General features: G+C 40.1%; 3 protein-coding genes across 5 annotated transcripts; 1 reads left to right on the top strand and 2 right to left on the bottom strand.

Annotated features, from left to right (window-relative positions):
* Positions 1–28,428: 28,428 nt before the first annotated feature.
* kcna4 (potassium voltage-gated channel, shaker-related subfamily, member 4) lies at positions 28,429–104,101 on the bottom strand. 2 transcript variants are annotated; one of them, XM_039795511.1, is made up of 4 exons: positions 103,433–104,101; positions 99,203–103,101; positions 32,642–32,754; positions 28,429–28,466 (listed from the first exon to the last, which is right to left on the bottom strand). In XM_039795511.1, exon 2 carries the CDS (start codon positions 102,452–102,454, stop codon positions 100,367–100,369), a length of 2,088 nt encoding a protein of 695 aa, XP_039651445.1. In that variant the 5' UTR covers positions 102,455–103,101; positions 103,433–104,101; the 3' UTR covers positions 28,429–28,466; positions 32,642–32,754; positions 99,203–100,366. The 2 variants fall into 2 exon arrangements, with proteins under 2 accessions (XP_039651445.1, XP_039651444.1); XM_039795510.1 differs by lacking the exons at positions 28,429–28,466; positions 32,642–32,754 and adding an exon at positions 40,246–44,598.
* Positions 104,102–112,351: 8,250 nt separating this feature from the next.
* LOC120556084 (gonadotropin subunit beta-1-like) lies at positions 112,352–115,469 on the top strand. Its single transcript, XM_039795469.1, has 3 exons — positions 112,352–112,451; positions 113,612–113,795; positions 115,186–115,469. The coding sequence occupies exons 2-3, from the start codon at positions 113,637–113,639 to the stop codon at positions 115,387–115,389; spliced, it is 363 nt and encodes a 120-aa protein (XP_039651403.1). The 5' UTR covers positions 112,352–112,451; positions 113,612–113,636; the 3' UTR covers positions 115,390–115,469.
* Positions 115,470–128,701: 13,232 nt separating this feature from the next.
* LOC120555721 (ADP-ribosylation factor-like 14 effector protein) lies at positions 128,702–141,206 on the bottom strand. Of its 2 annotated transcripts, XM_039794712.1 has the most exons (6): positions 140,847–141,206; positions 138,010–138,205; positions 137,782–137,910; positions 136,371–136,510; positions 135,587–135,826; positions 133,467–135,311 (listed from the first exon to the last, which is right to left on the bottom strand). In XM_039794712.1, exons 1-6 carry the CDS (start codon positions 140,915–140,917, stop codon positions 133,562–133,564), a joined length of 2,526 nt encoding a protein of 841 aa, XP_039650646.1. In that variant the 5' UTR covers positions 140,918–141,206; the 3' UTR covers positions 133,467–133,561. The 2 variants fall into 2 exon arrangements, with proteins under 2 accessions (XP_039650647.1, XP_039650646.1); XM_039794713.1 differs by lacking the exons at positions 133,467–135,311; positions 135,587–135,826; positions 136,371–136,510 and adding exons at positions 128,702–129,548; positions 132,697–132,737 and having other exon boundaries at positions 140,847–141,175.
* Positions 141,207–144,179: the final 2,973 nt, after the last annotated feature.

Below are 144,179 nucleotides of genomic sequence, written 5' to 3'. Positions count from 1 at the left end.
TGGGCCTATACTATGAAAAAGTATCCACTGATGCGATGGGAGAAAGACTGGTTCAAGTTAAAAAATACCCAGCATTATACTAAAACTCCTTCGAATCACATCTATGATTTGATACATACAGACAGAAGTAGCAACTGCCAGGTACGTATTAGGACTTTTTTTGGGGGGATTATCAGAAATCAGAAACAGGTTTATTGTCAAGTAGGTTTTCACATACAAGTTTTTGTCTTTCTTATTTTGGTGCGTAACAGTCACAATAAATATCGTAAGAGAAAAGAAAAAGCAACTCTGATGAAGCATGGTGGCAAAACATGTCATGACATTATTACATCATTGTTTTGTCATACCGCTGTTGGGTAGATACAGTAGGATACTTGCTCTTTGTATTTAAGACCGTTTTCTTAAGGCAAGGCAACGTTGCCTTTGAAATAAATGCCAGTGGGCTCTAAAGGCATGGTGGCCCCCCCATGGAAAGATGTTGGAAAATCTACTTGAAAAACTAACTTACAGTACGTGACTTAAACTTTTTTCTTTTCTTTTTCATGTCACACTGTTTACAAAAAGAAGTGCTGCAGTGTGTTCAAGGTCAACATTTCAAAAAAAAGGACTGGGCCTTGAAAGCAGTATATAATAAAATATGATATAAAAATATATTAAAGTGTTATTCAGTGAAACATTATTTAGTGACCTGCCGTTTACAGAATGTGGTTTTCTAATTGTTTACGTGTAACAAGATAAGGTTTCATAGTTTGTACTGAGGGCTTGTCTTGTTTTTGAAACTGTCGACCAGCATTCCTGCCACAGTGTAACATACAATTAAAGGTGCCGTAGGATTGTGAAGATCCAGGACTTAGCCAAAAATGTTCAACATCGACAACTTCTCAGTCCCTCCCCCCTTTCTGCTAAAGCCCAAAACAGTCTCCTAAGCCCCTCCCCCCACAAGGGAGAATGAATGTGTGTGCATGAGCAGTGATTGACATGCAGTTAGACACCCCCCCTTGCCCTGATTGGTGCATCTGAACAGGGAGCTGTGGATTTTTGCAAATTGCACTACAGGCTGTAGGTGGTGCCAGAGGAGCCAGATGTTTTTTTTTTTTATTACCTGCTTCATCAGTTTCAGCAAATATGACAGAAAGTTAGTTTTATAAGGCTTACCTACTGCACCTTTAATATACAATCCAATGAAATATTGTTATATATGAATAAAAATGCAGTGTGAAATTGAACAACTTCAAACTCAAAATTACTTTAATTTATCAAGACAGATTAAAAGAACCATAGCAAAGGCTTCAGCCTATTTAAATTACATTATTATAATTTACATTACTGTTGACTGATCTCCCATGCACACCCCAGTGTTTCACATTCACACTCGTTTTTTCAGACCTTCCAGGTTTCCACTGGTTTCCATTAACAGTGTTGTGAACTCATTAAAAAGGTTTTTGATGAAGGGTGAACTAAACATATCAGTTTGCAGCAAGTGAAAGCGCTCACGGACTGATTTACCAGAAGCCCCGAACCAGATCGAACATCAGCAACATTGGCAACAGATTAAAAACGGGCAGTCCCCGAGCAGCTTATTTAAAAAAAAAAAAAAAAACTAGTACATTTTTTGGGACTGTGACCGTAGTTCAAAATTATGTGATTAATCAGCACAGACATTTCAAATATATGCACTTGCAACTTAACTTTGACAACAATAAGACTTGAGGCTGACTTAAGGCAGCAGTATGCAAGAAAAGAACTAGTATGCATGTATGACGACGTGCTGTCTGACCACTTGAGGCAAAAATCATAATTCAGACAGAAATCAACAGCTCCTGATGTAACATGTAAACAGGTCCATCTTTATGACAACTGAGCAAATCCTTGGCAAGATCCCTCTTGAAAGCTCTGGAAGAGCAAAATGAATTGGGATTGTCTTCTCAAACTATAATATTAAATGGTCAAGAATGAACACTCATCCTTGACCTTCAATAGCACAGCGAAATAACAAAAATGCATCTGTGCTAAACGTTCAGTTATCTCTTAGGATATGCCAAATATATGTCCAATGTGTGTATTTCTATTTAAAATCCCTCTATTTTCTCTTCCCGTAAAACATTCCTGAACTCAGGGGTGTATACATACAGTACATTTATACAATCACATTTATCTAAGCCCATCCCTCGTTCTCCAAAGTGGGTGAACAGTCCTCCACAGCTCCACATTGCTCTTTATTTATTTGCTTACTTTTGAGAGATCCAATTCCTTTCTTAACAATACTCCTGTCACATATTTCATTTCACTCGGAAAATACTTCACAATACGGAAGATAAAGCTGCTGTAACTGTTGTTTCACTGTGACTTTAAGGCAACACGGACGAGAGGTTCAAAAAGAGCTATGGATGAAACAATAACCGCTATATGAACTCCATCCGCTGATTAATACTAGAACTGTGAAAACAAACACTAAGTTTGAAAATAAAACTTGTTTTGAAAATCTAGGAGAAACACGTTTGCAATTCTAAAGCTTGTAAAAATGGGTAGCAGTAAACCTAGAAAATGGACTAAAATGTGCAAAAACAAATAATATGGTCCATTCATGTCTATTTTACAAGAAAAACATGGTGCCAAGACAAGGTAAAAAATCACTCTTTGATTAATATCTAATAGTATAAAATAGAATCACACTGTATTTCTGGATAGTGTGGCTATTCAGTAACTGAAACATAACTCTTTTGCCTTCAGGAATAACAAATGAATCCGCTCGGGGTCCTAATTATGATGAGGAATTTTCAAATTCACTTTATTGATAGCTTGGCATCCTTCTCTGAAATATCGCTGATGTTCAGACCGAAAGCAATTAGAACATTGTATGAAAATGAATGACTGAAATACAGTAGCTAATCATAAAATTATGATTTCAGTGGAATCGTTTCAGTATTGGAATCATTTCAGTATTGGAATCGTTTGGAAGATTTGGTTTCAAATCCGATCATCGGTTCCAAATTTAACATGCGCAAGTTTTGGTTTTCGTAGCGGCCAGGAGCTTGTTGTGTTGCGGCTGTGGAGCACAGTAACCCACAATTTCCACCGGCTGCAGAACGTCTGCGGATCCGCTCCGGAACGGCGGCGGAGTCATTAGGTTTCCTTTAAAGTCAGTGTGTGTATTTCCACTGACTGCAGAACGGCTGCGTTCCGACTCCGTCCCAGTTCCGTCAGTCCGCAGCCCTCCCTAGCAGATACACAGAGCTTCTATTTTTGCCGGATGAGCTCCGCAGCAATTCAACAGAGGGCAGATAGTGCGGAACAGGAAGTCGAGCACAGAAGCAAAATAAAACATTCAGTTAATTTTCTAAATAAAATACACCATGCTCACGGCGGATCATATTTCCCTGCACCACACCTTGAAAACACAGCACAGAGCTGTTTCCCCTCTACTCCTCTGGATGTGTTTGTGGTTCTATTTTACGTGAATTTGCGAGATCTCGTTGGGTCCTCGTGACTTCAGCTGTCAGTCATGGCCGCAGCCGTACCGCAACAAATGTGGACCTGGTGGGTAGTGATGGTCAAATGAAGCTTCGCGAACCAGTGTCTTTACTTTCTGAGCTCACTAGATGGTGCTCTCTGTTCAACAAAGGGCTTGAAAACCCATTGAATTGCCATTCATTTCACCTTTTTCTTTGAACAGAGAGCGCCATCTAGTGACAGAAAACCAGTTACTACTGATGGGTATTGAAGGACGGGAGCACGGACAACCACAGCGAGGCCGTTCCGCAGTTGGTGGAATTTCGGGGTAAGTGGCGCTCTAGTGTGGCTTTATTTTACGTTGAAAAAACTTGGTAAACCCATAAATCACCATTGAATGAAAATAAAACTCTCCTCTTATTTGTGAAATAAGCACGTGACCCGTTTCAACTCCACCCCTCAGAGAATCGAAATCGAGAATCGATAAGAACCGGAATTGAAAGGAAGAATCGGAATTGGAATCAGAATTGCTCAAATCAAAACAATGGCCAACCCTACTCCTGTTCCAGGTCCAGATCACATTTCAGCAGGGTTTAGTTTCATCAGATCCCCACGCTGTTGTGCAATAAGACAATCTGTGGGTTTTGAGATGCTGTCAGAGAACACCGCTCGCAGATTGATGAAACTCGTCACTGCTGGACATCTGCCTCTTGTCACTCAAGCGTCCCCTCCTCCCTGTCTAGTTTTGTGGGGTTGTAACATTATGTCATACACATTATTACAGCTACATTACAGCCTGATAGACCATTTTTATCCTGCTTTGATCAAATTAATCTGGATGGGTCTGAAACAATGAATGATGATATAACAATCTGGGCGCCGGCCACTTGTTCTTCCAAAAATCAATTGGTATTTGGCCAGAACAAACGCCTGCACAGAGAATCCAATGTGGGGTGACGAGACACTTCTAAGTTAACAGGGCTCTGAGGCAGCACTGCAGAGAAAGTTGTGTGTCAATTGATGGTTTACATTTTGAGACAAATGATAGTAAATGTTCTGAGAATGTAATTTATGTGTGTTTACGGCAGCATTATTCTGTGGTGCAGTTTTCAATTAGCCTTCAGGAAAACCTGAGCAAGTACATTCTTACTTTCAGTTTAATTTACAGAATAAATTCTGTTAATTATGTTTTGTTGCAGTAGTAATTATTTTATTTATTGTTTAATTGGCCACTACAATATTGACACATTACCATAAGCTTCCTACTGTATTGCTGCACTAGAGTTGCCTATTTACACATACTGTACAACTGATATGAAGCAACATTAGCATTTATTTAGAGTCGTGTTTCTGGCCAAATAGAGAATGTAACAGGGTTTTTCCTGCACAGAGAACGTTTTGGTGCCCCCCAAAGAGGTTTTTAACCAGCGCCAAAGGAAAATCACGGGTGCCAAAATATCAGATTTTTTTTTTTTTAGCAGCCAGCCTCCCTCTCATCCACAGCCACTATATTACACATGTTGTTGTATGTTACACATGCGACTGGCGCTGATTTGACTGGATTTGAACGCTTCGTTGTGAAGCTAGCGCTAATGGGATCTCCGTGTCACGGGTACAATGTCCAGTTCGTAGAGGCTGTAGGCCTACTGGACTCTCCTGGTGACCATGCTGCCCTGGGGGACCTGCGGCGTAGCAAGAAGCTGCCGCTGCTGACGGGCGCAGAGCTCTGCCGCTGCTTCGACTGCTGTCTGTTAGCATTAGTCAGTATTAAATTGAGACAGTTGCATAACCTGTGAAAACGTCTGTCGCGTTAAATAGTTGTCCAATTTCGTGTTTTGGTACAGTTGGTTTTAACACCAAATCCGAGCCGTACAGGAGTATGCATAAAAGCCACAGTTGCGACCGCTTTAACGGCATTGCCTCCGTGAACAAGCTGTAGAGGCGGCGCGTCCCGCTTCGTCTCTCTGCTGAGCCCCGTTCACGGGTTACCAACTCATGCCCTGTTCATACTAATGAAATTAACTCAACTTTTTGGTCAAGTGTAGTCGAATATGAAAGCCCCCTTCCCTTACTGCATTATATGCCATTATATTTGGAATTGTTACCTACAACCAGAATTTTGTGTTTTCCGTGACATAAATTAAGACGTTTTCACCATAAATTTGTGCCTGAAAATGTTTAAGAATGGAGTCTTTCTTTTTTTAAACCAATTACAATCGTCTTGGGCGGCGCTAAACGCCGGACTATGTAACGGTGCCTCTGCAAAATAGCCTCGGGAAGGAACTTGTTTCAGTTGAACACGTTCAAAGGTTGTTTTGGGCGTGCAACATAAAACTCAGATTGGACAGGTAGTTAGCTAGCTGTCTGGATTTACCCTGCAGAGATCTGAGGAGCTAGAAAGAAAAGAAAGCAGAAAGTAACGGACATCCGGCCGAAATGAGGGTCATGCGGTGGAACCGGGCACCTGAACAATCCTGGAAATGAAATGTCAATATAGACTAGGATTGGGTATCGTTTGGATTTTTACGATTCCGATGCTGAACCGGTACTTTTAAAACGATTCCGATTCCTAAACTGATTCTTGAAAAACTGAAAAATGACATCAAAGAAAGGCTCTTTTATAGAGTTTTTTTCTTAAATGAAAATTATTTCAATCCAACAATATATTAACTTTTTAAAGTACCTAAATATATAATAAGTAAACCTAAATCACCTAAGACATAACTACAATAATTTAACATTAAATAACAGTTACACTATTAACAAGTAACAACAAAATAAATGTTGAGTAGCTTCAAACTTTAGCAGTTCTTTTGCAGAAAAATGACCATATTTGCCTCCTCTGGCAAGATATGACACCTCTCCTGACTTATGGCATGTCCTGCACAGGAGAAAACTCTCTCAGATGGTGTCAAAGAAGCCTGAACACAGGTATGAGTTTGAAAGGGCAGACCATTTGGGGAGGCTGTCCCTCTTCCCCAACCAGGCTACAGGGTCTTGTCCTGAATGACAGACTAGCAGAGCAAGTGTAATATGTTTACTAGCGATTGCGTGCAGGGAATAGTTAATATGCTTTTATCAATTTCAAAATGAGCGCGATTGGCTCGTTATTGTTTCAAAGAACATTTGCATAAAGTTAAGCCTTTTGCAACTTTCTCCTTTAGTGTCACTGGGCGCCTTTTATATCTCTGTAGCTCAGCTGTCAGCACAGGGCTGTAACACCATTCACAATGAATATTAGCAGCCTAGCAGCCTATCGCTGTCCAAGCTTTTCAGTCTGTATGTTTTAACGGCCCATAAGTGAAAGGCCTCGCCGTTCAGCGCTGATTCAGACTGTCTTCAGCTTAGTAGTACGTTCAGTTTGTTGCTGGTTCAAGCTGTTACGTTCAGTACAAAACTATCCTGTACAAGCGCTGTTTATAAATTGAATAGCTCGACAGTCATTTATTTGTGACATTTATCACATAATCCTAACCCATGTTTCTGTGGGGTTTTTTTTTTTATAGGCTTTTAACAAAGAAGTAACGTATTGTGCATCACGGATGCATAGTTGACGTGTGGAGCTTTTCACAGAGCATATAGTATAGTTAATAAATGTGTGTATGAAATCCTCCACTCAGGCCTAACAGTAACCAGATCATGTCTGCAGATGTAATGTCACGTTTTACCCCCGGCTACCTGTCTCCTCAGCTAATAAGCACTGACTTGTACTGTTTATTATGATTTTGGATCAACGTTTTATTTATGTACTGTGACTCACAGTGTTTGAGGGTAAAATGTTAACGGTTTGTGCGGCACCTCACCAAAGCATCTTAGGCATTCTGATTGTTCTGACAGTTCTAACTTATTTACATGTCACAGGAAACAAAATGTTTGCATGAATGTGTGCTATTTAAGCATGGGCACAATTTTTACAGTAGCTATTTATATATCACAGTAATGTGTGGCTATTTATGTACCTAAAAGAACCAAATTACTTTAAACATATCGTAAAAACAACAAGTGTACTCACTTATGATTTGGCAAATCCTGATGTATACAATGAGCTAATTTAGATTTAAGACTTTACATTTTAGATTTGAAATTGTCGCGGCCATGTTATCCAATCTGTTCGGCCACATCAGGCGCAGAGCGACCGTGCCACGGCAATTGTTTCAGCATCTCCACTATTTAGTCTGGTAGCCGCGAGCAAATGTGTCAAGCCTGGCAGGTAGCAAATTTACGAATCCTACTATTGCCACGCCAGGACCTGCCCTACGAAGCAGCTCGATTGGTTGGGGTTAGGCATTTGACCTTGAGTGGTTAAGGTTAGGATAGCCGATTGGTCAGGGGATAGGACCTCTACAAATGGGGTTACGTTACCTTGTGTAAGCATGGACGCCTGGCCAATAAATGCTATTGAAGGGCGGGTCTTGGCGTGGCCATATACAGGAAGGCCACATTGCAGCCGGATACTTTACAAAATAAAACAAATTTGAAAATACAACACCCAGGTTTATGGGGATTTTGGGAACGAGAGCCGCTCTATAGAGTGGAGAGGAGAAGGGCCGCTGTGTGACTGTCTGGTGTGAACAGCCAGGCGTGCGATCAGGCACAAATCTACGCTTCACGGCTATTTGCGGCGCTTCAGCATACGGTGTGTTTCTGCTGTTAGGGTTGATCATTGTAATTCATTAGAGGATCATCCTCAGCAGTATGGTGTTTTTCCTGTTTGTGGAATGTTATAATTTTTTGTTTGTTTGTTTTCGTCTTTTAGGTGTCATTCTTTTTATTTCAGTCACTTTCCTAGTAGTAATTCACCATTTCTCCCTCACAAAACCACTATGATAGTTTAACACCCAATGTTGTTACTTTGTTTTAAGTCTAATGTGATCTAATTTAAACTAATCTAATTTAAACTAACGGTATCAAACATAAGATTAACCCAATTTAACCCAAGTATAGTCCAAGTTTATTTTATCCTTATCCTAATGTAATGTTATCTTATTTCATTTAATATAAATCATTCTATTGTAACCCAAATGTACCAGTCATTCAAACCAACATTTAAGGATTAGTTGGATACTTAATCTGACCCTAATATAACTATAATGGGATTTTTTTTTTAATTATGTCAACGTATCTAATTTCTTTTTTTTTTAAGAAAAGTTTTGGGGCTTTTTTTTAGGCCTTTATCTATATAGGACAGCTGAAGACATGAAAGGGGAGAGAGCAGGTTTGACATGCAGCAAAGGGCCGCCGGGTGGAGTCGAACCTGTATTTTGTCAAACCCTAATCTTAACTAATCTAAGATTTAGGATAAAGGTAAAGGGTAGGCATCAGAACATCTTGATCTCGGCACAAAATTGTAATAACAGCAAGTCCTTACAGTCTGATAAATACTCAGTTTGTTTACTTTTATTTCTTCATATGAAAGAATATGCCAGCACAGTGCACTGGTCCACTGTGCATCACTTTCCAGATGCACAGTTTTTGCCCTCAAAGCTGTCGTGCATGTCAGTAAAAATAAACGTGGGGTGGAAAAAGCTACAGTGCTGAGGCTGCCAAATAAACTCGATGCATGAAAGAAGAAGGGTTGCTCAGTGTCGGTCAGGTGTTGGAATGAACCGCCTGTGTTGGAGTAGTCGGAGTGACATCATTAAGTGCATGAGTCAGAAGGCCCGAACTGTGAATGCTGGCTTTGAGACACCAACAGCCATTCAGCCAGACAGCTGGAGGTGGCTTTGCGACGGTGTTGTGGGGAATTGTCCATCCTCAATGCGCGACACTTGGGCGGACTCTGACGGATAAATGAGCGGACGTGATTAACAGCTTGTCATGCTGATTCTGGGGCATGTGGGACTCTGTCGGCGCCTCCAAGACGACTCGCTGCACAGCAGGATTTTTCAGCGAAATGTACAGTACTTGGATGTGACATGTGTCGGCTTCGGAGAATAATCTCACATGAACATTTCGAATATGACGGAATCATAGGGAAACCAATTGTTTTACTTGACCACAAACGCATACAGGCTATGTCGGGCAAGCAACTGTGCAACTTTTGACCCATATAGCAACTTCAAATGCAGAGAAGATCTTTAACCTGTTTTTCCTGCAGTAGATTCTCACTTTGTGTTCTTTTGCATCAATGTATTCATCAGAATATTTATACTTTTTGTTAAGGACTTCATTAATTCAGATTTCATTAAACATTTAGCTATACTTCAGGCTTTAACATCATCATCTCTCATTCAACGCAGTTAATGGACCATGTGCATATTAGCTGTCAGCTCTCTGACTGGTTATGCTATTTTTCTTACCTTGCTCTGTAAGTGTTAAAAATGATTGGCTGTCTTTCTAAACACGCAACCAGATAAAACAAAACCATACTCAGGTGCTAAACTGAGCAAACTTCAGTCAAATTTCATTGTTTATAGAAGCTATTTAAATCATTTTTATAGCATTTGGAGTGGTTTGTGAGCATGAGGAAAAGGAGCAGCAGTGCATTCACGTGTCTACAGATGTGGCTAAATGACGTCAGACTATCAGCTGCCAGGTTGCACCACAAACCATTTTTTTTCCCAACTAGAACTCACCAATATGTGTGTGTGAAACTGATAGTTTTTCATCTGTTCTTCATCATTATTGCCATATGCTTTGAATTAACCCAAGTTTGAAATGGTGTATCACAGTGGATTTTTTAATCCACCAGTGTGTTATACCAGAAATGCTGCATTTCACTGTGTGGTTGGATTAGAGCTGAGGTATGACTTGCTTTAAAAACATTGGTGACTGTTTGATCATCTTGTATGTGTGTTGTTTAACCCCAAATTAAGCATTTTAATTGGTATTCTTTGGTGAATGGCGGTACAAATGAAGACATCCACCATAGATATAAAATGGTAGATGCAACATTACGTCATAACTAATGGGATAACCGTCGGCCATCTGACCTGGTTATTGTTTACAATCGGCACCTATGGGCCGCAACTATATTGTCAGCTGTGCAGCACCTATTGCTTTACCAAAAGGACCAAAGAGACCAGGGAGGCTGTCATCACTTTCCACACGTCAGTAGAGTAGATAAGAGCTATACATTTTTTTATGTAAAGGCAGTTACACACCAACCAAACGGCCAACCGTCGGCAGAAAAGCCAGTCGGACTGATCAGTCTCCCCGAGTTGGTCCAAAAAGTGCCTCAGAACACATTAATACGTATCCATAACAGCAGGCGGCGCTAATCTGTATTGTTGCCCAAAAAATGAAAACCGGCAGCTGATTGGACGAATGCATCACATGGGTTTGTTTTCTCCAGAAACATACGATCTCATATTGTACTAAAATAGTTCACCGAAATGTGTTTCTGAAAACATTTTAAGCGAGAAATAGGCCATGCAGTTGCTGAATCTGTCTTCATTTCAGATCAATAAAGGTCAGTTTAAAAGATTTTCGTCAGATTTTGAGAGACTCTAGTCACCTCATTCCGCTCCCCATTTCCGGGTGAGTCCCGACTACCCTGTCTCCGACTGAACATGTCAGGTCGGCCAAAATGAAGGCCGACAGCCCCTCAGACAGACAACGGCGCGGAACACACCAAACAGACTCGAGTCACCAACCTCGCCAGACTGTTGAATGGCTGATTATCGTCCCGGTGTGTAGCTTCCTTTAAACTATAAAAAAGGTCAGTGAACTGCGTAACTTTACCATTAGCTGCCAATGGAGCAGCTGGTCAAAGTTATTGCTGATTTCTCTCAACAGCAATGCTCTGTTATTTATAACCAGCAAACATCGTTAGGCTAACTTAGCTCAAAGGTAATGTTTAGTAACATTATAACAAAGTTATTATTATTGCCCTAACATTTGACCGCTAAGCTGTCGATTCCATGCTAATCAAGTGTAAACATTTGTGTTAACAACAAGGAGAAGTGCTCTTCTTCAATCCTAAATCCCATTTCACTCAAGAAGACAAATCCAGCAATACAATCTACACTAAAAGTGAAGCCCAGGCAAATCAACACAACGTTAATATTAACTACATCACACAGAAACATGGAACACTACCAACCACACAATCAACCCGAGGCAACACATTCTCATGAACGGGTTCGTATGATATCGTACGAAAAGCTAGCACACTAAAACTAGACGACCGCCGGCTGGTCACGTGACATCGGCTACAGAGCTCCCTGCTACAGAGCAGCAGTTGCTAGCTGTTTAAGCCGCTACAGAGCTTTGTGACGGCGGCTACAGACCTCCGTCACAGCTCGTCGTATCAGCGGCAGTTAGTAGATGTGTTTAGCTGCTACAGAGCTCTGCGACACCAGCTACAGTGCTCCGCATGGTGCTCCGTCAGGTCAGCGATAGTTGGTGGTTCAGTTACCCGAGAATAGGTGACTGTGAGCCGGGTACAGAGACCCGCGAGCTGCCGATTAAAACACTCCCAAAGAACACGCATTTTGTGTCGTGTGTGTTAACGGCACCACCCCTACCGCCTGCAGCAACAAAAAAACTTGGAGATCATACGAATTACAGTGCTTATCTTATCGTAGCTTTTAGAACGTATGGTTCACGAGAACAGGTTGACCGAGGGTCACACATCACATCTAGATAACCCAAAATTAGCCCCCTTCTGCAATCAGTCAGTTTCCAAATACAGCAAGTCTAAAACTTGACCCAGGTTAGATGGCCGCCATGTGGTTCCATCCTGGAATGGCAAGTCAGAATTACGTGTCATATAGTATCTAGTGTTTTATATCTATGACATCCACCCTGCATCATAAAGAAAGGATTGGACATTTTGTCCCCAGTCATCTTTGGGACTTTCTACCAGCAGGGTCTGTGTCGGTTGTTATTTTAGGAGCTTTGGTTACCATGTCACGCACATAGAGGTCCTAGAGCCAAAAGACAGAGAAAAAATCAAAACGCTACACATGGAGGCAACCACCCGCAGGTGATCCCAAGATCATCCCACTGTCACTATACACTAGTTTGCCCACTCTGGTTTGTCTGTTTGTTCAAAACAGCAAACGAATGCTGTTATTGTTGTAGTTGGGGGAAGAAAGAACAGGGACTTAGTCACGCTGCAGAAAAAGTACCTAAAGGGAATCCACTTCATCCAGCAGGCAGCTCAGCTTCAGTGTATTAAGAGATGAGGAGGATGAGTACGTTTTGATGGGCTTTCAAAGTAAATTCCCTTAGTTCTCTTCCTTAAAAAATATGCTCAAAATATTTTTCATTTTTGAGATCTAACTCTCTGGTAAGCCTTTCCAGCTTTGTGGCAGAGATCTGGCACTTCAATATGTTACAGAGAGCCGTGGTGAAACTGTAACTTCTGAGTTCTGTTCCAGAAGTAAGAAAATCTCATTCAAAATCCCATTGACATTTGTTACTATGCTAACAATTAAAAATACAGCCTTGAAACAATTAGAATTAGTCACTACTATACAGAGCACTGTTTGTTGTTGTGTGTGTGTAAGGGGGGGAGGGTGATTAGGTCCATAGATGTCCAGGGTACTGAAATCGATAGACAGACAGGCGGAAAAACAAGTCCCAGCCTGCCTCTCTTCATCCTGGCGCCTGGCCTGAGTTACAATCTAACGTTATAACGAGATATGGCAAAGTTTGGCAAGTCACCTGAAAACTGTAAGTAACAGCTTAGTACATACAGTATGATTGCCAGGCCTATAAATTATAGCCTATGTATATATTTAATGTCCAATTTATTGATGTGATCATCCAATCCATACATAGTCCGTTTTCCGTAAACGTCTGTCAGCAGCAGCAGAGTACCTGACTAACCTGCCTGCCAGGCTGACTGACAGAACACTGACAGATAGCAGTAGTTAACTAAACTAAAATAGTTTTCATGTCGGCTCCATGGAAAGAAATTGAAGAAATCAACAGAAGAAATCCGCACTCACCAAAGCTTTGAAGCCCCAAAAGTCTCTGGACCGAGATTACAATTAGTTTTAGTTTGAGTTATCTCTTCACAATATAAAGTGTATTAATCTGCAAATTAATGAGATGAGATAAAGCATAAAGCACCCTTATATGGACATATGCAGGCAAAGTATCACTACCTCTTAACTAAAGTACTTGAGCGTTTCTTACTTCCCACCTTTTCTGACAAGGCCCTTACTGAAATGCTTCTATTTCACACTGATTGCTTCATTTTTACTCCAATCACCATTCTAGATGTTTTTACCATTTTGAAAATTTGAATACAACATTACTAAATGGTGGACATTAGCAGAGTTGTTTTGCTCTGACGATTCTTGTCAAGCGTCCCGGTGCTGGACAGCGAGCCGGCCAGCATCATATTGAGCAGAGGAGGCAGGTCCATTCATCACTGGCTGGTGCAGTTCGCTCAGCAAATGATACATTGGCAGCTGACAGATGTGGGTCATTTTTTATCAGCCAGAATGATAATTGCGTCTGTGCCACCAGGAATCTGATGTTGGAGGACTAAAAACAGGTTCCAAAGGTGCTGAGGTTCCCCCCAAAACAAAGTCACAAGTTATATATAGTAACTGAGGAGCCATTTCCCTGCTCATATCTCTTAGCAATAGGCCTTTTCTGACATTTTGACATATAGTAGGAAAGACACAGGTGTTGCTAACATTAACAATGGCTCTGTTATTGGCTCATGTCCTACTATGACATGGCTATGACTATGATAGCTTTTTTACGAGATATATTTATTGAAATTAAGCATGATTTAAGGCAAACTGTGGGGTAGGCCACCCACACTAGGTGTTAGGCATTGCAAAGAAAAATAGGTGATAATCATGAAGCAAATTCAAAACGTCAAGAAGCTATGATAATGTTGCTTTTGAGTGCTTTGTGTAAAAAGTAAGTTTAATTGAGTTATTTCAGTGAAATAATGTTCAATTTGGCTCATTTTGTTGCTTATTCAGACCATGTTTCCTGCCTTTTTATTCTGTCCATCAAGAAGGACGCGCTGCTTTCATAATGTGTGGTGAGCTTCAGTGATTTGGATGACAACAATGACATCAGATGCAACAGAGCTGGCAGCAGCACTGCTGGATTTCTGGGTTAGGTTTTAGTACTGGGCTGCTGGCTTACTGTTCTGTTTGTTTTAGTTATCTCTCACAAATTTACAAAATATTTTTGCTTGTTTTTATGCATTGGAGATCCTCTCCAACTGTGATCCACTGATGAAACAGAGCAGCAGATTACTCTAAAGGCACGGTGCAAGATTTCAGTGAAAATGCTTTGTTGCCTCAGCAAAAAGGATGTTGATGTTGACCTCTATGTTGACCTGTATGTTAAAGTTGTCACTGTATTTGTACTATGTTCTGCTGGATGAAATGATGTCAACTTTGTGTGGGAAAGCCAGGCCGCTGTGGACCCGTTCAAACACAAACTCAAAGCCTATTAGTGACGTCGCATTTTCCCCATTGACAAGTTTTGGCTTTTGTTAACCGCAACTAATTCATCTTTTGTGTTCAGGGCAGGCTAAAGACACACAAAGTACACACCATACACAACGCACGCTCACAGATTATCCCTCATTTCAACAGGATGACAACTGTCTCTACAAAAAAATACTCTCAAAAACAAAGCGACAAATACCCCCCCAAATGCCCTTGCTGAGGGATTTGATTGGAAAATGTGCAGTTTTTCACGTCTTACTGTATTCAGCTCCAGGCAAGTGGTACTGTATTAGCCTTGTTTTCAGTAAGAACAAATGAAGAGGAGAACAAACAAAAAAAGAAACTGGTTCATCTGTGTGCAAATCAACCAGCACCCTTTGCAAAGCTGATGAAACATCCAAAATACAATGCCCTCTTTTCATCTTCAGCCCAACCTCAGTACACAAAGGTCTGTGAGGTGTAGCGCAACTCCGTCTGGACTATTTACTGGGCAGCTTTATGACAGAAATCGCTAAGTCTGCTTAGGGGGGTGGAGAAGGTTCTTTAGATGCAGAGGAATGTAAGGGTGGACTTAGATATGACACATAATGACACAGACTTGAAACTCTACATTCTAGTTTGTATTTGCTTTAAAAGAGGCAAACATCTGTGTATTGTGTTTGTGTATTTCAATGATCGAGGTGTCGAGTATTTTAATGTTGTATATTGATAATACATAAGGAAAATAAATAGTTAATTCCACAGAATGTCATATCCACCAGTGTAATTTTGTGAATCTCTGCAATTCCTTTAAATAAGCTTGATGTAGCAGTTTCCAGGGAATCACCTGTAGTCAGGTGCATGATGATGTCTTGTGGGACTTAAAGTGCCACGTATTCTTTTTCTGGTTTGAATGTGACCTAGTATTATAAGACAGAAACATATTATACAACTATAATAAAGTAGCTGAATGTTAAAATGCATACTGCAAAGTATTAAACACCCACCTTTTCTCAACACCTGAGTTGTTTTTGCAGCGTGCTCTTAGTCTTTGCACTTAGTGCTCGGGGATGCAGGGAGAAGCTGTGAGCACTCACACTTTAAAATCATGTTTTTACAGCCGCTGCTTTCCCCTTTGCTGCTCAGGTCCACTGGTTATGGAAGCAAAGGATGCTATCTGAATATCCACTGTATTGTATTTCTCCTTGGTGCAGCAACTATACCAGTTGAACATGATGTTTTAGAGCAAAAGTCAGACTGTGCATTTGTACGGGGATTGCAATGAAGTCTCTCTGATGCATCTGTTAATGAACCAAATGTCACTTAACCCTCCTGTTGTCCTCGGGTCAAATTTGACCCATATTCAAAACGTTTCTATAGCAGAAGTTTGGGTTTCTTTCAACCAAATCGGTAAGAAGTGACAAAAAAAACTTTGGGGAAAAGCGACAGAAGTGTCGAAAATGACGACCACACCGTTGAAAAACAAAAGAAGTAAATTTTGACCCAGAAAAATAAAAAAGTTGCATGGTCGACAGGAAGACAAAACAAGGGTTAAAGAACCATTTGACTGCCTACAGTTCGTAATCCTGTGCCATAAAATACTATGAAGACAGTCATTTAGCTTTTTTTTTTTAACCCTTAGAGGGAATGGCTTCAACCTCCAGATAGTTTACACTGATGTGTGGTGATAGATCTTAATTGTGTTAAGTTCACATTACATTAGACAGTTTGAGACTTATTTTAACCCTAAAGGTTAGCCCCAAGGCTAAGGGCACAATCACACATGCGCTAAATTAGCATTGGCAATTATCCGCCTCCTTACTTTACTTCTATTCCTTGCGAGCAAAGTGGTGAACAAGACATTCAATTCCGGTGGCAAAGCATTAGGGTTCGACGATGTCCCCTAAATTGGCAGTTGACGATGTTTACAGTAAAACATGGCGATGGGGGTAAGCACTTTTTATTTTACTATATCTTTTTACATATTTTTTTTCTACTACCATGGGCTAACAGTTAACATTGAAACGATCAGACATACATTTAAATGCCCTCTGTAAATAGACAGTATTACATGGCTATGCTGCCCTGCTGGTAGGGGCAGTTTTTTACAACTTGACCTACTTTCACTGAACTACGGTGCAGTAAAGTCAATCCGTGATCTGTGTAACGACAGTACAGTGTGACGTTTGCCTTTAACAGAGCAACAGTAATAACCTAATATAAGGATATGGATATCGTCCATCGGCACAACCCTACAAAGCATATTTGCATCTTCGCATTGCGTGAAGTTCAACTTCGGTGATGGTCGATCGCCTGAATTCGGGTATGTGTGACTGTGCACACATCCATATTTCTGGACTAAGAACAACGTTTCCGTGGTAACAATCATTGACAATTGATGACCAGTGGTACCAAATGACAGAATGTTTAGAGACCACAGTAACTCATATAATATACTACAGATTTTGTTTTGTTTGAAATCGGAAATGATCCTGAACCTGACTGATGAGTTAGCAGAACTACCGAGCCATGACTCGTGGAGAAGCCACAGCATCTCAACTCTGCTACAGCTCTGCCCTGTGCAGAGATCTTATACAACTGCAAGTTGTTTGTATTATTACACTTATTGCTCAATTTACCCAGAGTTCATTGCAAATTAGTCCTTATTAAAATGAGACAGCTCTGTGCAACGGATGCATTTAGACATCTAGATAGATAGATATAGACAGGCAGAATAGGCAGCTTCCCTCAGTTTCCTTTCACATAGTAAAAGATAATCAATATAACTGTTACTGTGTTCATTCTTACTGGTTCCCCCCAAAACATTATGCATTAGAACACATAACTGCAAATCACGCTCTCCAAGTTTGTAGATAACATCAAAATCCCTCTCAGGAGCAGAAAACTGGAAAAAAAACGAACAAAGGCGCAGGAAGAAGGGAGCTGTCAGTTAGTTAATGTGTTATCTCGGTCTTATTTCAGTTGTAGTTTTGGCAATGAGGGTTAGTAGGGTGTCACCAGTTATGCAGTTCAATTATCACTGTGTGAAAACTGTAACACCTCTGCTGTTTCTGTTGTCATGTTCATGCTGGCTCTGCTCACTGAATTACAGTAAGGTAACTGAGTTGCTTGTAAAATGAGAAATGTATTGATATTTGTATAGAAAGAAATATGCTAACTTGCTCATCTTGTGAGGCATTCATTTTTCATTATATACTGTATATACAATGTGCTCTATGTCACAGATTGGGGTTAGTATTGTAGTGTCCAGTTCATAAGACTAACTTTCTGCTATAAAGCTTCACAATGACGTCTCTCTGAGTAACTTTATGTGATTAGAACGCTCTTTTTTGTCCACCGAGCATGCTCAAATGCTAACTTTTTCTGTGGTCAGTTTGTGGGTGTGACAGCTTCTCAATACAAGAAGGGATACAATGCAAAAAAGGATGCTTTTTGAGGTAATGGGCACATTTTATCTGTTTCTACTCAGCACGATCCATAACAGCACAATAGAAGGCACAGGGTTTTAGGTTGTGCACTTTTACACACTTGCTTTCACCACAAAACACTTCACATGTACCCCAAATCAGGCATAAGTGAATGAATAACTTTTCATTGTTTAAAATTCATTACAGTATATCATACAAACGTATTTTAATTCATTATAGCATTCTCATTGCTTTTGCACCACTGTAAGTGCATTTAACCCCCTTTGTTTAAATCAATTCATATTTTAATGCCTTACGTCATACACATTTATTTAAATGTACTTTACAGTATATCATACACCCTGTCTTTAGAGTGTACTATATCATTCCCAGATGAAGCATTGGAATTTTAATTGGAAACAGGCACACAAAGGGTGAGAAGACAACACATACAGTACTTATAATCAGAATCAGTCCAGAACTCATTAGATGGTCCATGCATAAAGCAGCAGAGACATGAATTTGTGTGCAGAGCCAGTGTAGGGACCTGGACCAGCACAGCATCACTACATCCTGCCAGTCTGTCTGCTCTGATGATCAATAGCAGTGAACAGAAGGCAGCTAGAAGCTCGCTTCTCAAAACGGTTGTAGTGTGCCAGCTCATTTTGGTTGGCACTCCTCGATTAGTCCTTAATCTCACTGGCCTTTGCTAAATCCTATTCATCATTGATAAAATAAACTGTCCGCTGACAAACTGTAAGCCTGCACAATAAAAATCTGGACATTTTGGATACCACTGCACGTGATTTATGGTTGAATGCAAAAGGAAATCACTGAGTTTAAAACAATTAGGTCAGTGTGGACTTTAGTGAGTTATGTGCTACAGTATAGGGCACATTATCAGTGTCAACATTGTATGCAAAAAGTGGCCAGGTTGGATTCAGTGGGTAGAGCAGGCGCACATATACTGAGAGGTTTATTCCTCGACGCAGAGGTCCAGGGTTCGAATCTGACCTGTGACGATTTCCTGCATGTCTTCCCCCTTTCTCACCTAGCTGTCCTGTCAAATAGAGGCTAGAAAGCCCAATAATAATAAAAAACATTGTATGCAAAAAGACAGTTTTTTTTTTGTAGTGGATCCATTTATAATCTTTTTTTGTTACCTTTTTCATTCCCTTCTGAGGGAGAATAATCAGCAGCTCTGTGTTCCTCAACTCAAAACACAGCTGTGTAGTGCTTGGATGTCCTAAAATGGCCACCGTACAGACAATACAAACTTTATTTTTGTAACAACATGGCCTTTCTTCTGGTGCCAAGCGTTACATTTTTTTATTCCCCTACTTGCCCTGATAGAGAGCAATGTCTCAATGTTTCAAACATCGAGGCCTATTATTTTCTGATGTGTGATGAGCATTACAGGGCCCATGAGGCTGCTAATGTGACTATAGACCTTTTGGTCCTGTGTCTGTCTAATGGACAATTATAATGAGCGTTTCAGGTGCACTCACTCTCAATTCCAGATGCGTGGTTTAGATAACAAGAAGAAACTCTGGATTTGCCAACGACTTACGTAACCGCTGACCGCTTGTGTCTGCAGTTGAAATTGTTGAGTAAAATAGTATCATAACAGAAAAGAATGATGGGTAAAACTATAAATTATAAGTTGTACCATATTTTAGCAGCTTTTCCCTCTGATGTAGAAGGAATACGGTTGGAAGTGTATTTTTCTGCAGATATATTTAATAGCAGTGTTCTCTCTGATACATTGAAGACAAACATAATCTGTGTGGCATCACAAATTCCCCCAAAACGTATTTGCCAATGCAAATTATCTGTATATGACCATAAAGCTGCAGTGCTTCTCCAGGTCACCTCTCTGTTCCCAGCTTCGCAACCATTGTGTCTATTATGTTACTGATGAGATGAGATGAAACGTTATTGATCCCTGTGGGGAAATTATGTCACTGCTGCAGCAAAGAATTGGTTTCAGCATGAAACAAGTAGACCGAACTTAAGAACACAACTAGAAGATAAAAAATGAGCAAATTGAAATGATAAAAAAAAAACAAGTGTATAAACATTTGTGGGGGTATGCAAACATATTCAGCAACTTTTACAGTAGATTGTTAAAGTGTGTAGTATTGGAGAAAGATTGATTCCAACATTAATGAGTTTACTTGCAGTCGTTACAAATGCCTTTATAGATTTGTTGATTTGAAATAAAAGTTGTACATGAAAGCAATTTTATCTTGTAAATGTTTGTTCACTTTGTTAAAGGTCCCATGGCATGAAAATTTCACTTTATGAGGTTTTTTAACATTAATATGCGTTCCCCCAGCCTGCCTATGGTCCCCCAGTGGCTAGAAATGGTGATAGGTGTAAACCGAGCCCTGGGTATCCTGCTCTGCCTTTGAGAAAATGAAAGCTCAGATGGGCCAATCTGGAATCTTGCTCCTTATGAGGTCATAAGGAGCAACGTTACCTCCCCTTTCTCTGCTTTGCCCGCCCAGAGAATTTGGCCAACCCATGAGAGAGAGACATCATGGCTTTCAAACGAGCAAAGTGGCAGTTGGTCAAGGCCACACCCCCACCATCCACCTTGCCTCTCCTCCTCAGACACAGAAATGGTACAACCTAAGGAAAGCTCATTGTGGGACTGGCTCTATTGGCTGTAATTTTGTACCAAGGCTGAATTTCAGGAAATAGACTTCAGATAACAGTATTAGGGGACCACTAAGGTCTATATAAAAGAGACTTCAGATAACAGTATTAGGGGACAACTAAGGTCTATATAAAAGAGACTTCAGATACAGTATTAGGGGACCACTAAGGTCTATTTAAAAGCATCCAAAGAGCACCATGTCATGGGACCTTTAAATCAAGTAAAATTTTTCCTCCATATAAATGTATTTTTAATAGAGTTTGACAGAATAGAAAAAAGACGCACACATGCGGAAAGAAAGAATAATAATAGAGAGGCTAAATGTGCAAACTGCGAGAAGAGTGTAGCATTGCCAAACAACCCGTGAATTCCTGCATTTGTTTATGTGCATGATTTTAAGCTTCCAGCCAGCGGGGACTTGCTGTGTATTGGTGTTTGGTTTAGTCTAGACGGGGAGGGTCATGTTCGCTGCAGGCGTAAACTCACTGCAACACCCCCCTCCCGACTCTCTCTGTCTCTGCCTGTCTCACTGTCTTTATCTTACCATCTCTCTCTCTCTGTCTCTGTCTCTGTCTCTGTCTCTCTCTCTCTCTCTCTCTCTCTCTCCTCTCTCTCTCTCTCTCTCTTTCTCTCTCTCTCTCCCCCTATCTTTCTCTCTCTGTCTCTCTCTCTGTCTCTCTCTGCCTCTCTGTGTCTCTCTGTCTGTCTGTCTCTCTCTCTCTGTATCACCACATGCTGTCTGAACAAGGAGAGGATGACTGTGAATAGCCTATGTCATCCTCTCTCTTCTCTTTCTCTGTTATCTTTCCAGGAGGGGGGGGGGGGGTGCTTTATGAGAGGTTTGAAGGAGTCAAAGTAGTTTTTGTTTGAGTTTATTTCCCAGGATGCTGCTGGGGGACTCTGTGTCAACAGGTGACCTGCAGTGGAGAAGTGTACATGGGGCTGTAGCTACAAACTAGTATCTGGCACGCCTAGATCCTCATCCTGTGAAGGGCTGTCCTTTTTGAAAACAATGGCAAATACTATTTTTTCCAAGTGTTTGCATAGTGACACAGTATGGGAGTAGTTAGTCGCCGACATTGGATTTTCAATGGCAGTTGCCACTATTTAGAGAGCAGGGCAGCTGATGGCCGATATATAATGCCAATATCATGTTGTTGCATCTCATAAAATACAATTTAATAATAACAAATGAGACACGAAATTGCTTTACTCAAATAAAAAAAAATTAAATTGTTATTATTATATGTATATATATATATATATATATATATATATATATATATATATTATTTAACACTCACTGTCTACATTGTCTTTTTCGGTTTAGTCTGTGTTTAGTTATAGGCTATAACTTGCAGCATAGTTTTGAAAATGCGACAAATGTCATTTTAAAAACATCCCATTGACTTGCTGACGGCCCCTAAAAGGCGTCACAGTTACACTTGCTTACCGTCCCACAACCTTATGACGAATCTGATACATGTTTTAGTCGTCGGGAGTGGAAGTGGAGGCTGGGGACGGCCATACAATAGTTTTTTTAAAACCCTGTAAGGGGCAGCTTAACTTAGTTCCACAGCAGCCACACGGACAAGGCTGCCTGCAGATGTGTCGGCAGACATTTTTTGTTAATCGGCCTCATGAGCACAGGCATCGGCCGATGTTGATTATCTAAAAAAGTCATTAATCAGCTGACCGGTCTATCACTATTTGGTAGTATATAGCCCAACTGATATTGGATTTGGGAGGCCGATACTGATATTGGTGTTTTGGAGTTTAAAAAAATCCATAAATCCATACAGTATTTGCCAATAGTAATAGTTTCTTTTGTTTAATTATGACAAAGACACATACTAAGCAGCAAAAATCATCTTGTCAGTGCTTTCGAGTGGACAAACTATGTAATGGTGACTGTTTCTAAATGACCTCAAACCTAGTTTATCATTTCTGTACTGCAGTTTCTTGTCATCTTATCGTTTAACATACATCGGTAACGATATATCTGCTCTAATCTAATTTAATGTTGGCCTGCCCAGTTTGTCAGTCCAGCTCTAGGAGGATTGGTTACACTTGATTTATCATTGGATTTGCTGTCTGCTAAATTAAAGGAGGAATCATATCAAGGGACAAAGGCCAGGTGACCCCAAATCAGTGTTTGTATCAGGCTTTATTTTAAAACGACTAGCAGTTTGGATGTTTTTAGGGACAGGTAATGCATTGAACAAGTACTGTGTTCTGTTTCTCCCTCTTCCTCTTTGTCTCTTCCAGAAACCTCTCAGCATTCATACATTTCACTGTCAGCCTTTCATCTACTCTCTGCAGCACCTTCTGCATTAGTAATTCGGTACTCCGATCATTTATAAACATTAAAATTTCAGTACCTCTAACTTTTAATCCAAGATGGTCTTGACAAATATTTGCATGCACAGGAAAAACAATACTGCACATACATAGGTTTTTCTTACCTCTTTTCAAGTGCAATATTGCAATTATTCTCAACTACTGTGACTATTTATTCTTTCCCCTTTTTAAGTGCAATAATGCAACTAGGCAAAACATGCTGCACTTACTGTACTGGCTCAACTTGTTTTCAGTACTGGGCATTTTGTTATTTCATTCTGTTTATACACAGCATTTATTTTGTTATATTTATCTTATACAATAAGTAAGTGTTATACTTTTATAGCGTTATACTTTAAAGTTTTTATCCTAATTAGGCATCTACAGGCTTGCTCCAAACAAGCAATTTTATTGTGCTAGTACATTGACAATAACAGTATCTTGTTTAGAAAATTGAGAATTATTACAAGGGAGTGTTTAACAGCACATAAAGTAAGTTTGGATTTTCTAATAGGAATCATTCTTGCATGAAAGGAGATAACAAGTTAGCAGTTGTGTGTTTTCATATTGATCTATAACATCTCGCCAGAAGCAAAGGAGGAAGCCAAGTGATGTTTTTATAGAGTGACAAAATCTGCGTAGGGAGGAGGTTGGGGCTGAGTGGATGAGTCAACAAAACATCAGATTTCATAGTCGACTGTTCTTTCTTTCTTTCCATAACCTTAATCCTGTGTTTATTATCGTAACCGTGATGACGAAGGTCCCCTAAACTTAATGGAGGCCTATTTTTAACCCAAACCACGATGTTTCCTTCACTTTAACAAAGTCGTTTTTGTGCCTAAACCTAACCAATCCTAAACAATAGCCTTGTCACATCCTAATGTGATCAGAAAATGCTTCTGCTCAATAGAACCAATACGATAACTTCTGGGTAGAAAACCCCATGTGCCCCTTCCAGTACAGATGCTGAGCAATCGGGAGCAAGTTATTTCAAGTGTTATTTGTTTGATGCTTTCATATCTCATTAACAACACTATTACTAACGTTTGGTTGGAGGCCTAATATAGCCAACCTGTTAGGCCACAGACTACAGAAAATGACAGTGTCATCGCACCACTGGTAGGGCTGATAGTTTTGGGTTGACAAAGACAGGAGCAATGCAGTTACAGTACATTAGATAAGCACAGACAAAACGTCAGATAGGTCAGACCACCGTTCTCAACTATAAATCTCGTAATGTTACAGTTACAGCTGAACATAACAGAAATGATCAACTTTACCAGTTTTACATATCTCCACAATTCAAATCAGCTGCCTTTTGTCTGCCCAGAAGTGATTGTTGTGTTAGCGCCACATGGCGGTGATTGGGTCTATAGGGCATGAAGAACAAACAATGTATTTTGTCATTTTATTTGGAGGACTTGAAATACTCATTTGACGGTTGTTAAAACAGTATAAAAACAAGACACCTCAAGCATAGCACCAAACACAGTTTAATCAGAGATTATTGAACTGCAGGTGTCCATGGCAGCAGTACTTGTTACAGGTACAGTTAAGATAGCTCTCTCTTGTGTAAAACGGACTAAAGACTTTAAAATTGTGATTAGCTTTTCTGTGTTTAGTAGCTGTTCCAGAAGCACCATAATACTCATGAATGATGTACAAAAAAATACCATACTTGCAAGGACCCGCTGTGTGCTTTCCCCACTGTAAATTCCCATTTCATAGTTTTCTTTAAATGATATCCCAAATGTTGCTTAAACACAGAAACAGACAATCTATATAGGTTTATGTTGTGGCCATCGGTTTTAATTATTTTAACTCCGTCAGAAATCAGGCTTTTCTTCCATCAGTTTGTTATGAGCAGATGGTTCTCAATACTATGATACCCAGAAACCTCAGCCAATGGGTCTATAGAGAAAATTCAAAGCTCTTTGTCGTTGCAGTTGAGGGGGAAAAAACACCAAGCCATAGTTGCCAAATTCATCCAAAAATGACCCGGAATCTAAAAGTAAAATGATGTAAACTGCTGAAAGTTTTTTCGTAATCTTTATATTCCTTCCAAGGGAAAGGCTTAGTGATTGTGCTCAGTGTGCCTTACTGAAATGCGTCTCAAAACTCATGTTTACTTTTCTCCTATTTTTTTTTTAGGTATATCTTTTACTTTTTTCATCAAAGACCCAGATTTTTTTCGAACACAGTTGCACTTGCATTTGTACTGGTGATTCAACAGTTTCATGCCTATCCAAGCCTTGGAAGTAATCCAACTGCCGGTCACCTGCAATGTTAAAGGGACTTTTGATTTAGGAACACCCAAAATAACTCTTTACATTTCACTACTCTGCAATCTCAGTGGAGGAAATGCCACTCTTCACCTCCATCTGGTCTGTTGTTTTTGTAAATGAATACACCTTGCTGTGTACTGTCGCCTACTTATCCCACGTAATCTTTGGAGCCTAAAGCGGTCTTTCAGTCATATTTCTAGATGCATGTTGTAACTACAGTATATGTCTCGGCCAACATTTAGCGTGTGAGTTGTACTTTACTTTTCTGTGTTTAGAAGAGGATGAGAGAGATGTGACTACTGTTTCTTCTTGTGACTTGTATGCCAATTAATACATTCATGAAAATCAGGTTTTTACATTAACCACTTTACTTTGAACCATGTAAACATCATAATTGATAAAAGCTGATTTGGGTGATTTCTCCTGGTAATTGGTATATATGTATATATACATAGTGTTGGAAAAGAAAGCTCTTCGTAAAATCGAACCACCTCAAGTGTTCCAGGGAAAAGCCTGTTACATTTTATATTTGTAAGAGCAATGCGATAGCAGGAGAAGAGTAAGACTGGATCGCAGTTAAGTGCAGATGGGACATTAACCATGCATCCGCAGTGTAAAGGTGAGAGCAAGTGTTCATTTAAATTCTCTCCATCGTCGACGTGCAGTGAGTAAACAGAGCAAAAGGCCACCTCGTGTCGTTTGGAAACAGCATCTGTGGAAGCCAGAGGTCATGAGTCTTATGTACCCGAACATGTGGTGAAAAATAGCTCGGGGAGGGGATTTTAACATCACATATCATTAGACCTTAATTAGTAAAATGGGCTTTAGGGACTCCCCTTCCCATCTACCTCGGTTTGACATACCTCGTCCTTCACATCTCATCCAGAAGAAGTTTATCTAGCACATTGGGGTCTGTGAGTGTATTCATAATTTGTGTTAACTGCACAACATCTGGCCCACGTCGCTGTATGGTTAGCTCCAGGTGCACCTGCTGTCTTTCTTCGTTTACTCTCCTGACCAGTTTTGCTGACATCAGAGTTTAGGCGTTGAGACGGAAACAAACATGCTCTTTATTTGTGTAATGTATTGCAATATTGACTTCATAAAGGACAACTTAGGGGTTAATAACACATGTGTCCGAGTTCGACCGTTCTCTGGGATTTGTTTTCATGCTAATCGAATGTGACCAGTTTTATCGCAAAGCGCTAGTTAGCTTATGAAGCTAGTCGTCGGGGCACGGATAAAGTAAAAATAAATCACTATTTCTATACTACTGACAAGGCTCAAAATAGCACCACACTTCCACGGTAGCATAATGAGGGTCCCTACATGTAAACCGAAGCATTGAGAACTTTCTAAGTGTACAGACAGTTTATTAAAAAGATAGTTTAGAAAGACCGTACTGTTCACGTATACAGGCGGGCTCCATCTTGGGAAAACAGTCCGACTAGTCATACGACGAACGGCATGCATATATTTTAATAAACAGATATAATTCTGCTACCGTGTAAGTGTGGTGCAATTTTGAGCCTTGTTAGTGGTATAGAAATAGTGATCTCTTTTACTTTAGCCGTGCCCCGACGACTAGCGTTATAAGGTAATTAGGGTCACATTCGATTAGCATGAAAACATGCCTTATTAACCCCTAGGTTCATTTTGCGCCGGATTTCTCCTTTAATACACTAATGTCATGAGTCAACTTTGGGTGGTTTAAAGAATTGTATTGTTCGTTAAAGATTCTGTTGCATGGATATATATATATATATATATATATATATATATATATTCTTTTGCCTAATATATATATATATCCCCCAACCCTCTATACACTTTTTAAATGAGGATTTTCATGTTATGACACAATGTGAATTAAGAGGTTTTTTTATATATTATAAATAAATAAATAAATAAAACTCTTAATTCACATAGAATTAAGAGTAATTAAGATTAATAGAACAAACAATTTGTTATTTTTGTTTGATTGAAAAACGAGGTGACATGAATTGCTTGTTTTGTCAGTCCAAAACTCAAATTCAGTTCACAATGATATAAAACGATGATATAAATGCAAAATTTAGCTTGATAACTGACTTAAATTTGAACTGTTTGCTGATTATTTAAACGGGAACTGTGTTACATGTCATCCCATGTACTCATGGTCCAGTCTAGTGATGGTCAAATGAAGCTTCGCGAACCAGTGTCTTTACTTTCTGAGCTCACTAGATGGCGCTCTCTGTTCAACAAAGGGTTTGAAAACCCATTGAATTGCCATTCATTTCACCTTTTTCTTTAAACAGAGAGCGCCATCTAGTGAGCTCAGAAAGTAAAGACACTGGTTCGCGAAGCTTCATTTGACCATCACTAGTCCAGTCTACTGTCCCAGTGTACTGTGTGCTCACCAAGAGGCCCAACGTGGCAGTGGGGCCCCCTCAAGAGAAATAAATATATGATTCGGAAAGTCGCGTTACCAACTCCCACCACAAGTACCTTCATATTAAGTGCGGCTACTGTATGTTACACGCTGTCCGATTATATCTATTTTCCAAGTTCATACGATGGATGATATCGCTGTATCACAACACAGTATTTAAAATAATCATCCCGCTACAGTTTCCTTTGCGGCTTGAAGAACGAGCTCCACGTTGCTGCTGCACCGCTCTGTTGGTGTTGCATCATCAGAAGTGACAGTGGAGAAACTGTTCTGTCCACCTAGTGCTCAGCAGGCCTACAACCATCACAGTGTCTGCTCAAGTTGAACAAAATGGACAGAGGAGTATCTTAAGGCTTATTGCTGGCATTGTATTACCCAGAATTCCGTTCGCCCATGTTATGCTCATCTCTCTCGCTCCCATTTGGCATGGCTGGATGGTCATTTTGCCAGGGGAGAATTGGAAGAGAACGTGTGCAGGCCTTCAGTATGTTCTCCCTTCGAGTCCTCTGGATGTGTCTGCGGAGCAGAAAAGCAGCTAAGCAACGGTCTAGAGAGAGTTAATTGCTTTCTGGTGACCAGATGAATTGACATTTGTTTTGCCACGGTGCTGTTTATTTCCCCGTCTGCCCTCTCCACCGAACACCAAAGCCGAGTCAGGAGTCTGTGCGACTGAAATGCATCGCCTCTTTCTTGAATTAATACAATTGATGGCTCGGTGGCTGTGCTGCTAAAATTGATACAGAATTGTCCATCCAAAGTGAAGAAGAGTGGTTTCTCCTCGGCTAACGCACTCTTTGATGGTATCTCTTACCATCATGCTCCGGTGCATCTGAGCGTTTCTTGCCTCCAGACGCAGTGAAGAGAAAAGAACACATCCTGCACAATTGACTGGGTTTATTCTTTTTACTGTCAGAGCTATTTGTAAAACAACTACTCTTTGACTCTTTGAATATTAACAATATGCACTCCATTTGTTTCTTCTTTGTTGGAAATCTCTACCAGCAGCTTTTACTCTACATAGTAAAAGTTGAACGCAGGTAACACCAAAATAGACTGCCAGCTTCTCTGAGGTTTATGTATGTGGATATTCATGTGGTGTTTTTGGGGGGGGGGGATAACTTCTGACAAAATTTTCTATAACATTACCTTCATAGTGACTCCTTGTCGAGTGCTGCTGTCGCTGCTGTTGCATGTTTGCGGCTTTTCCGCAGAAATTCATTAGCAGAGGGAATGTGAATGTCTTTTTCTGCCTCATCAGTAAGATTCGAACTGAGTGTATGTTGCGTAAGCACTGCTAAATTTATCAATGTGCAAAGCCTGAGCTCCCAGGCGCAGACTGTGTGATGTTTAGAACTGGGGAAGGCTTTTTTGATTTCTATTTCTGTGCCTGGAAAAAACAAGATTTTTAAAAAGGTCAGTCTAATTTTAGCCCTGTTTACTTGGAGCAAAGGGAGATGTGTGGCTTTACGCTCAAACACTCACAGAGACAATCAAAGCAGACTTCTGACAGTTTACAGCTGTGGTTGCGCATGGGATTACAGTCAAGAGTGAATGGCAGGCACACGCTCACTCACTCTTTTCTTATGTGTCTGTGAATGAAGCAGAGAAGAAGAAGATTGGGCGTGTGTTTTTCTGGTGTGTATCTTGAAGGAAAAAGGGTTGTGATTGTGCAGTCTCTCTGTTCGCTACATTCACAGAGAAGACTGGAAGTTATCACATTGAAAAGTGGTGAGTCCCGGATTCACACAGGATCTTTGTAGACAAAGAAGGCGCATTTCCTGCTTTTTGATGCACTGTCTCTTCCTCCTCCGTGAAACACACACAAACACATGTACACAAACGTACGCATTTGTCTTACTACACTTCTGACGACCTCCACTGACAAGATTCCCTCTTTAAATCCTAACCTAAACCCCTGTGTGTTCCTAATTCCACGCTTTTAATCCCCCTCCTAACCTAAAGTTAATCCTTATTCTGTCAGTAGGCAGGTTATTTTCCATTTCCAGCCTTAAACTTCAAGACTTTATTTGTGTCATTGGTGTGAGGATTGTTTAATTTTTTTAATCCGTCTGTCCGTCATTTATATGCACTTATCCTGTTCAGGGTCATGGAAGCTCAGGCTGGGGTAAACTAGAGGTGGCCTGTCCATCACAGCACAGACAGACAATCTTTCACACTCACATTCACGCCACTGAGCAATTTAGAGTTTCCAATTCACTTAGCCTGCATGTCTTTGGACTGTTGGAGAAAATCCAAAAAAACAAGGGAAGCACATGTAAATTCCTTACTTGCATTGCTGTGGTGTAATGCTAAGCACTGAGCCACTGTGTTGCCCTTAATTTAATTTACTTATTCTCTTTTAAAAATTAAAAACACTTTATTAAATTATCTTAATTCATCAGAGACAAAATGATTTATACTAAAATAGCTTTTGGAGTGCCTCTTGTTTCTGTAATTTGATGTATTATTTCTATCCAAACAGGATGCCGGCCCAGAAAATAATTCTAAAGTAACATCATTAGAAGACAAACCGTTTTATTTGTGGCATCATAAAACAAATTAGGTGTGAGAGTTTGTAAGGACACCCAAAATATTTTATCTTTTATCCACTAGCACCGTACAAAAAAAAGACAATACATTTTTTTGGCATTTATAGAAAATATATGTCTATCATGGCATGCCTTTTTTGTCATACCAACATTAAGACCTTTGCAAGGTAGGTTTGTACATTAAAACTACATGGTCACTGATATGGAAGTCATGTAATCAGATTACTTTGAAAAAAGTATGCCTTCACACTTGCTAATTGCTTCACAATCTTTTAAACACAAAGGTAACCTAAGGAGTTAACCCAGCTCGTTGATGTTTTCTGAATATTTTCTTTTACTCAAAAAACATCATATCCATATACAGTAAATGCCTCCAATATTTTCTTACATTTGTCCTTACAGTACAGGTTACAAGACTCTGTAAAAGGCAAGAATAAACAGGATAAAGGTTAAGTGTAAGTTAAAACAGGAAGTTGAACAGGAATCAACCAGCCCTGCAGTATATTCTGCATAACTGCCCACTGCTGCTGTTTAAATGACATGAGGAAACTATTTCAAGGAGTATCTATTACCAGAATACATCCTTTTGGTAACCACGTTAACCAAGTTAATTACATTACAAGTCACTGGAACTATTTGGGTACCAACACTGTTTATTACCATATTTATGTGTTTTTATTCCTCAGACTGTCAGAATCTGACATTGTTCGGTATCACCCTTACAGTAAATGTTACTGCTGTTGACATTTTTTCTCTCTCACCTTTACGCATGATTGCATAAAATTCCCACACACCATGAAAAGAAATGTCTTCCTCACGCTCCCAACAACAATTCAGTGACTCACCTCCCATTTATGAAGCCTACATCCACCCTGATAGTACTACAGCCGAGTTCTACGTATTAAACTCACCCTGATTCTCTTCAGCTCTGCTGATCTGTATACTTTATTTGAAGTATACAGACGAGCATCAGGAATCATTAAACATGTGTAACACAATCACCGTTCCCACGTTCGAAATGAAGGAGGGGAGCTGTGCTGCGTGGAACCACTGAATCCTGATCAAGCCCCAATGCCTGGGATATGTTTTTGCTACAGACCACACTGCCTGTTACCATGACAACAAACAGAAATTTCCCTTTATACACTTCACCTAAGTGGTTTTCAACACTGAAACCATCCTCTCCTCTCCTCGCTCCCCACTCCCTCGAAATTACTACCTGCTTCTCTGCTCCCAGCATCCTCGGGAATTTGGGGAATACACTTCAATTGATCTCCTGCAGACGAGCAGAGCGAGACTGATCACATGACTAATTCAGATGTCAGTGAGATCACTGCCTCATTTCTTCTCTCTCATCAACTGGAGAGCGAGCTACTCTGGCGGTGACTGAAACGCACAATCTGCAACAGGATGAATTGAGCTGCTATTCACAAATGTGCTCAGCCGTGACCCAGCTGTGCGTCCACTTTGGCCCACAATGCATCACAGTCTGAAGAAGCTGCGTCTGGCCCATAGACTGTATGGACAACGCGTCTCCACCTCCTCCCACTGTACAAAAGTGAAGCCAAAATATCCCAAGTACAGGCGCCGCCATCTTGTAATTTTGAAGCCAGAGTCTGTGCAGTAGTGATCGGGCGGTGTTGCCGCGGTATCGACCATTTGCGAGTCAATCACAGCTGTCAATCATGACGTTTCACCTCGTTTTTTTATATCATCAAATGACTAATAAAAAAACCAAACTAATCAGAAAAATGAACACTTGAACAAACATTAGCGTGATAAGTAAAATGACAGAAACCATCTTTGGGAAAAATGTCTTTGACATGTACTTTGACTTTTTAGTTTGGCCAATGTTCCATCCGCTAACATGGAGGGGGCGGCATTTATGACCTGTACTGCAGCCAGCCACCAGGGGGCGATCGAGATGTTTTGGCTTCACTTAAACAGTCTATGAATCTGCCCCTGGTCTGGCCTGCAGTGGAGGGATGAGCAGCTGGAAAAGGACACACTTAGTCACCTGTTTTGTCTCTTCCACCACATGAGCAGAGTAAACACATTTCTTTTGGTCTCCAAACAAAAATAGACTCTCCTCCACCTTACCTTGAAGACAGCGGTGATGATGGGCAGCGAGGATAAACTTACATGCCGTGGGTGGCCCCGGCACCGAGATGCCAGGCCTGCTGAGTGCAGATTCCAGCACAGACCTGGGCCTGTTTTGGACACTTTGACCTTTGATCCTCCTTCCATTCTCACATCTTGTGAGTGTCAGAGATGGATGAAGATCAGGCAGAGGCCGAAAAAAAAAACAAGCAAACATTCAAACACCATGAATATGTGGACCAGACGGTTCTTGTTAGACCATAAAAATGTCTGACACTGTCCACTTTTTCACTGTTTGCAAGAAAGTTGTGAGAAGTCAGCTACATTTGGATTTAATTCACACCTAGGACAGTATTATCAGATTAAAAAACCTTATCCTGACAACCCAAAGTGTGATTTCTTCTCACTTTGTGTGCTGAAAGATTTGAAAACTAACAAGCTGCTAAAGCCTCTTGACTTCAAAGCAGCTGTTGGGCTGCGAGATAAATCCAAAGGAAATCACTGATGGTTTGATGCTAGTTGGTTGATTTGGGTTGTGCTGCTGTGCTGCTTGACTCTTTCTCCAGCTCACTTTTCCTGAGAATGGATCTTATACTGCGGTTTGTCAGGATGTTTGCATATACATGTCTGTCTATCTGTGCGTCCCTTATTTATCTATCTCTAACTCTCTATTTCTGTCTCCATAAATGATCTCAGACATAGGTGAATATTACAGCAATACTGTAAAACACTATATCTATCCTTGACAACACATCTATCCAACGTCGTTGACTGTCAAATGTAATAAATTGAGAGTGAAAGGAGTATGCCAGGGGAGTAAGTCCAAGGTCAGCTCCACTGGATCTAAGTGCAGAAGCTGGTAAATGTTCCCCTGGGGAGGTCACTGGCCTGGGTCGTGCTGTATTTGTCTGGCACGAGGCCTGCTGACATTTTCTGAACGTAAAAGAACAGTTTGTCTATAGCAGCAAGCACAATCGTGGCGGACAACTTTTCCATCCGCAGCTCTGCGACAGAGGTGTTGTTTGTAAAGGAGCGGAGCAGGTACCTTTTTGGAGATTTGGGCGATTGGGTTTCAGGGGCCGGCAGCATACAGTACGACGGCGTTGGGTTTCCTTGCAGAGGGGAAAACGGTAAACGCCAAATTCACTGGCATGAATGTATGAGCGCTGCCTCAGACCACGTGGCGAGATATTGTTCCCTGTCAGGTGTTGTCTTACACCTCTCCCTTTCCTGGGAGACAGCAGCAGACACCGACAGAGGCAAGAGAAGCGGTGACAAGTGTGAAGCTGAGACGGTGCTGTGGCAGCACTGACTTGTTTTCTTCCGTCTGTATATAACATCTGCTGTATAATTATACTAAGGATATTGTGCTTTTTGTTTAGCCCCAAATACACTGACACTATTTCGATCTTGACTCAACTTTAAAATTAAGTATGTGTTTTTAAGTAACACTTCAATCACTTAACTCTGAATGAGCATCTGGCAACATAATCGGTCCAGACATCGGCACATAACAGATATTATGATTGTTAGCGCAACACTCCCACAGAGCCATTTTGGGCGCTATATTGTGGAGCACCACCATTCATGGTCTAACTGCTTTTGCCCTATCAATTCTAAACAATACAAGTGTGGAAACAGAGAATTATGTTCATGCGTCTGTTGCCCTGGTGCATGCTGGGAGGTTTATTATTATGCCTACCTCAGGATGCTACAACAACTCCCACAAACCACTGGCAACTTCATTTAATCCAGATTAGAAATACTGCTTTTGTCAAACACTAAAATTTTAAGTAGAACAATAGATTACAAGAGATTAATTACATATTTTATTATTAAAATAACAGAGAGAGAAAAAAGTGCCAAAAAGAAAGAGAAAATCCAAGAAGTACCAAATGTTTTGCTATTATCTCAGCCTGATTTATTTGTTCACATTCATAGTTTATACAAGTACAACCACAAGAGCAAAGCAGCCAATGGCACGTTCTGCATCGCTGCCTCTTCAGGTTCGTTCACGATGACGAAGCAGTCATCTGAATGAGTTGGTCTGGGTGTGTGGCAAACATTTAGTGCTTGTCAGTGTTTGTCATTGCTTTATGCGTGTGTGTGTGTGTGTGTGTGTGTGTGTGTGATTGTGTAGGATAGACGTTGTGTACCTTGTCTTGTTTTTGCGGAGATGGCTGTAAAGGGTGAGCTACTATATATATCTTCAACGCTAATTTTCTTTCTTCTTTCACCGTGACCTGATACCAGAGTCATACATCGACCTTTCTGTGTCACTGTCGTGCACAACAAACTCCTTTTAGTTTCTCAAAGGTTTGTGGAGCATTAAAGATAATAACTAATGTTTACTATTTGTCTGTGGAGGTTTTGTTGATGGCCAACAGGCTGCATCCTCGCAGGACTTTGTGAGTTTTGAAGCGAGGAGGAAAAGCACAACCCGGCTGCTGTGTGTCCATCACCAGCTCGAGGGATAAAATGGTGTTTGTCCAAGAGTCATGTAATTGCACCACAACGGACCCATTTGAAATATTTAAGCACTGTCGAACGTGAACGGCTCGGGCATCAAGTTTCAAAAGCTTCCACCGTAAAAGGCCACTGTGGATGAAAACGTTCTGTCACCGTGATACTGAGCGGATTCTGTCTGAGGGACACAAGCGATGCACAAAAACATGTCCCAAAGAGTTCAGCAAACGTCAAACAAGACGGTAAACCACAAGCACATGACAAATAAGCATACATTACAGTGAGAAGTGAGATGCCGTTGTAGTAATGGCCTTCAAACTGGATTCATATTTATAACAGCAAAAGCTACATCCAAGTCACCTGCAGTTCACTTCTAACAAAAAAAAGCACATCTTAAAACAATTCTATTTTCTGAATTTTTATTGAATATATTATATTTTTCTTTAATCAACATTGCACATATTCCATTTTCAATCACATCTCATATTGCTGTCTACAAAATGTTATGAATGTAGAAAATACAGAAATTGGAAGATTTACCAAAAAGAAACAAAAAAGAGGAGAATTAAGGTCAGAAGTGACAAGTTCCAAAGATACAGACATAGAGAGAGAGAGAGAGAGAGAGAGAGAGAGAGAGGGAGAGAGAGAGGAAAAGAGAAGGAGAGGAGCGCCCTCAGGAAAAGAATACAAACATACCTTGGGTTAGGATGCATTTTTCTCAAAACAAAGCATCATGCAGAATAAAAGCAAGGCTGGCCAAAAACTCCCATGGATATTTCTCAACACCTGAACTGTAGAGATATTTTACACGTTCATTAATAGTTACCGTCAGTTTTCCTACCTGCTGACCGGTAATGATTACCCTCCTTTTGTCAGAGTGAAAGTAACAGTTTGAATATTAGGCATACACAAACATGAAGCAGTAACACCCCCCCCCCTCCACACACACACACACACACACACACACACACCCCACCCCATCCCCTCGCCACCGCCATCCTCCCCAAAACAACAATTATGTGGTCGCCGTTATTGACGACTTCCCACACTGCATCTGTACAGCACAGCAGCAGGTCAGCACAGCTCTGCTGGCTGCATGTAGATAGCTCACCTCTCTGCAGGTGAGATGATGGTGAGAATCATCATGACTAATGTAGATATACTGGATTATAACCATATGACCGTGGCCTTGGCTGACCGAACTGCACCAGCATGCACAGACACCTGATTAATATGGATTTGAATCCCGTCTTTGTCCTGTCAAATTCACATCTTAATATATTCTTCAGTTGTATGTTTTATCTTTGTGCACTTCATTCATCAAGCTCTCATGGAATATTGTTCAGAAAGTACAACGAACTGATCTAAAGACAGATTGAAGAATCCGAGACATCGTATGTATAAAAACAAAAAGAGGCCATTTACTTATTGTATGCATTTGACATGCTAATGATCCTTGGCCTTGACATTTGGAGGCTTGTTGAGAGGAAATGTGCCATGCCCCACGTCGATCTGCTGCGGTTACCAAGTGCCACCATAGTAATCGCTCTATACAGGCTAAAGTACTGTGCTTTCCAAAAAAGAGCATGTGCATCTTTAAGACTGTCAGCAGGTAACTAAATCATACTTTTGTTGCAACAATTTCGGCAGCCCTGACACCTCAATGTGCCGCATTTAAAGAAACACGCGAAAATAGACAAAATAATCAAATGAATGAAGCAAACATCTTCATCAAAGTGCAACATAATAGAACGTGCTGCAAACACAGACAACACCGTCAAAATGTTTTGTATTTAATGTGCTTTCTGTATTTGAGTGTTTCAATTGTGTGTTCCTAAATGCTGTATTGACGAATTGGTAAAGATGTTTGTGATTTGCCTTTTTTTATTTATTTTTATTGTTGTATTGTTTGTTTGCATGTGTTTTCTTATGTTGCAGTGCATTGAGCATTCAGGACGTTGAATTTTTTTAAATCCAAAAAGTTAATAAAGATCACGGCACATTTGTCACAGAGCATGAGGAGATCACATAATGTCCTAAAATTCCTGTTGTTGTTCCACTAGGGCTGCAGCTAAAGATCGTTTTTATATTGATTAATCTGCCAATTATTGAGATGATTCATTGTTTTGGCAGTAAAATGTCAGAAAATAGTGAAACATATGTGTATAATTTCCTTATAATTCCCCACAGTCATAGGAGATTCAGATTGCTTGTTTTATTCAAATAACACATTTGAGAGGCTGGAACCAGAGAAAGTTTGAAACGATCATCAAAATAATTGGCAATTAATTCCCTGTCGATCAAAGTTATTCCACCCACACGCAAAGAGATATCTCTTTGATTTCACTTGCTGCAAAGCTCATATTTGAATGTCCAATAGCTTGATGTACGAGGGATGGTGTAATTAGGAGTGTATTCACATTTCCCACCAACAGCTGCGAGAAGCAGTCCCAAAACAGAGTATGTGTGTGTGTGTGTGTGTGTGTGTGTGTGTGGAACTGTTTTTGCATTCAAACCACCCCCTACACTGCAGTTTAATAGGTGGAAATGCTAATTCCCTTCTAGCAATTAGCACTTTAAGCTAATAATTCCTCTTCTTGATTAAGCTCAACATGGTCTCCTCATTGCTTTAAAACACTATGAGCCAGGAAATGAAAAGTGGTCCAAAATAACAAGGTTAAATATGGGTAATATTGAAGATAACGAAGGCTTTTTATCATTTAATCAATATCATAATCCTCAAAGGAAGTGGCATCTTCTAATTATTACTTAAATGATTGCTTTAAGTAGTGACCACTGAGTATTTCTCAGATCAAGTGATGTGTGGTAACCCTGTTATCAACTCAGTAATTTGAGCGATATGCTGACATTAGCTGTATCTACCAAGGCCTTTTAACAAATGCAAATTAATTCTGCAAAGCATTTTTTTCTCTCGTATCTGAGACAATTTCCTTAATACAGATGTGACCACCAAGCAAAACATTGTAATCATTGTATTTTGCACCAACGATCCCTAATACTGTTCTGCAGGTGGTGCAAAACAACCTCCTTAATCCAGTCAGTCACATAATATCCAGCGAGAGTACTAAACAAATACAAACTGCGTCACTGTTCAACAGTTTTGCAGTGCTCCTCATAAGCCACCTTTTTTATAAGGAGATTAAGACATAAAACAGGTTCCTGGCGTTATCTAACACTGTGGATGTTACAGTAAACACTTTAGTTTTCATCCTCAGACTAATGCATTACCTTTCTGTATGTATGTGTCCGTGGTGCGTAATATTAAACTGAGCCGTACGGAAACGTCTACAGTGCTGCCTGTGTTAAATGCAAAGGAAATTGGGTTTAGTCAGGTTGTCTTTCTTTTTTTTAGGTGAGATTTCTTTTAACCAAATTCAATACACTAACAATTAACTCAGATGTGTCAATAGTAGTTTTAGTATCAACATATCCATCCTGATCACTATGGGCAAAAGCAGTCAGTGTTGCCAGATTGGGCGGTCTTCCATCCAGTTTTGCTACTTTTTATTTGATTGGGCAGATAACAAATTGTTTTGAGCAGCTTATAATGATGTGGGATACTTTTTGTACCATGTGGCAGTTTCCTCTGAGATTTTAAATCAAAAATCAATCGAAATGAGCTTTCATTATCGACTATCGAAATCACAAGCAGGATCGGTGATTCCCCCACTATTTTTCTCTCCCTCCACCCCTGCCTACATGTGCATGTCCGAAGAAAAAAACGACAACACACTGGCTAGTAGTATGCAGCTAAGACACATGGGTAACGTTAGCTTACCGGTAGCCTGCAGCTTGACTTTTCCAGACACCACGGCCTCTGCCGGAGTCAGAGATGACAGAGAAACAACAGAACTTAAAAATCCTCCTGCTTGCCTGAAGTCACCAGTGTGGCAACATTTTGCCTTCCCTGTGAGTGAGTTATGTAAACGAACAACGAAGTTAAAGGTAAAGCACGTGGGCTCCGGCGGGACTCCATGGTGCCTTCAGGTGCACCTCGTTAAACTAATGGGGCATTCAAACTCACACTATTGTTGCAAAGTACCCTTCTGGCATCTAGTGGCTCTCATTGTGGCATTGCCGTCCCTGTTAAACTACTATTTTATTACTTTCCAGTGAATCTTGAGAAGTATCCTCTGAGTAGTAGGTTGGGGATTGAGATGCACTGAGTTCAGTAGGCTCGGCTCAACACCCAACAACTGATAACAGATGATCAATAAAATAAAACATTTCCATTTATTACAACTAGGCTGAAACTTTTTTTCCTATTCAAGTTGTTATCCGGTTATAGCTCTGTGATAAATGACCTGTAAAAGCTTACAGATTTTACAGCCGGATTTCGGTGCCTTATTCCGGTGCCACTGATATGCCTGAGCTTCTCTCTGATGCTCTGAAACAGACGTTATAGGCAACACAAACATTGCTGCACGTGACGCTAGTTAACACTACACTCGACAGCAGCTAACGTTAGCCTACCGCTAGCTAGTAGCTGGATTAAACACGGTTACAATGCTGACAGCTAACGCTAAACGGTGTAAAGTTTGTCTGTATTTCACTGTAGAGGATTCCGACACCGGGATGTAACAATCTGCAGCTGCCGTTGTCGGAAAAACACGACGGTGCGTTCAATGAAACTGGTAACCTACCTCGTGGTGCATTCAAAGTTATTGTTTAATGCCCTTTTCCCATCTGGTGGTTGTTTTTGTCGTTCAACAGCTATTTACTAGTGAAATAAGTTAAATCATTTAATTTTGACCATATGGCCTTAGCAATAAAAAAGCCGTTAAAGTCTTAATTTAACTGTTGTATAGTACCCTTCTTTTTTTAAACTTTCTTAAAAAGTATCGGTTCAGGCACCGTTAAGGCACCGATACCGTTTAAAAGTACCGCTTTAGCACCGGTATCCAAACCAAACAATACCCAACCCTAATATTGACTCTAGATTCAAATGTGTGACTAGATTCACACATTGTTCTTTTGTTTACAGTAAATAAATAATAAACAAATACAAATCTTAAAATCAAGTTCATAAAGTCACTTTCTTTGCATTCATTTTATTCCCAATCAAGATACACTGGTAAGAATTGCTTTCCATTGTTAATATGTACTTAAAAACTGTTCTGAAATGCAAAATAATATAATTTTAATCACGTGATAAAACATGCAATTAATCGCGATTAACTATAGAAATTCAGCGATTAATCGTGATTACAGCCCTAGTTCTTATATGTTAATATTTTAACTTTCAATCACTACTTTTTTCGTAATTGTAACCTGGTTTTGGATGGTTTGGGGTTTGCCTAATTGTACAAATAAAACTTAAAGCTTCTTCCTAGCACCTTTTTTTTAATATATGGCAATTAAAAATGTGGCCAGATTTATGAAGATTGAGCTGGCTTGAGAATCCAATGGGGCTGTTTTGTGTCAAATCTGGCAACACTGAATGCAGAATACAATTTAGTACATCACTAAATTGCACTGGGCTGTTGATTTGCATGGCTTTAGATCTGTGGTCAATTGGTTGTTTCCTAGAATAAATCCTTTGCTATTGATTTGGGGAGGCAGTCATTTTAAAGTTAATCTTGCCTAGTCGCTCTGTTGAAAGCACAGAGGATTTTGAGTCTCAGAGTCGTTCAGGCCTCAGAAATATACGTGAGCTTCAACAGAAAAGCTGTTTCTCACAATATGAATACCGAGCTAGTCCTTCCTAACATGAAATCAATCCCCAACATGTGTTTTCTTTTAAATGAGTTCAGTTATTCTGTCCAGTAGCTGTGACAGTGACTTTTTTGCTCATGTTATTTTAAATGTAGCCCTGGTGAGTTCTTCAGTTCGGAGATGGTCATAATTTAAAAAATGTTCTCTCGCCTTGTTTTGTGTGTTATCTAATGTCCCAACACAACTGTTAACCACTCTAACAGCTCATTGGCTGTGCTGAATCACAACAGCATCACAAAAGTTATTACTGCAGGTACAGTATATCTAGCAGCACCAAGTCAAAGAAACATTTGATTTGTTGTTTAATCTCATGTGGATATTTCCCCACTAATCCTTGCCCACTCATGATATGCCCTCTTGATACATATCCGTGTGGATTATGACCTTTTTATTCAGAATCTCATTCAGCGCACACGCAAGGATAAATTATTTTTCTTCCTGTAATATTCAATCTGCCTCAAAATCTGCCCATCGACCTTTATTATCTTCTTGCTTCATACAGTGTAGCACACTGCCCTTCTCTGGGTTACTACTGACCTCCTGTAGAAAGCAGATGTAAGTGAAGTTGAACATAATTGCAGCCTCTAACCAAATACATTATTTTAATTCATAGATTGAGGAAATGGATTAGAGACTGTCCAGTTAAACAGATTTCTTTCTGTCTCCTTCAGTGCTTGTTTGTTCTGCTTTATTGGATGTGTTAGCCTCGAGGATCAATCAGGCTGATCCTGTTCTTGTTCTCTCTAGTAACCTGTGGGCATATATTGCTCTTCGGCTTAGCGTCTTTTGTGGTGCTTTGTGATAACACCAAGCTGTAGCTGAACATATCACTAGATGGATTAATTTGGCTCTCAGTATTGTTGCAGTGCAGCATCTGGCCACTATTGCCTGTTGGTATGGTAGTAGCTACATCTCAGATCTTTATGTGAGCCAACATTCAGGCCGGCGCCTCTGTTACCAAGTCAAAACGTCAGGTCAGAAATGAGGCCTCTGGCGGGCCGAGCCCCTCAGGTACAGTAACAGCTTGTGATTTGAGGCTCATAATCTGACAAGATTAGTGTAATAAAATCCCTTCTGTTCTTTACAGGCAGGTTACATTTTCATTTAATTTACCTCTAAAAGGAATAGTTCTACATTTTGGGAAATTCACTATTCTCTTCTTTTTTTTTGCAGAGAGTTGGCTATACCACTGTCATTTCTGTGCAGTAAATATGTACAGTAGCTACAGCCAGCAGCTTCTTAGTTTAGCATACTGACTGGAAATGGGAGGGAAACACCTAGCCTGGCTCTGTCCAAAGGTAAGAAAAACTGCTTTAATTCTGGTTTGTTTAATGCATACAAAGACCAAATTATGACAGCAACAAGTTGTTGTTTTTTTGTCTTTTTTGAGTGTCTTTTTGACACCCTGGGGTTCCCGGGCAACCAACCGATAAACCCCCAATTTGATATATTCTAATGAGCCTGCATGTGAAGGTGAGAAACATCTGAATGGCTTGTTGAATCCCATGTTTTCTGATCCAGCCCACTTAAAAGTGACTGGGTTTGTGGGTTGGTAGACACTCCAGATATTCAAATGTATGCATAAGCACTGAAAAAGTGAGTTTTTCATAATATATCCTGATATGATCAAGTGTTTTTTTTAATGCAATTTATTAATTCTCCCTTATAATTTTATGAGGAAGCAGTACTAAGTCTACATTATCTACCAAAATGTGTTTTGCTTTCCCTTTTATGATTTTTTCTACTGGACTAAAAGGACTAATACTTCATCTTCATATTAACTTGATTTATTTGTGTGACAGCTACAGCCTGATATTATAATCCACTGTAATTCAATTTGGATTCTTTTTTTCTTTTCTTTCTTACTTTATTTATTGTTACAACTTGCAGACTTTGTTTTCTGAGAGTATTCTGGTATTCGTGTTAAAAGTTTTACTATGCAGAAATGAAAAACGTACTTTGTATCTACTCCTTCCCAATAAAAACATCATCCCCATAATGATTTCCAAAGTAAACAATTGATATCTATTTAAAAACTCTTGTGGCTATTTTGTGGTTACAAGTTTTTTTTCTAACACTAAGGAAACATCTGGAACATTCAGTAAACAGCTTTTCTGAGGAATACTATTATTGAGATACACATTTTTGGAAAAAGAGCAAGAAGGTGAACTTTGGATTTTCTTTTGGAGCAGAGGAAGAAGACACTAAGATGAAGACCTCTAAATTGAAGTGCCATTATAGTTAACACAGTATGTAATGGATGTTTTTTTTTTAAGGGAAATATAGGTAAATAAAATACTGCCTTCAGTAAAAATATATGAAATAACTCACTACTACTTCCAAAAACCAAAATAAAACTGGCAACCTCTAATCATTTCATTCACAGGCAACATCGCAGATCAAAGAGAGGTAACCAAATCCAATGCTTCTCTGGCAAAGCTGCACAAACAACATCAGCAACCTCTTGTTTTAGTATGCCAATGGATGAGTAGGTGGATTTTTAATGTGCAGTATGTAGAAGAAGAAGAAGAAAAAAAAAATGGCGAAAACAATGAAGAATGTTGGAGCAGCATTTGCAACGATATGAGGAACATGATTGTATCAGCGAGGACAAACCAAACACAGATGATTATGGGTGATGGGCATAACAGTCAAAGAAAGTAAAACGTCTCAAATTACTCTATCGGCAACACATCTTAGGACACACAAGTATAAATGTCTGCTATTTACATATATTCCTATTCAGTGTGCATCTATATCACAACATTTTCCAGAAGTCCACAACATACAATAAATTCAGGGGTTCACCTTTGGTTATGTAATTATCAAGGCTAGGTTTAAAAAAATATATAACACACGTCCATGTTACTTTTGCATACAGTTAAAGTGAAAACATATCAACAAAGCAGCTGGTCAGCTCTAAATTTGCATCTGAGAAAAAAACCTAAGGTATTTCATCTTCACGGCGAGTTTCACCCGCTGTTTTTCTGCGATAGAAAGTGAGTGTGGCAGATATTTATGATGATGTTTATGTGCCTGACATCTTTGCTTTAGTGTAAGTGGATCTTAATGTAAGAGGATATTCTTCTGATGTATTTCAGTGTGTTTCATTGAGCCAGTCAATATATATATATATATATATATATATATATATATCATCATATCACTCCCCCAACCCTCTATACACTTTTTAAATGAGGATTTTCATGTTATGACACGATGTGAATTAAGAGTTTGTCGCCAGCATTTGAGTGAGCAACTCAGGCCAGCCTTGTTTGGTTGACTATATGAAACAAGATAAAAAATAGATTAAGTCGTACTGCTGACTGCACATAAGCAGAGAGCAAACTCACCATTTAGTAACCAATGACACCTACGAAGCCGACCCAACTAAAACATTATGTCGACATTACAACCAAACGTTATCTCTATCATATTAAAATATTCACATCTGTTCCTTACAAGACACTTTTTTTTTTCACATGTAAAGAAAACATCTTTGAACTATAAGTCTCTTAGTTTCATCACTTCATACATCTGTATATGTGTATTAATTAAGGCATTCATTTTGGGCCACGACTTACTCATTCGCCAACTCCAGTCTCAACCCTCGAGGGTTTGTTTACTGACGTCACGCAGCAGCTCTCATCCCCACTTATTCAAGTGCCGAGTCCCGTCCAGTTGTTGTTGCTTTTGAGTCTCCGCTTGTGCTGGCGAGGACCAGTCACAATGTTTTGCTTGTTCTCTGCAGTTTCCAGAGTTGTGGGGGATACTTCCTCTCCTTGTAACTGGCAGCGCTGAAACAGAGACAGAAACAGGAAACGGATGCAAGTCTATCATCATTCTTGAGAAAAGGGCACCCTGAAGATTGGAGCAATTTTGATCCAAACGCCAGACTGATACTGTGCATATTTTCCTTTCCCACCCAGCGGTTGGGCAAGATGCGTCACACTTAAGATAATCATCAGGGTCATTAAGCAGCAACTCCCTCTGAAGCACCTAGAGAGGGCATTGGTATGAGGTTTGTTATACACAGTATAATACAGGTTTTAGTTTTAGTACATGAATAAATATTGCATCAATATTTACCCCTTAACATACAGTTTTCCCTTCTGTTTCACCCTTAAGTAGCTCAAAGGTTGTTAAAATCATCGTATTTAGTATCATATTCATCTATCAGCTTCTTCAAGCTCTCTATTCCACTTAACTGCCTTTAAAGCACGTCTGTCTGCTCTCCATCTCAATCATTCATGCACTGTTTTTTTTGCACACCCTGTTTTTGCACACCCTAATTCCATTATCTCTGTCATTTCCTTTCTACTCTTCTGTATATTCTATTTCTTCTTCATTCCACTACTGTATATTTTACTCTTTACTACATTATTTTGTCTTCTCTTTTCATGTTTACTGTGTTATTTCTGATCTACTTCACTAACTAGACCACAATCTGCACTAACTGTACATTGGCGCTTCACTACGTTTTAGCTTCTTACAGACTGTCTATCTATGCATATTGCCTTGTAACTGTTCTAAATCACTAACTGGTCCACAATTTGCAATATCTGTATTTTGACCCTTTAAGCGGTGATACAGACTATTAATGTATACTGTGTTATCACCATATCACTTTCGCATATCCTTCAGCTTACTTTCACCACACGTTTCTGCCAACTTTGTAATGCCTACTTAATCTGCACTTTATTTAGCCGTTATGTCGCATATTGTATTCCAACCCAGTCTCATGGCAGTACGTGAAATGGTCCATTTATTTAATCTATTGATATGTGTTCACAGGGACGTTTTTGTCGTTTTTTCCGTGGTGGCCAGCACGAAAATGTAAAATAATGTATTTAAATGGGAAGCATATGTCGTGGTCACAGCACGACTATGGCAGCGAGTAGTCGAAAAGTAGACGAAAATCCGCGTAAGGAGGTTGGTTGGGGTGGTGGATGGGTCAAACAATTCCATTTGTTTCCCTGTAACACGTGCCGTTATCGTCGCGCATTCCCTGCGACCGTCTCCCGGCGTGTGAAGCGTCCTCCCCCGGGGTGTGTCGTTTGCTTTCCCCGTTAATCTCCCTACAGACCATTTCGTGCTGGCCACCACGAAAAAACGTCAAAAACGTCCCTGTGAACACGTATCAATAGATTAAAAATAACGTGACCATTTCACGTACTGCTGTGAGACCATGTTGCGTATTCTGCAATACTGTATTGTATTGAATGTGAAAACTGTATGTTGTCTCGCACGCTTACGCTTTTCTCAGTCAGGTCACTGTTGCAAAAGAGAACCTTTTCTCAACGGCCTACCTGGTTAAATAAAGGTTAAATTAAAAATTAAAAATTAAAAATTAAAAAAAATATTGAAGATATACGGTATAATGTTTATTACAGAGTGAAATATTCAAGCCAAAGGCTCCATGTTTTTATGGCTGCACCATTCCGTCAAGTGTAAATATTCCAGATGTCTAAGCGCTTTTATTGTAGCACTGAACAATCTTTGTTGTTTGTTTGGGCAGTTACAATTGTTTATGGCTTCTAGCAATGTGATTGTCTTAAAGTAAGTCAAATTGGACAAAGAAAGTGTGTAATGTAATCATTTCATAGACGTATTTGATGGCTTTGGGATCTCCACTAGAATCACAATGAGGCTCTGTTGGTTCAAACAAAGTTTGGCTGTACAGCATGAGTTTGTAATGACGAGTCTACTGGTGGGCAGCTGCGGTTAATGGTAATGTCAATTCACTTCAACACAACTTTATTTATCCCCGTAAAGGCAATTGTATCAGTCAGCTTGACAAAATACACACATAATACACAGGAGAAAAAAAAAAAAAAAAACAATGTTAATCATACCATGAAAATAATTAAAATGCTATACACTTAAAAACTATATGTAGAATGGGTAATAAATACATTATTATATCAATATCTAAATATGCCAAAAACACACAAAGTCATGAAGCCATAGAAAAGCATAGACAATGACCTATGAAGAACTGAGAAGATGGATGGCAGAAGGGATAAAACACTTAAAATCGGTTTCTTTTAGCGCAATCCTTCCATAACCTTAAGATTTTATTACTGTAACCATAACAACAAAGGCACCCTATCCTTAACAAAGTCATGTTAACCCAAACCACGATGATTCCCTAAACTTAACCAAGTTGTTCTTGTGTCTAGGCCCTGAAGTTATCCAAGCTTTTAACCACAGTATTGTCACATCATAAGACAGATTTATTTTTCAACAGTGATTTGTAACATTTTTGGAAAGCACAGATATGTGGGCGTCAGATCAGAAGAGGACTTGTTGTGATGTCCCAAAGGCAGCAATAAGAATTTACTTGTAACATTTTAATATGCTCAGCCATCTCCTTTTATGTTTAAGAAAATCACAAGGAAATGTTCATAGAACAAACCGGCCTCACAAATCTGATTAAATATACAAAAAGTAGACCGTAAAACTTACTTCAGATTGTAAGTAATTTAATGACGGTTGCAATCACTGCTACAAAGGTGAGTGATATTCGGGTAAATACAAATTAGCAGCATATGTCGGCTGTAAAAGCAGCGCTCCAAGCAGATGCAACGGGTAAAGCCTGGGAAACCATGGCCATCTACTCCAAACACAGGCAAACTGCAGGTGTACTTCTTCAAAAGGAAGAAAAAGAAGGCAAACTGCTAGCCTGACGAGCCAGACCCACATCAAGATGTTGGTTCTGGGAACACACCATTGACAGGGCTCAATCCGAGGGACGGGATAAACGGTTGTCTTTCAAATTCCCTCTGCACGCAATAGGATAGCTCGCTACAACCAGGCAGAGCAACGGAGAAGGTATCCGGTCGGCAAAACTCTGAACACATCTTCCTTTTTTAAGAATGGCTTCAGTGCCGTTCTTTGTTATTTTCTCAAAGAGCAAAGCCGATTCGAAAGACCGCTGTTCGCCAGCAGCAGCAGCCATCGTCTTCGATTTCAAGTAGCAGGGAATTCACGCGGAACCGTCGTAACTTTGCCGTCATTATGTTAAGCCCGCCCACCGACTCTATACACGATGCGATTGGCCCGGCTGGAGTTTGGTTTTTCCAGCTCGCAAGCCAACGGAGAGTTGCTAGACCCCCCTGGCTGCAAATTACATTTGCTGCCGAGAGGGTGCGTCTAGATTTCTAGGCTAGAAAACTGCTGTAACAAAGAAAAACTGGTCAGGTTTGAATCAAATCAACACAAAACAAATTGCTGCTTTGTGGCATTCAGCCTAATATAACCCTCCTCTGTAGCTGTGTTTCTAACTCTGATTTAGCTTAAATTTAAATTCCTTCTTCACAAAGTGTTTGTTATTCTGGCTACCCCCTGTAGGACGAAACATTTCACAGAATTTATGCTTATTAAGATGCAGACTATCAGAGACAAGCGTCCTCTTTAAACAGAGCAGCTGTTGTATAATTCTCCACCTCAATAATTTGAGGATTTCCACAAAGTCTCCCAGGAGCTGGAGACATTCTGTATGCAATCGTAGCTGCAGCAGGCACAAGGCAATTACAACTAACATACTGAGTGTTTTTTTTGTTTGTTATCTAATTCCCTTATTAAGACTGTAGAGCTAAACCTGTGGTTGTTTACATTATAATACTCTGTAGAATACCCTGTACCTGTAATGATAAAATGGACAAATATAGCATCCAATATTCAAGTCAGTATAAAAACTGAATATACAGAGTGTTAGAGGGATTAAATTACTGAGGTGCAGCCATGAGGTGAATTCATGTGATATCTGAGGATATCCGTAATATTGTTCAGTGTCTGTGACCTCACGCTTATTTAATTCTGACGCTTAAATATCACTCTGAGAAAATAAAAGAAAGTTGGTTAGAGTAGAGCACAGTGGTCCTTTTTCTCAGGTGTTTGTGTTGACAGGAAAGCAGCTCCTGTGTGTGTACAGCTTAAAGTGGGCAACCTACAGCTGGAGGGAAACAGGGCCATACTGGAGTGACATACTACACCAAAACACACACTGAATGAAATGCTACTTGATACATTTGTGCTGCTGCCACGTGAGGACAGGTGATCCATGCTGTGATCTCTGCTGAGGTTCAAAGTGAACTGTATAAAGACATAAAAACCACACTCGTTTTATGAGCAGATATCATGGCAACAAATTAAGCTTCATTTTCTTCTACTGAGAGGCTGTAATATTAGAGTGAGTCATTTGTTGTCTGAGGAACTTTGTTGCAACGAGTTCACTGAAGATGAATAATGGAAAAAGAGCGAGGCCTCACAGCCCCATGAGTTTTAGAAATGGTTGTCAAACTGTTGCAAGCCAATTTTAATAGTTTATAACCACATAATGAATTGTCCTGTGTAATAATAGCCTTTTCAGTAACAGAGAAAATATTTTAAAATGGTGATTATCCGTAAGAATGAACAATCTCACATTGTGCTTTAACTCTAAAGTCTAATGCCACAGCAGGAAGTAGTGTGCTCTTTATGTAGCGAGGCATAAAGTACTGCGTACTGTCACAGACCTGCAATTAATATTTAATCAATTTCTATCAAATATAACCCGGATCTTTCCCTAACCTTCAAGTGTTTCAGCTGTCTAACCCTGACTATGCCTTAAAGGATAATTCCGGTTTATTTCAACCTGGCGTACTTCCCATAAATGTCGCTGCTGTGGCTCTATGGGTTTACCTTCCTTGTAGAGATCCGGGAAACGAGGACTCGCGCATATACAACGTACACAGGGACAAGCTGTGGGAGCCTCCAACAGCTTTCCAAATAAACATGCTTTTTATATGCATCACTTCAAACACTTGACACCAAAAGTAAACACAGAAAGAAGCCGCCTGAAACTATGGCAGTTATGGCTAAATGCATAAAGGTCTACAGTAGCAATGTTATTCCTGCAAAGATGCACATAAATGTTATGGGTAACTGTGGGTTACGGAGGCTCACAGTGAAGCCAACGCACACATCACACAAATCTCAACAATGTGTTGTGCTTCCCTGCTCATCCAACAAGCTGAATGGGTGATCCAGCTTTCTGTCAAAAGACTGATTGGAAACACACAACATTGTAGCTAAAAACTGTACAAGTTTGAACAGCCACAGGAACGTCTCTGAAACTGCAACTGTGCACATTATCTATCAATGATTTCTGTCTAATACTGAGTTGTTCTACGATGTTTTCAGGCTCTCATTTGACTTTTTATAGCCACACTAAATTTCACTTTTTTGATATTCGCTTAGAAGTTTCTACATTGAGTAAAAGCATTTACTCTTCATGTCTCTGCAGGTTCATTTTGCATTATTACCTCGTCATGTGTGCACTGCATGCAGGTTTCTCCCAAAAGACACAGTAATCTAGTACAATGAGAAATCCACCCCAATCCAGTGGACTGTTTCTCATTAGAGCCTTCCAGTGATAAAGGAGAAATATCTAGATAGGTCTCCTTAGAGATCTTCTGACAGTCCATAATGGACACCCCAAACCTCACGCCTGTTCTGAATAAGTCGGTCCTGGAAAATGCTAAGAACCGATGGAGAGCACCAGCAAGGCTAGATAATCAGACAATACAGAGGAAAATAACTTAATTTACTGGACTCCTAATACTAAAACAGGAGAATCCATGGAATTATCATATGTACCTGTCTATTTGTATGTTAGCCAGCTGCGTGTGCAGGACAGTTTTCAGTGCCACATGCAGAACTCACACCCTGTAACTTTGGAGTGCTGCCTCCTCAAGGCAAAGCCAAGAGCACAAAGTTAAACCTGTTCGGATCTGCAAAACCACCTGCCACCCAGAAGCTATAACTATTCACAATTTAAAAGGCCAGGAGCAGTTTTTCCATCAAATTGGATTGAAAATCATTATAAAATCATTATGATGTTTGCATAAAGCATCCAGTTGAGAGCTGGAAGAGACAGAACCTGCAGGTATATTATATGGGGGATGATTTTTACAGCCCCAAAGCTCGAAACAATATTAACCTAACTGCAGGGGGTTGATAGAGGTAATAAATCCAAGTGACTCAACAGTTATTTCACCTGATATCTGAAAGTCACTTCACTGTTACTGGAAAAAACACTTTGCTTCTTGAGATTTAAACTATCTATAGCCTCGTTTCCTCCAAGCAGTCCGGTTCAGTCACGTTAGAATGGTTATTTTTGCGTTTCCATTGTCAAAAGTTGTGGATGGTAGAACCATTCTGTCCTGTTCCGTCCGTTACCCCCTTTGTTGAGGTACCTAGCACACTGGTCCGATACTAAAAGGTGGAGCTAGAAACACTGCCGTCCACGATTGGTGCTGACGTTCCTCTGCATCGTTGGTGAAGAGGAAATACAGCGAGAGCCTGATCAAACAGTGATGAATAAAAAGGTTTTTCATCTCATTTCTCAGCACATGGCTGTCCATGGCTCTTACCGTCCGGTAACAACCCAAGAGTGATCTAGTGTTTTTAGGTACATGTCCGTGTGTGTTAAGATACTATACCGAAAGTGTTTGATTAAATCACAGCCTAACTAACCTCCTCATATTGTCTCCTCCTTGCAGTCTAAGCTTAGCCTCGTCGAGACTTCTAAATCACATTTTAGATTTGTTCAACGATTCATATAGGTCTGTTGTTGTGCCCCTTAACAGCTGTAGACAACACAAGTGGTCAACACAAGATAACCAGATTACGTATTGCTCCCTTACAGTGAACATCCAACGATTAAGATAAGGACAAGAACACAAGCATGACTGTAGAGATCCACCAGGCTAAGAAGGAAGAGAGTCATTATAATCTGTAAGAACAAAGCCAGTGTCTGTGAGCTGACTTTTCATCACCTTCTCTGACATTTGCTGGTGATATCACTGCCAACAATGGTACATGTGTGATAAATTAATGCCAATATAGCTGCTATAAATAGCCACAGCTGAGCATAATGTCAGTGAATAAGGGCAGCTGCTCAGGTGTTCTTGGAGGACCTCTGTGATGCAGACAATGGATGAAATTGCGCTACTTTTTGCCAGCCCACTGCCAGATCCAAAGACTGCAGAGAACTGTACTCCTGCAGTATTTATGTTTAAATGCATGGGTTTCGCTCACACACACACACACACACACACACACACACACACACACACACACACACACACACACACACACACACGTTGAACCGCCTGAGCCCGTAATATTTTCTAGTAAGCTGAACATAGCCCAACAGCTAATGGGAATTTAGATCTTTTTTCTGACCAATAGCCGACCCTTGTTAACCGATCTTTAATTTACAGGACGCAGGGGTTTTCTACCTGGAAGATATTGTAAACATACATTGTGTTTGGGTCTATATAAAGAGGTCTGGAGCATATAAATAGAATAATTGTCATTCTATTTGTATTGTCTGGAGTCTAGTTGTTGATACATGAGCTTCAAGTTTTCATAGTTGTGTGCATAGTTCCATTTTTTGTTTGTACACAAAACTGTAATACTGCATTTTTTTTCAACGATAACAATGTTGAAAAAAACAAAAAACTTAATAATTTCTTTTTTTTGGTGTTGAAAAAAAGCAACAAAACGTTAAGATAGGTATAACAAAAGTGTTTTTTTCATGGTCGAGGAAAAGACAACACAAGGGTTAATTCCAAAGCTCGTCTCCCTACGTGCACATTTTCCACCAAAATAAGTTTCCTTCCCGAGGCTGTTTTGCAGAGGCACCATTGCTGCGCCTGGCGCTAATTACAGCCCATGATGTTTGTGATTGGTTTAAAGAAATGCCAATAAACCAGAGCACGACTTTTCTCCCATCCAGGAATGTTGTGTGGACAAGCCAGACCCTCCTGTGCAGCGCTGTGGAGGAGGGTCTGGCAATGAGAGACTACAATTGTGTTAACATTATCCTCCTTCAGTGATATATAGGGACTTAACAGAAATTTATTTGAATGAAAATCTTTGAGATTGCTTGGATGCTTTAAAGATTACAGCTTTAGCCTATAGCTAACAAAACATTTCGTTGTTTGCTAGCAAGCTAAAAAACAGTTAGTCTGTAGCTATTCCTTAACAAAACAAAACATTGTGTGCATTATTTGTTTTTGTTTTAAAAAAAACAATAGGATTAATCGGTCAAAATTATGTCGGTTAAAGGGGTGATAGAATGCAAAACTGATTTTACCCTGTCATAAGTGAAAGGGTAAATAGGACATAAATAGAACCTCAACATCCCATTTAAACCTCTTTCCTCTGCAAATCTCACAATTTGAAACTGCTGCTGCGAACGGGCGAATCTCAACAAAGCAAAAAGTTGACGTCAACTTCTCAACTCCTCCTCATCTGGCTCTAGTCTCTAGTCTTTGTCACGCCCCAACATTAACATAGGCTACACAAATGACCTGAGGTCAGCTAGTCTTCTGAATCTAGGTCACGCAGATCTCTGAAATTGTATACATCGTTCATCTGCTATTTTACCACTAAATTCACTTCTGAGACTTTTTTTTATGCGAGAAATCAATCAATCATGTAAAGCTCAAATATGGGCCGATTCACGAAAATTGATGGCTAATTGCAAATTTACAAGTATCGGACTTCACGAGCTCCACAATCTGCCAGGACAGGCGGTAGAGTTGTGATTCATTGGTGGTGGTTTTTTATGTCCCAAGGGTAACGTTACAACTACACTAGTTATAATGAAAGTGTCGAAACATTTTGTCTCGGCTACAGCCGGCTCGCACCCGGGCATGTCTGGGCATGTAACAGACAGTGTGTGTGTGTGAGTGTGTGTGTGTAATATGAGACTCCAATGTATGCATATGTGGGTCGCTCAACCAATCAGCGTACAGCTCATCTAAATATACATGAGCATACCATATTTGGAAGAAAAGCTCTTGTTCAAAATAGGGCTATATTCACTAATGGCCCACAGAAAATCACTTGGGCCATTTTTAGCCCAACCAATGTTACATACCCTATTAGGAGACCTTAAGGAACAGTGTGAAATACCCTATATAATCATTCTATCACCCCTTTAACGGTTAATTATTAACATCCCTAGCGTAAAAATGTGTGTGTAACAAAGCCACCAGGATAACGTCGGCCTCAGGTCCTGGTGATTCTTAGCAGTAGTAGAAATGATTGGAAGATTGTCCTCTTCACCTCACTCAGTGATTTAATAACAAGAAATTCATTTAACAGAAATCACTTCTTTAACTTGATCTTCGAGTTTAAATGAATGATCAATTTCTGTGCTTTAGGCTTTTTAATATCTTAAAATATGTGATCTGGGGACGACCACTTCCTCTGGGTGAAAATACCTAATGTTGGCTACCCATAATTTTTCTCACGTTAGTATAGCCAGATGGAAGTATCAAACCACCAGTGCACAGGAAATGACATCTACTCCGGACCCCCAGATTCATTCAACAGAACCACTCTTTAGTTTTAGTCGTGAGTTTTATCCGTCTGGCCCCCAGAGACGTGTCTAGCTAAAAATGTTTTCCACACAGACAGAACGGTAATGTCTGTACCGCAGACTGGAACAAACTCTTCAAGGGGGCAAATAGGTGAGGGCATTGGCTGTAAATACTACTGCAGCAGAGTCAAGTTGGGAAATGAGACGTAACAGCTTCTCATTACTCGTTAGCGTTGCCTACACATCAACCCTGCAGCCTCCTGCAACCTCTGAGGTGGCAAATCTTTTCTACAAGGCAGTTAAAGGACAAATCTGTTTTTATACAGTACAGGCCAAATGTTTGGACACACCTTCTCATTCAATGCGTTTTCTTTATTTTCATGACTATTTACATTGTAGATTCTCACTGAAGGCATCAAAACTATGAATGAACACATATGGAATTATGTACTCAACAAAAAAGTGTGAAATAACTGAAATCATGTCTTATATTTTAGATTCTTCAAAGTAGCCACCCTTTGCTTTTTTTGATAACTCTGCAAACCCTTGGTGTTCTCTCAATGAGCTTCCTGAGGTAGTCACCTGAAATGGGTGGCTACTTTGAAGAATCTAAAATATAAGACATGTTTTCAGTTATTTCACACTTTTTCGTACATAATTCCATATGTGTTCATTCATAGTTTTGATGCCTTCAGTGAGAATCTACAATGTAAATAGTCATGAAAATAAAACGCATTGAATGAGAAGGTGTGCCAAACTTTTGGCCTGTACTATACATCACAGGTCTTATTGGCCAAGTGTGTGTTGTGTGTGTGTGTGTGTGTGTGTGTGTGTGTTTTGTCTACTTAACAACTTTCCTTTTATTTGATAGAATTGTTCTACAAAAGAAATTAGATTTTTGTACAATAAATACCTCTTTTTGTTTTTTTTTAAATAAAGGAGTGTTTCGGGTGTTCGATCTTATGTAACAGCGTTTGGCACGTGCTTCCTGTGGCAACATGGTGGTACTTAGTGCTTTGAACCTGTCAGTCAATATTTATATCAATTATATAATTTTGAATCAGCAAATTGTGTCGCTGAGATTTAGAGAGCCCACCAACCATCGTAGACTTTAAGAATGGCAGCTTAAGTTCTAAAAATACTTCTATAATTGTAAATTATTTTTTAAAAGAAAGGGACGTGGGGGTCTGGGGAATTCCTTCAAGATCTACTGATGAGACATGGTCTTTGTCAATGGCAACCGACTACAAGCTCATCACGTTAGGACTGTCATTTGTGCTCTGCTTTCAATTTCACATAGGCCTGCACCTAGGTATTCAGCTTGGCACAAAACAACTCCAGACCTGCTACAGGTAGAAAACTGTCAACTCACCCTTCAGCCGTCGTTAGCTAAAACTGCATGATTATGACAGTTTGCACTTAAGCTCTTTCTCTCTTGAGAATATCCACTTTAAACTATCATCATCAAAGCAACAGCGAGAGCGAAACAACACTATAACTCCAAACCTGTCTAGTACAACAGATAGCTCTACATTATTTCACACAATTTAATCACCTCTTAGAGATCTAAAGTAATCATTCATCATGGTAGCCTTTGTGTAGCTTGGTGGAGAACGGTAGGGCAGATGATGAACAATCATGACCCACAAAACAACCCAGAGGCAACAGTGAGACACAAATGTCAGGCCCCTCAGGAAGTTTTAAAATCACCGGATGCAGATTTTGCAGGATTAACAAATCGCTCCAGTTTGACACCCTGACAAATACATGTCATATGTCAACCACATAAGGACTGAATTTTTTTTCGCAACTCACAATTTTTACAGCAATTACCAATCTGATCAAATGACTCATGTCACCAAATCCTTTTTCGTTAATAATCACCGATTAAAAGGTCATTTTCAGGCAATATCAGAAAAATTGCCATTCATTTTAGGGGGGGGTTATGTTACAAACCTGTACAGAAAAAATGAAATGAAATAATTAAAATAATCCTACAGGGACTGACTTTAGGAGAGTGCACATGCACATGTAGCACGGTGCCTGGCTTCCTGCTTGCTGACACTAATCCAAAGGCAGCGGGGATATTCTGCCTCTTGCTGCTTCTTGCCTCACACCCCTGCAGGGCTCTCAGATCCACACTGGCTTTCCCAGTCACACATACACGCACACAAACATACACAGATGAACACACGATAGACTATAAATATTCAGGCCAGGATCGGCGGTACGTGCAGCACAATGTACGCCGGGGACATAACACACACTGTGCTCATTTCAACCCTGCCACTGAGCTCTCCGTCAGCACTTTTCTGTGTGAAAAAAAAACAACCGTGCACATCTGCTCATCTGATGCTGTACATTTAGCCAGACTTGTCCATGAATACGCTCTACGGAGCCCAAACTCGAGTGGCCCCATCACTGTTTTCCTGTCGGCTTGCTCAGCACACTCATTAGATGTGTTAGCTGCTGCATGACAAGCCAAGCTTCAGGTGTTGTTTGTTTATGTTTGTGTCTGAGGGTGAGAGGTCCTGTTTGGAAAGCACATGTGCAACACAGTGAGTCACATTACACCATGACAGACTGTCACGGTGAATTAAAGGCAGGACACAAATGGATGCAGTGGTCAGGAAGCATCGTTAATGCCGCGATGCCTCTGGTCCAATATAAACGACACATGTAGACGACACAATGAGAGGTCTACTGAATACAGCAAAACCACATTTTACCTTCCTAGTTATCGTTGTTTTCAAGCCTTTCTGGAGCGAGAAGTTATCCATTGTCCAAATGTACTGTTCTGTCTTTGAGTTACATAACCAATGTACGGTATACATAGCATTATACAAGACATAGAAGCAGCTGAAAACTTGGCTAGCGCCAATTACTTCCATGCCAGCAGCCAAACAATCTATACGTTTAGATGTTTTTCTTTTCCGTGACACTGATAAAAAGAGACAGCCACTCTTATATAATCGCCCCCACAACTTACTGACAGAACGAATGGTTTAGAGACCAAAATGTCAAAACACATCTTGACTGCTGTGATTAATAGGTTCGAAATGGAGAAAATGAAAATGCAACTGAAATACAATGTTGTTTGCAGGTTTTGTGTCTGTGTACCTGTATGTCAATCCCAATCAATATTGCACTGTATGTGCATTTCAGTTGAGTGTATTTAATGAATCTCTATCAAGTAAGAGTAGTGTGTTTTTAGCCAATGCGGCATGTCTCTGGGGGACAGCAATGTCGGTCGGTCCACTTCTTTGGTCCAGACTGAAATATCTCAACAACTTTTAGATGGATTGCCATGAAATGTTGTACAGACAATGATAGTCCCCAGAGGATTAATTATAATCACTTTGATGATCCATAAATGTGTCATATAAGGCCGTCATCAGGCCAACATTTTCAGTTGTCCAATACTTTGGTATATGACATCAAGCTCAGCTCTACGTTTGTGCTTAGTGCTGATTAGCAAATGTTAGCATGCTAACTTCCAAATCTAAGATAGCTAACATTATACCTGCTAAACATCAGCATGTTAGCGTTGTCATGATGAGCAGGTTAGCTTCAGTAAAGCGTCACAGAACCCCTAGCACAGCTGTATACTCTTAGTCAGTTTAATGCTACATGGCAGCAGTCCAAACAGTTCACAACCTTTTTTGTTCAGACGTAGTAACACTATGACCTTATAACTACTTGAGTAGTTGAACTGGATGGACAGTGTTAATTATGTCAAAATTGATATTGTTACATTAGAAATGGCAATGTTTAGGATGGTTTGGTCTAGTTTGGCCGTTGCATACTACCACATAGAGTTGCAGAAGCTGGATGTTTCAACCTTTTACCCGTTACTTTTAGCTTTTCACATGTTAAGTAGCACATAGTGTTCAGGTGTTACAGCTGACTCCATATGTGAATATGTTTATCTTATTACATTTTTCATCAGTTGAGCTACTCTACAATCTTTCAACGCAACTGCAGACCAGTACCTCCTGTAGAGTGTCCCTGGTTGGGAATCACTGCTGTTTTCTTAAAGGTTGGAATTTGTGTTGCTTAAGGCTTTCACAACACAATATTAATCTGTCACACTTTGTCTGTTATTTATTTCATGTACAGATTTTAACTGTGGTTGTGGTACATTAAGCACAATTTCATAATTTGTGTGAACAAAAGCACAGAGCCATTTACCCAAAATGTCATTATCTGCTCATCCCCGTCAGTCACGTCGTACCACCTCCAAACCAGCCTCCTCTATCTTGGTCCCCCGCAGGCATTTTGCACATGTGCACTTCAGCAGTGACTTAATGAAACGCCTACAATCACTTACCAACAGCAGATATAGATGCCTGCCACTTGTGCTGCCAAGCATACAGATTACCATGTTGTTTCCCCTGATAATGGTAGCTTGGAATATATCCTAGAACTCATTTTTGCACAACTGACCCAGTGTAATTGTGTTTTGGATATTTGATTATACATTACATGTAAGCTTAAAAAAAATACGGGGGTGGGGGGGGCATGAGATGTATAACTACCAATATTAAACCAAAAAGCAAAGCTTATGAATAAAACAACAACTCAGTTTTGTGTAGCAGAAATGTGCCCTGCCTCTTGTTCTGAACCACCGTATTAGATGAGGAGCTGCTGGAAGTTTTCAATTTTTTTTTTTTTTGTCTTCGTCCTCTAGATGTTTTGTTGAATTAATTAGACCTGTGACTTCTTCCAGGTTAAAAGGTCAACTCTTTATCTCTAATTCCAGGTCTGTCAATAATAGGGACGGGGATCGTTAATTTTTATTGATATTGATACCATTTTCGAGTATTTATCTTAATCTTAAAAGAACTAGGGGTGCAACGGATCACAAAACTCACGGTTCAGATCACGGTTTTGGATCTGTTACATTTTCAGATCAGCACAAAAAAGGGGGGAATTTGATTTATTAAAATGTAACCATTTTCACCAGTAAATTGCTGTTAAGCAACAATAAACAGATGAAAAAAAGGGTACTTTACAATAACTATGAATGCACCATGAGGTTTACTAGTTTTAAGTAAACGCAACCTTTATTCACGTCTGTGTTGTTTTTCTGACAACAGCAGTGACCAAGTGCTAGTTTGTGTCTTTTAGCTCATAGCTTTAAGGGCAGACTGTTTAACGTCCCGCTGTTGGAATCCTCTACAGTTAAATACAGTCACATTTTACACCGTTTAGCTGTCAATATTTTAACCGTGTTTAATCCAGCTGCTAGCTAACGCTAGGCTAATGTTACACTTTACTAGCGTGACGTGCAACGATGTTTCTGTTGCCTCTAACGTCGGTTTCGGAGCATCAGAGAGCAGCACAGACATTTAAGTGGCACCGAAATCCGGTTCACATGCATTCCGAGTGTTGATCCGTATGGACCATGGATCAACCATGGGCAGTTGCACCACTAAACAGAACTCATATATGGTCTTTACGCACACTGTGCTTGTAAATAATTTTTCCGGTTCGCGCACTTATCTATTTGTGGACATAACGTTCTATGATCCACTCACCTTGGTAGCAGTATCCATAAGCTCGGACCTTATTGATTTTCGGGATTTGAGAAATTTGGAGCCGGGTCCTTACAGAACCGGGTCTCAAGATCCATCCCTAGTCAATACACAATGTGAGTCACTACACGATGGGAGTCGCGCATGTGCAGAACAGCCGCCATCTTTGACAGCTAGCTACGGCAACACCACTTGGACAAAACATAGTTACCGACCAACGTAAAATATATATAAATATAGGCCTATATACATATTATTTTCCTAATATTTTTCATGGGCAGTTGGTAGTTGTTTTAAGCCGCTACAGATCTCTGCAATGCTGGTTACAGAGCTCCATCGTATAAGCGGCAGTTGGTAGTTGTGTTACGCCACCAAAAAGTGACTGTGAGCACGGTACAGGCACCGCCGTGTTATTATGGTCCTTTCAGGGGCTGTGGCAGTTTGAGTTTAGGCCACGACAGTTAAGGTTAGGCACCGAAACGACAAGGTAAATTTAGAAAAAAAGTTTGGATTAAAACACTCCCGAGGAACAAACACGCATTTCCTGGGTGAAAGTATTTAGTTTTGGCACTTCGTCCAACTGGTGTTGCCATAGCTAGCTGTCAAAGATGGCGGCCGTTCTGCACATGGGTGACTCACATTGTGTCTTGAAGGTCCACACTTGCTACCCAGCTTGCTAAATTAAACTGTGCTGGATTAAAATGGATACAAAACAAGAACCAAGATGTGTTGTGTTTTGTCAGAGCAATTAGTTTGAAAAGTGCTGCTGAAGAGCGTGTTTCTCAACAGACTGTCTGATCAGTTTGATTTATCAAGCATGTCCAACAGCCTGAAACCAACTGCAGGGGAGAGACACATCTGTGGTAGAACTATAGTGCTACTTTGTTTTCGGTAAAGATGTACAATGGAATCATCAAGATTCATTGTTTTTTCTATTTATTTTCATATTAAAACACTTAACTGACAACATACATAACAACAATAAAAGATACAACAGTGATATACTAATTTGAAATTTTTAAAGAGCCCCTAACATGTTTTTTTTTTTTTATTCCCGTCTTTTAGTGTGTTATATAGTTTTTATATTATATATTACTTTATATTAAGTAATAGATGTATAAAGTACAAAAAACACATTTCACTGCAAATTAAGCTTTCTTTTAGCCTAGAAATCTAGACACACCCTAGTGGCAGCAAATTTAATTTGCAGCCAGGGGGGTCTAGGCACTCTCCGTTGGCTTGCGAGCTGGAAAAACCAAACTCTGGTCAGGCCAATCACATCGTGTATAGAGTCGGTGGGTGGGCTTATGGCTGCTGCTGCTGGGAACAGCGGTCTTCTGGAAGACTTGGAATTCAGCTTTTCTTTGAGAAAAGAACAAAGAACGGCACTGAAGTCATTCTTAAAAAAAGGAAGATGTGTTCGGAGTTTTGCCGACCAGATACGGCAAAAGTTTAAAGTTTAATCTATCAACTAGCTTCGTTACCTTCTTCGTTGCGCTGCCTGGTTGTAGCATTATCCTATTGCGTGCAGAGGGAATTTGAAAGACAACCGTTTATCCCGCCCCTCGGATTGAGCTCCGTCAATGGTGAGTTCCCAGACCCAACATCTTGATGTGGGTCTGGCTTGTCAGGCTAGCTTTCTTTCCCACAGACGGCACTTTTTTTCAACTGCCTGAAACATCTTTCCCACATTCCTGTTTGAAATACCTCAATTAATGAGGTCATTAATTGAGAAAGCGAGCCCAGTTTTTCATAGGTGCTGCCCATAGGTAGACTGGGTAAACCCCGCCCAATCTGCCGGCGATTTGATTTTGCCCTGCAGCTCAGGCTGGAAACCTGTACGTTTATCTATCCTGCTTCTGTAAAAATTTTGCTTATCCACCTGCCGTGCTATTGGCGGGTATAACACGATGACGATAGAGAAACGACCAAGCAGCTTCTTGTTTACATTATACAAGCCGGCCACCGCTGTCGCTGCTACATCACCCAGATCGTTGGTCTGATTGGTTGAAGGACTATCCAATTGCGTACAGAGTCATTTCAACTATACCTGTTGATCACGCCTCTTGTGCAGAGAAAATACAGAGCAGACTCCCCAGACTTATGTTCAATCTTAAAAGATTGAGCTTGGTCTGGTGATAGCCAGACTAGCCCATAGGTTCTGTCTGAGCAAGCACAGGAATTTGGTTGACCAATCACAACAGAGTGGGCCAGCTGACCAATCAGCCTTTTCAGGAAGGCGGGCCAAGAGCTTAGACAGAGTGTTTCAGGCAAAGAAGCTGCAGCAATAGGCAGCATGAGAAACATAATAGGTTTTTTGAACATCAAAGCATGTAAACCTATTCTTGTAGACCCCAAGAGTACAAATATGACGCTGAAAAGGAGTATAATAGGGACTCTTTAAGTGTTTGGTCAAACAAGTCGAGACACTTCTAAGAGTTGATTTTTTTTTTGTCTAAATATAGTGCTGTTTTATATGTACTTTTACTGAGCAAAGACATATTTAACACTGAGATTTATTAGGTTTATTTAAGTGTGATGTAACAGGACAGAGAAAGGCAAGTAGCAGCAATAGAGGAGAAGCCGAGTTTAATGGAGCGGCCATGTCGCTCTTTAACTAAAGATGTGTTTTTAATACACCACTTCACAATTTTTTTGTGTCATTTGCACGCTGTAAAATAGTAGCACCCCCATTTTTCTCCCAATTTAGTATAGCGATATTCATCATTTTTGTCACTGCAAATCTGTCGTTAGTCTGCTGAGGACAGACTACCGTGTGCCTCCTCCACATGTTGCTGCCAGCCACTTTCCTGCAATAACTGCCAGAGAAGCAACGCAGACACAATCCCCAAACTATCATCCTACCTGCAAACACTGCCAAATGTGTTGGAGTGATCAAAGTGGTGTATACAGCCATGTTTGGCCAACTGTGGGAGTAGAAATCATCTCACCACTTTCACAGTGATCGAGATGTATGCACATCTTTATAAATCTCAAGCAAAGTATGCAAGTATACTTCCATCTTTGTGAATAGTTTAAGTTGCAAACTTAAGAGAGTTTTATGCATCTGGTCCTGGTTTTCTATAGAGGTGGACAAATGCTGCCTTCAGCTGACTGTCGCAAAAAGTCATACTTTGATAACTATAGCTGTGCAATTGAGCACCATTGCTGGACTTTTCCTATGCATGATTTGATGGTTTTGCCCTTGTTTTGTAACCAACCTCCCAGTCGCCTTGGCATGAGCAGAGGTGGGCTTCATAACACCAGACATCACATTACTGCCCACCAGGCAGACCTGACCACGCGCCAAATGCGGGGGAATTTTGCCATTGGCGGTTGAAACCGTTAATTGAGTGATTCATTAGTTGTTTTTTGGCTGATTTACGACAGCAGTACATCTGAAGTACAACAGATGTACTGCAGTGACTGTGTGTGTGTGTGTGTGTGTGGCTCAGAGAAAACTTAAAATTAGAAGCAATCAAGTACCACGAGTCATCAAAAGGCCACCTAAAGAGGATAAGTTGTCGGCTGGTAAAAAGCCTGTGTGGCTAGTGGATTTAAAAATCCACCTGCCACTGTGGCTGGTAGCCCAAAAAATTTACTTCAGGCCCTGCTGCCCACTCAATATCTGCTCTTGCAGATACATTTTGAGAGGCCTGAAGCAGCTCAACTTAACAAACAAACAAACTGGTAGAGAAGGGCACTTCAGCCAGAAAGGGCAATGGGTCCTGATCCACTATAACTACACATTTCACTGACTTCCAGATAATTACCAGCCATTTACCTGTTTTGTACAGACATTAAACTGCTGTAATGGTCCACTCAGTGGTTCAGAAACTGCATTTTATCCACAATTGTAGTTGTAGAATATGTTGAAAAGCAGCTGGTCATTGTGACGGGTTGAATTGAACCACACATTTAAAACTTTCACATGGTTATCTTGGCATATTTTGGTTCTGTCAATGTGCTCGACCACGATACAGTGTATTGTCAAACTGCTGAATTGTTTTGTCTGTCACATCTCCCCCAGCGTCTCCTGTCTGCTCTACATCATGCCTCCCTCAGAAATCTTAATTTAAAGGTGCTCTAAGTGATGTGACGCGTTTTTTAGGCTACAACATTTTTTGTCACATACAGCAAACATCTCCTCCCTATCCGCTAGCTGCCTGTCCCCTGAACACACTGTAAAAAAACGCGGTCTCTGTAGACAGCTCAGGCTCCACAAACTGCAACAAAAAACAACTGCGCCAACTTGCACCACCAAACATAACTAACAGTGTTCCAGCCAATAACCGATAAGAAGCAGCTGGTTGAGGCATGAATACGCATTGTGGAAGTAACCTACGTGCTCATGCTGCTGCAGTGATGGCTCAACCAGCTCCTTCTTGTCGGTTATTGGCTGGAACACTGTTTGTTATGGTTTGTGGAGCCTGAGCTGTCTTCAGAGACCGCGCTTTCTTACAGTGTGTTCAGGGGACAGGCAGCTAGCGGATAGTGAGGAGATGTTTGCTGTATGTGACGAAAAATGTTGTAGCCTAAAAAAATGCTTCACACTTAGAGCACCTTTAATGTCTTTCACAAGAAAATCTTAATGAGCAGTGTCACTCTGAAGTCTTAACTTAATAAGACTTAAAGTAAGTCAAATAATAATAAGTTTCTCTTTCTGCTTCTTCATTTTCTGCAATTAAAATATATAATAATATAATAATGTGCAACCTGGAAATATAATTCAGGGTCTGACATCTTGAGAGGAAACATGGCAACCCCACTCTTTCTCTTGCGAAAATGAAATCCCTTACACAAATCTTTCCCACAACTGTTGGCTCTTCCCCAGATGGCCACTTCTTAATGCCTTCTCTCCAACTGGCTACTTTTGTGCTTGTTATTCGTTGTCTTTTCTAAATGGTCATGCATCACACAGATCTATCCATCCTTAGCACTGGGTTGGCACAGAAAAAGGGGATATTTCCTGTTTTCTAACTATCCCTGTTTGAAAACATGTGTGCAAATACCTCCATGTATAACCGTATGTGCAAAGCTGTAACTTGACACATTTCAATTATTACAAATCTTTTTTTAAAAATTGCAAATATGTGTGATGATAAAAAAAACAATGAATAAAGAATAATCTCTGTAGGTCAGTGAATGTACTCTAGATGATGGTTATTAGTAATCATCAGTAACCCGGAGGAAGAGGATTTTATTCATCTGAAAGTGATTATCTTTTGCACGTCTCGGTCCTGGAAGCGGGATCCCTCCTCAGAGGTTTCTTCCATTTTTTCCCTGTTTTTTTTTTTTTTTTTTTTTTGGGGGTGGGGGAACTTTTTTCCTCATCTGAATCAAGAATCTAAAGCCCGAGGGTGTCGTATGCTGTACAGATTGAAAAAGCCCCCTGAAGCAAATTTGTGATATTGGCCTAAATAAGTCAACTTGACTTGACTACACATACTTGACCAATAAAGCTGATTCTGATTCTGAAGTAGATTTTCACGCACAGGGAATTTGCTTTCATAATATGGTTCCTATTAATAAACATAGTAAGAGAAAATAGAAATAAAAAGCATGTACTGCAAAGGTCAAGAATCATAAATAGATAATAGAAAAATGAGCAACAAAAAATATTTAAAATATATTAGTTTTTAAACGTTTCAAACAAAGAGGATATAATGAACATAATATTGACCCAAGGAATGTGCAAAAGTTCACAGTATAAAGTATAAAGAACCTGTGCAATGTGCAGAGATAATAACCCAAAACACGTTCTAGCCCCAGTGTGGGCATGAGCTCTGAGCAGTTCAACCAAAGATTTATTTTTCATTCCCAGATTGTCTTATTTGAAGATCAGAATTTGGTCTTGAAAAGACCTCAAAAGGTAATCTTATCTTGTACTTTTTTTATAGTGTCCCAGAAAATAAACACATTTTGGTGTAACATGGATGTTGGTGTAGTAATGCCCCCACTTACGGCGCCTTCACATTGGCACAGTAGATACGGCTGCGAAACGGCCGGAAGTCATTCATTTCCTATGGAGATTCGCAGAACGCATGCGAATGGGTCCGAAAAAATTATAAAAAAAAAATAATTATGTGTTAAAAAAGTTGAACTCGTACGACAGGCAACGGACGGCTCCTATCCGACAATCCGAGCGGAAGTTAGCGTTGCTATGGTACTGATGAACAAATCTGAATTCTTAACTTTTAATAAAAATCTGTGTGTAATTACAGAAAGGGGTAAAAGATCGATTCATTTTTGGAGTATGAGTTTCCGTGCAGAAACAACGCATATGATACCTGCTATGGCTAAGTTGGTAAGCAACAGACATCGAACTATTGACATTATACCGCTATATCACATTTAACCGACATGTCAACGTCCTGGGCAACTTTTCTCCACGCAGCAGCCTTTCTGTTTATATCTCTATAGCCGTCAGATGAGAGGTTGTAAAGAATTGGACATTCGGACACTGACAGAATAAGTCGTTCTAGTCTCTCCGCCATTTTGTTTCTACTCGCTTCCGACGCTTTTGTAGTACAGACGTCCACTGGGGGGCGCATTGCGTATTACGGAGCTGATTTCAAGAGTGCCATGTTACCTTACACATGTACAGTAAGGATTATCTTAATCAAGTCCATAGGTTTATACATTTTGAAATTTAAGGGGGAAAAAGTGTAGTAATGTAATGTATATCGACTGATATTGTTTGGACCCCTTGTGACCCCCCAGGTTGGCAACCGGTGCACTGTAGTATTGTCTACCTACCACTGATTTATTGACTTCCATTCAACAATGGAGCACAAATAATACTGATGATGCTGCGCTTGTATTTATGTATCGGTTCCCTGCATATTTTAACACATTTTTGTAACAGTAGGATTCTGTTTCTGCTTAAAACAGGAGAAGCACTTATCACCATAACTAATGCATAAACCGGAAAAATAAGCCGTGCGGTTTCGGAGAGAAAACGTAAAAAGTATCAAGCTGCTCTGGCGGACAGCTCATCAGTGTTGTCAGTGTGCCAATAAATTAACAAGCTGGCTTTTTTTTTTCTGCTAAAAAAGTTCAGATAAGGATACTCCATTGTGTCAGCAGGTCCTTCATTGTGTGAGTGAAGGACAGTCAATTATCCTGCAGTTTTTTTTTTCGTCCCACTCTTTCAATGTCAAACCCCTATCTCTTTCCAGTTGTCCCTCCTTCACGTTATCCTTTCATGGTTTAGACTTTTTTTCTGACTTTTCACACAGAGCACATACTGTGTTTGGACTCATAGGCACTGTGCTTCTTTCAGGAAACGGAGGGAGATACAGCTCCCCACAAACACCTCAGTCTCTTTGAACTGTTCCCTTGTAGATCTCCTTCAGCTCTCATTTCAAAAAGCCTTTCTGATTTGAATGTACAGGTTTATTTTCCCAAACCCTTCTACTTCTCTTACTACTTTCACCTCTTTCGCTACTGTACACTCTATAATTGCGATTTTGAATTGCTTCAAGGGACTCTGGCTGCCTGAGACTATACCTGCATTATAAAGACTACTATAATGCAACTGTCCCTTATCCCAATCAATTCAAAACAGTACTTAGCAACTCATGCTGCTGTTAAGGCGAGCTCAAATCTAAGGATAAAAAACTCTCTTTTCTGGTTCTGATTTGGTGCTCCTGGCCCTTTTTTAAAGGTATAATAATTTAGCCATTCAATGTATTTACATTCTGTATTTACCTCTTTCAAGTTTTTCGTTGCGTTATTCCCGGGCATAGCTTTCACACGCATTAGGAATTCACAATAAACGATACAGCATGTAATCCAGCATTAGTATGTATCATTTGTTCTCATTGATATCAGCCTCACTGTTTCCTGTTTACTAGCCTACAGCTTTATCAGAGCTATAATATACACTTTCAACAGCAAGGTAACCACTTTACTGTGTCCTGCTGTTAGGTGGAAAACTACTCATGGCATGATGGAAAAAAGACAATCTTTGACTGACGTCTTTATTAAAACAACGTGTTTGTTTGGTTGCATTGCACCAGCTGCTCTTCTGTTGTATTTCTGACAAACTAACAGCTCAACGAGGGTTTTTAATAGGTGTTTAATACTCGCTGTTACCAGTGTATATATGTACATGCATTCAATGCATTCCTCTGTTCATACTTTCTATCTGCATACACAATGGATTTATGGATGGATTTTATACCCTGAATAGCAGAATGAAATGCATGCGATAATTTTCCTTTGCCGTGAAGTATTGCTTGACATCTGGTCAACGTAGCTGATTCAAACATTTGGACTTTATTAACAAAAGAGAAAAGGTGAAAGAGGTTGGAGGGAAAGACGAGCTCTGCAAACAGCTGATGAGGGCGACTGAAAAAGGTCTTTTTCTCTCTGTGCTCGAATATTGCTTGATTGAACACTTGAGGTTAATTACAGTGGTGTAAAGGTAAGCGTGATTAGTGGATTGATTATGGGCCAGCTTCCCAGACTGTCATTAAGACTCAATCTGGACTCAAAAGTGAATCCTTCAGTGGAGAGTTTCTGTTAAAATCACAATATGCTGCAGTGTTTTCAAAGTTAACATAACAGGGAGACCTACAGGGACTTCACTGGTGTGCCTTGCACTGCAATGTACAGACCAGCTCTTATCTATTATCTATTATCTGATTATCAGCTCTGTGTGTCCGGGCCTTTACGCACACCTGTGCAAGTCATGGGTAATGCTGTACCCGACTTAGAATTTTGTCAGTCTAATCTAGTAAACAAGCCAAGTTGGCCCTGCGAGCTAATGCATGCCAACTACGAAGGATCGGAAATGTGCAATTCAACATTTTTTGCCGACACAAAATATCAAACAAAAGCTGTAAATTCACCACTTCTAAGCAAAAGGCAGCAAATAATGTTATCTTGGAGCCTGACCATAGAGTTGTGAAAGGCCTCCGATACTCTGCAGCTACTTCTGGGGACAGAAATGTAGTGACGGTCAAATGAAGCTTCGCGAACCAGTGTCTTTACTTTCTGAGCTCACTAGATGGCGCTCTCTGTTCAAAGAAAAAGGTGAAATGAATGGCAATTCAATGGGTTTTCAAACCCTTTGTTGAACAGAGAGCGCCATCTAGTGAGCCAAAAAGAACACAGTCAAAAGCTTCATATTGACTCATCCACTACCAGAAATGTCCCTATAGTAGCCTACACTGCACACTGACTGACAACAACAACAACAAAACGACTGAGGGGTCTCCAAGTGATGATTCAAATCTTTTTTTTCAGTGGCAGCCCTAGTCATAGTACTGTGCTATGCTGATTTTCCACAGTTATTTGCAGCCAGTTAAACTAAATAAACTTTGACCCCAAATCTGACCTCAACATTCTGTGTCCGATGGGGGTCTAACTTTGACAAGAGGTCAAAAGATACATATATTTATATGTATGTATATATGTATGTAGTAGGGTCAGAATTCAGATGTGATCATTCGCCTTTACAGTAAAATTGTTGTTACCATAATTTTGACCTCTTGTCAAAGTTAGAACCCCATCGGACCCCATGTGTGTATATATATATATATATATATATATATATATATATATATATATATATATATATATATATATATATATATATTACATATATATATATATATATATATGTATATATATATATATATAGAAAGAGGAAGAGGATACCTGCTTAACCAATTAGTATTGTCTGATTCTGTATTCTTCTCTTTCGTGACCATTTTACATCAGCTGGTTTCTGCCTGACTTCCTACATGTGATCTGTAACTCGATAACTTCAGATAAACACCTCCGATGACACAACACACCTGGCACTGACTCTGAGCTCTTGTTATCTGCCTTCTGTGTACATGTAATCAAACCTCACTGGTGGAATTGAAGTAGATAGTAGGCAGACAGGATAACATCAGCTGTATTTTTTTTGTTTAGTTTATTTTTGCTGTTTTTTTTTTACTTATACAACTCAAATACACATATAAAAATAATAAAAAAACAATCAAAAGTCATTACTTTTGAAGTAGTGACAAACCAAATTAAGCAAGTTTATGCTCACCAAAAAGGTGTAGGGTGGAACCTTAACTTATTACAGCTAGCCTTTTTACATTCATTATTTTGTAGAGTTCCCTTTAGACTTATACACTGAAAATGAAAGAAACAAAAAAAATATATGTATATTATATAAATCCGAAAGTCCCAAATTAAAATGCATATGCACACTAATGTGATCTTAAGCTGTTTTCAGCTCGACAAGTTTGTAACTAAACCAAATTAACATTGTAACATTTGTGTCAAAACCAACAGCAAACAATAAGCCATCGCTTTGTACTGTTGCAATCTTGATGCAATGCTAATTAGGCCACAAGCTGCACAGAGCAATATTAGCTCAGATGTGCTACAATATCAATGTCTAGAAATTGAATGTACCCATTTACAATGAGATTGAAATCACCCTGCCCTTTATCTATTAAGAGTCTTTCTTTCTTTAGTATATTAATATAAACTCAACTAAAAAAGAAAAACAGTAAAGGATAGTTTGGAAAAGATAGGCCTATTTCTTAGTGCTCACCCTGTAGGGATTCATTGGTCTTTAAACTAAATGCATGACCGCAAAGAGCACACAGACCTGGAATCGAACGTCTACAAAATACACACAACAGCCCCTAAACAGTACACATAAAATGACCTTGAACCTCTGAGTAAAAAGGGTTAAAGACTACAGCACGGAATTATAAACATGCATAACAAATCACTATATACAAAGAGAAAAATCTGCATATAACATTGAAGTAGCTGTTATTTTTTTCTTTTTATGTGGCATGAGTAGCCGCAGAAACGGTGCAGACCGCACTGAATTTAAATAGACATGGTGTAATATTCACAGTATAATGCATAATTCAGCCTCGCACTGTGGATTACACCCTGCTCCCCAGCTGTTACAGAGAGCCACTTAAAAACAGCATGTAGCACGACAGCCAGGACGCTGAACAGTTACTGCTATCATGAGCTTCCTTGTTGCTGTTTAGCAGTTAAATTTCTCTCCAGAATGTGCACCAGATTGAGTCACATAAAAAAAAAAATGTCATTCATATATTAGTATTTTTGTAAGACCTCCTGTTTGCCAGTTGCTCTGTTGCCAAAATACACATTTTCCAAACTGAGGGTGAGACATGGAAAAAAGGCAGAAACACATTACAGAAAGCTCAAATGTTCACACAGATGTTTTTTTTTAACACTTGCGTCTTACCAAACACACACACACACACACACACACACACACACACACACACACACACACACACACACACACTTTTGAGGATAGTGTTTTCCATAGACAAATAGCCCCTATCAGAGATTCCACTCCTTGTTGCCAGGACAATGATTACATTCACCCCAAACATGGGTTTCTTTCTTATGACTTACGGTGCCCTCCACCTATCCTCAGGGAGAGTTTTTTCAACATAATGCATGGGAATGCAACCCTGGAACAACATCACATGGAGACAATTGATCAAGTCTGACACATGGTGAGAGCCATGGTATGCACAGGGAGAGTGCAATAGACAAAATTAAGACAACAATGGACACAAAAAAGAGACACAAAAACAGCCCAAGCCTCTGCCAACACTGAACAAACTGGCCATCTAATCTGACGACATCATACCTGTCCCCTACATCTGAAAATGTTCTGAACCAGCATGTATTATATTTTAGTTTGATACGAGTGTAGAATCAGAATCAGAAGTAGGTTTTCACTAGGTGTTTGGTGCATACAATTAACATATTAAGAGGGAATCAAAATACAGGCAAAGTGCTGCAAGAGTGAAGAACATAAATAGAAACTAGAACAATTACAATAAAAATATGAAAAAGATACTATAAAATATACTATGACAAATATTTACAATGTAGGAGAGAAAGGGGAGGTAACCTTTCCACTTATGACGTCATAAAGGGAAGATTCCAGATCGGCCCATCTGAGCTTTCATTTTCTCAAAGGCAGAGCAGGATACCCAGGGCTCGGTTTACACCTATCACCATTTCTAGCCACTGGGGGACCATAGGCAGGCTGGGGGAATGCATATAAATGTTAAAAAACCTCATAAAGTGAAATGTTCATGCCATGGGACCTTTTAACGTAGTGCTGTTTTAGTCTAAATGCCCAGGACTAAAGCATAACCGACTGGATCAAAGGAAAAATAAAGGAAATTATAATCAGGAAATGTATATAAAAGATATGAAAGCCAGCTGAGCATTAAGAGGTCTATGCATTCCTGAAATAATGTTCTTTAAGATTAAATCTGTAACTTGATGCAATTGTTGCAAATTTGGCTGCAATATGTACAGCACTAAGTGTTATTGTGTCAATAGTTCCTGTGAAAGAATTGTAAAGCGGTTTGTTGGAATCTGATACTGTAAAAAGTGGGTTTATGTTTGATTTTGATGCATTAATGGTGCGAAATGCATCACCTTGTGTGTGCCAGACTTCCACTGCCAGATCTATGCTATCCGGTTGGATACACCGTCATTCTCAGATAGCTGAAAAAATAATAATTTAAATATTTTTGCTTTGTACTATGTAGTAAACTCAGTCAGGAGTAGAGTTGCAGTTGACACGTAGTTCTATGGAGATGAAATGTTATTGAGGAACATCTGACATGAGCGTTTTGTCAATTTCCCTTTTTAAAATTTCAATTGACCCTGGGAGGGAAAGCAAAGGGAACCTGCAGTGGAAAAGATGAGTGGCTCACATCCCTGACTGTATTTTGAATGGTTATCTACATTTCCCTATAGTAGAGTAACTCCAGTCATAGTAAATGTACCAGGATACTCCTTCACACAGATGCTAATATTATTGATAATTTAATAAGATTACTTTTAGGGGGCAATTCAGGCCTTTTATTTGTATAGGACAACTTAGACTTGAAAGGGGTGAGAGAGGGGGGAATGACATGCAGCAAAAGGCCACAGGTTGGAGTCAAACCCACGACCACTGCGTTGAGGAGTAAACCAACGCCTGCTCTACCAGGTGAGGTAAGCAGGTACCCAATTATGTTTAAATTTCCAACAAATCATTATATTATAATATGTTATAAATGTTAAACAAATCAGTATTTGGTTATAGTTGCCCAGAAAAATGATAACAGACATTATATCTTAAAATGTCATCTCATGATCCGGCAGGTGCATTACTTAGTGATATACTGTGGGAAAACATGGTGTGTGTGTGTGTGTGTGTGTGTGTGTGTGTGTGTGTGTGTGTGTGTGTGTGTGTGTGTGTGTGTGTGTGTGTGTGTGTGTGTGTGTGTAGTCTGGTTTGTTATATTTTGTTACCTCAAGTTAGGTACTGGGATGAAAATTACTATTCAGTCAACTGATTTTTTATCTTAAAATGTCATCTCATGATCCGGCAGGTGCATTACTAAGTGATATACTGTGGGAAAACATGGTGTGTGTGTGTGTGTGTGTGTGTGTGTAGTCTGGTTTGGGATGAAAATTACTATTCAGTCAACAGATTTTTTATTTTTTATTTTACAATACCTCTCTATTCATTTTTAATATTACAAAGCCTAATGTATTTTTTTCCCCCGCATTTATACACGACTGCCCTATTTTAGAGGCAGCAGCCACCACTAGAATTAACAAGCAGAACCAAGGTGGGGTCTTTTTGAAACAAATCCAGTCCTGGCGCAGCAGGAAATGCTGTAGGCCTATTTTTAACCACAAACATGCAGTTTTTCAGCTGGGACACATGGGAGGGCTCCAATTAGCTCACAGGAAACCCACAGAGGCAAACACTGAGATAACTAATAATATGTCTTTCCCCACATGCTGACACACTGCACCAGAAGGAGAAAAAAAGCAACTCATCATGTCTAGCAAGATCTCATTTGGAAAGGATTTGATTCTGATTATAAGATGTTAAAGTAATGGAAATCGACATTTCCTACAGTATATTTTTACTGGCCTTTTAAAAGTAACAATTTTACAGTAAAGAAAAGTTTTCGTTGTTGTGCATTTACACTTTTTTTTGCAGCTGATATGAATTCATTTATTTTGAATCATTTTGGATAAACTGCTACTCAAACTTGCTGAAATACAAAGCACCAGATGGATAAATACATCACTCACTCATGAGCTTTCATTGATTGTTTAACTCACCCATCATTGTTTGACACTGTATTTCTCATTTATTCATTCATTCACCCTTTCTTTCATTCACAAACTCATCTACTGACTGACCTGCTGATCATTAACTTATTCCTTCATTCTTGCGCACAATTAGTTTTTTAAATTATCTATTCATTCATCATCTCTTATTTTCTTCCATACGCTCATTCTTCAGTTCTTTTATTTATTCCTTCAATCAATTAGTTATTCACTCATTCATTGTTACCTTCTTCACTCTATACACTGACTCACGCGTCATTCATTCATTCTTAAATTCATTTTAATCTATTCATTCACACATTTAGTCATTCATTAACTGATGGGCTGGTTGACTAATTCTAATGGATTAATTTATTGATTTACAAATTGTATTTATCAATTCCCTCACTCACTCACTCACTCACTCACTCACTCACTCACTCACTCACTCACACACTCACTCACTCACTCACTCACTCACTCACTCACTCACTCACTCATTTATTTATCTTTCTACCCCCTAAGGCTGTTATTGCAGTGACTGCAGCTGAAACACTGGACCAGATCCATTCTCTTGTCTCTCTGTAATTCTGCTGAATTGTGAAGGGAAGGTTTGGTGAGTTTGATTGTGCCCATCCTGTTAATTCAAACTGAGTTTACTCACAGACGTTCAAATTAAATATCAAACTTCTGGGCTCACTGAATGTGTTTGAAAGTTGTTACCTCACAATGTCACAATGGTAAATACTGCCAGGTCAGACAGCTAAAGTTATTCATTAACAAAAATGGTCTAAAAGAAGAGATTAAAGCGAAGGCACGATATTATCTGCGCTGACCACAACGATTTACTTAATTGTCTCATACATAGTGAAAGGAGGCTGTAATTAGGCGGTTCACACCTTGTGCAGTTAAATGCTGTAACCTTGTAGTATAATCTGAAGTATAGAGGATGTCCTGAGATGTAATAAAATCCTGGGCTTTCAGAGACATCTGAATCATATTAAAATGACCGGAATAATGAAAACCTTATTCACTTTTATCTTTTTCTGTGATTATCTGTCTGTTGTGATTGTGATGAACTGCGTGATTATTTGTCTGTTGTCTAACATTTAAGCAATACAGCACACTTTCCAGTTAATTTTCTGTCTTGATGCCTAATTTTGAGACATTTTCTGTGCAACACATACCGTGTGCAGAAGATCTCTGGCCCACACAAAGAGACACTGTGGCTGCAGGAAAAATCAACAAATCAACTTTGTTAACGGTAAAAAAATTAAATGGAATTTTCCATCAGTGCTGTGGTAGTAATTTAAATCTGCCAACTGCAGAGTCAAACATCTAATGAAGAGGCAGAAAACCATGACTGTATAAAACCAGGAGTTGGCTGGAGGGAGAAAGGATTTACTGTTAGTGGCCTGAGAAGTAAAACAAAAATCCTAAAAGAGGACGTTGTGGTTTCTCTGCATAATCCAACAGACGTCAGTGAAAGGCTTCCATAATAGCTGTGTGGAACTGGCCCAAGGAAAATGAAACTGCAAAGTCCCTTGAACATTTTTTTTACCCTGGGCGGAATGAGCGAAGCCAAAACTGGTAACAGTTGTCCGCTGGGAGAATTATTTTTCTTTTTAATAACATGTCATAGCATTTGAAAATAGGAAAACATAACTCTTGAGAAAAGCTGTCCTAGCTGTTTCGTATTGACATCCTGCCGATTCAATAACTGATGTCAGATCCATGAGAGAATAAATATATAGACTAAATAAAAGCTCAGTTTATGATTTAAGCCACTGAAAATAGCTGTTTGACCAATTCTGCAACGTTTGAAAGGTCAACATGCAAGGACCAAAACTATTCATCTAAAACTTTTAAACTTTTAAAACAGATTTCATGACAAAGCATGACACTGCACCCACACATACGTTTAACAAAAGCCTGGTCCCCACAGGCTACTGCAGTCTAATTTAGAGGTTATTAATATTACATACTGTATATTCATCCTGCATATCGGCACAGGAAATATAAATTAACTGGAGCTCTCACCTCAAAAGAAGCCATCAAGAACACGCTAATTGGAGAGGATCAGCAGAGAGAGACGAGGAGCAGAAAGGCATGATAACAAATTATCTGAATGAGAGGTGAAGGAGCATAAATAAATGTAAACAGACCTACTGCAGTGAATGAAATCAAAAGGAAAACCGAAACTGTGGAAGCCAGTGGGAGGGTGTGTGTTGTGTATAAGAGTGTGTGTGATCAAAGACGGTAACAGTGAGGGGTTGCTACGATGTGCCACTGAGGTTTATCACACAGGTCTCAAGAGTAGATTCAACAGATATTTGCAGAAGACAGAAGGTGTAGTTATTTGAGCAACGAGGCAGCTAAAGTGAAATTGCAACCGGTACCAAAGATATGCACATGACATATACAGGATCAGTGGCTCAATTCCACTCCTCACCATTGTAATGTCCAGATGTGTGGGACATCCCCGTCTGCCATCTCACGCAAGTTACCTTTACGGACAACTAATTGACAGTAGGGCTGCAACTCATGATTGTTTTTATTATGGGCTAACCTGTGGATTATTTTCTTGATTAATCGCCTAGTTTAGTCAATGAACCATCAGAAAACAGTGAAAAATGTCCATCACATTATCCTCGAGGCTCGAGCACAAGGCGGTTGTCTGACCAAGAGTCCAAAACCCTCAAATAAATTCACTAAAATGTAAGACCAAAAAAAAGTCTCACATTTGAAAACCTAGAACTATAAAATGTTTTCTGTTTTTGCTGAAATAAACAACTCAAACGACTAATCGATTATCAAAATATTTGCTAATTAATTATCTTTCAATCATTTAATCTACTTAAAGGTGCAATAGGTTAGCCTTATAAAACTAACTTTCTGTCATATTTGCTGAAACTGACCCTATGTTCCAGTAGAACTACATGAAGCAGGTAATTAAAAAAACAAATCCGGCTCCTGTGGCACCACCTACAGCCTATAGTGCGATTTGCAAAAATCCACAGCTCCCTGTTCAGATGCACCAAACAGGGCCGGGGGTGTCTAACTGTGTATCAATCACTGCTCATGCACATACATTCATTCTCCCTTGTTTTGGGCTTTAGCAGAAAGGGGGGAGGGACTGAGAAGTTGTTGATGTTCAAATTTTTTGGCTAAGTCCTGGATCTTCACAATCCTACCTACATAATGAGGAAACGTTGTTAATTAACATATCTGCCAAGTTGCAAAATGTGGATATTGAATATAGCAGTAAAATGTTCACTGACAATGTATTTCATTTGTTTTCCTACAATATTGGGTCTTGCAATTTAATATCGCTTCTAGCAACTACAGAATGAAATAAGCAATAGTTTGACTTTTTGCTTTCTTGCCGAGAGTTGGATGATAAGATTGATACCAATTTCATGTCTGTACTATAAATATGAAGCTACAGCCAGCAGCTGGCTAATTTAGCTTAGCATAAAGACTGCAAATGGCTAGTCTGGCTCTGTTCAAAGGTAACAAAATATGCATACCAACACCTCCCAAGCTCACTAGTTAACACATGATGTCTTATTTGTTTTATTCCATACAAAAAATGTATTGTAAAAACTATTTGTAATTTTACTGGGCATTATGTGCCCGACTATTTCTTGGCTAGGGTTAACTGGTAGCTGGTTGTTCATGTTTATTGTACAGACATGAGAGTGGTCTCAATCTTCTCATCTGACTCTCAGCAAGAAAGCTAATATTTCCCAAAATGTTTTTGTGGTTATGTTTAGGCACTCACAGCCCTTTGCTAAGGTTAGGGAAAGATTTTGGGCTCGGATTAATGCAGAAAAAGTCTACAGCGACTTGAAACATGAGAAAAAAAGGGTTTACTTTAACATTAAAACTGACGCCACAATCTTTTTTACCTAAACCAAAGTGCTTGGGAGTCAAAAGTGCTACGCTTTATGCTCCCAACATGCACCCCAACATCCTCTCTACAATTTCTCTATGGTCAAATTTAGCGCTTTCTTCGCTTGAAAAAAACGTAATTAAACATAATCCAGCAATTAACTTTCCTATCAAGTAATTGGGAAAACAAATTAGCAGTATACAAACATAATTTCTTGTTGACAGAGTTGAAAAACAGATTTGGAGAAAAAATAATATAAAGTGTGTAAGAATTGGTTGGTAGATGTTTCCGTTGCAATGATTCACCCGTTGGCCAGCTGCTGCTTTGAATTAATTTCTGTAAAATGCTCTTCCTTCCCCTCGGCTCTCTATTTCTGTTCATAGTGACATTGCCCTGTAGAGAGAGGCGACAGAGACAATGCACAACACCCACTAGGATGTTCCATTTATAAAGCTACTTTAACCTTGGCTAACCAGTAAACAATTACCTTATTATGGTCGTAAGCAAATATGAGGTGTAACATATCTTATGCAACATTATGAAATCTGTGAGAAACAGCAAAAGCACTGAAAATATCTCCACGTACACATTACAGAGATTCAACACTTGAAACACATGACCACAAAACCAACACAAATATAGTCACAATGCTGTGCTCTCATGTCAAAATACAAGTTTCAAGCAAACCAATAACTGCTGAGTGAATTACCTTTCAGTACACACACCATCCAGACATCCATCCATTTATTATCTAAACCCAAACCAAGCTATGAGATGATGGTGCTAAACACTGAGCCACTGTGCCGTCCCGCCTACATAATGATAACAACGATTGTGTGCATTAACACACAAAGAAGATGTACTGTATTCGGAGGAAAAAAGTGAGGAGTTCCTCCAGTCACCGACAGGAATGAGTTCTTTCACCGAAGGTGATCAAGGCATCAGTTCTCGTTGAACAGGTGCTTAGCATGCTTTCTTAAAATAAAAATGAAAAGAATAACAGATACAGGAGCAGTGACAATAAAACCAAAACTCTAATTATAGTTTCTTTATTTTCTCCAGAAGGGAAGTTGTAGCCACAGTGGTCTGCACGTAAACGACCAACATTTCACTTACTACTCAAACTACTCCTCGTGAATTGTTTGAACAAAATATGAAGTAAAGGATTTCAAGCTGAGGGAAGTTTTCCTGCACAACTCTGAGTGATAAGGAAGTTTTAGGTACAAGATAAAGACTAATCATAGACACACATGAAGATACTATCTCCTCAGCCGATAGGTATCTAGCTAAAAGCATCTGAACTCTGTGGCTCAGTTAGTTCAGTTGGTAGAGCAGGCGCATGTAAATAGAGGTTTACTTCTTGATGCAGCGGCCACGGGTTCGTCTCTGACCTGTGGCCCTTTGCTGCATGTCATTCCCCTTCTCTCTCCCCTTTCATGTCTTTATCTGTCCTGTGGAATCAAAGGCCTAAAATGGCCCAAAAAATAATCTTTAAAAAAAAAAAGCATACAAATTCCTGCCATTCTTTATCCTCTTTTTCACAAACAACTTAATTTCCCATCTCTTTCAGTATAAAACAGGCACACAGTGAATGTTATTGTTTGTGGCAATCTGCACTCATCACTCTCACCTCCAGCCTCCTCTTTTCACCGAATCTCTTATCCAAGTGTCCTTACATGCATATAAATTAGCACTACGGCATTATGGCACACAGTAACTTTTTTGTACACAATTACAAATCAAACCATTTGCATGGATCGATATGAAGTGTGTGTGGGGGGGATCTCGGGTCTTTGCAGACCATGAAACTGACTCATCTTCATGTTAGCGAGTCAATCCCCGGAATGATGATTGGTTGCGCACAGCATTCGCTTGTGCGCACACACAACTGCACATAACTGCACACATGCACACACAGTGAGATAGACCCCAGGCTCTTTAGAGCGAGCATTAGTCACTCCACATAAAAGCATGTAGTCACTCCAAAGCAGGAGAGCAGAGAGAACGAGTGGGAGACAAGGACTGTAGAGGTCTGGTCATGGCAGCCATTTTCCAGCACGTACAATCGCTGCTCGGGCAAACAAAAGCCGAGAAAGCTTTAATGTTGGAGAGCCAGGCTCAAGTTTACCTAAAAGTGATCGATACAAGAGGAGCAACCCCCTGATCCAGGCTCATCTGGGATTTGTGTTTTCCATGTCCACGCCGGCCTAGACTGACCCTGGGGTGAAACTTGAGGTCATGTGATTGTAATAGATGTTGACTGCTCACGTGGCACTTACATAACTGGATATTACCTATCAGCATTTAACATTAAGAGATAATGTTTTTTTAATATTTATTTTTTTTTTTTTTTTTATTTTTTTAATTATTTTTTTTTTATTTTTTTTTTTTTTTTTTTTTTATTTTATAAAATTTTTTAAAAATTTTTTTTTTTTTTTTTATAATATTTTTATTTTAATTTTATAAAGGTGTAAATGTTATCATAGTGGATAGAAGGTTTTAAAGGAAGGAGTATGTAGCAAACTGAGTAAAAAGATTTCCAGTTAATGTACACTTTATGTACGAGCACTCTACTCTTGCCTTAGTCTTGCATTGCCAGACCTATCTCCACAGTGCTGCGGAGTAAGGTCTGGCTACACCACACGTACATTGTAGGATGGAAGAAAAATACGTTATGGGTTGTTTGCATTTCTTTAAACCAATTACAATTGTCTTGGGCAGCGCTAAGTTCTGGGACGCAGCGACGGTGGCTCTGCAATATAGTCTCGGGAAGGAACTTGTTTTGGTGGAACATTTGCAAAAGAATACACCACATACAATATTAAAATAATAAAGTTAACTGTTCACACAATACAGTAATGTGAGCTAGTTAAGTTAAGGCTGCAAGAGACGTACGTATGCTGTAGCTCAATATAGCAGGCCTACATTAATAATGTAATTTGACTCATCATTAGTCAGGGCCTCTCCAAAGCCTTCTCCTGTTATTTGGGTTACATTATTCAGCAGTGTATGTCCAGAGAGGAGATGTGTTGATTGATAAAAGCCTCACGGTTGTTACAAACCTACAAGTTCAGTTTATGTGTAATAATTGTGGACTGCAATTCAAATTCAAATGTCCATTGCCAAAAAGAAAAAGCTAACCCAAATGTGTCGTATCACATCCAGACTGATGTAATGACGTAGACAATGACAGCACATTAATATGACATAATCCCACCATCCCCATGTCATAATGTTTGGTTTGTCTTACATGATTCCTTGGTGCACAGGAAAAGGAGAATTTGTCTAATCATGAGGTATTTTTAGACAAATTGTTTTAACGCCACACGCTCAGCATTTAACTGCAGGTCTGATCGGCACTGATCCAATGAGAGATTGTGAAAAAAAAGATTAAAATCAAATGAATCAATAATTAATCGATAATTTTGACAGGCAAAGACATTGCGCTGACTGTTAAGGTTTGAGAAAGCAAACAACTTCAAATATTTACACGTCAGCCAAAGTAAGAAAGTGATCAACAATTGTCATAAGACATGAAGTTGCATATGTTAGGTTATTTTACACTACAATGCAAATTCAACTTTCATAAGACAAACTCATAAGACTCTTATGTAGCATGAGTGACATAAGCAAAAAGAAGATATGACCACATCGTTTCAAAGAGAGTTTGTGTACGTACAATTTCATACCTAAACTCACTATTTGCCCTCCAGGTAGTGCTATTCAGTATTCAGTATTCAGTAAGATATATGTAATATATGTAGATCAAACAAACCTGATGAGCAGCACAAAATGGCCTTCTATAGCAGAATTTAGTGGACAATTACAGCAGCATTTGTCCAATTTGTGAGACATTCAAAGTGTTTGTTTCTCATTTGTTCTATTCTCAAAGCTAGGGGCTTGTTTTTGCACTAGCAAGATTTCGTCCAGTGATATAAAGATTATATTTAATTAAAAGAAACAGCAAGTTAAGACCTTTTTTGACCACTTATTATACTATATACTATGTTATATTGCTGTTCTATATTATTATATTGTACCAAATATTATATTATTCAATACTAAATTACTATACTCACTTTATATAAGGCTATGCCTTAAATCCTTCACTATATCATATGTATCATATTATACTATATTATCTTAATATGTTACATTGACTCTTGCATTATTTACCATTATATTAATACAGACAAATATTAAGTACTACTACTTAATCATATCATATATTAGTCTGGTGTACTCTTCTGCCATTTTGTCTCCAAATACTCTACTAAATACTTATCTGTATTTATTTGTTTCTCTTCTACTTCTGCAACAACCAAATTTCTGCACTGGGAATCAATAAAGTTCTATCTTATCTAATCCCTTAATTATCTTGGAACATGAAGGGGTGTGCAATAAGACATGACACCTGTCATTAACATGAAGGAGTCATTTTGAGTGTTTATGACTGTTGTCATTAAGTATCATTCGGTACATTATGACACTTTTAATGCAAAGTTAGCATTCTCTGTGAAGTCTTTGTCATGACAACTTGACATTTACGAAGACAACAATCTCTGTGTTATGACAACTTGACATTAAACAAGACAATACAACCTGTCGATGTCTTTGTAATGACAACTTGACATTACCTAGACAGCATAACCTGTCATAAATTTGTCATGACAGGCCCAATTATCAAACTTTAATAAACTATTTAGCTTTACGACATTGAATGCAATACCGAGTTGATTTATTGAGTTTTGGGCTTGTTGATAACTATAGCTAGCTGCCAGTAGCTCGGTTAGCTGTAACGTTACAGCTGGTCAATTAGCTAATTAGCTGATTCAGCCCAGGATGTATTAAAATAAAACCATCTCGGTAACGTCAGATCATTCCCTGTTGTAAACTGGCCTCCTCCGTAAGTCTCGGAGGAGGCCAGTTGTAATATCCTTAGAATTTCCTGTTAGAATGTTCTGTTTACTGACATCAATTAAGTGCGCAGTAGTGGCAACCGGAAGTGAAATAAAGGATGGCAGCGTCTGTATGAGTAGTCCAGTATCGTCTGTTTAATTCAAAGATAACAGTGAATATTACATGGTGTCAGAATAGACCAGTATTTCACATCGACCTGAGGATGGAAGCCGGAACACACAGGTGTTCCCACGCCAAGGATGGATTGGGATTCATCGAATCTGCCCGACGCATGGAAGAAATTCCGCCAACATGTGGAGCTGATGTTCTCCGTACCGCTACACAACAAACGGCAGGAAGAAAAGTGCAGCTATCTATGGACACTCACAGAAGACGAAAGGAAAGTACTACGACAGGTTTGAAGCGTATGTTAAACCTAGAGCAAACCCCATTTTCGCACAGTATAAATTCCACCAGAGAATACATTGGGAGGGTGAAAGTTTCAACGTGTTTGTAACCGAGCTAAGATTGCTTGTGAAAGATTGCAATTTTCCTAACAGTGACAAAATGATTAGAGACAGAATCGTCTTTGGCACAAATTCTCCTAAAGTGCGTGAGAAACTATGCTACACAGACTTAACGTTAAAGAATGCTATTGATATTGCACAGACATATGAGCTGCTAAAGCAGCTAAAGACCATGCATAGTCCCACTGCTGGCACAGCTAATCAGTCAGCTCATGCAGTTAGCAGAAAACCATTCAAATCAGAGCATACACGTTATTGACGCACAACAAACTGGACTGACCCTAAAAATACAGTATGGAACAAGGAATGTGGAGCATGCGGGAGAGAGCACGGACGCACAGAGGAATGCCCAGCCAAAGGACGCCAATGCAACAAATGTAAGAAGCCCAACCATTTTGCTAAAGTTTGCAGGACACAAACACAGCAACCAAAGACAAAATACAAGCCCGAGAGTGCATGTTATCTCAGACGGAGCGGAGCAGCCACCAGATGATAATATATCAACACTATCACAAAGCTACATGCTAACACACACCATGAGGAGGTAGAAATAGGGGAAAAGAGGCACAAACTGAAATTCAAAATAGACACGGGTGCCCAGGCCAACATAATACCAGCCGACACATTCCACAAAGTCTTTGGCAATATAGTGCAAAGCCCACCAGACTGTAGTATCTCAGGATATGGTGGACAGAGACTTGTAGTGGCAGGGTCATGCAAACTCACATGCAGATATAAAGAAAAAATTGTCTTGCTAGATTTTGACATAGTCTGTGCAAGAAATGCACCTCCTGTTTTGGGAATGCGAGCATGCCTAGATCTGAACATGGTCAAGCTAGTACATATGGTCAACGCACTGCCACACACTAGCATCACAGATGAGTTTGCCGACGTATTTGAAGACATTGGACTAGAGCTGGACAATATATCGATATTATATCGATATCGTGATATGAGACTAGATATTGTCTTAGATTTTGGATATCGTAATATCGTAATATGGCATAAGTGGTGTCTTTTCCTGGTTTTAAAGGCTGCATTACAGTAAAGTTATGTCATTTTCTGAACTTACCAGACTGTTGTAACTGTTATATTAGTTGCCTTTACCCACTTAGTCATTATAGCCACATTACTGATGATTATTTATCAAAAATCTCATTGTGTAAATATTTTGTCAACACTACAATATCGTTGCGGTATCGATATGGTATTTGGTCAAAAATATCGTGATATTTGATTTTCTCCATATCGCCCAGCCCTACATTGTTTCCTGGGGAGTGCACCCGTCGCCTTCAACCTGCCGTAACACCAGTGGCGTGTCCGCCTTTCCTTATCCCATATGCCCTGCGAAGCCAACTCAAAGATGAACTAAAAGAAGAAGAAGAAATTATACAAGAAAGTCACAGAGCTGACTGAGTGGGTAAATGCCTTGGTGGTGGTAGAAAAGCCAAAAACAGGGAGGCTTAGAATATGTTTAGACCCCCTAAACAAAGCCATTCAAAGACCCCACTATCCGCTCCCCCACTCTAGATGACATCACACCAAGACTAGCTGGTGCACAATACTTCAGCGTACTAGACGCCAGGTCTGGGTACTGGGCGATAAAACTCACCCACAAGTCATCCGTGCTAACTACATTCAACACCATCTATGGCAGATATCGGTTCAAGAGGCTCCCCTTCGGGATCATCTCTGCACAGGACGAGTTTCAGAGGAGAGTCGACGAGGCTTACAAGGGGCTTCCAGGCTATTGTGGATGACATCTTGGTGTATGACTGCACCAAAGACGAGCACGACGCCAACCTGCGTGGTATGCTGGAGAGAACAAGAGAGAAAGGCATAAAGCTGAACAAGGATAAAAGCGCCATCTGCGTTCCAGAGGTGAGCTACTTTGGGCACAGGCTGACACGAGAAGGCATCCGACCTGACCCCAACAAGATCAAGGCCATAAAAGACTTGGCTCCCCCACGCAACAGAGTCACGGACACTTTTTCCAGGAAGCCAATTGAAAGCAATGACCACACTGTGCGAAGGTATGGACTCACAAATACGCAGAGTGTTCAGCAGCACTGCTGTCACAGAATACTGGTATCATCAAGATGAGATCTCCAAGATGAACGCCATCCTGCTAAAAGGAGAAAAAATCATTAAACCATACTCACTCAGGGCTGAAATGCTTGCACGCATACACTCAGGACATTTAGGGATGAAAAAGTGTAAACAACGGGCAAGAGATGTGGTATTCTGGCCTGGCATGGGAAAACAAATAGAGGTGCTAGTAGGATCCTGCAACATCTGCCTTGAGTGACGTAACTCCCCAAAGGAGCCAATGATCTCACACCCCATCCCCGAAAGGCCTTGGCAGTTATTCACATGGAATAACACTGACTAGTGGCAGTTGACTATTACAGCAGATATTTTGAGGTAGAGAAGATCACCAGCCTCACTTCCACAACTGTCATCCAAAAGCTGAAAGCCATGTTTGCTAAGTTTGGAATACCTCAGACTATAATCATTGATAATTGACCTTGCTACACAGTTCGCAGGAGTTCCGAGGATTCACTCATGTGTGGGACTTTGAGCACATCACAAGCTGCCCACTGTACCCACTGTGCTCAATTCTCCCGGTCACTGAAAAGCAACTGCAGCCAGAGTTTGCCTGTCACAGCACAGTCCACTGCAGGAGAGAACTGTGCCAAAGCCAAAAGCATTACTACAACCGAACAGCCAAGACACTGCCTGCACTACCAGTGGGTGCCACAGTCCGCTACTAGCTCCCAGCTGGTACGTGGAAACCTGCAACAGTCACCGAAACAGCAGGTACCCAGAGATCATACAACATCTGCACTGATGAAGGTCACACGCTCAGGCGAAACAGGCGTCACCTCTTGCAGACTCCAGAAAGTGGTACAAACCATGAAGGTCCACCAAATGGCCATGGACTAGAGCCTGTCACTCTGCAACACAACACTGAACACACACAAGGCACACAACCAGCCCCCACAGCGTCAGCACACTACTCTACCACCAGGTCAGGCCACATAATACGGCCAAGAGAAATATTGGACTTGTGAAGTTAAAAAAAAAAAAAAGAAGAAAAAGAAGAAAACATTTTTATGTGAAAATGTTTTACTTGATGAATACTTACCTTGTTTACGAAATGATACAGCTAAGTTCTATCAGAGGAAATACCTGATAAAGTTACACTTCAGTTGTGGTGTCCCAATGATTCAAATGTTGTATGTTGGCATGATAATCATATCATCCCTCAGTAATCCAACATAACAAGACACCGTTGCCATGCAAAATAAATTGACTGATGGGTTGAATGCCTTACGACATAGTTCATAAATATCTATGGCAGCTACTGCGTGTATGTTTATGACCATGTTTTGTTTTCAAAAGAAGGGGGATGTAATATCCTTAGAATTTCCTGTTAGAATGTTCTGTTTACTGACGTCAATTAAGTACGCAGTAGTGGCAACCGGAAGTGAAATAAAGGATGGCAGCGCCTGTATGAGTAGTCCAGTATCGTCAGTTAAATTTCAAAGATAACAGTGAATATTACACTGGTCTGGCGACACCGACTCCGCTAAAGCGCTAGCATGGCGGAATAAATCCGATCACTCTGAAACTGCCTGGTGGAAACCCAGTTTAACGCACATTCAGCGCTATTGGCTACTAATCAATATCTGTGACGAGACAAGTCCCTTCCTACTCGTTGCCTTCCTTGGTTTGATTGGTTAGGTTTAGGCATTAGGAGTGCAATTGGTTACGGTAAGAATACCGGAGTTGACCAATCAGAGGCAGAGTAGGGTGGGACATGTCTTCACCATCAAATTTGGTGTCGGTGACCACTGCTAGATGGATGGGACCAAACACAGCGGTGACCAGTTTTACGATTATAATACACTTTCGAGAGGGTTTCCTCTTAGCAGCCCTGGGCTGAGTCAGCTAGCTAATTTAACAGCTGTACAGTTAAATGAATTCACTAGCTAGCTTACGGCAGCTAACTAGAGTTAGCGGTTACTTTAGTAAGCAGTAAAGTTTTATCAACAAGAAACGTTAGCCTAAAGCTAACGTTATGTGTTTAAAATTCATTAAATCACCTCGGTACTGCATTCACTGTTGTCAAACTGGTCTTATACATTTTAAGACATCTTAATGACAAGTCCAAATGGTTCTACTTTACTTGAGGTTATGGATATTATTCATGACACCGTCATATAAGCATTTGATGATGAAATCAAACTTCATGACAGGTTGAAATTGTTTCACTTTACTTGAGGTTATGGATATTATTCGTTGACACCGTCATTATAGGCGTTCGATGATGAAATCAGACTTCATGACAGGTTCAAATTGTTTCACTTTACTTGAGGTCAAGGAAAAATATTCATGACACAATTATAATGCTCTCATGACAACCAATGTAAAAACCAACCTCTTCATGACAGTTTAATGAAATGTTATCACTGAAAGTTAAATAGTTTATTAAAGTTTGATAATTGGGCCTGTCATGACATATTTATGACTGTCTAGGTTAATGTCAAGTTGTTATTACAAAGACATTGACAGGTTGTACTGTCTTGCTTAATGTCAAGTTCTCATAACACAGAGATTGTTGTCTTCATTAAAGTCAAGTTGTCATGACAAAGACATCTCGGACAATGCTAACTGCATAAAAAGTATCATAATTTACCGAATATCACTTAATGACAACAGTCATGAACACTCAAAATGACTCCTTCATGTTCATGACAGGTGTCATTTCATTACAATGACGGTGTCATGTCAGTCTTATGTACACCCCTTCAAATAAAGTGTTACCATTATCTTTTACCGTTTGACAAACTTTCTTTACATATAATGCTGACACTTGCACTGACAAAAGGCTATCCACAAACATTATCTGCTTTACTCTCCACTCGGTATCACCTGCAGTGACTAATATCAAAGTCAGAGAGGCTGCAGTGTTAATTTTATTGTTAGTTAGGGTTAAGGTTAGGGTTAGATGCCTTGAAGTCAACGGTTGCAGCACTGCCTGGAAAGAGACGTTGGGGGCTTAAAACACCATCAAGCTGTGTGTGTGTGTGTGTGTGTGTGTGTGTGTGTGTTTCTTGATTCCCACAGCGTGATCAGCATCTGCAGCCCCTCAAAAGTTTACAGGACCAGCTGGTCCTCTGCTCACCAGCTCGTCTTCACAGGGAGCAGGAAAGAAAACTTTTTTATGGTTGAGCAGCCGCTCCATTTAATCAAATCTCAAGCTTGTTCATAAAAAGCTGCAGCGCTGTGGGGTTTTAGGTAGCACTCTGGAAAATGAGGGGGAAAAAAGCCTAAACTTGATATGACAAATCTTTGAAATGCTTACCTTTCCCAATGCCATAACAAATCTGTAATCCTCTGTTGCCCCAGATTGTCTGTGTGACGGCAAACTTAATCAACATTTTGACCACACATACCTCTGTGTATGCTGCAGGTAACCTGACAGAGCAGTATACCTCATCATATTATAAATATTGATCTATCTTTTATTTTCTATTTGCCATCATTTTGGAACCTATAAAACCAAATTAGCATTACTCTGTCAAATGTGCAATAACTGCTGTTTTTTTTTATAACTGTAAAGCAATAGCGTAAGCATACAAAAGCAGCTGATTTTTCAGTGGGTGGAGAAACCCAACACGGAGGCACATGTGTAATTAGCAATACAATCTACACGTCTAGAATGAAGTAACATAATAAAGCATGGGATGCTGTCAGATAGAGGGGATACAGTGGAGGGTGCCAAGAATCAGGTTGCTTTTCTTCAATAGAGGGACCTTATGTAACTGCCACATGGAAACCACAAGCTGGTTTAAACTTACACTGGGGCTGTAGTGTGCTTTATTAACCACTCTCGTCAAACTGGGCCGTAAACATCTTGTTTACGTGGAAAATGGGAGTGTACATCTGTCAAGTGTACATGATGGCCTGAATCGATTAAGATGTTACCCTGGACCAGTTAGTTTGTCAGCGAAAGACTGTCCAGTTTGCTACACAGCACAATTTTGGAAGCTAACCCTATTGAGGTAAATATTAAGGGGAGCATATCTTATGTTCCCAGGGTCCTATGTTTTCCAGCTCAATATCCTCCTAATATGACACATTAAGGCGACCTTTCAAACTATTTTCTTAGCAATGTGTTTCCCTATGTTCAATGTACGTTTTTCTTGGCCGTTATGTTGAAATCACTCACAGCTTATAGCCTACTGATGTTATACTCATCAATACACCCTCACATTTGCGTGTGAGACAGTTTTCTCGACTTTTCACATTTATATCTCCACAGATTTTTACCACTTGGGCTGCTTTTGAATTATCCATCTCCTTTCGTTGTTTTGCAATTCAAACTGCGAAGATATCCCTTACCAATATCTGACAATGTTAGTTTATATCAAGAAACACACATGCCCTGGGAACCAAGGTATGATCCCCTATTAAGCTAAGGCTGACTTTTAATGTTTCCATTTTGTTTTGAAAGGGTCTCAAAACTGTAAACTTCCCCAAATCCAATAAAAAAGCAAGGCGTTCCCTAACTCTGATAGCATTGAGTACCGGCTGCCCGCAGCGGGGGAATACTAGAGTGTGGATGTGTCAGTCTTGAACGAGGCTTTTTAACGTAAGCTGTAACCCCACACACTAATGTAGTTAGTTATTTATACGCACATTGGCTTTGGAGTTAGCAGGTTTGCTGTGCACAGCAAACCGGAATGGGGCACGGCCTTGAACGCTGTATCCAGTTCTTGTAATACATTAGGGCTGCTCGATTATGGAAAAAAAACATAATCACGATTAGAGAAAATAAAGAGTTTACTTGCAAAACGTAATGAGCTAAATAATTGTTTTTCTCGATTATTCTGTTTTTGTGATCGTTGGGAGCCAAAATCATAATCACGATTAAATTTTGATTAATTGCACAGCCCTATAATACATCCATGCTTGTACCGTTTTTCTCTCTATATTTACTTACATTTTGTTTACACATTACCACTATTGAAAGAATGCATATTTGGCTATTAGCGGTTTCTGTTTGCTGCTATCACTGGATTACTTTGATACAGAAGAAAACTTAGAAACCTGATAAATCTCAGGCCAATTAGGTTTCTACTGCAGGTAGTGAACTAGTTAGCTGGACATGCTAACAATTGCAGCCTAGTCTGACTGACTTAATGTAGACTGTTGGTATAAGCCTGCCATTGGCCGCCTATTTCAGATGGAATTCTCCTCCCCTTTGACTATCTCCCCTATCTATTTTGCACGGGCACTATCACTGCCTCCTGGGCCCAAGACTACTGTGATTGGTTTAAAGAAATACAAGCAAGCCAGAGCATGTTTTCCCCTATACCAGAATCATGGGCAAAGCCAGACCTTTCTGCAGTGCTTGAGAGGTCTGAATATGGAAGACTAATTGCAACCTAATATAGAACATATAAACACACTTTTTTTTTATCCATTCCTAACAATTTTTGCTTTTGTGGTTTTGGTCTTGGAAAGGCTATAGACACCATTAACTCTTTAAAAACAAAGGTTGAAAGGCTGTGAATGTCATGGCATCATGACTTTGCGTAAACATACACGCCACTTTCCTAAAACCAAATGGCGTGTTATTTGTACGCATTTTGAGCTATCCACGCGTATGTCTACGCATTGGGAAAGGTAACACAAAAAAACAAAAACAAAAATGACAAAAACACGATGGTGACCAACGTCACATAGGAAAACAATAAACGATTGGGCTTAGGAAAGAAACATTGGGGAAGGCTTAAAAAAAATTTACCAAAATAAAAAAACGGCTGAAAAACACCACATGCTGGATGCGATCCCAGCTCTCCTGGGTGAAAGTCCTGTGTTTCACCCACCTGTCACCCCAACCAATCTCCCTCTGCGGACTTAGGTCCCTTCATACTACTCACTAGGGTGAAAATTCACACGTAATGTAGGTCAATGGAGGCCGAACGGCGTTGATATACACGCTAAAAAGCGATTATGCGTCTTGATAACACGCCATACATGTCATACATACGCCACTTTATGAGATCAGTCTGAGTTATGGTTGGTAAGGTATGATTGGATAATCTTTTTTCGAGGGAGGGTCACGCTTGTCCTGTTCTCACCTGGTTAAAAGCCCGTTATCTTCATTCACTACTCCCTGCTTTTGGCTAACTCTTTCTCTGACCAATAGATTTGGACAGCGTCTAAGCAACAATCAGAGTCAAACTGCCTTTTTGAGTTGAAATTGATGAATGAATCCTGTCCTCTTTGGACCAGTTGTTAATGATTTTACAAGAAGGTAACTTGAGCCGGCTCATTCTAAAAGGGACAACAATTATCGTAAATACTCACACGATGAAAACAGCTGGATTTGTGTATTGTGTTTGTTGTGTGTGTTGTGTATACTGTGTGTGTAGTGTGTGTTGGCAACGCAGCTAGCTGACAGCCCATTATCAGGCCTGATTAATGTATTGGCAAGACAGATGAATGGAAAGACGTTCCAGCCCCATGAAATTCCATGTTATTCCAGATTGTTGTTTCATGTTACTTTGGTTACTTCCAAGGAAAATATTTTATCAGGGAGGTATGACGGCGCATCTATGAATAGATTATTTACAATAATTACTTAAAACAGTACATGTGAGATTCTTTTCTCAAATAAGCAGCCATTATTATGTTGTTCCAGTCTATGTAATTTTGCTTGATTAATGATTTTCCACATAATCGTTACATTGCATGAAAATATTTACCAGCTGGATCAGTGGAAAAACTGTGAGAGCAAGAAAAATTCCCTGCTCAAATTCTTTTTCTAAACATTTAACCCTTTGTTTTTGCAGGCAATATTGTTTCAATCTTCTACACACCCTTTGCGGTTTCACTTAATTTGGCTGATTAGACCTGTGTGTGGGCATGTACACACTGTTTAATTGACATGCCCCTCTCTCTCCTGTTCAAGAGGCTCACTTTACACCTTAATAATACTATTAAGCATGTACGTGATATTACTGTACACAGAAGACGCATAACAGCCAACATTGTGAATGCCATTGTGCATTTACATGTAAAAACAATCAAGCAAACATGGAAAGCACAGCAAAGATGTTAAAGAACAGATGCAGTTACAAATCTCATTCATAGCAGCACCACTCAGTGGTGGTACTTTATACTCCACTACATTTATCTGAAAACTATAGTTACTAGTTCATTTGCCTACAAAACATATGATCGACTTATAAAATACGATGCATTGTTAAATAGTTAAACCAACCAACAGTGTATAGCCTACAGTAGTTAAAATTAGCTCCACTTCAACCAGCTGTGATATTAAAACCCTGCTTACGTGTAAATGCATCAGTTATAATATTCCAAAAACATGATACATATGATAATATATCACTCTCAAAGGGGCTACTCTGCCGCTGTGAGTGTACTTTTACTCTGCACACACACACACACGCGCACACACACACACACACACACACACACACACACACAAGCGCACAATGCTTGCAAGTGATTCAGTTCAAATTCCTGCCAATGGTTTCACACTATTCCAGTGATCAACAAGTGGTGATGGTGATATTGCAAGAAAAGTAGACATGCAAAGGCAGGGAAGAAGACTGCACGCTTGCAAACATGTAACAATGCAGGTTTCAAATGAAATTTGTCTTATAATAACTATAAAAATACTTCCGTTGGTGTACAGTGTCTTTAAGAACTCATAATTCCCATTGAGAAGTCTGACCACGATGTGTCATTATCACAGTTAGAACATGCCACTATATTTCACTCTCAGTTTTCACCTCTGGGAGTAGAATAATACTTTGCAAAACTTCCGATACAACATACGTGATCAGTGACACTGCTGCATGTGTTTCCTGTCCCGCTAATGTACTTAACATTAAAACGCATTACTTTAACAAATTATGAAAACTTTGAATGGCTGTGCTGTCTAGTTGTCAAAAACTAAAGTAATCATGTTTAGCCCTCCAAGCTCTGTCACCAGCCTAACCAGTGAGCTTGGGCTCCTCTCTGCAAACTTGCATAATGAAGTTAAAAATCTTGGTGTCTTATTGGACACTTGAACTTAATTTTAACAAACAAGTCAGTTGTGTTGCGAAGGGCAGCTTTTACCAGCTTAGAATTTTAGCCAAATTAAAGCTGTTTTTATCCCACCAGGACCTGGAAACAGTTATCCATGCTTTTATCACCTCTCTTTTTGATTACTGTAATTAACTGTATTTTGGGCTGACCCATTCCACTCCCATTTCTTGACTCCAAATGGTTCAAAATGCAGCCGCTAGACTTTTAACTTTTAACAACACATCACTCCTGTTCTGGCTCACCTGCATTGAATACCAGTAAAATATACAATTGATATTATAATCTTACCATTGTTCTTAAAGCCTTAAATGCACATACAGAAAATCCTAAGTCGTATAGATTTGTGATTTTTACTATATGAATAAAATGAGCTTGATTTGAATACTTTTATGCAGTTTTATGTTCAGTTATTTGTTGAAGCTGTTTCAGAGAGGTGTTGACTCAACTTGATGGTAATTTTGGATGCTGTCGTTTGTGGTGCTTTTTAATTGCCTTGTGTTTATATGACAGGTGTTTTTAATATTCACTGTGGTCTACCTTAACTGACATAAACTCGATGAACTGTCTGACTAACATAACAGTTCAACAGGAAGAAATGTAAAGCTCTCCAAAACTTTTACAACTAAAACAGATAACCTTAATGAAGGTGGGATTTATTGCAGGGCGGTTGCATTAGACATTTTTTTTTTTTTTTTTTTTTTTTTTTTTTTTTTGGAAAAGGGTGTTTGGTTTTTTTTTTTTTTTATTTTTTTTTATTTTTGCTTTTTTCCTTGTTTTTGTGTGGATCACTTTTTGGTGCAGACCACAGTCCAAAGACATGAAGGTCAGGCAAACTGGAAACTCTAAAATTCCCTTCAGAAGTGAAAATAAGTGTGAATGTGTTTGAATTTATTTCAGCTCAGACTCTCCAAGAGTGCTCCCTCCCTCTCACCCAGTGTATGCTGGGATGGGTTCCAGCCTCCTGTGACCCTGAACAGGTACAAGCAGATGTAGAAGATGGATGGATGTCTTGGCTGCAGGTAGGAATCGTTTTCTAAGCGGCTAAATGAACCATTTGTCAACAGGGTCAGCTGTGACTTTGACCTCTGGTACAATTTGGCTTCTGTTTTGCAGACCAGGTTGTTTCAACCTAGAAGAGTCGACTGTCACATCAAATGTGGGCTGTGAGGTGCCTAATTCAATGAAACATATGTAAATGTAGATGCCAGTGTGATCACCACAGTGGAAACCCTGAACACTGGTCTGTTACATTGGTCGACATAGTTTAAAAAGATCTCATTAACTCTGTCTAAGTAATTGCATCTTTTGCTAGCTAATTAATATCATTATAGCCATATGAAGGTTGCATGACATACAGACACATGCACTACTGTTGTATTTTGATATTTTAGGGGATGTTTTTTTTTTTTTCCATTACAGATATCATGTATCATAAGCTTCCCCAGTGGATTCCAAAACTGCAGAGAGGATGCACACTATGGTTGAAATAGACACATTTTTTGACAGTACTTTTAGTTTAAAATTTGTGACTTTGTTCTGATCGAACTCTTCATTCTTCAGAGAAGGTTGACAAGCATTCAGTAACACTTTACTTGAAGGTATCTACATAAGAGTGACATGACACTGTCATGAACATATGACACTGTCATGACACAGTCATGACACATGAACCCTAGCCCTAACTCTAATCGTAACCATAACCATAACCATAACCATAACTGGTCATGACAAAAACCGAATGACACTTACTAAAAGAAGCGTTATGTCATAAACATTTATGACTTGTTTATAATGTTTATGACACGTTAATGACAGTGTCACAAGTGTAACCAAACATTCTCCCAGGTCAAGGGCAGTAAAATCCAAGCAAAATTATTGCAGGACAACTCCACCACAAAGCTAACAAAGCCTAAATGCTAGGCTGGGTGAGAGACCCTATTTAGCCCACACACACGCACATTCCCCAAAATGCATTTTTCCCAGAATCCTATAAACCAACCAGTATTTCTCACCTGGAATACGACCCTCCCCCAGGTTTGCTGTATATTAGTTAGTTTGTGGTATAAACTAAAATATTAATGATTCCCCTAATGCCTCTCATGTCCATTGTCCACACTACACTGCCATTTTTATCTGGACTCTCTCATAAAAGAGGCAATATATTTTGAGAGACTTCCTGGTTAAATGAAATAATAATAATACATTACATTTTGTCTATAAGACATTACATTTTCTATATTCTATAAGACATACAAGATGCAGGAGCCACTTTAGGGTCTTTACATTTGGGCTTTTAATAATGCTTTAGAGTAAAATATTACCAAACACATTTGTTATTTAAGTACAACAAAGTAATTGCCACACAGAAACTGGGCAGTTGCCCACTTTGCCCGGCTGGTAATCCAGCTTTGGTTCACTGTGCCTCTAGTCTCGCATTGCCAAACCCACAGCACTGTGGAGTAAGGTCTGGCTACAACACAGATATATTCTGGGATAGGAGATAAAAATTCTGGATGCAGCGACGGTGGCTCATCAAAATTTTGGGGGAATATTTGCACCCCCAAAAAGAAAATGCCACATAAAATAATAATTGATTATGACTGCTTACATAATACAATAACATTAGCTAATTAAATAAGCTGGATACATGGTTAAAAGTAATTTGCTCTTGCCAGTGTATCAGCGTGTGTAACGTTACATCGTCCACAGCAGTCCTCTCCAATCGGTCCCGAAACATCTCAGTTAGTAAATGCCAGTTAGTAAATGCCATAAACATATTCTTTGTAAATCTTTACAATCATTTATTGAAACCCTGCCTTCATATATTATATTCAGATTTTCAGCCATTTTCAGCGTGTAACGTTAGCTTGCTAGCTCTGAGGTTGTTCTTGATGGCTTCCGTAGATGCCGCTACTTGTATACGTGAATGCTACTGTCTTTATAATCTATCTTTTTAATAAACTGTCTGTACGCTTACAAAGTTCCCAAAGCTCATTATGCTACCGTGGAAGTGTGGTGCTATTTTGAGCCTTGTTAGCGGTATAGAAATAGCGATTTCTTTTTACTTTACCCTCTGCCCCGACGACTAGCTTTATAAGCTAATCAGCGGTTTGCGCTATCTTGTTTCAAGCTAGAGACACATTCGATTAGCATGACAACATATTCCAGAGAACGGTCGACTCGGTACACGTGTTATTAACCCCTAGGTTCATTTTACACCGGAATTGTCCTTTAACTCCATTAGAGTTCCTTCTACAAGACCTGAATCACTGTGGTTGACTGTTGTTTGTACTGTGTCGTAGAATGGAGCATTGTAAACAACATTTATCAATGAGCAGTCCATCCATAAGTGTATAATACTGTAGCTGTGTCAATACCCCTGGGAGCTGTGCCTTATTATTGCTTTCATTATTTTTCATTCATACGTAAATCTGTCAGTTCAAATTAAATGACTAATCATTGAGTCCATATAAGACACGTTGACAAAAGCGTATCACTAGTTTCCATAGCTTAAAGTAATATCCTCAAACTGTTTATTTTGTGTGACCAACAGGCCAAGAGCCCCAGAAGTCTTTATGTTGCAACTGTATGAAATAGGAGAATAACATAACCTACCACAACATAACCTAGACTGACATTATGTAACGCACATACTCACTTTCTTTCCACCTCTCCTCTGTGTCCTTTGACAGGCATGCAATACCTTTTGAGAAATAACCATAAATAACTCTCACTTTGTCACATGGCCCGGCCATATGGTATAAATTTGCATTACAAAGACTCGCCGTGCACGTGACAACAGAACGCTAGGAAAAGTTCAAACCATTCAGCTCTTTTCTGTGGCTCAGGATGATCCAGGCTGTTTCCAAAAGTCAGCTCAGCAGCTACAGGCCTAAGAATATGCCTGACCCACACACTTTGCTTGAAAAATGTTTTGGATTGTGCCTCTTGCCATAAGCCATATTATGTAAGTGCTAAGTGTGAGGTATCAAGAGGGTTTGGCTCTGTGCCAGGAGGGTATGTTTGGTTGTGGGTGCAGGTGTTAAAAATATCTTGTATGAATAGTTCCTCTGAGGATATAAACACACACAGTGCAATAAATTATTACATGCTGATGCTGGGATTATGTGCTGAAGAGTGCTGAGGAGCCCTATGGAGGGAGTGACAGCATATGTGGATCTACTGTATAAATGTCTTGATTGTGACAAAAGTTGATTCTTCTTCTTATGATGCATTTTCTAAGTACTGAAAACACTGCAAAGTACTGCGAAATTACATTTTGGCTTTCTAACTTTTCTGCAAGGAACAGTTCTATTTTCTCAACACATGAGAGTCTCTGCTCAGTTCAGAGAGGTTTGTGGATTTAAAAAAAAATGCTGACAGCTTTCAGGATTTTTTTGCTCTTGGTTAAATTTAATTGTTGAATATATTCTAAATTTTTTGTCCGTAAATCAGGTGATTTGGGACAAACTTTGCACTACTTAAAGACCCCCTCCACACATGATTTAAGACAAAACAATACTCTGCTTTGAATATCAATTTCTGTCTGAAATTGTTTTGCCACACAGAAGTTCAATTACTAATTGTAAAATGGCATCTATTCATTGATAAAAATCCAGAATCGATGAATTTGCAAAAGTTTTACATTTCAAAAGTGTAACTGCTGGACACAAGATGCCTCTTACATCATTTCAAGGTCCACTCTCAGTGTTTGTGCACTGGAGGCCTCAGGTTTCCACATCATACTTGGATAGATTTCACTTAGAACACAATTGGCTTTCAAACTCAAAACTTCCACAACTGTCACTAAACCGAGATGTAAGGTGAGCATTCCTCTTCAGCTGATTAATGTGAACAATGGCTTCTAGTGTCTCTACATATAGGCTACATCAGTCTGCAGGGTGAAGCCCGAACATCCAATTGAAGAACCAAAAAGCAAAACACATTTTTGAATATAGGGAGGCTTTACGTTTTGCTTGGCCATTTAACATCTGGAGAATAATGCAAAGATTTAGGCAGCAAAGGAGTTTTCACTTCACAAAGAATTTTACATTTGAAATCATAAATGTCATGGTGTAGGGTGATAAATGTAGTAAGACAATATATTCTGGCTTCATGCGTCACAATGTCGTCATGTTACGCCTGCTGTGAAAGGTGAGACCTCATGCCTTACCTATCAATAATACCCACTGGATAGCAGAGAGCGGGGAGACAAAACAAGGACACTTAAATAAAAAACTAAAATCAATCACCTGAGTGCAATCAACACTGTCCAACAAAGCAGGGAGTAAACTCTGTAGCACTTCAACATTACTTTCAGAGTTATATATATACATATATATATATATATATAAAACTACTCCATTACTGAAGACACTATTATTGAGCCACAAATTCCTTTGAGGTAAATCTTCCCAAATCTTTGGCATAAGCTCTCAGTAGCTGACCTGATGTCACCTTAAAGGAGATAATTACAGCTATTATTATAAATGAAAAGGTGTTTGTTTTAACTGTTGGCTATTAGACCTGAGTGTGGCATACACATTGCACAGAACCAACATTACCTAACCACATGATGACTGAAATGTGTGCCATATTCGTCCAGCGTCCGTCTACGGTATTTTATACACACACACACACACACACACGCACAGGGGTCTAGGGGTCAACCAAGTGTTGAAAATAAATAGGGTGAAATATTTCTAAATATGCTGTATATCTAAAGATGGCACGTAGTGAGTGTTGCATTTGTTGTATTTATCATCTCCTCCACATTTTCAGGAGCATTATTTGCTTTCTCCTATGACACTGGGTGTTGTTTTCCTCATCACTGGATAAAGAAAAAACACTGTCACAAACGAACTAAAGGCTACATACCTTGGAAGACATCCACATCTCGGGGATCCTCTGAGCTCGGAGATAATCACAGTCCTCTTGAGGAAGAAAAAAAAATAATGTTGTGCACGAAGTCCAGTGGACAGGAGAGGAAGTTGCTCACAAACTCCCCTCCGAGGAGTTTCCACAACAGAGTCATTTTTGCTATAGCTTTCCATCTGCATCCGTGTAAAGGGATATTGTCATATTGAGGTGGTTTAAATGAAACTGGGGAAACTGTTGTCGCCAAGGCTCCAAGCCTGTCCATACAAAACCTGGCAGGGCAAGTCATTTCTCCAGCCATTTTTTAACTCTGATGTTTCCTGTGCTTAGCTCTCATAGTGGGTCAACAACACAAGGCTTTTTTCTTTTTGTGGAAAAGCATATTTGTGTAGATGTCATAGAAATAATTCAAGCCCTGGTTTATTTGATGACTGCTAAATGCTATGTCTTAGAAATTAGCTTTTTTTTGTTCATATTAGTGTTGGAACAGTAACAAAAATGTTTTATCTGTCTCAGGCTTTTCCTTTATTGGAGTCCAATTTTTATTGGCAGCGTATGAAAGAGCTCATTAATATCCCTAGTTTGCTCTCTTTAAGGAAGTTACTCAAACATTCTTCAGCTAAGTGGTCAGAGGATGACTAAATGATTGCCATTTGCACGGCCTACAGTTTCTGTCTCTGAAATAAAAATCTGCCCAAAACCCAGCGCAAATTCTACATTAGTGCAAACAAATTGTTTAACTTTATTGCATAACAGCAAAAACGATCATCCCTACCCTTTCTCTTATTGACGGATGAAACTCATAAAGTGCGAATGCATAGCCTGTCTTGTCTAGACTTTTAATTCAGATTTGGAAGCCCGCATAGGTAAGACAAATTAATTAATCAACCCCATTGGGGAAATATTGATCATAATTGTTCCTAAAGGTTGTGGAGAGGATTTGGGATACACTTTTGCTCTGAGATGGAGAGAATGAAACATTTTAATCTGCCAATTGGTGACCTGTGTGAGTGTGAGTGTGCGTGCGTGCGTGCGTGTGTGTGTGTGGGGGGGCTCTGAGGCGTGCGTAAAACTTGTGTTAGGGGACCACCTGCTCTTGTACAGTATCTATTAGGGCGTATTCTTCTTAAGAAAAAAACGGGGGGGGAAACTGAACTCTATACTTCACACGTCAGTCTGAACGGATTTTGAGTTAGTGCTGTTTTTCCTCCCTATGTCTGTGCCGTTTCCTTTACTGGGGCTCTTGTCCAGACCACAAAGCGACTCCGTCAGGCCTTCCTCCATCTCCATATACTCCGCTTTGTCACCCATCGATGAGCCAGAGGGCGAGCCTTTGAATTTCCTTAAAAAGTCCGGGAAATAGGGGCAGCCCGGGGGCATGCTCTCCACCACCGGCGCCTGGTCATCCTGGTTATCGGTCTCCCTGTGGTAAAAGTAGTTGAAGTTGGACACTATGACCGGCACCGGGAGCGCGATGGTTAACACGCCCGCGATCGCGCAGAGGGAGCCCACTATCTTCCCACCGACAGTGATGGGCTTCATGTCGCCGTAGCCCACCGTTGTCATGGTCACCACTGCCCACCAGAAAGCGTCGGGGATGCTCGTGAACTGAGAGGTGGGCTCGTCCGCCTCGGCGAAGTACACCGCGCTGGAGAACAGGATGACACCTATAACCAGGAAGAAAATGAGGAGGGCCAGCTCCCTCATGCTGGCGCGCAGGGTATGGCCCAGGATCTGCAGCCCCTTGGAGTGCCTGGACAGTTTGAATATGCGAAACACCCGGACAAGGCGGATTATTCTCAGGATGGCAAAGCTCATCGCTTGCTGCCCGTTGCCTTGTTGCTGCGCCAGGTCCGTGCCGAGGGTTATGAAATAAGGCAGAATGGATACAATGTCTATTGAGTTCATAATGTTTTTAAAGAAATCCGGTTTGCTCGGACTCGCAAAGAAGCGGACTATAATCTCAAAGGAGAACCAGATGATGCAAACCGTTTCCACGAGGAAAAACGGGTCGTTGAAAGGAGTAAATCCGTGGTCGGGTTGAGTGGAGTTGTGTCGCGGCTGTAGGTATTCTTTTTCGTCCCTAAACTCCGGCAGCGTCTCCAGGCAGAAAATGACAATAGAAATAACTATAACCAGGACGGACACGACCGCTATGCCCCTGGCGGGGCTCGAGCTCTCCGGATACTCAAAAAGCAGCCAGATCTGGCGCTTGAACTCGTCCTCCGGCAGAGGTTTTTCCTCCTCTTTGACAAAACCCTCATCCTCCCGAAACTTGAGTATCGCCTCGTCCCCGAGTTCGTAAAACTTCACCTCCTCGGAGAAGATGTCAAACGGGACGTTGACTGGTCTTTTCAACCGCCCCCCCGACTGGTAATAGTAAAGAATGGCGTCAAAACTCGGTCGGTTCCGGTCGAAGAAGTATTCGTTCCTTAGCGGGTCAAAGTACCTGATTCGCTTGTCGGGGTCTCCCAGGAGAGTGTCCGGGAACTGAGTGAGAGTCTTGAGCTGAGTTTCAAACTTCAGACCCGACACGTTGATGACAACTCTCTCGCAGCAGCCGCACTCGTTGTAAACACTCTCGTAGCCGGACTGAGGTCGCCTGTCAGTGAGCGACACGGTCTCTTCCTCATCACCCATGTTGCACAGAAAACTCGACCTCTTGCTTCCCCGGCACCCCTTCTCCTCCTCCGCATCCTCCTCCTCCTCTTCTTCCTCGGCTCCCTCGGCCTCCTCCTCCTCTATCATGATGTCCTCCTCGGATCCGAGCAGCGCCAGCTCCGAGTGGCGCAGGTCCCCGCCGAGAGTCGTCCGGCTGCGTCTCCACCGTCCGACGCCGCGTTGCTTTCTCCGCTCTCTGAGAACTCTCTGTTGCTGCTCGGGCTCCTGCTGCTGCTGCTGCTGCTGCTGTGGCGGCTGTGAGGAGGAGGAGGAGGAGGTGGAGGAGGAGGAGGGGCGCGAGGCGGTCCCGCCGCTGCCGATGTTGGCGTTCGCGGAGGAGGCGGCGCGAGACTGATGCTGGCGGTTGTTAAGGAGAGGAGCGCTCGAGGTGGAGGTGGACCCCCCCACGCCTCCTCCTCCCTCCTCACCTGACCCACCTTCAGCAGCGGCCGCGGCAGCAGCAGCCGCCGCTCTCGACTGGACAGCCTGGCGCTCCCTCTCGCGCTCCTTTTCCCGTGCGCGAGCTTGGGCATATCCGTAAGGCAGGTGACTATTGCACCCGCCGTCCGCACCCACCATGGCAAACTCCATTTTTAAGTCCAATGAGCGGTTCGCGTCCGTGTGCGCTACAGTAACCGCCTCAGGGCGAAGTGGATGCAGGGCCAGAGGATCAAAGTTGCAGCTCGGCGCGCGCGCAGAGAGAGAGAGAGACAATGATGCATCAACCGGTTCGGCCAATCAGTTGTGCATATGAGAATGTCAGAATAACGAACACACCTCAATAAGGCCCATGTTGAGAGCAGTCCATGTGGCTACTTAACATGGCAGGAGATATTGATCAGCCTGTCTTCCCGTTTAGACACAGGCCTCCGGTATTTTATGACATCGTTACCGTAACCAAAAAAGATGTGAGGGTCGGTGCCATAGCCTGTTACGCAGGCTCTCTGTGCTCAACTTGCAGCGTCCTTTATTTGTTCAGCATTTTCAATCACCAAGTCAACAAGCTAGAACCAAAACAGTCTCTGCTCGGTTTCTCCGGCGCCCATCAGGTGGCTAATTTCTCCACGACCGCTGCTTGCGCCCAAATGCGTCTTTTGATCCTTCGTGGTCACTCCTGGTTGCCATTTTATGTGATAAGATGAAAAATATATATATATATAAATTAAAAATTAAATGAACTGGATCTTTGCTGTTACATTATAGAGCTCCGGTGAAGGACTGACAGACTCTCTCTGGAGCTGCGAGAAAAAAAGACAAGAGAGGAGAAAACAGCAGTTGGTTTAGGCACAAAACACAACATGTGTTCTATTCATTTTAATGTCCGTTGTTTTGGCGACTGCATAGTCCAGGATACTACGCATATTTTGCAATATAAGGGCGGTAAACTTCATTGCCATATTATTATTATTATTATTATTAGCGTATTATTAGTAGTAGTAGTATTAGTATTGAGTTAACATGGAGGTAGGCTTTCGGAAATAAATGAACACATTTATGTTTAGAACAGACATTACGCATGAAATGTCCTGCCCATTAAAATAGCGTCTTTAATCTGACATTCATACTTACATGTGAAAAGGGGCCAAACAAAATCGCCTCAGCCCCCCTACAAACAAATCTGTTGGAGGAGGAGGATGGGAAGGTAGGCTAGGTGAGGATGCAGTTCTTCGCTTCTGCCTAAATCCCCGTCTTGATTTAGGGGGGTAATATCACAAATCCCTCGTCATATCCAGCCGGCGACCATATCATCCACTATATACATCTGTGCTCTGACGCACTCCGAGGAGGACACTTTTTTGACTGCGTCTCGACGTCTTGTCTCAATTCAACAGGATCTATTGCCACTTCAGCCCCCGTTTCTGCTGCATCGCTCCTGGTATACTGGCAGCAATTATCATTGAAGAAAAAAAAGAAAAACAGAGGCAGGTGTGCAAGCAGCGAGTTGGCATCACCGCCACACGGTCACGGCGAAAAGATGCGATGGTGGGTAAAAGTTTACCTTCACACAGGCGAGGGGAAACGGCCCCATGGTTGAGTCTGAGCATCACACATCTGTCTGTCTGCCACTGCCGCCTTACCTATACTCCTGTATCCCTCCCATTGTGTGCGTGTGTGTGTGTGTGTGTGTGTGTGTGCGTGCGTGCGTGTGTGTGTATGTGTGTGTGTGTGTGTGTGATGATGGAGAGCCTCGGTGAGAAAGTCGTTCGTGTACCGCAGCGCATGCAGGCGGTGCTCGGTCCTCCCCCAGTGGATGCAGCCGGTCACTGCGCACCGTGCTGCAGTCTCCCACCCGAGCCTCCTCTGCCCTTCATCACCACTGCTGGGTGGCAACCGGTGTCCTTTCCCCCTATCCCCAAAAAAAAAGTAGCCAAATATTATTACTCTCGATTAATTTCTAAAGCAACGTCGATAGGCTACGTGTAATTCGCAGGGAGTAGAGCGTAAAACGCCTTTGCCACTTGTAGTTTTCACTTAAATCCATCCTCCCAACCCCTTTTGTTAGTGTTTTTGTCCCTTTAACCTTTAGAAATGACTCTGAAGTGCCTGCACACTTTAGTTCTGCTCAGAATCGTTATTAAACTCCTTTCTTCTCAATATTTTGTCTTTCATCAAATGTACCACGCATGACCAGAAATCCATAGAGGCCACCTGAATCTGTTCGTCCCAAATCAGAGTTTACATTTAAAATGTGTGAATTAGAAGCACTGGAAATACTTCATGCTAAAAGTATCCCTCTGAATTTGTGCTGACAAGTGTAACTAATACACTGGCTACATCGCTAGAACATTCTGATAATTTTTCCCTTTCCTTCAGTAAGCTGAATCAGAATTAAATCACCTTTTTTTTTATTAAAGGTTTGTTTACATCAGTAATCGTAATGGAAACACAGCTGTACAAGTGGTTTGTATTGTATGAGTAAAGGATTTTCAATCATTATTACAAACACTTAAATCACCAATGTAAATGTATATTCAAATGTATGTTTCTATGTGAAAACAAACCAGGATGGGGGCAAATAAATGTTACCTCGTTTTATTGGTATCTGCGACATTTTCATTGAGATTGAAACAGTAACTCATCTGTCTATTTTTTTTTACTAAAAGTTCTGTAACACAATACAAAATGAAGCTAACCACCCCAAGTGTCTGTAATATAAGGTTGTCACGTCACAACCACAAGCTCTGAGGTTCGTGTGCACCCACAAAGTTTGGGCTCCATACAACAGGAAGTAGCCATTTCTGGTTTCCTCTCATCCTCATCCCACCATCATGGCAACAACAATTTTATTTCTAGGAGACGGAGATGTGTGACAAACATCTGTCCACAGGCCAAACACATTGACATAAAAATACATTGATCCTGTTTGTTCCAGTTTTGTCTCTGTTGCATCCTCTTTTGAGGACGTTTCAAACGTTTGCAGGGTTGTAGATTGTTTAAAAAAAAAAAAACGGTGGGAAATGAAAGTATCTAACGTTCATAAATCTATACTTGAGGATAACAACAAGCTTTAAAGTGACCAGACACTTGAGCAGCCCTCTGCTCGGGGGCCCTGCCACCATAAGAGAAAAACCTCAACAGCAGAAACAACAATGTTCTTTGTTCCCCCCGAAATGACTAAAATGTAATAGTAAGCATAGTGTAACTGCATTACATAAGCCTAGGGCAGTTTCATACACTTGCTAATTTGAATCATACAATGTACAACTATAGTACATCAATTCCTATATTGTACAATTATAGGTAATCTTCTCACCTTAAACTATCTGGTAATAGAAACAGCAGAACACTTTACTCTCTAAGTCTGACTTGAGAGACCTGAACTAACCAGATTTGTTGAGTTTGAAGACACAACACGCAGTCCAACAAATTACTCTGCTCAGGTATTAGTCAAACACTGAATGACTATCGAAAAAGCAATTAATATTGCATTACTTCTGTTTGAGTAATGAGTATTGAAAACCACAGACAAGTCACCATATTGAATATCATGGTGATTTGTTTTTGATGTGGCCACGTTAGCTCTTGTTTAATATAGAGGTGTGTTTCCACAGTTTTGTGGAAATGATTCTAAACAAAAGGACGATTGTTTTGCTGCACACAATAAGAAATATGATAATTAGTGACCAAGTAATTACAACATGTGCTGAAATATAGTCACACTAGTCACTTTTACCATAAAGACAAGTAAAGCAGAGACGTTTAACAGAATCGTCGGTTAAAAAAACGTGAGGTAATATGATATATATTATTCTTTAATGTTATACTATTTTAGCTTGAAAAGCAGATGTTTGTGCTGTTGGTCTTACCCCGAGGAGTCGAAAATGCACATAGCCTTTTAAAAACCAGACATTTCAGCACCAAGCGAGGCAACTGTTGAGTCACTGTTATTGATCAACCGCCCTATTGCCACCACAGATTTATTTGGATAATTTTGCGCTATGGGACAGTTAAGGTCTTATTCATTGCACCTTTGAAATCTCCCAGGTTTAATTTGAGCGTGCAGATAATTGGTTTTTTCGGCAGGTACCACCGCAGGCCTGGTGCTGGGATATACAGCAATCAGTAGCTAGAGCCTATTCAGTCCAGTCCATTTGATTCAAGCTATCTGTTTGACTCAAAAACTCTTAATTAGGACAAGAACAGCCTGTTATTCCACAGCAGAAAACTGATGCAATGTTCCTCTAAGAGATCCTTATCATTCCCTCAGGTATTTCTGAAGTCTCTAGTTTATAATATTCCTGTAGGGATAGTGTTGGTTGCCTGCGCATCCTCCTCTAAAATGTACTATACAACCACTGTGCTTGTTTTTCATGAATCTGAAACACAATGTAAGAGTGCTTGCAGAGGCTTTAACAATCAGTACTGCTGACAGCGCAAATACCATTGATTCTTTAAAGAGCCCTTTTTCACAGTCGTATCTCTCTGTATTTTATACTTACCAAAGACATTAGAGGAGCTCCTTTCTCGTCGGCACAACATGTAGGCAACCATCCACCCACCACACAAACGCACATTGTGCACACTCACCTCTTGCACTTCATTGATCATCCACCTCAGTCAGCACCAGGGGGAGTTGTGAGGTCAGTAATAATAAGTAGCGATAGAGTGAGGATAGGGGGTGCCTTATTGCACACTAGTTTAGATGCACTCTGAACTGATGCCAGAGCTGCAACACAGCTGAGTCTGTTGACAAAACTCTGCTGTATCTAAGTGAGACATACACAGTGAACAAATCCAGCAAACTAAATTCATTCAACATTTGAATTTAAACAATATAGTCAAGTGGCATGTCATTCTAATGATAATCATGCTAATATTCACAATTCATCCTTTTGTTTAAAGGAGAGGAAAAAAAGGAAGGAAAAAGGTCCAAGGCCCTCTTTTTGCAAAAAGTTAAAAAGCCTTTATTTAAACGGCTATTTCATGTGGAAATATTTAGTACATTAAAAATAGAACTGACCAGCAACCCACGCGTAGCAGCACAAAAAGCCTTCTTCATCCTTTTGTTTATCATTAAAGTAAGGACTATTAACACAGGAAAATGACAAACCCTGCATTCAAAAGTAACTATATTGTGAAAATGACTTTCCTTTGTATGGTTTTCACAATAATATCTGAATTTAGAAGTGTGAGAGTTAATGATGCAATGGAAACCTTTTAATCATGTCGGTGTGATGGAAAGTCAAGTTTTGCATCGGTGGACAGCAGGAACATCTGATTGAGTCAGGTATATTTGTCTCCATGAGACTGAGATTCCTGACAATGAACTGCATAATAGTTTACAGACACGTCTCTGCTGATTGGATAACACCTGTGTCACAGCCAAGAAACGAGAGACACACCAACCAAATGAGAGAAAACACATCTCAAAGCTGTTGCACACCGTCCGTTCCGAGGAAACATGTTGTTCAACCAGGAAACCGTAGCAAACCGGTGCACACCGTTTTGAGATTGAAAGTGCCCCTCATAAATTGCCGCAAAAGACATCACTTGAGTGAGTTAAATGCCTATTACTGACTTAGCTCTGGGCAACTTATTCCCCAGCAGTTTTCCTTGTATTAGGGTGGTACCTAAATCATGGTTGCAGCTGTCACCGTGGTCCTGCTCCGCGCCCTGCTATGCCCTGCTATGCCCTGCTACACCCTGCTATGCTCTGTAGTGCCCTGCTACGCACCTGCTATGTCCTGCTACACCCTGCTACGCTCTGTAGTGCCCTACTACGCCCTGCTACGTCCTGCTATGCCCTGCAGTGCCCTGCTAAACCCTGCTACACCCTGTAATGTCCTGCAGTGCCCTGCTACGCCATGAACTACTACAACTTCTATTTCTAGTCATAGTTCCATTATCTTTATTGTGACTATTATTGCCACTGTTCATCACACCAGCAACCGGCACCGTCAGACACCGCCTACCAAGAGCCTGGGTCTGTCCGAGGTTTCTCCCTAAAAGGGAGTTTTTCCTCGCCACTAAATGCTTGCTTTTGGGGGAATTACTGGAATTATAGAGTGTGGTTTAGACCTACTCTATCTGTGAAGTGTCTTGAGATAACTCTTGTTATGATTTGATACTAAAAATACAATTGAATTGAAATTGAATTGAATTGGTCTGAAGACTTTAAAATGTACATTATATAGAAAGGATTTTACTATCACACCCAAAGTAATGCAGATTAAAATTGCCTAGCTTCCAGTATTGCTAATTACTTCTTTTTTTTTAAAATCCTGGTTACAGCCCTGAATCATACATTTTAAAGGGCACGGCAAGTATGGTCTGTATTACGTGGTCATAAGACATTTAACGGACAAAGGAACATGGACACACCAATAAAATAAATAAAACAATCCATATGGAATAAGATTACATTTAAACAGAGAAAACAGAAGACAGTGAAGAATCATCGGCAGTCGATACACATAAACACACCTACCACCTACATCCACACAGAAACACCCAGCACCGTCCCCAAACAAAAGCCTTGTCCTTGGCAGCACTGTGGAGGTGTTTGTTTAGACCTGATGGAAGGAGGGTGAAAACGTGAGTGTGGGATGATGCAGTGTGTTCAAGGTCTCTGTCAGTGTTTTTTTTTTTATTTGCATGCGACAGAATGATTTTTTTATTTTTATTTTGTTTTTTTAAAGGAGTCTGTTTCTGTCAGCGGCTGTGATCCCGGACTCATACAGTAGCATATGGAGGAGGAGAGGCTCTGCACACATGGGAGCAAAGTGTGCTTGAGTGGGTTTGTGGATGTTGTCAGTCCTGTTATGGCAGTGTTTATGGTGTGATGATAAAAAAAGCGAGAGGACTCTGTTCCAGAGCTCAAAACCAATGACCCATGACTCAAATCTGTGATGTCAGCAAGATGTACGGCTCAGAGGTGTTTTATGTGTGGCTTCATATAAAGCTTGTTTGAGCTTTTACACCCAAATGAGCTTTTTTTTTTATATAGTAGTGCTTCGAGTTATGAACCAGAAAATCATCTTGGCCACCGAAACCTTCACCTCGTCCATCACTTCCAAATTGACTCCCAGTGGAAATTAATGTGACATTTACAGGGCAGGCCTTATCGGCTTATTATGGCTGTGGGAAAGAGACAGAAGATTCTCATGAGGACGTCTTTTTTTTGTTGTTTTAGTTTTCTTTTCTTCTTTTGTTTTCTTTCAACAAATTGGCTATTTTTATGACCATAATATTGACATTAACTTAAAAGTCCTACCTGCCCTTTCCAGATTCACTGGGAATAAGGTGTTTATGTCATTAGCATATCAATGGTTTCAGCTCCATACATAATAAATCAATTTTCAATGCAGATGCGCTCATTTTAAGAGGAATTACCATCTGTTACACGGACTATCAGAAAATGACTAATGATGCGTTCTACTCTGAATACAAGATTAATAAACTATGACTGGTGTTCATTAGAGGTCAGAATGCATACTAACAATGATGTATTTCAGCTAAAGGAAGTAGTGCCTTAGAGGAGGAGGGTGACACTATAAAAGTCCTTGTTAGGTACATATAGGTATGGCAGTTGGGCAGGATGCTGGGAGTCCCTGGTGGCTGCAAGGGCAGACGGAGCAGCAGCCGGATGAACCGTGGCTGCTGCCCAAGTACTTACTGTCACTGCAGACTGTCCAGCTCGTGGTGCAGTGCTAACTTTTTACTGAATGCAGCAGATACAGAATTTATCAAAAACAGACCGTAGCAGGATCGGAGGCTGATTCAGCTGTTTGAAACTAAGTACATTTACTCCAGGACTGGACTTAGGTACAGTTTTGAGGTACTTGTACTTTACTGGAGTAGTTCTGTAGTATGTTACTATGCAGATGGCAAATAATTTGATCATCTTTTTACATGTCATCTTATGTCATCGTTTGGATTAAACTAACCAACGGTATAGAACATTAGCTACACTTTAATCAGCTACAACCTTAAAATGCATATTGATCCAGTAATATTCAGTGTGTAATTATATATTACCCAGAAAGGTGGAGTACCCAATTTCCTGATTACTTTTACTTTAATGCAGAAAGTTTGACCTGTTAACAGAAAAGACACTGACTTTTGACCTTTGTCGATATTCCAGTGAGTGGTGATTTGTCTGTGAGCATTTTTCAACAAACAAAAAGCAACACCAGAATGATTTGAATGATGCCATAAGTACAAACAAAATATTCTTTTCATTCTCAAAACTCATTCAAATTTGTCGACCAACAGTCTTGCACAACTCGCTCTGTCAACATATTTTGGTTGATCGTGAAATGATGAAGCTTATTTCACGGGCATTTAGCAGAAAGAGAAATTCATAAAGCTTCTTTGATGACTTGCAGGATAATGTTTACCTCAAGAAAAGAAAACCTCAAATATAAATATGAACACTAAACTGACAGTGTTGCGTTTATAATGTTGTTCAGTATATACTGAACAACATTATAAACGCAACACTTTTGTTTTTGCCCCCATTTTTCATGAGCTGAACTCAAAGATCTAAGACTTTTTCTATGTACACAAAATGCTTATTTCTCTCAAATACTGTTCACAAATCTGTCTAAATCTGCGTTAGTGAGCACTTCTCCTTTGCCGAGAAAATCCATCCACCTCATAGGTGTGGCATATCAAGATGCTGATTAGACAGCAGGATTATTGGGGGGGGTCTGGGAGGGATCCGAAAACCAGTCAGTATATGGTGTTAGGATTAGGGTTAGGGTTCATCTGTGAACAGAACACCTCTTCAAAGTGCCAGATGCCATCGACTGTGAGCATTTGCCCACTCAAGATGGTTACGACAAGAGAAAGAGATGGTTGAACCCTAACCCTAACCATAACCCTAACCCTAACCATATTCATTTTTGAATTTAAATAAGATGTTTTTAATATTGGGATAGAATTTATTTTGTATTGGGACGCCAGGCTTTTTATTTTTTTATTTTTTTTATTTATTCATTATATAACTCTATATGTATGTATATATATATGTATGTGAAAAATAAAATTTATTTATTTTATGTATTTACTTAGTTTTTTCTCTAGGAGAGACACCAGGTTAGTTGTGGAGGTGACCTTTTATTTAAAGTTTTTAATTTCCCGCGGTCCTTCCTGTCCAGTGGTTCTTTTAACCTTATTCTTAATTTCTGGACGTCTTTTAAACAGCCCCCTCTTGTTTATATAACCAAACCCGTTTTTTTAAGGAGTTCTTTAAAGTGTTTTATTCACACCAGTGGTCCCCTTGTGCCCGTGCCCCTCGTAGCACCCATCCTGGGCGCTGCGTTTTAACCCAAACCTAACCATAACCATAACACCAGATACTGACTGGTTTTTGGACCCCTCCCAGACCCCCCCAATACAGTAAAACTGCACATTTTAGAGTGACATTTTATTGTGGCCAGCCTAAGGCACACCTGTGCAATAATCCTGCTGTCTAATCAGCATCTTGATATGCCACACCTGTGAGGTGGATGGATTTTCTCGGCAAAGGAGAAGTGCTCACTAACGCAGATTTAGACAGATTTGTGAACAATATTGGAGAGAAATAGGCCGTTTGTGTAAATACAAAAAGTCTTAGATCTTTGAGTTCAGCTCATGAAAAATGGGGGCAAAAACAAAAGAGTTGCGTTTATAATTTTGCTCAGTGTATATAAAATCTGGCATTAATACCCTGGAAAACTGACAGACACAAAGCAGGGAAGACGGAGCATGGCAAATGAATGTATCGATGCTCCTGTCAGGGTTTTCCATCTCACCGTGGGGGCAGATTTAATGTGTCATGTCTGTGGACCATCTAATCCTTTTACTCATGTAATCTAAACAAGATGTCTGTAGATACCGACTCGCTGCTCCTCATGTGAAGAAGGAAAGGCCTTGAGCCGTGGGCCATCCCCCAACTGTTGAGGGAAAGATTTGCTTTGAAGTCTAAACAGGTGGGAAAACTAGCACCAAGCCCAAGGTTGAATAGATTACAAGGATTTATGAGCAACACTATTTAAGTAACAGAGAGAACCGCCACAGGTTGACAGCTGGTACAGATGTTGAGCGAGTAACAGAAGAAACAAGACTCTCAACTGAGGTTCAAAGCAACAACAGAGCTCTACAGGTACGTATTCTGTTTAAGATTCATGTAGATTACATGCAAACTGATGATTCTGTTTATAATAATAGTAAGTTATGCAACTGTTGTGAACTTTTAACTTTGCTTTTCTGTGAAAATAATGCTTTGAGCACCCCAAACAAAACTAGGGCTGCATCTAATGGTTATTTTCATTGTCAAATGATTATTTTCTCGATTAGTTGTTTGGTCTATAAAATGTCAGAAAATGGTGAAAAATGTTGATCATTGTTTTCCAAAGCCTGTGATGTGCCTTTGTCTTGCTTTGTCAAAAACTTTTTAGTTTAGATATTTAGTTTACTCTCATAGAAGTAAAGAAACTAGAAAATATTCACATTTAAGAAGCAGGAATCAGGACATTTCAACTTTTCTTCCATAAAAAAATGACTCAAACTGATTAATTGATTGTCAAAATAGTTGTTGATTACTTCCATAGTTGACAACCAATTGATTAATGGATTATTCCGTGAAGCTCTAAACAAAATTGCAATCACCTCAATCATTTTTTTTGTTTCAATGTTTAACCTGTTTTAACCTTATTTTACTCTGTAGCACTTTGGGATTGATTCTAACAACAAAAAGTGCCCTACAAATAAAATGTATTATTATAACTATAATTATTATTATTATATTTTGGTCTGATCTGATTACTGATGAATCTGATTTTTCTGAATGTCTATAAAAGGCTAATTTACATATTCTACAGAGTGAATAAAAATCTGAAAGTGAAGAAATTAACTTCTATTTACAGAGGCACTCCTAAAACAATTTGGGTTTCCACTACAGATTATATTCTACTACAGCACATACATACATACTACTACTACTACTACCACTACTACTAGTACTAGTACTAGTACTGTAATAGTAGATTTACAAACTGACTTAAACAGTGATTTGAAAAGCCTAGCTGCTCCAGATGGTGTTAGACATTAACCAGAGATGACTTTTTTTTAATGTCCATGTAACTGCAAAGGTGTTTCAAGTAGATGCAAATTTGAGGAGGCACGAAAAAAACATAAATACCTCTGCCCTTAACCCACAAGCTCCTGAAAACAATTAAACTGCCACACTTTAATCCTCATAAACTTCATTTTCTGACATGGATCAATGTATCTGATGTCAGATCTGATTCCGTCCTGTTGCAGGCATCTGTGGCGCACCCGGCAGAGGATGCAGCTGGTTGTCATGGCAACAGTGCTGGCACTGGTGGGGGCGGGGCAGGGCTGCAGATCCAGGTGTCATCTGACTGAGGTCCGCATCCCCGTGGAGAGCTGTGGCATCACCGAGTGGATCAACACCAGAATATGTTTAGGACAGTGTTACCACGAGGTGATGGATGACTCAAACGCCAAACATACTAAGTTGTAAAACAGCATTTCTTAGTATGAACTAATGAGACATGTTCCAGCCTGTGCATTTACCGGTATTCTGCTTGTATGCATACAGATGTTAAGTTCAATTCTTCTCCAGTGTATAAAGCTGTCACAATTTGAATATTATAATGGTGTTCGGAAACATTATTGCTTACTTGCTATGTTAGATAAGCTTGAGGGAGTTTTTATTTTTATATTTAATTGATTTAACCTCAATTCAGCTTAATACAACTTCATCACAGATTCTTCTACAAATTAGACAAGCAGAGACAATTCTGTTGAACCACAGAACAAAAAGTGACAGGTCAGCAAACTTCATTAATTCAAATTAATTAAAAGGTTAAAAGGTTAAATCAGTAATGTGATGACCATATGGACAATTATTTAAAATGATAGGCTTTTAAAAACCTTTTCATTTTGCTTCTCAACTGAACAAAATGAAAAGTACTTTTCAGAAAAAAAAAAAAAGTTTACCAAGTTATCTGGATAACTTTATTGAGTGAAACCAAGAACCTTCTCAAATCTGGAACATGCCCTAACTACAAAACCATGTTTTACTCTGTGAAGCGGCTCCTTGAAATAGTTTCCAACATTACTGATGTAAACAAACCGTTAGCAGCGTCAGAAATTCGGAATGACCTATTATACTTAGTTGTGGTCAAAAATTTGTCAAATCTGTCAATCAGTTACAGATTATAGCAGCTGGCAATCCTGTGTTCTAACTTTAGTGGTTAGACAGCCCCTCTGATCTCCATTTGAATCAGGCTTTGCAGGGGCGGACTGGGACAACAATTCAGCCCTGGCAAGTCCGTCCCATTACCGGCCCAATTTCAGATGGGACATAGTTGCTTTATAATTGCAAAAACAAGGCTTGCGTGACAATTTGGCAAAAGCAGCATGAGGCGCACTTACAGGCTTTCATAATGAAATAATACACTCAATTCATAAAACCTTCAAATTAACTACCATGGCACCATTTTAGAATGGAAAAACATGCATATTTAAAACATATTATTAGGCGTGTGGTTTTATTTTGAAAGTAAAAGGCCGACGGCACCAGATGGGAGGCTCCAGGCTGCAGCCGTACAGTCTTGCATATTTTTGTCAAACTATTGTGAAACGCCAGTGTTGTTTCTTTTATCCAGCGCCTTTTATTGAGCGCCCCAAATCGGCCCAAGAGTGCATCGGCCCTTCTGGCATTCGTCAGAAGTGCCTGCCTTTGATGCTTTGTCTCTTCATCTGTCTGTACTGTTTACATGTGCAGACATGTGTTATCACCTACTCATGTGAGGGACTGAATTAGTTGCATGTGTTTATTTACTGTCATCTGTTGGTGTCGTTGACAGGATTCGCCCTACATCAGCCCTACTGGCAGGGAAAAACAGAAAGTCTGTAACGGGGACTGGTCCTACGAGGTGATGCACATTAAAGGATGTCCAGTGGGTGTCAGGTACCCTGTGGCCAGAAACTGCAGGTGTACCGAATGTAACCCCGAAAACGCGTACTGCGGGCACTTTCACGGACACGTATCCAGCTGTGTCTCATTTTAAAGAAACCTCTCGTCTATCCTACATTTACTTATTGTCTTTGTGTCACTTGACCTGGTACCAAAATAAACATGTATCACTAAGTTTTTTTTTTGTTTGTCTTTTTTAATAATTTGTCCTTTAATTTCTCAGCTGTCTTTAATTAAAATCATCAGTCACACATTTCAACCTGATCTGATCTGTCGTTAATACATCCAACAACACAGATGAAATGTCACAAGTCAGTGCAGAAGATATTGCCTGTAGATGTAGCAGCGAGATAGCAGAGTGACTTTAAAGTCATAAAGGTCGACTGAGAGATTAAATGTCTCACCAACAGTTGCCCTTTTCTGTCCTGACCAAAGTGACTGATCCCTAAAATTCAATAATCCTGCGGTCCAAGTTTTCATGCTGAGAATGGGAGGTCATCCCATAAGAAAAAGAGCAGGCCTCACCTATTTTTTGACAGGTGGGAATGAAAATATAGAGTTTGCAGTATACCCAAAAGCTCCACTAAAGTGCCTGCTGATCAGTAGGCCACACTAAATTTAGAAACAGCGCAGTAGGCAAAATCTTGCATATTTGTTTCTGCACTTGAGCCATTATCCCATGTAGGCCCTTACTGTAATTATGCTGCCACTGTTTATTGTTTCTGCGCTGTTGTTTAAGTAAGAGTTCGACATTTTGGGCAATATGCTTATTCGCTTTGAAGCCGAATGTTGGATGAGAGGAACTCTTGTGTCCAATTAAATAGAAAGGTACAGCCAGGAGATAGTTAGCTTAGCATACCATAAAGGCTGGGAATGGGGAAACAGCTGTAGTTCAGCAGATAACCCCCTACAACCGCAACGTGTCGTTTTTACTCTTTGGTTTTTCTACACATTAAACAAATGAGATATGACGTGTTAATCACTGAGCTTTAGAGGTGCTGGTATATGTGGATAGGTTTTTACCTTTGGAAAGAGTCAGTTTAGCTGTTTGTTTTTAGTCTTTATGCTATGCTAAGATACACGTCTCCAAGCTGTAGATTTATATTTAACAGACAAATATGAGAGTGGTTTCAATCATTTTGTTTCTCAGTAATGAAGTAAACAATTGTATTTTTCCCAAAATGTTGAATTATTACTGTTGTGCCTATAGTATACATTCTGTGTCTTCACCATAGACAGTATAAAACTTCTTCGTCTTAACACAGTTAAATCAGTCATTTTTCAAATATCGGCGCTCATTAGCAGTTTTTCAAACACAATAAATGAACCCTTTGAAACAGGTCCATGTTGAAGTTGCCTTAAACAACAGGACCTGCTTGCAGCTTTGGTGTGTTTTGTCTTGAAGATGACTTAATATCATCGTTCAACAAGAATGTGAAATATTCTTTCACTTTGGACAAAAGTCAAACCACAGCAGTAAAATCAGTGCATGTGTTTGTTCTGCAGAACTGCACTGTTTTTAATCTTAAGCTGGGGAGTTTTGTCTTCAAAGTCAAGAAACTAGAATCCACTGATGAGCATCTTTGCAGAGAAATGAGAAGAAGAAGAAGAAGAAGAAGAAGAAGAAGAAGAAGAAGAAGAAGAAGAAGAAGAAGAAGAAGAAGAAGAAGAATATATATCAGTGCCTATGCAGACTGTCATGGTTACACTTGAATGTATCTACATAAGAGTGACATGACACTGTCATGAAAATGTCATAAAGCATTATGTCATAAGTTTTATTAAGTCATAAACGTTTATTTTAGTAAGTGTCATTCGGTTTTGTCATGGCAAGTTATGGTTATGGTTAGGGTTAGGGTTCATGTGTCATGACTGTGTCATGACAGTGTCATGTCACTCTTATGTTGAAAACTTAAAGTAAAGTGTTACCACTGTCATTGTATATTTTGGGCCACTATCAGATGTAGAATATAACAGTCTCGGTAATAGAGTTTGGAAAAGCCTTGTTTTTAGCCAAAAGCAGGTGCAGCTTCTGAGTGTGCAGATTGCTGGCGTAACATCTTATTAATCCTGAGACGTGGACAAACCTGAGGTCTCCTGCTAATGACAGAGAACTCACTCATTAACACGAGAAGCTGTTAATTACTACCTACAGTGTTGTGACTTGGCAACGTATCAGCGTTACCCCAACATGATCTCCTTTAGTGTGGGCAGCATCTCATTCAGTATAATGGGTTGTCAGCATTAGTGCGGCTAAGGATTTTCATTGAGAAAATGAAACAATGATTTATGTCAGTATTTTAATTGTATTTGTAAGGCATAAAGGTGATGACCCAAGTAGAAGAAATCTGGATGTAACAGCTCTTTTTTTCCTAGACAAAGAGAAAGAGTGAAACATTAAAAAGATAGGGCAGCTCCAAATGATGAACTATTCATTTTTATTGCTAAAATATGGTGAAGAAATGAAGAGAATAATTACACCACACAGGCAACTTTGGGCTTGTTGTGACAGTTTAGTAACTTTTTAAGGACTGCAAAATTGTTGTACCACTGTGTATCTTTTCCCTATTTTGACATGTTTTTTGTCATGAATGGGTACTCCAGCATGCAGTTGAGGGACTCACGAGGGATAGATTAAACAAAGAATGGTCCAAAACGAAGCTGCAGGGGCCGAGATATTCTCACTTTTAGAACCTAATATGGGTAAAGATCCCCAATAATTCGTCTTTCATTAGACATCATGAGGGTTATTTTTTTTTTCAAACTTTGGAGAGCTCCCTTCAGAGCCAAAGAAGACATTCAATGTTTTCACAGGCTGAGTAGTACTCCTTATAACACGTAAAGTGAAGTTAAAATAGGCCAAGTTCCCCTGTGTACTGTCTCAGAGAGAAAATTAGGGCAAAAACAACTCTATTAGCGTGGTTTCTAGAAATCAGTGTTAACATTGTTGCTGTAAAGTCTAATCTGGAGTGATTTTAAATGTGTGCAACTGGAGAACACTTGTATTCACAATAAAGCGTGTCAGATTTTAGCCAGCCAGTAGTGCAAGGGTCAAAGCCATAGTGCCCTAACAAGTGAGACAATCAATGAAATGATTTATGATAGAACGTAATGGAACAGAGTGATCAATGACAGAAAAAAATGAAGTTGTAAAAGATATAAAATGTGAGAAGAATACAGAGAGTATTTGTCTGACAGCAGTAGTGCTGGGTATTGCTCCAAAAATTTCCAGTACCGATACTGATACCGTGACATTGATACCGATTCCTAAACACTAGTTTTTTCGATACCAATTTTATAAAACAAAAAGAAATTACAACATTAAACATTACGGCGCTTTTGATTTATTTTGCAGCTCCTACTACATGAGCCCCGGCCTTTCCTGCGTGTCTTTACGACGTGTAACGTTAGACAGCCAATCACAAACCTTCCTAGATCTTGGTAGAAGCATGCTGCATGCTTATTGGCTCACTGACGCTGATGAGATTTACTCCTTGGTTATTGAAATTGGGTATTGAATGACTAGGCATTTTTCGATACTCAATACTTTAGAGGCAATTCGGTCGGTGCCTAAAAAGTGTCAAATTCGGGACCCAGCCCTAGACAGCAGCACACTGCAGCAAGTTCAGGAAGAAGATAAATGAGAGAGGGAGCTGAAGTATTTCTTAGACAGACAAGTTTTCAGATTGTTGTGTGGAGGAAAAGGAGATGGAGCGATGATCGACCCTGCAGGGGAAGCTTAACTAAGCTGCTTGTAGTAGAGGAATACAAGCTGACATGAGATAGACTTTGGCCTTCAGGGTCCCTGCTGTCTTAGCCTGTACTATATCACAATGTCAATATTTCAATACAAACACACTGAGGTACACAAGCAGCACAGAGAGTGCACGATAGATAAAATGACGCAATCGCAGGAAGATGCAGATAAAGTGATATAGTTCCTCTCCAGAAACGCAAATAAAAGGCATTAGAAGAGCACAAACCTCCACCGGTGCTGAATAATCCTCCAAAGACATCATTTTTACCACTTACAGCTTTGGGGAAATTAAATCAATTGATCCCAAACCCAAAAGCTAAAACTGGAATTTGGCATCAATAGCCATCATAGGTATGGCTGAAAAAAGACAATAATGGACTCCCATATATACTGTGAATCGACGGCAACATCTAATTAATTGTTCTTCGGCCATTATTGACTGGAGATGTTTCTTTTAAAAAAAGCAGCTCACAAACCCACAAATGTGCATGTAAAAACAGTGACTTCTTGCCAGAGGTTGAAGTTAGTTTGCTGATTTTTTGCTTATTGCTAGATTATTTTTTATTATTAGTTATTTGTTCCATTAATAATTTTTTTCCACAAAAAAAAAAAATAATCAAAAATGCTTATCACAAGTTTCCATAACCTGGTGTGATGTCTTATATATGCTATCTAAGATTTAATGTTGCACACATTTTGTATATGCCACTTCTCGTGCATAGGCTATGATCCTTATCATTTGACTTATGTATATGTTGGACATTGGAAATATTCACCAGCTGATTTTAATAATCTTAATAATGGTTATTTTTTATATTGTACTTTATTTTGTATTTGCACTGTTCCTACTTTGTACTGCAACTGTTGCAATTTCCCTCAGGATCGTATACAGATATAACCTGACTCCGCCAGATGGATTGCTTCGCATTTGCTCGGCATATCCATCTGGGAACTTTCCATTGGAGAACTTTTGGGAAGGGGCAAAAATACTGGTTAGCTGATTGTATAAACCATCTGTCTATCACCTATGTTGGTGATAGATGGGCCAAATCAACCAATCAGATCAACGAAGCGTATGGAAATACAACCACAAGCCCCTGCTGCTGCAGGCAAAGCATAGCTCATTAGCTCAGCAAGCAAGCAACATGTCGGTAAAGGATATTTGCCGTTTGTGTAACGAGAATTTACGAATAAAAGGCACCCTTTCAGGTTCCCGGTCCATATTCCAAAAGAAGGATCCAAGAGAAAAAAGCATTAGCGAGCAGCTAACATTATTAGGGCTACCGCTGTCTGAAAATACTGGTTAGCTGATTGGATAAACCATCTGTCTATCACCACCTAAACCCGCCTCAAAACCAACGCTGATTGGCCCGGTCGTTTGGCGAACGGCTCCAAATTTTCTCTCTCTCAAGATGCCAGACTGATCTGCGAGTGGAAAACTGGAGTTTGTTCGGCGGCGCTTAGACAGTGGCTCTGCAAAATAGTCTCGCCGTGTGTACTTCGTCCACAGCAATCTCCACCTATTGGTCCCAAAACGTTCTAATTAGATATCAAATGCCGTAAACATATTCATTTTTAATCTTTACAATCATTCCCCCGAGAATGAAACATGCAGGCCTGCCTTATTGCACGATCCATTTTCAGCGTGTAGCTTGTTAGCTCGAAGTTTGTTGTCGTTTCCCGAAGCGCAGGGATTTTAAGAATGGCAACACACAGAGAGCAGAAGCCGACAGACATCCTGGATGTGAGGTGAGCCACGCGTCGGATATCAGGCTTCATCCTAGAAATGTACTTCTGTTGATCCAGACTACCCTCAGGATTAATAAAGTTCTATCTTCTCTAAATTAGGAGACAGGATTGGACCAACAGTCCAAAACCCAAAGACATTACATTTATAATGATATAAAACAAAGAAAAGACTAAAATATCTCAACAAGTATCGGATGGATTGCCTTTGACATTCATGTCCGCTTCAGGATGAATTGTAATAACTTTGGCGTCCCTTAACTGTTTATGCAGCGCCTTCATCAGTGGGCTATTGCGCAAAACCAAGATAAGGGATTAAGCCGGGATATTCCAGTTATCCTGGATGAATTTAGCCTTGACTTGGTTGCACAAAAGCAGAGGCACCTAAATTTCCATGGAGATTTATTCTGTGCAGCTAGCCTGCTCCTGACCAGGCTAACAGCCAGGATTTATTAATCCTGGGGCCTTTTCTGTTCACTCCGCAGTGCTTATACCTTATTATTATTATCAGCCTGCATTAAAATACAACAGGTGCATATTGCTGTTCAGTAAAGCACTGTTATATAAAGTTGTGACCATTATTTTTTATAATTATCCATGTGACAGTCATTGTTAGTGTTATATTGCTGTATGAAAACTGCTGTTCATATTGTTGTTAGAAGTTTGATGAAAAAAAAAAGAGGGGGGGGGGTAAAAAGAAAAAAAAAAAAGAAAAAAAAAAAATTTTTTTTAATAAAAAAAAAGAATGAAAAAAAAAAAAAAAAAAAAAAAAAAAAGGGTTGGGGGGGGCAAAAAGGGGGGACAGGGGGGGGACCAAAAACACTTTTAACTATTTTAGTTGATTTATTTCTTTGAGTATTCTTTAACAAAGGACCATGTATGTTCCTCTTCCATGTGCACTGTATTTGGCATTCTTAGCACACAATGTGTGTTCTCTCCAGTGAACTGGGACTATAGTTTGGGAGGAATGAATAGTTATTATAGGTTTTTATAATTGTACAATCCTCCCTTATTATAGTCTTAGTTCACTGGACCAGTAACTATATAGTTGAGGCAACTGTACATCCATGAAACAACATGGAGAGGACACCTCAATGGTTTTTGGCCTTATATGTGGCTGGGGGGAAATAACTGATGAGTACACTGTGTTACAGTCCTGTTTCAAGTGTCCATTAAATGTATCACTTAATTATCTTTACAGTTTCTAGATTTTAGAGTCCAAATCTTTCTTTTCTATGTCCATATAGGCCTACTAGGAAGCAAAGCATATAATAAATAAAAAAGGAAACTGCCTCTGTAAAAAACAAAACAAAAGAAATTAAGTGAGAAAAAACGTGGCAGAAGCGGACCGACTGAATGATATAGCTAAAAATATACATTTACGAACTACTGCTCTTAAATGAAACCATTTAAGGAGTTAGGCTAATTATTTCCACAAAAAAACTGTTGTACACTTTGCCTGAAAAGCGAGCAGTGGAAGTAAATATATTCCTTAGGTAATTTACATTTTAGCCCATACAAGAGAGAGAGAGACAGAGTGAGAGAGAGAGGGATATGTACGCTTCACAGCATTGTAGATTAGTGGTTGTAATTGATCTTCATGGTACATTTCCTGCGTAACATTAGTCTTCTGCTCACTTTTAAGGCAAAGAGTACAACTGCTCTTTTGTGCAAATAATTAGCCTAACTTCTTGAATAGTATGGCAGTTTCAATTCAGAGCAGTGGTCAGTAAATGTATATTTTTAGGCTACTTGCGCATTCAGTCGGTCCGTGATCGTCTGCCTCGCTTTCGCTCATGTTTCTTTTTTACAAATGTGTCTCACGTTGTCATAATTCCATGTGAAGCTGCTGCTCACTCTGTGTAAAGAATACACAATGTGTATTCTCCATTTTAGTAAATCAGTAAATCTGTGATCGATAACATGGTCTATTTAAGAAAGCCGTGAACGTGCACTTATCCCAACTATGTACACCTGGCTTGACATAGCTTCACCTTCTCATCTTGGCTTGGCAAACGTGCAACCGATTAAGCAACGATGAGCGGATCACACTAAGTCAAGTTCGGTTATCCAGGATTTCATTTTACTTTTGTGCAAAAGCCCCCCCAATATGTAAAGTTGTTGTTTATGAAATACCTGCAAAACTAATGACAATGCCCCTCAGCTGCTCTTTGAGTTTATTGCTAATTAGCAAGTTAACATGCTAACACGCTAAATTAAGATGGTGAACATGGTAAATATCATGCATGTTAGAATTGTCATTGTGAGCATTTTAGCATGGTAAAGTTAGCGTTTAGCTCAAAGCTTGTATGTCAAGTATCGATTTATCGATTTTTGAAAGTGAATTTCCAGTTGACCCGATCGATTAATTGACCAATTGTTTCAGCACTACTGAATTTATTAAAACAAGCTTGCCACATCAGATCCGTGATAGTATATATAGGCCTACTTAGCTATACACACATAAAGGAGTGAAAGATGGGACAGCCACAATACTTCATCTTCTCTGTCAACATCCAGACGGACCTTCGGCCTACTCACTCTCATGTTCATAGATTTTGTTTCAGCCTTTAAACTCCACACAGACTCTTCTGTCACGTCTCCAGTTCACTGTGAACAAAGCAGGCTGGATATCCGCTGACAGATTTCAGTCCATTTAGGTCATTGGTGTCCTTTAACAGCGGCTTGGTTTAATCCAGCAGCTCCCCGGAGGTTTGTGCTCTCTCCTCACTAATGACTGCCGCAGCCAATATTTAGATATTTTATAGGTTTATAGACGAGTCTGTCGCTCTGCTGGAGGGAGGAAATGGTCATGTAGTGGATGGCTTTTTGGCAGGGTGTGGTGAATTCTTCCTTGAGTTGAATTTCATAAAAACTAAGCACACAAGTTATGTGAGTAGGTCTGACATTGAATGTTAAAAAGACTATGTCTATTTGCTTTGGTTCAAGATTCAAGTCCATATCAGAAGAACTAAATTTACGGATAGATGGGTATAAGATCCAGCAGATCTCAGAGGTCAAATACCTGGGCCTTGTACTTGACTCTTAACTTAAATTTGACAGTCATATTAAAAAAATATGTTGAGTAGCCAAAGCAAATCTTTACACATTCAGATTGATCAGGGACTACCTACCGTTTTATGCTGCTCACACTTTCATGCATGCCATGATCTTCTCGCATATAAGTTACTGCATCTGCACATTATCACAGGCTACTGTTACCACAGTCAAGCCAATTCAAATGATTTATAACAGAGCAGTTAAAATCCTAGATAGGAAACCCATTAGGTCACATCATTTTGTTAGTCTGAGGAATTTAAACATTTCATCATTTGTAAATTTCATTAATTTTTCTTTGTTTGAACTGATGCATAAATGCTTAAGTCAGCAAGCCCCGCAGGTCTTGAGTGAGTGCATAGTTGCTCTCAGGGCTGTGGGTTCAAGGACTAGAGGAGCTCAGAACGGTAATTGTCAGATCCCTAAATGTAGTACTTCATTTGGACAATCAGCTTTTTCTGTACAAGGACACTATTATCACTACTATCTTTTATTAACGGCTGGGCTCTGAATGGCTGGTTTGGCAGTTTGAATTTAATTAATGTGTGATTTAAGCCAGTGAGAGTACTGGGGTCCACCAATATGAAATGTTTAAGAACCTGAGCTGCTCGATGTTAGCCTAGAAATCTAGACGCACCCTAGCGGCAGGAAAAGTAATTTGCAGCCAGGGTCAGTCTAGCAATTCTCCGTTGGCTTGCGAGCTGGATAAACCAAATTCTGGTCAGGCCAATCACATCGTGTATAGAGTCGGTGGGCGGGCTTAACATAAGGACGGCAGAGTTGTGACTGTTCCGCGTGAATACCCTGCTACTTCAAAACAAAGAAGATGGCTGCTGCTGCTGGCGAACAGCGGTCTTTCGAATCGGCTTTGGCCGCGACTCTGGAAGACTTGGAGTTAAGCACTGTGTTCGGAGTTTTGCCGACCGAATACGGCAAAAGTTGAATCTATCAACTAGCGTTGCTCTGGTTGGCTATGAGTGCAGAGGGAATTTGAAAGACAACTGTTTATCTCGGATTGAGCCCTGCCAATGGTGAGTTCCCAGACCCAACATCTTGATGTGGGTCTGGCTTGTCAGGCTAGCTCGACGTCGCTAATGTGGCTAAACAACAAGCACTATCCTCCGGGGCTGGAAAATGAAGCCACAAATTGCAGTTCCTCGAATGGCCACTTGAGGCCGTCTCCAAAAGTAAGTCCATCCCAACAGAACCCCATGTTAAAATGCGCAACTTCACAGCAGACTTTAACAGAGTTTCTCGTTCATGACAACTGTACAGGGGGTGAATTATTATATAACACACTTGTTTATTGTGTTTATTATTAGGGCCTGAAGCTATGCATAATTAACGTTGTGCCGCTTTAAAAGGACAGGTGGCTGCTATCACAGGTGGCTAGCTTAGCAACCAAGGCCCTCTTAATTCGGCCCGCCTCAGCTCCACCCCACGCTCCACCTCTTTGCCCATTTTTGGATTAGCTGTGAGCAGGCAGAGTCAGGAACTGCCAAGATGGCGACAGCCACAGCCGCCCACGTTGAGCTTCACTTCAGAAACCTTTGGGTGACGTTGCAGAGACCACGTCCATGTTTGCCCATGTTTTATACAGTCTATCCTAAAAACATGACATGAAGGATTCAATTCCAAACTTTATACCAGTGGTGGTTCTAGAACCATTTCAAATGGAGGACCAGGCTGGGGCCACATGCGATTTAAGGGGTACCAAATAAGCACAAGTGTTATACACCACCAACCCTTTATAGGTATGGTTCTACAAAAGACTTACAATACACATATAACAATAAACTCAATATTATGGGGGCACGGTAGCCCTTTAAAAAAATGAGGTAAATGCAGTATGAAGACAGTGGCAATGAAACCAGAACAGCAAACCTACATTTATTAAAACAACATGGTTTTTGTCAAATGTTATGGTAAGCTGACTGCACACCCCATTTTCCCTAGAAGACAACAATGTACATGCCCTTTAATAAAAATATCCTCAAAGTTCAAATCTGGCAGGGCCGTGCTTTTCAGCTCATGCTGCAAATGCATGAGGATATGGAGAGAAAGCGACCACGGGCTGCATGACACTCGACCTACAGCCAAGCGCAAGGACGGCAGGATGTGTATAAATGAGACATTACTGTCTGAGCAGATCGGCAACTCTTTCTTTAGCCCGTGTGATGAACTGCTGTGTCATGTTGCCTTTGGTCAGTGTGTCGGGGGAAGCAAATGAGATGGGTCTTCTTGTGTGTTCAGTCTGTGATAAATGGGCAAAGAATTTCCTAATGGAAATAAAAAATAAATTACATTTTTAAAAGGATGACTCTACGGACATGTCTTTACTGCTTTCTATAACACCCATAAACGAACGGTATGCTGTCATTTACAGTAGGAGGGATTACCTTCCCTTACACCACTGCCTGACTGAACATTGGACAGATATAATGGGACTAAAGGTTAAGCCCTGACATTTGAATTACTTGCTTGTTAGTTTTTCCCCATTTAATTAAGAGAGAATCTTCTAATTCATTCCGGTAATTTAACTCAGTGGTATACAATTCTGTTGACTTAAAGGTCCCATGGTATGAAAATTTCACTTTATGAGGTTTTTTAACATTAATATGAGTTCCCCCAGCCTGCCTATGGTCACCATTTCTAGCCAATAGGTCTAAACTTAGCCCTGGGTATCCTGCTCTGCCTTTGAGAAAATGAAAGCTCAGATCCCCTTTCTCTGCTTTGCCCACCCAGAGAATTTGGCCCACCCATGAGAGAGAGACATCATGGCTTTCAAACGAGAAAAGTGGCAGTTGGTCAAGGCCACACCCCCACCCTCTACCTTGCCCCCCCCTATCTCGTCCTCCTCAATAGCTACAGACACAGAAATGGCACATCCTAAGGAAAGCTCATTGTGGGACTGGCTCCAGTGGCTGTAATTTATCACCAAGGCTGAATTTCGGGAAAGAGACTTCAGATACAGTATTAGGGGACCACTAAGGTCTACATAAAAGCATCCAAAGAGCACCATATCATGGGACCTTTAACTCAGTGGTATACGACAGCTCCTGAAATAGAACTGGTCATGCATACCCATAATACAGCTTACTTACGTTTTTAAAACTATGTCTCCTTTTTTCAAAACTCTACACACAATTCCCAAAACTGCACACAAAAATGCACAATGCCTCATATCTCCTTCAAAATAAACACTGCATTCAAAATGCCATAAACACACCTCCAAATGAAGCTTTTGCATCAAATGGCAAACACCTTTTTCATAAAAGTAATTTTTTGGATATACCATGTACACACTGTTGCTCTAAGTCTAAAGCTCTTTTGTCTTTCACAGGCTTATATCTACATTTCCATACAGCGTTATACAGTAAAAGTAATCTGCTGATGGTGGTTGAAAAGTACACTGTAAACACCAATGCAATGTTCAAACAGAAAATATGTATTTGGCAAAAAGTGACTGTTGTAGCAGCAGCACAGTGTTGTGTACAGTAGCATACAAGAAAAAACAAACATAAAACTGGTTTGAATTATGGACGCCACTGTAAAGCGACTTAAGTTGGGCTGGACTCTCAGTACAGCCTCTGTCATGGTCAATACACGGTTGATCACATGATCACTAAATTTGGCCCTGATCTCATCAGAGATGGTTCTCCTTCCTTCTCTTCCTCCTCCTCTTCTTCCAACTCGTCCTGGTTGTCGTCCCATGCCTCTCCCTCCTACTCCCCTTGCTCTATGTCTATTGTTGGCATCCATTGTTCAAAACAGGTAATCTAACCTTTGACCTATGTATAAGCCTATACTAAAGCAGTGATTGGTTAGTGATCAGTTAAGCAATTAGTGTTTGGGCGTGTGTGTGCGTGTGTGCTTTCCAAAGATCATGCGGAGCTTTTCTTCTTTCGTTACCCAGACCAAAAAAAGTATCCCTTTCTCTAGATTAACTGTTATTCTTCAATTGTCCAGATTAATTGTGACTGTGATAAGCAGTCCCAGGAGAACCAAGATGTTTGGGAGTGTAGATATAGCAACATATATACACCACAATCTGACGAAGGCAATTAATATTATGAATATTCACTGTGGGGTAAAAACCTTGGGACAGTTTTGTCTTTCCCATCATTACAAAACAATACCCAAATCTACATTTAGATTTAATTAATCTTATTAACAGCCAGGGGCCTAAAGAAACCCCTCTGAAATCTCCTACAGGATTGATACAATCAGATTAGGACGTTCACGTTACTCCTGTTGTTTTAAAGTTCTGCCTGGGCCTGTCTCCAATGTTTGTTTTTTAAAAGTTATACCAATTATTACCTGCCGTGGGTAGTGATGGTCAAATGAAGCTTCGCGAACCAGTCTTTACTTTCTGAGCTCACTAGATGGCGCTCTCTGTTCAACAAAGGGTTTGAAAACCCATTGAATTGCCATTCATTTCACCTTTTTCTTTGAACAGAGAGCGCCATCTAGTGAGCTCAGAAAGTAAAGACACTGGTTCGCGAAGCTTCATTTGACCGTCACTAGCCGTGGGTATTTTTTTTCACAAGAAAGGTCATACATACAGATGCGTTTTGAAGCTTGAACACTACAGTCAGATTTGAAAAAATATTTTATTCAATATGCAAAACAAAAAAACATCATTGCTTATGCTTCAAAAACTCTTTTTTTATTACTAACAACTGCTGATTAATATAATGTAAAATGTTTCCTTGAACATTTATGGTCCAGACAGTTTTTCCTCTTAAATGAAAATATGCAACGTGTACATCCATAAATGTCACAGATCTTTCAAAGTGTGTGTCATGATTCCAGTTGCGTATTTCAAATGTATTATGATGTCACATCAGTTTTCACTTCTTTAATAATCCAAGTAGAACAAAAATGAATTATTAAACTACACAGACTTCAGCAACCCGTTGGGACAAAGTGGAATTTGGGATTTCACCTGAGACAGTTGGACATTAAACAATCAGGGTAAGTGTGTCTCACCTCTGCAGATGTTACAGTGCAGACATTAAACATTTAGAAAAGAGTTTCTTAACAGAGAATGGCACGTTAAAACATTAACTGGAGGGCGCCCGGCTAGCTCAGTTGGTAGCGCGGGCGCCCATGTATAGAGGTTTACTCCTAGACGCAACGGGCCCGGGTTCGACTGCGGCCCTATGCTGCATGTCATTCCCCCTCTCTCTCTCTCTCCCCCCTTTCATTTCTTCAGCTGTCCTGTCAATAAAGTCCTAAAAATACCCAAAAAATTATCTAAGAAATAAAAAGCTTAAAAAATGGAACACTCAACAATTTTAAGAGCAACAACAAGCACATCCAACACGGGCAGATAAATAGCAGTGCACATTGTGGAAGAGTCCTTTAAAAAAAAATATATCAGTTTTAAACTGGTCCATCAGCCTGACTGGCAACGGAATTCAGGGCGCTATTCCCAGAAGTCCCCAAAAAGAGTCGTTAACTAAATAGCAAACTTGTTCCGGATGATCTCTCCACCCTCCACCTCCACCTGCTCGTAAAGCCACTTCCTGTCGCAGCGGCACTCGACGCCACACTTGCGTGAGCCGCAGTCAGGGCACGGGTAGAAGCAGCCCATACAGTCCACGTCCAGACAGTCACACATGTCCTTGTTGTTGGAGAGCAGTCGGCCTTTGCTGTCGTACACTCTGCTCTTGGCTCCAACAGCCTGCCTGAAGGCACAAGATGAAAAGATTGACACTGCTGATCGAGTCTTCTTCAAACATTTTCCACTCAGTGGGTTTTTCCTTTCATTACTGTTTCAGTTTTACTTGTATCTGACTCTATAAAAAGATTTCCCTAGATATGGAAAATATTCACAAACTTGACAGACAATGAGACTCTACTGCACCTCCTATGGCCACTGTGGTACTAAAAAAAAAAAAAAAAACAAGCCACCAACCAAGAAGGTCTAGTAAAAGTAGAAACAACATCCAGACATAAGAAAAATTGCCTGGCCCTGTCACCCAAAAAGTTTGTGTCATTTTTAAACCTATACCTATCGTTACCTGCCGCTTAGCCTCGCTTTGCCAGACCTTCCTCCACAACGGCGCTGCGGAGGACGTGCAACAGAAAACTCAGGTTGGACAGATAGTCTAGCTAGCTGTCTGGATTTACCCTGCAGAGATCTGAGAAAAGGTTAACCATAGTCCTCATAAATCGACTGGAGTTTAAAATGCCAACACAAAAGGAAGCCCAAGGCAACGCATATCCTGCCTAAATGAGTGAAATCCGGCGGAATTTCCGTCGGCAACGGAGCAATCCCGGAAGTGGAACGTCAAGACTACCTGCCGCTGGTATCTTTTTCACAATTCATTTAACAGATAGCTATTATTTAGTAGACAACAGCTTACTGCACTAGCTACAAGTAGAAGCTGTGTATTTAGTTATAATTTGGGAAAATATATGACTTTTTGGACGATGCCGAGGTCATGGATGGACAGAGACAAGTAGATTATGTTGCAGGAGTGGTTTAAAAGTTTTCTATTTTATGTTTTGGCTACTTTTTTTCTGAATCCATTGTTACTTCTGTGAATTAAAGGACAATTCCAGCGAAAAATGAACCTAGGGATTAATAACATAATGTGTACCGAGTGTACTCTGTTTTCATGCTAATCGAATGAGTCTCTAAGCTTTAAACAAGCTACGCGAAATCGGTAAGTAGCATCGCTTCCGGGCAGAGGGTAAATCACTATTTCTATACCACTAACAAGGCTCAAAATAGCACCACACTTCAACGGTAGCATAATGAGGGTCCCTACATGTAAACCGAAGCACTGAGAACTTTGTAAGTGTACAGACAGTTTATTAACAAGATAGATTATAAAGACGTTCATGTTTACATGTGGGTGCCATTTTGGAAAACAGTCATGAGCAGTCGAAAGACAAGCAACATGCAACCAGTAACCAGTAACATAGCTCAAACACAGCGTTCGTGATTCGACTGCTCATGACTGTTTTCCAAGATGGCGCCTGCCTGTATAGTGAACAATACTGTCTTTATAAACTATCTTTTTAATTAACTGTCTGTACACTTACAAAGTTCTCAATGCTTCGGTTTACATGTAGGGACCCTCATTATGCTACCATGAAAGTGTGGTGCTATTTTGAGCCTTGTTAGTGGTGTAGAAATAGCGATTTACCCTCTGCCCCGAAAGCTAGCGTTAGCAGCTAACCACCGGGTTACGGTAGGTCGTTTAAAGCTACATTGTGTAAGAATTACTCCCATCTAGCGTTGAGATCATATATCGCAATCAACTCTCTCTCGCCACGCAGTATTGTAACTACGGTAGCCTTCACGCTTCAAAAAGCGAAGGTGTACAAAAGGCCGTCTATCAGCCGTCATTGTTGGAGTTCATACGTTCTCTTAATACATCCATGAGTTGCGTCGGAGAGCGCCAGGACAACGAGCGGCGGCACGCGACGCGCACCCCGACGGAAAGGAGAGAGAAAGAAAAGGAGACTGCAGCGGTCCGGAGGATAATTAACTAGTTGGGATTTGGTGTGTGCCTCCAAAGCAGCTCCAATGTTGACTCTTTTTCCGGTCTCTTGCTCTTTTCAATATCCGTTTTCTTTTTCTGGGGGAAGAAGAAGGATTTGGGATTTTTTTGGGATTTTGAATACCTGTGGTCCTCCATGTTTCCTTCTTCAAACTTGCCAGGGCCAGAAAGCGACAATACCCATTAGCAGTCGAAAACGCGAAAGGCGGAGCAGTATAGCCTGTATGTCCCTTACCGGCTAACGCATTTCAAGATGGCGCATCATTATGGAGCGTCTACCCCAGGTCATGCAAGCGCAAATGTAAAATTCCAAGCCAATAGGAATACTTGAAATTGATGGTGGTGGTCAATATTCATGAAAAAGGACACATTTGTGAAGGGCAATACAGATTTTGATAATGAACAACTACAAACGTTACACACTGGGGCTTTAAAGCTAAAGATGCATTCTATTAGCATGAAAACAGATCCCAGAGAACGTTCGACTCGTTCGATACGTTATTAACCCCTAGGTTCATTTTGCGCCGGAATTGTCCTTTAAAGCTGAATACAGCTGCCTTCTACTCAGAGTGCTGCATTTTATTCTGTTCGATTAAAAGAAGGAGTCCGACTCTAATCCAATACACTTTTTGTCAAATTCTGTGACTTATCTCCTTGCGGCCCACTAGCTGTTCGTTCTGTGTCTGCGCTGAAAAGAAAGCCAATGTTCATACACAGCCTTGGCTCTGTCTGGCCCTGGATGTATAAGGAGAACCTTTAAGCTTCTGTGGGAGGGAAATGTATACGTCTGCCTCGTCAACAACGGATTTCTAATTGGTAAATGTTGGCGGTTGTAGAAACTAACATTTGCTCTTTGTTTTTTTAGACACAGACATCAAAACCTTAAGTGATGTTCAGGTTGGACAAGGTTTCCTGCTATCGAAACGTATTGTACATGTGCTGAAAATATCTCACATATGCATATACTGTCTGCGTTTGGGTCAGTTATTCGTGTCAGAAAAGAGAAATACATCACAAATTACATCGTGACCACAAATATGTAAGATATGGGTCACAGACAGTTCCAAGTCTTTTTCTTTTGGGTGTACTTTTCGGTTTCACAAGAAAGTCTGGTGATGGCCACATTGCAAATTGATTCAGAAGAAGAACATTTTTCGAGTGAACAAGCATCAGGCTTATCTGGGATGGGGATACATGATGAAAAGAGCTCAGTGTTTCAAAGGACACTCATTCACTTCTCTGAATATAAGAGATAAAGAGGTGAATACCTTAAAGAAATATATTACAGTAAGAAAGAGGAAACACCCACACACAGCCTCACCTGTCAGAAGGTTGTTTTCCTCCACGGCCTCCTCGTCCGCCCTGTGACAAAATAAATAAGTACATTTTATGCTTTGGTAAATTATTCCCCATTGGTTTATGCGTTGGCAATAGTTAATCATAAGAAGAAAAGTGACAATTGTGGTTTAATGCTCTTAACCTGTGAATATCCACCATTGACTGACCTTTTAGATTGGTTTCTAGTCAATTATTATTAATAAGTTTATTCAGTGACTTTGCTGTTGTAAACTATACTATTGCTGCTCTAGAAACAATATTTAGTTAGATTTAAAATATAAATAAATTATAATCTTGTTCTAAATGTTTTTTTTGTTCTTTTTTTAAATACAAAATAAAAAAAAACATTCTTTAGTAATGAAAAAGAACCTGTTAGAGTACTTGGTATTGGTAAATAAACTCACACTGATTGAATGTAACCATAATTATAACCATATAACACGAGTTGAACAATTTGTCAATAAAAAAAAGCTTTAATGGGGACTCACTACATTGAACCTATCAACATCACTGCTATACAAAAATACATACAGTATATACACACACAATATACAGTATATACACACATACAGTATATACACACATACAGTATATACACACATACAGTATATACACACATAATATACAGTATATACATACACATAGTATATACACACACACACACACACACACACACACACACACACACACACAAAAACACACACACACACACACACACACACACACACACACACACAACAACACACAACAACACACACAACACACACACACACACACACACACACACACGTCTCAGGAAGCACAAAACTTACTCCGTAAGACTCCGTGTTCTGATCAGGGGCCATTGTCTAAAGTCCATTCTGTCTGTGCCAGATATTGAAACAGTCCCTCTGTACCACGAAGCACAAGGGCACATTACATGACACACAGCCAACTGGTGTTTTCCGATGGCAGAGCACGCAGTTCCTTCTGCCTGTGGTGCTTGCAGCCCGTCTAGGCACATCGAGTCCCTCTGCAAAGTAGCGTAGCTTGTGCGAAGCCGTTTGGTCGGAGGGGAAAGGGAATTTCTTCTTAGAAGCTAGAGACTGTGACTCAGAGCCTAGGTCTGCAAGCTCCTCAACAAGGGCCTGCCGGAATTCCTTCTGTGTCATAGCAGGATCCCTGTAGCATTGTTGATAAAGAATGTGGGCGTTCACCACAGCAATGTCCACCAAGTGGAAGAAAAAAGTCCGGTACCACTTCTTGGTCTTGCGGACGACATTGTAATACCCAGCGAGGGCATCGGACCGGTAAACCTCCCCCATGTGCTGGTTATAGTCTTTGACAGCAACTGGAATAGGGACATCAGTCTGCACCCACTTCCCAGCTGTCTTCACTCTCCTCCTGACCGCATCACCATTGAAGGCCTTGTGGATGGTGGAACACACAACGACCTCTTGGGTGTCCATCCACTTCACAAAAAGCACTTCGCCGTTCCTGATCCACTGTATGGTGCCCCGGGGAGTACCCCTGGGGAAATTGTGAGGAAACCCAACTCTGTTTGCACGAATAGTGCCACACGCCCCAATCCCCTTTTTCAACAGGTCCTTGAAAAGTTGAGAACTGGTGTAGAAGTTATCAACATAGAGATGATAACCTGTGCCCAGACATTTGAAGTCCATGAGGGACATGACCGACTCGTACCCCGGTCCCTTCCCAGAGCCAGATGACCTGCCCTGATGCACAAAAAAGTTCCATGTGTAGCCACAATCAGAATCGGCCAGTACAAACAGCTTGTAACCCTGCTTGTTCCGGACATGCTGCTTGAGAGACAGCATCGCCTTTGATGCCATCGTTCGTTCATCAATTGAAATGTGCTGACCGGGTTGGAAGTGTGACTTGCATGCTTTGACAATGTCCTCGTACACGGGCTTTATCTTGCCAAGACGGTCGTATCCTGGTGTCCGCTTCTTGGCATTATTCTCCTCGTCAGCTGTGATGTCACTTAAGTGCAGAGCACGGCAGATGGTGAAGAATTTGTTCCGTGAAATGACGGAGGAGGGGAATGGGAGAGAGTAGAGTCGGGATTGTCTCCAGTAGTCCACCAGCGCAGAGCACCGTAACAAGCCCATGTAAATCACCATAGCAATGAAGGAGAACATGTCACTGATGGTGATGTCGCGCCATGCTCCTTTTTTCCCTTCTTTTTGCTTGGCACCATTTGCATTGGTGTTTGCCAACAAAGTCTTGAGCACAGCCTCTGTAAAAAAAAGTTTAAAGAATTGCAGTGGACTGCGAGCAACCCTGGTGCCCTGCTGTGGTCCAGGTGGTCTTGCTGGCATGAAGACCAGTGGATCAGGCAAAACATCCGGGTCATCCACAGTATGCCACTGCTGGTCCGCTGTGTGGGGGGCAGGACGAGAACCGGATGCTCTAGGTGTCCTTCCTCTTCTACCTCTACCTCTGGCAGCATGGGAAAGTGAACGTCCAGCGGTGGGTGTGCTGGAAGCAGCACCCACCAATCCACTGGGGGGAGTTAGAGGGTCAGCGGGGGAGGGAGCTGGGTTCTTGTCCGGTTGAGTGTCGGGCTCCCAATCCGAACCACTATCTTCATTTGAGCTGCAAAAGTTAGCAACATATTCAATTCAATTTTACTTATAGTATCAAACAAATTACAGAGACCCAACAATTCCAGTAATTCCCCAAGAGCAAGCAGTTAGTGTGACAGTGGCGAGGAAATCCCAATTGGACATTCACAATTTATTATCTCAAATGTGTAATGTAATCTCAATACAGAAGACAAAAGAAGAAGGAAAACATGGCTATAAAAAAAAAATAAAAAAAATCACGATTTAAAAAACAAAACAAAAACAAAAATCACCCTAAATACTCACCAATCTAAAATGCTGTCATGGCCATTGGCAAACATTTCTTCCGTTTCCGAATCATATTCACTGTTCTCGCTGTCGGTCTCTGATGTGGATAGTTCCATATCCAAGTCACTGGAGGCGGTGCTACTGGCTGCAGAAGAGGAGCGTTTCCGCTTCCGCCTACTGGATTTAGTAGGGAAAGGGGTTGGGTGCTTGCCTGGTTTAGTGCCGGGCTCCCAATCCAAATCACTATCTTCATTTGATCTACAAAACACAATGCAATGCACAGTTGTTAGCAAAATATCCCTATCGGTCATTCACAATTTATTATCTCAATCAAAAGTGTAATGTAATCTAAATACAGATCAATTTGTTTACAAGCTTGACAAAAACTATTTTTTTAGTTAAATATTACATGCACAAAAGCAACTTTTATATATGACGTCATATTAAATATACATAAAGAGAAACTAACTAAAAGGGAATCGGGGGCAAATACAAAAATAAATTCATTCCAAGACTGGTACAACTACAATAGTATGTTTGTATCGGGATTGGGGATAAAAAGGAGCTATTAGGTATTTTTCTGTATACTGCATCAGATTTTAAGTATTGAAATTATGTTTGTTAAACGCGGTACCGCTCAAATAAAGTTGTGAATAAAAGACCGCTTCTTGAATTTATTTGATACAGGCTTATTCAATTCAATACAGTTTAAATCGTCCCTGGGGGCGCAATTTGAAAGGAAGAAGGAAAACATTGCTATACAAATAATGATAAAAAGTAAAAGATCATTCAAAATACTTACAGATCTAAAGGGTCGTCATGGCTATTAGAAAACATTTCTTCTCTGTCCGAATCATATTCACTGTCCTCACTGTTGCTCTCTGATGAGGCTAGTTCCATATCCAAGTCCTCTTCTGTAGTAAGCTGTATCTTCTTTGTGACCTTTGTGAAATATTCACAGAAATCAAATAATCCAGTATCAAAAAGGTGCGCCTCTTGCCGGTTGTAACGCAGTGTGTGCTCAGCTGCGTACAGCAATTTTTAAGGAGGGACTTCGCACCGTGACGCATTGACATGGCTGGGCTCCGGTGCAACAAAACTACCTGTGCCATAAACCGTTGAAAAGGGAAAGATTGGCTACAATTGCAAATGGTTGGCTTGTAGATAGACAACACCTAACCTAGTGTAACCTAATAACCAAATCTTATTTTAAATCAATATGTCCCCAGTGTCCGCTTGCGGTGGCCGGTTAGGAATGCGCCTCACAACCCCTGTTGTGTGGTGTAATATTTGATGAAATGCCAGTCGGGACTGTGATCCAAGAAGAGTCATGGTTTGGCCCCTCTTAACCAATACCATTAGTATATCATCATGCAGGTGTGAGTCATTGAGCTAGCTGGCGTTAGCCCGCTTTGTTGATTCATAGCACGCTAGGTTCCTAGCTTTCGTCTGTAGCATACGTGCTAGCCAGCTAGCTAGTTAGTTAGTTTCACTGTGCTGTTGGCCAATCCAGGAAGAGGAGAGAACCAGACCGACTGCTGAAACCAGCCACTATTTCTGAACGAGGAGGAGGTCGCAGTGGAAGTGAGTCGGGAGTGGCTGATAAGTTGAATTCAGAGCGGAGAGCCGCCTCTGCTGCAAAGGGAAGACGCAGCTCTCAGCTCCGCTCAAAATGCACCTAGTCTAATTTGACGGAGCCACGCCGCGTTGCACAGAGAAAAAAAATGTTACCGTTCTCCCGTTGTTAACAGGCAACGTGTGTGAAATATGAAGACAAAATAATGATGGGGATATTTGTTTGTTTTTTAACAACTAAAACACAGCCACAAATATTTGTTCCGTGCACATTCATAACTGGAATTTTAACACTTTTAACTCTATGGTCTGTGGAATTAGTGAGATAACCACACCCCATTCATTTTAATGTAAGAAATGGAAACAAGAAAGTAAAATAAATACAAGTAGTCCTTTGAAAAACATTTATTAATTAGAAACCAATTTATGTATTCATCTAAGCTGACTCATCTGAAAATATGTATTGCCTCATTTATTTGTTTCAGGGTTTATTTCATACTCATATTTATTTAATTATGTATTAATACATTTATTTAATCCTGAATGAAATGCCATTCAATACCAAGTGGCCCTCCCCCTGTGGAATGAAATTCCAGATCTGCTAGCCACAGTACACACAACAGTAAGAGAAAACTCACCCTCATTCCTCCTCTTTTTTCCCTGCGTAGACTGGCGCCCTCTTTCGCTCGGTCTCTTTCTGCTTGCGTTCCCGTTTGATTTGCAACATTTGTCTCCTTTGGTACCACCCCTCTTTTACGCAGTTCAATCTGTGGAATGGTCACAGTAAAAAAGGTCATGTAAAATACAACAGGATGAGTTGTTTAGACTGAACACAAACTGTTACAGAAGAAGAGTTTCTATAACACCTTTGATGAATCCTGCCCCTGGGTGAATATGGTGGGCACTGCATCCTCCCTCAGAAACTGTTTGCCATTGTAATCCCTGAAGCAGTCGGTCCTGAAATGCTCTGAGCAGAGGCAGGTGTTGGCAGTTGGGATGAAGTTTTTCATCCCCAGGCTTTGTACCCATTTGCTGGCAAGCTGAGGTTTGCTGAGTGGGAACCTAAATACACAGAAGAGAGAATAGATGTTTTCAATAGAGATGCACCAATAGACCGGCAGGTGACTGGAATTGGCCAGTTTTCACTTGCTCGGCCATGACCGGCGACCGGCAGGTCAGTCTGACATATGCCGATTTCATGCCGGTCAACCAAAATCAAATTTTTTTTAGTTGGATATTGGATGTGAAAAGAAGGAAATGGTTCTAATATTGCACATCAGATGTGTGTGAATTTCCCACACCAGGAGTAATTTCTATAGTTCTATTTTATAGTGATCCATTATCTGTTCAAAAAATTTCTATGTTCTGTGCAAAATGTTCTATTAAAGAAAAGATTAAAAAAATATATATTTGCGTGTGCTTTAAAGTGGTTAGAAAAAAATGAAATCGGAATCGGCTAAAATCGGTATCGGCTGGTCTAACTCAATGAAAATCGGAATTGACCTATAAAGTTGTAATCGGTGCATCTCTAGTTTTCAAACTAGGCTGCATGATTTCAACATTCACACCTATCGACGATTAATGTTAGTACTGTCTTCCGGCAGGCAAATTGATGCATTTGCGTAGTTGACGTATAAGCGCACAGAGGCAACGGAGGGGACACAGAAACTAATTTGCACACCAATACTCACTCACGTGCACTCACCTTAGAAACCTTAGAGGTTTTGTTTTTGGCTGTAGAACCGAAGAATATACGGCGCAAGGATGGAGAGACAAATAAAAATGCTGAGGAGGACTTGTTGTTTTATCTTTCGTTAGACAAAATGTGATCATTTAAGAATTTGCACCATAATTTGTGATTGAATTTACCATTTATTTGCCCAAAATGAAATTGCCAAAATTGTTTACAATGTGTTGTTTTATTTTTCAAAAATGGGAATTTGTTTCATGATGCAGGTTATGAGCTTCTTCAAAACAGCATCAGAATTCTTAGCTAATCAAGATTCACATAAAACTAATATATATATATATATTTTTTTTTTATTATTTTTTTTTTTTTATTTGCAAAATGCAGTCAATTATATATGCCAAAATAGGCCTCATCTCAGTTGTTGTTCCATAGGCTACAGTACTTTTGCTAGCCATGGACTGCAGTGACAGCGAGAAAATAGCATATAAAACTAGCCTATTTTACACTGCTACGATTATAGTTTCAAGTTGTTAGATAAGCTATCTGGCTGTGTATGGTTTGTGGGGGCTGGGTTAGGGCTGGGCAATATACCGATATTATATCGACATCGATATATAAGGCTAGATATCATCTTAGATTTTGGATATCGTAATATCGTGTGTTGTCTTTTCCTGGATTTAAAGTCTGCATTACTGTAAAGTGATGTCATTTTCTTAACTTACCAGACTTACTAGCTGTTTATTATTTTCCTTTACCCACTTAGTCATTATGTCCACATTATTGGTGATCATTTATCAAAACTGTTATTGTGTTCATATTTCGTGAAAGCACAGATTGTCAAGCCTACAACATCGCCGCAATATCCACATCGATGTATTTGGTCAAAAATATTATATATGATATATTGAGTTTTTCCATATCGCCCAGCCCTAGGCTGGGTATTGATCATGTCCTTGCTGTGCTAAAGAGATGGAAATGTGCTGTAGAAGGAAACTTTGGCACAGCCTCAGACTAAGTGGAGACTGACAACACATAATTGGCCCATCGGCACAAACAAAAGGATACAGACGATCTTGGACGTGGCATTTAGAGAGAATAGAACCCCTAAAGACCATGGCTAGACACAGTCATGGAAATCGTGCTTTATCAGATATGGCATATATAAGGCATTACAGATGTCTTAACACCTAGCCAAGATACCACCCACATATGTAAATTGTGTAGTATTTTCTGTATTTTGGAAATATGCAAGTGGACATAGCAATTGTCTGAAGCATCAACTGGTGCACAAACTTTGATGCAGTAACATTTTATGAAGACATGTCATCAGCAACCAATCCGTTACTGAGTTACCTCTTGTGTACTTCCAAAAGATGTGCAAATAGTCTTTGTGAGCACTATGTTGTTATGTTGTGGGTATCTTTTATTACTCATTTATGTTTCTGTGTTGATTATTATTGCCTAGCATTATTTTAGTTCAGTTTCTATTACACTGCCATCAGTCGGACATCTTTTAGATTTCTCTTTTTGTCGGACCAAACTGTTAAACCATGTAAACAAAATAAACCTGACTTTGATATTTCATGTGCATCAGCTTAACGTTACAAGATATAGTTCAACAGCCGCACCAGTTTAAGACAATCATACGTGGTAATAACGTTAAAATACAGCAGTAAAAAGAGCTGCAACAGGCAATATTTAATATTATTGTATTTTTACTGCATTAAAAAGGCAAATGTTTGTGGTTTAAAAATATATTACGCTAGCTCAGCGTGTTAGCTAACTAAGTTTTCAAGCTAAATATAACACGTTACTAATAACGTTAACTTTACCAGAAAAGATGCCTTTCGAGGTTATTGTACGATATGTAAGTTAACGTTATTAAATCCATACGCAAATGTAGTTTTAACTACTTTAAGAGGATATGTCGGTAATGAAAGTTACGTAAACGTTTCGAACTTAACGTTGAAGCTAACGTGAAATGGCGCTTCCGCTCAACCGGTGAAAACATACCTGTAGAATCGGATTTCCGACCCTTTGACAAACTTATTGTTGCACCCTATTGCAGCACAAATAACAGGCATGGTGTCCTTTTGGTCGAAACGAAGAGATAATGCTGAATCCAACACGTGCAGGAGAAAGAACCGACTGGCGGGTCGGTTTGTGATTGTTTTCGTTCGCTTCTTCCTCGGCGAAGTAAAAATGTATATCCTCTTCAACTTCCTGTTTTGCCTCGGGATAGTCTGCCCTCTAACGGCGGCTCAGATAACCACTTACATTTTCTTTACTGTTAAAGAAAACGAGGTGTAGGCTAGCCTAGGGTATAGTGTGTGTGTGTGTGTGTGTGTGTGTGTGTGTGTGTGTGTGTGTGTGTGTGTGTGTGTGTGTGTGTGTGTGTGTGTGTGTGTGTGTGTGTGTGTGTGTGTGTGTGTGAGAATAGGCTCGTTCGAGATTGCGCCTCGCCTGTAAAGTGCACGAGAGCAGGCGGGAGCAGCCGGTGACAAAAATCCACTCTCAAGTCGAACAGTTTCCAGCCGATTCCAGCCATACTGTCTATGATTCCAGCAGCCTTCAGGCTGAACAGGAAGTCACAGAAACACTGTGGTCCGATTCCGATTTAATATCAGACCCATATATCAGTTCCTACACAGTCTCCAGTTGTTTATATTATGACAGAGTAGGCCTAGCTGTCAAAATGCTCTACATGCGATCTGTTGCTCATTTAGGGCCGTTACAGAGTCAACGCGAGCAACGCGAACAAGCAACGCGAGCGACGCGCTCCCTTTCATAGTCTAAACAGCGGACGCAAGTAGACCCAAGCGTCACGGGCGATGCATGAAATGCAATACACCGCTAACGCAACAGGGGGTAGCAGATTGCTCCACGGTGTTCGGTCGGCAGAGCCAGACCCTCCCGGAGGCAAAATTACGAATCCCACTATGGCCACGCCAAGACCCGCCCTACGAAGCAGCTTGATTGGTTAGGGTTAGGCATTTCACCTCGAGTGGTTAAGGTTAGGGTTAGGGTTAGGGGATTGGTCAGGGGATAGGACCTGTACGTGTTAGCATGGACGCCTGGCCAATAGTAGTGTGTGAATGCTATTGAAGGGCGGGTCTTGGCGTGGCCATAGTGGGATTCGTAATATCGCCTCCCGGAGAGTGGCTCTTGTCAGGGAGCAGCTGGCTGGCTGACTTCTTTTTATCAGATGCTGGCGTGTTTCCCCACCAGTACAGTATGCTACGATTGGGTATCACTGACCAATACATTGATAAAAGGTCGCTTAAACATGGTTTAGCAGGTTTTAAAAATATATAGATACATTTGGGTCTCTCTCTCGCTTCTTGAGGAGGGCACACAGCATAGACTACACACACACAACGTTGATACATACCGAAAAATGTGACTCAGTAGTCCTATGTTTGATGAAATTGCACAGCTATGTTGATTCAATATTTTTAATGTACAATACGTGCATTGTCGCCCCCACCGACAACGCATAGTATTGTGCGCATCGGCGCGTCGCGTATCAAAAACTGGGACGACACATTTGGCTACGCATAATGGCGGCCGAAGCGTAGCGATGCGTAGCCTTGCGGACGCGTATGCGTACCGATGCGTTGACTCTGTAACGGCCCTTAAGGTGTGGACACACAGGGCCGAAAATCGGCCATTGGACAGTCTGGCGAGGTCAGTAGCCGTTTCTCAATGTCAAGGATCCTTCCTTGGTAGGACTAGTACTTCCAAGGAAGGATCCTTCAGAGGCTAGGCCAGGCTCCTCCTGAGCATTCGGAGAGCATATATTGGAACAGGCTAGCAAGTGCATGTCATTGCGTGCTTGCGTCATTGAAAATGTTTTGCCGCCTTCACTTCCACGCTGCATTTCAATACACTAGACGAAATGGATGTGGAACTGTGAACTGTGCTGTTCAATTTGTTTTGTTGAGATGGAGAATATGAATCAGCATCAGTCTGCTTGCAGGAGGAGAATATTCTGTCGGCAACTTTGCCGCAACGTGCTAAGGTAGGTAACGTTACCGACACTGATAGGCTTTAATGTAAGCAATAGTCGTTTTCTCTTATCCCATGTCAATAAATAAAAAATTCGTGGGAGTTCATAGTTGTCATAACACTTAACTGGTAAGGAGAATTGCATTAATTAATCTTAATTTCATTAAGCTTACAGTAGCAGTTTACATTAGCTTGTAGTTTACTGCATATATGTAACATTAGCTCATTGTCCAGCAGCTTCTAGCTTTCAAACAAATGTGGTGCAAAATATTATCAGCATCTACAAGGTAAACACTACCAGCTAATGAGCTACCACAGGCAGTATGATATGCAGTAAACTGCAAGTGAGAAAGGTTAAATAGTACTATAGACACACAAGCTACAAGGCTACAACCAACATATGAAAAGTCATAATAACAAAACCATTGATAAACACCCACTAACACAGTAAAGGTAGTACCTTAATGTTACAGTGTGCTTACATATATTTGTGATACAATTATAATCTTACTAGGACAGGTTGGATAACTACTAGACTAACCTAATCTTACCAGGACAGGTTGGATAACTACTGGACTAACCTAAAGCTTTATCCTTCTGTCTGCAGTCTGGAAACGCCATCATCAGCAGCTGAGTCTGGTCGCCACTTCATGTTGAATATTGTGTACAGTATATAGTAATGTTTGAATAAATGTTATAATAAAGATACACGTTTCGTTTGTCTTTTTTGAGCTTCTATACCTAAGTTATTGAAACAGGTACCATCTGAATATAATTATTCAGTTAGAAATAGACACTGAAAAACAGTTTATATTATATACACACCCAAAAACGTAATGACACAGACAAACCAGTTAATTTAATGCATTTATTTTCAGAATGCCAATCTCTAATAGGCTTTAGTAAAAATAATCTATTCAACATCTCTCTTTGGCCTCTGTCTCCCTGCTTGTCTTTTGCTTTCCCATCCTCAGTGACCACCTCCGTTTGTCCCTGTTAAAAGACAGCAAACACAAGAAAAAGATGTTCACCATTATGAATGCTATAACGTAACGTTATATGAAACGTTATACTTTTTACATGGGAAACTACTCATACATTTTAGCCTTCATGTAATGTTGATAGTGAAGTAAATAAGTTGCAGCGTTACCTACCACCCTGCAGCTACAACTGATAAACACACACATTTATAAATCTCGGCTAACGTTACGCATATAGAGTAACAACATATAAAAGAGATGAAAATGCCACCGGACATTAAACTTTAAAAACACAAATGGCAAAAAAAAGACAGCTAGCTAGCTAGCTAGCTAACAGCCTAATGTTAATGATAGGTTC

This window comes from Perca fluviatilis, chromosome 3 (genome assembly GCF_010015445.1).
Source record: "Perca fluviatilis chromosome 3, GENO_Pfluv_1.0, whole genome shotgun sequence".
Classification (NCBI taxonomy): domain Eukaryota; kingdom Metazoa; phylum Chordata; class Actinopteri; order Perciformes; family Percidae; genus Perca; species Perca fluviatilis.
Note: the sequence above shows the minus strand (reverse complement) of the source record. Positions and strands in the feature narration are given on the sequence as shown.

Bases quoted from the DNA above. Each gene is read 5' to 3' on its own strand.
- kcna4 (XM_039795511.1), bottom strand. From the start codon at position 102,454: ATGGAGTTTGCCATGGTGGGTGCGGACGGCGGGTGCAATAGTCACCTG.
- LOC120556084 (XM_039795469.1), top strand. From the start codon at position 113,637: ATGCAGCTGGTTGTCATGGCAACAGTGCTGGCACTGGTGGGGGCGGGG. The intron at 113,796-115,185 runs GTGATGGATGAC...TGTCGTTGACAG, and splicing joins TAGGACAGTGTTACCACGAG to GATTCGCCCTACATCAGCCC.
- LOC120555721 (XM_039794712.1), bottom strand. From the start codon at position 140,917: ATGCCTGTTATTTGTGCTGCAATAGGGTGCAACAATAAGTTTGTCAAA. The intron at 138,206-140,846 runs GTATGTTTTCAC...CTGTGTATTTAG, and splicing joins TCGGAAATCCGATTCTACAG to GTTCCCACTCAGCAAACCTC. The intron at 137,911-138,009 runs GTGTTATAGAAA...ACCATTCCACAG, and splicing joins AGGGGCAGGATTCATCAAAG to ATTGAACTGCGTAAAAGAGG.